The 121,880-nt window shown below is 41.6% G+C and overlaps 8 protein-coding genes across 21 annotated transcripts; 4 read left to right on the top strand and 4 right to left on the bottom strand.

Moving 5' to 3' along the window:
* Positions 1 to 13,299: 13,299 nt before the first annotated feature.
* On the top strand, positions 13,300 to 19,553 carry LOC117734117 (voltage-dependent L-type calcium channel subunit beta-4-like). Its single transcript, XM_034538220.1, has 10 exons — positions 13,300 to 13,303; positions 14,123 to 14,175; positions 14,786 to 14,866; positions 17,515 to 17,573; positions 17,790 to 17,890; positions 18,027 to 18,178; positions 18,720 to 18,815; positions 18,938 to 19,108; positions 19,231 to 19,278; positions 19,385 to 19,553. The coding sequence occupies exons 3-9, from the start codon at positions 14,822 to 14,824 to the stop codon at positions 19,258 to 19,260; spliced, it is 654 nt and encodes a 217-aa protein (XP_034394111.1). The 5' UTR covers positions 13,300 to 13,303; positions 14,123 to 14,175; positions 14,786 to 14,821; the 3' UTR covers positions 19,261 to 19,278; positions 19,385 to 19,553.
* A 6,770-nt stretch (positions 19,554 to 26,323) lies between these two features.
* On the top strand, positions 26,324 to 33,743 carry rnd1b (Rho family GTPase 1b). The gene is made up of 5 exons (XM_034537464.1): positions 26,324 to 26,443; positions 26,922 to 27,009; positions 32,700 to 32,809; positions 32,966 to 33,100; positions 33,498 to 33,743. The coding sequence occupies exons 1-5, from the start codon at positions 26,324 to 26,326 to the stop codon at positions 33,741 to 33,743; spliced, it is 699 nt and encodes a 232-aa protein (XP_034393355.1).
* A 12,471-nt stretch (positions 33,744 to 46,214) lies between these two features.
* LOC117733663 (probable E3 ubiquitin-protein ligase DTX3) lies at positions 46,215 to 52,055 on the bottom strand. Its single transcript, XM_034537453.1, has 3 exons — positions 51,711 to 52,055; positions 50,480 to 50,697; positions 46,215 to 49,467 (listed from the first exon to the last, which is right to left on the bottom strand). The coding sequence occupies exons 1-3, from the start codon at positions 51,996 to 51,998 to the stop codon at positions 49,389 to 49,391; spliced, it is 585 nt and encodes a 194-aa protein (XP_034393344.1). The 5' UTR covers positions 51,999 to 52,055; the 3' UTR covers positions 46,215 to 49,388.
* A 1,082-nt stretch (positions 52,056 to 53,137) lies between these two features.
* dtx3 (deltex E3 ubiquitin ligase 3) lies at positions 53,138 to 67,155 on the bottom strand. Of its 4 annotated transcripts, XM_034536760.1 has the most exons (5): positions 60,375 to 60,902; positions 60,140 to 60,180; positions 58,655 to 59,457; positions 55,563 to 55,780; positions 53,138 to 55,330 (listed from the first exon to the last, which is right to left on the bottom strand). In XM_034536760.1, exons 2-5 carry the CDS (start codon positions 60,150 to 60,152, stop codon positions 55,255 to 55,257), a joined length of 1,110 nt encoding a protein of 369 aa, XP_034392651.1. In that variant the 5' UTR covers positions 60,153 to 60,180; positions 60,375 to 60,902; the 3' UTR covers positions 53,138 to 55,254. The 4 variants fall into 4 exon arrangements, with proteins under 4 accessions (XP_034392651.1, XP_034392653.1, XP_034392650.1 ...); XM_034536762.1 differs by lacking the exons at positions 60,140 to 60,180; positions 60,375 to 60,902 and adding an exon at positions 66,941 to 67,155; XM_034536759.1 differs by having other exon boundaries at positions 60,140 to 60,901.
* On the top strand, positions 66,597 to 70,801 carry ptges3a (prostaglandin E synthase 3a (cytosolic)). The gene is made up of 8 exons (XM_034536763.1): positions 66,597 to 66,785; positions 68,412 to 68,525; positions 68,728 to 68,797; positions 68,898 to 68,996; positions 69,267 to 69,356; positions 69,454 to 69,510; positions 69,823 to 69,850; positions 70,204 to 70,801. Coding segments are annotated over exons 1-8 (480 nt in total). The 5' UTR covers positions 66,597 to 66,783; the 3' UTR covers positions 70,224 to 70,801.
* A 2,985-nt stretch (positions 70,802 to 73,786) lies between these two features.
* mipa (major intrinsic protein of lens fiber a) lies at positions 73,787 to 75,145 on the top strand. Its single transcript, XM_034537059.1, has 4 exons — positions 73,787 to 74,146; positions 74,482 to 74,646; positions 74,772 to 74,852; positions 74,960 to 75,145. Exons 1-4 carry the CDS (start codon positions 73,787 to 73,789, stop codon positions 75,143 to 75,145), a joined length of 792 nt encoding a protein of 263 aa, XP_034392950.1.
* A 2,467-nt stretch (positions 75,146 to 77,612) lies between these two features.
* stat6 (signal transducer and activator of transcription 6, interleukin-4 induced) lies at positions 77,613 to 91,079 on the bottom strand. 7 transcript variants are annotated; one of them, XM_034536634.1, is made up of 19 exons: positions 90,530 to 91,079; positions 88,982 to 89,125; positions 88,641 to 88,785; positions 88,130 to 88,210; positions 87,606 to 87,774; positions 86,606 to 86,682; positions 85,935 to 86,083; positions 85,724 to 85,840; positions 85,376 to 85,543; positions 84,479 to 84,566; positions 84,278 to 84,400; positions 83,944 to 84,036; positions 82,075 to 82,278; positions 81,898 to 81,992; positions 81,679 to 81,812; positions 80,903 to 81,052; positions 80,745 to 80,805; positions 80,595 to 80,639; positions 77,613 to 79,514 (listed from the first exon to the last, which is right to left on the bottom strand). In XM_034536634.1, the coding sequence occupies exons 2-19, from the start codon at positions 89,113 to 89,115 to the stop codon at positions 79,457 to 79,459; spliced, it is 2,091 nt and encodes a 696-aa protein (XP_034392525.1). In that variant the 5' UTR covers positions 89,116 to 89,125; positions 90,530 to 91,079; the 3' UTR covers positions 77,613 to 79,456. The 7 variants fall into 7 exon arrangements, with proteins under 7 accessions (XP_034392525.1, XP_034392524.1, XP_034392529.1 ...); XM_034536633.1 differs by having other exon boundaries at positions 90,375 to 91,077; XM_034536638.1 differs by lacking the exon at positions 90,530 to 91,079 and adding an exon at positions 87,808 to 87,839 and having other exon boundaries at positions 87,606 to 87,717; positions 88,982 to 89,095.
* Positions 91,080 to 99,833: 8,754 nt separating this feature from the next.
* Positions 99,834 to 116,885, bottom strand: si:dkey-157g16.6 (uncharacterized protein LOC561837 homolog). Of its 5 annotated transcripts, XM_034537459.1 has the most exons (4): positions 116,726 to 116,885; positions 115,017 to 115,157; positions 102,972 to 104,375; positions 99,834 to 102,846 (listed from the first exon to the last, which is right to left on the bottom strand). In XM_034537459.1, exons 2-4 carry the CDS (start codon positions 115,039 to 115,041, stop codon positions 102,413 to 102,415), a joined length of 1,863 nt encoding a protein of 620 aa, XP_034393350.1. In that variant the 5' UTR covers positions 115,042 to 115,157; positions 116,726 to 116,885; the 3' UTR covers positions 99,834 to 102,412. The 5 variants fall into 5 exon arrangements, with proteins under 5 accessions (XP_034393350.1, XP_034393345.1, XP_034393348.1 ...); XM_034537454.1 differs by having other exon boundaries at positions 99,834 to 104,375; XM_034537457.1 differs by having other exon boundaries at positions 99,834 to 104,375; positions 116,730 to 116,885.
* Between the last annotated feature and the right edge of the window lie 4,995 nt (positions 116,886 to 121,880).

The raw sequence follows: 121,880 nt of genomic DNA, 5'->3' as shown, positions 1-121,880 counted from the left end.
CTTCCTATTGTTTTCTATTCATCATTCATAAAATTCATGATTAGTTTAATCTATTACTGTATCTGTATTTAAAGGCGTATTTCATCGTATCACGTTCACCGGAAGTTTGCTCTTATTTTGAAGTCAGTTTTACACGCTCGTACCGTAATGCCTAGTATATACGTGTACTGAAAAAAACCGTGCGGGCTGACTTGACTGTTTTTCGAAGTGGAGGCTGGCTTGACCGCAGTCTTGGAAGCCCTTGGTCCAGAATGAAACTGTTAGCATCCGGTGTGCATACACTGAGATCGAAGGTATAATCTTGTGTGCAGTTATTACGCCTTTTTATTTGTCAAAAATGGAGAAAGGAACATATTTACCATGGATATGTTGAATGTTTCAACCTAGAACATTAATATAACATTTAACGCAGTAATTTAAATGTGAGAGTATTTAATATGTATCTTAAAATGGGATCTTTAAATGTTACCTGCACGCCAAAATTGTATTTCTACTCAGTGGCCTTGTGTGTGCGTGTGTGTGCGTGTGCGTGTGTGCGTGTGTGTGTGTGTGCGTGTGTGTGTGTGTGTGTGTGTGTGTGTGTGTGTGAGTGCGTGTGTGTGTGTGTGTGTGTGTGTGTGTGTGTGTGTGTGTGTGTGTGTGTGCGTGGTTATTTTCTCCTGTCTTTTTGACATTGGCAATATAAACTGACTGCAGCGGTCGATTGACCCTGTGTAAATTGAAGGCGTTTACAGGATGTGAGGGGCCAAAGTGCTGGATCAGTGAAAACCGAGAAGACCCGCATCTCAGCCTGATTGCCTGAACATCTTCACCTCCGAACACAGCGCCACACACCTATGTTTCACAAGTGTATTTCATACTGATGTATCAATGTAGACTGTTATTATCCTATCGATGAGTAATGAAAGGAGATAGAGAATGGTTATCCTCATCCAATTTATTTAATGTGTTGCAAAGCCACACATCTTGAACATTGGACTTCAGGGGCCACATTTGCATCCGTCTTAATTATATTCACGTGAATCCATAGAGTTACATTCTAATGAAAAATATGCATGTCAGTGACCGAGTTCGGGCACAAATGAAAGAGGGCTGATGCCAAACTCAAAAATGATCATGCACGTACTCAAAATCAAAACAGACATGTCTCGGGGCTGTGTGAAAAGTGCAGGTCGTGCATAATTTATTGAGAAAGCTGTAATCTATCCACCCGTGTGTCCGTGCCTATGGCTTTGTGTACAGTCATTGATCATGCCGTGAATCCAGAAACAAGAGGTTTTACAGCGCAGATTCCACCGGAGCCTCATCCGGATGAAGCGCTGAGCATGTGTGGACGAGCCGCGGTGCTCTGCCTGCATTGATGCCTTTTACTGTCCAAACAGTGTCTTTTTACCCCGGAGTCGGGCTGAGGTGACCGAGATCCCCGTCAACTGCGGATGTCCGTGACCAATTCCAGCGTCTTTCTGCTCAACGAGGTGGGTTGTTTTCAGCTGTTCTCCTCTTTTAGATCTCTTCGGTGCTCGAGGGATTTGACGAATGGATGAGAAGACGGAGGTTGAGACCATCATGCATGCGTCGTGCAGTCCTACATGGCTGTCCCTGCAGACGTAAACAAGCAGGAACGGCAGAGGCAGGTCCTTGTCGGGATACCGATGATTATATTAGGCAGGCTGCCCTCACTGGGAATCTTTCACTGACCGTCTGCCAGCAGACATTAGGGACAGAGGGGTGCAGTGGGATTGCAAATGTTCATGATAAACACTTGGACTATAATAATATAATTGGTTCGCTGGAGCAACAGATGAAAACAAACATCCGGCACTGTAGGACTGTCCATGCTTCCACTTTATCTTGTATTAGGCTACACAGAAAGATTGCAGTTTTGCTCCAGAATCATACAGTAATAATAACATTTAGGTTTTAATAATAATTTAGTCACATTCCATAAATGCAGTCAGAGTGATAACACAGTTGTTACTCTTATCTAATAATAATGTGGAAAAGAAACACTAATCCTTATGACTGTGTACAGAGGAATCAATACATCAACAACTCTCTCTCATTCCTCTAACGTCAATATATGCGAGACTGACTTATACCTGAATGCTTATGAGGCTTGCGTTTTGACAGTTATTCTTACTATATATTTTGTTCTCAGTTTGCAACAGAATGACACCAGGAATAGATTAATATGTATAAAAACTGTCCCAAATGGAAACAATGGCACAGTAAAGAAAACAGTTAAAGGCTTGTTTGTTTGGGGAAACCCACATATTGAAGAGGGACATTTAGAGTTGGACTGTCTTTGGTCAAATGTATGTAGTTGTAATAACAATATTAATTTACATGATGTAATTCATCTAAATGACTCGGAATTGTAATCACAATAGGTTTCTAAATATAATTAGTATTTCTTGAAAATGTGATCAACTATTAGCTGTATATAAATGGAAAATCGAAAATTAAAACAGTGTAATGAAATAATAATGTAATATTATAATTTTTTTGTGTGTGTGTTTGTTATGATGGCTGCTGACTTGCTTACTTCATCCTGATCATCCTGGTCCATTAAATCAAGGGATTCCTGTAGCTCATTCTTTCCTGAACGTCCGATTTATAGAATATATAGATAGAACGATACTGTATTTTCCATAATGAACATGAGTTACTGAAGGTTGACAAACTGGGGCCCACCTGTGGGATAATCCGTGACCAGGGACACCTTTGGGCGTCCATCTGCACCTCCATGATCTTGTTTCCCTCCCAGAGAGTCTGGACTGTGTTGAAGGTGCTTGAAAAGTCAAAGCATGATTTTGACCGTGCTGCTAGTCGTATCCAGCTGGGACAAGGTCCTCTCGAGGAGCTAGATGATTGCAACATTTGCTTTTAGGGAGGGACGCTTGGTTAAGAATGATATTGAGAAAACAGAAGTTACAGAGTTATCAACAAAAAGCTGCTTTCATTTGTTTTAGATTGTATAGCATGAGACAGAAAACAAGACTCAAATTTGGTGCATTTGGTATAGTTCAATTATTTCCATAGCAATAGTTTGCAGATTAAATGTGTGTTATTGATTGTTGTTGATACATTTCACTTAGTAAATAATGAACCGCTCAGTGATCTAACCAACAACCCACAGGATATTACATAATGTGCATACGTATGTGTGTGTGCAAAAAGTACACTGTCTGTGTAAAGAGCTGCTTGGTGACACTATCACTCACTATCCCCCCGTCTGTTTACCTCCTCCCTCCTCTTGGCTTGCGCACTTCAAACAGGGATCAGCTCTGTGTTGGAACACATGCTGTACCTGCATGTCTGAACCCATCAAGTACCGTACACACTCATGAAAGGATTTGGCAGCAGCCAGGTGTCATCTACCTCCACTCAAAAATCAAAACGCAGCATCCCTGGTACCTTAAAATAGCCCCTCATCCATAATGCACCAGCAGCAGCTCTGCCCACAGAGGCGCTTCTTATGGGACAGACTGAGAGACATCTGCACTCAATGCTTGGGTGCAGATGCTAAAGCTGCTCTCTCTCGTTTTCCTGCCTGTCTTGCGCTCAGCGCAAAGAACTGTGGCGTTTATCTTTCAAATCTTCATTCATTCATGTTTTATTCACATACTGCTCATGCAGAAGTCGAATTACACTCTCTCTCTCTCTGGCTCTCTCTCTCTCTTTCTCTCCTTCTTTTCCTCCTTCGCCTCACTGTTTCCTGCAACCTATCCTATGAATTATGAATCTCAGCTTTGTTGGAGATTTCTTACAGTAGTCACGGTTTTATGCTGTCAGACTGGTCTGTCTTCAGATGTGTATTGTCGATCTCACACTCTATGTTAAGCACAACTTACTGCGGAAAAAAATAATGAATGGCAATTTTGCACATCTACATCCGTACATATCCATGACACATACTGTACACGTGGCAGCTGAGCAGGTGTCAAAGTACAGCCAACCATGACATCTACCAAACACACTCAGTGAACAGAGGGCTACACAGGGGACACCTGCACATGTCGAACAGAGACAACTTACATGTCTCCCATATCCCCTCACCACCACCAGACTTTCTCCAGTCTCTAAACTTTTGGCTGTTTGACATGTTGAAAGCCTTAGTGGCTGAAATAACAATGTGATAGGACTGTAGAAATGACAGATTTTCCTGTTTGAGATAGCGTCTTTGTGTTTGTAAGGTACAGAACATGGTTGAAGATACCAGAGTCCACTCACTTTTTTTTGTTTTGGTCTGGTCTTAATACATTAGGTCCAATCAACGTAAATCTTAATGCTACAACACACAATTATATTTTAGACAACAGAGAGCTTCCAACAGCTTCAACATGCCTTTGACTCCTTGCACAAAGCTATTTGCATAAATAAATCGTTTCCTGACTTTGATCGGCCTGCACAGACACCTGATCTCAACACCATCAAACCCTTTTTGGAACGCAAATTCATGACCTTCACCCACCATCAGTGCCTCACTAATGTGCAGGTGGCCGAATGGATGCAAATGTAAATCTCTGCAGCCAGGTTCCAAAATCCTGTGGGAATAATTCCCAGAAGAGTTGAGGCATCGTGAAAGTGCCTGTGATTTTGGAAATATAGATCAACAATCGCATATGGCTTCAGTATTTTTGTATCTGGCAGTGTGCATTGATTTTGTGTCACGAAAGCAGTGAGAAGAGATTTTATGTTGTAAGAATCAATCCCATCCAACATAACAAGACCTGCTAATCTTGTTCACCACACTGATATTCTGTCCTGAAAGATTAAGATGCGGTTGTGATACAGAGTCCCGTTGGACAGACGAAGTAGAGATGAAGGTAGGAGAGGGGAGCAGCAGAGAGGGTGGGAAGGATGATATGCAGAGAGAGCCTCATTGACGTAGCAAATGGTTGTGTACTGAGAGGGGTGGAGAATAAGAGAGGAGGGGGTTGAAGAGAAAGAGAGAGGGATAGACTGCTTACAAAAACGCTACTGTACACTTCAGTGTTGCCCAAGAGAGAGAGCACACCATGACTGACTAGCAAAGCGACCGAACAAGAGAGACGGCGTGCTCTCCAACCTCCAACTGAGTAAGTACTCTGCTTTCTCTTCTGCATCTAATCTCTACCGCAAATTGCATTGATGGCCACTATAAACATGCGTTTTTGAGTAATACCAGAATCAGATGGTGGTAAAACACACCAGTTTACTTTGAAGAAACAGGAAAGCCTTTCAACTCTGCGATTGGAATGTTGAGTGAAAGTTTGAGAAATGTGAGTTGATGTATGCGGCTGTCAAAGTGGGGCATGGCTGAAATTTCTTCTACATTTGGAGCGTTTTGAACAAATTTGATGTACGTCCAAACTCCTCACCGTCAACACTGACATTTATGTGGAAAGTCTTGAGTTGCACTAAAGAAGAAAATTACATTTAATGGAGTTGTGTGACAGAGGAGCTGTTGTGGGAAGCTGGGCATACTGGGCGTTCATGCTTTCTCTGTTGGTGGGGGAAGGAGTACATTTGGGACCGCTAGGCTTCCTGTGTGGGGTCAATTAAATACTGCATGAGACAGAGCACTAAAAGCCTATCCCGTGAGGAGTGGAGTGCTTTCTGTGTGTGTGTGTATGTGTGTGTGTGTGTGTGTGTGTGTGCGTGTGTGTGTGTCTATGTGTTTGTGTGCGTGCATGCATATGTGTGTGTGGGTGTTGGCGCATCAGTGTGCAATGCCTTGATTAAATTTGATGAACCAGCAATGTTGAGAGGGCCAAAGATTTCACTTCAGCTTCTGTTTAAGTTCTGGTTTAGAAACACTGTCTTTTTATTATGTTTTACTTATTTAAGACGTAAGGATGTATACTCTCTCTCTCATTTATTCATCTGTATGTTTGGCTGGTCTTATCTAGGACATCTCTCTGTTCTACCATTAAACATCTCCAGTTGATTTAATTGTCTCTATTGGCTGTAACATCTGCAATCTGGACACACAAATAAATGACTTATATGTTGATAAACCAACTTTGTTTAGTCACTAAAAACCTTCAAGATTTAATCTTGAAAGAAGCTGGAATGCGTGAATATGTAGGGCACCATTACATATTGATACGTCTGACGTCCCTCAGTTAGCTCAGCCCACTAGCCAAGACGCAACAATTAAGCCTATAAACTTAACCCAGGTCAGCATCAAACAAACACATCTGATTTAATGAAGGATGCAGCAGCACTGTGCCATAATGTGCTGTACTGTGGGCACACAGCTTTATGTGGGTTAGCTCCAGCCTCTCTGCACTTTGAAGCAGTTTGTTGAAGTCAGGTTTAGGGATCCCTGGGCGATGGAAGCCTAAGTATGCACAGTGTAGCTGGCAAGGCCAAGTCGACAGTGGGGATGAAGGATAGAGATTTCTGTCCGGGCTCGCTGCGTCCTGCTCCTCTTCCTCCACTATATGCCATCTTCTCTGTTATCATTACATTGTCCTCATTGCATCAGTAACATTTCTCTTTGCGGTTGGCTAATACAAGATGTGTCCAATTGTTAAACCTGCGTACTGCCTGATGTTACTGAGAGGGCTTGGAGTGTTTGGTGAGAAAGCAGTTGTGTTGCGTGTGTTGAAATGCTTTGGAAGTGTTTATTTATAGGCTGCTAAGGGCTCATTACAGTCAGGGAGAAAGTATCCTGAGGCAACATTAGAGCAGAAGGAGGGTGGAGCTGCTCGGTACAGGATGGAGTATCAATCTGGGTGGCTCTTCTATTGATTCACTCTGCCCTACTCTGGTTGCACTGGCACCGGATGATCCCCCTCTGCCTGTATTGCTGCCTCAGCTCCCACTGCACAAGGATAGTAAGGTGCATCTTTACAAGTCAAAAGGTTGGAGACATGGGCAGGTAATTGCAAAGCTTCTCTGATCATTTGTTGAGGAAATCTGGAACTCCATCCTCTCTGAAGTGCCTGTTCGCAAGCCACTGAGTTCCCAGTTGGTGCACAGCTTCTCAGTTGCAAAAGAGTGTGGTGGCACTGGGTGGCTCTGCAGTGCTCAGCAAGAAACTAAATAAAAGGGCTCAGTATCAAACCTTCATACCTTTTTGTTACCAACTGAAATGTGTCTGTAGCAGAAACACTATAGAAAACGGTCCTCTCTAATCTTTAATCCGTATTTAAGACAGATGGGCTTGATTACATTGTATTGCCCTCATTAGATTGTACATTTAACATTTAACAACTTTGGTTTCTTTTGTTAAAAAACAAACAGACTTTGAAATAGAAAACTGTGTTTACCCCTTAAAGTAAAGAATAGGAAAAAGTATTATTAGCACCAAAGATCTGAAACCTCCTTCAAGATCATTAACATGCGTAACCACCTTTTGAGTCGATCGTGAAGGTCTGTGTACACTTTAAAGGAAAGTGCTAAAAAAAGAAATATTATGAAGTACAGCTGCATCACATTACCAGGAGGATTCAACAACACTAGATGCAATATCATCCTGTTGGAGAGAAGAAGAAGAAACATATTGCTGCAGAGACTGAATACATGCTGCAGAGACAAACCTCCGTGGCTGTCTGTTCTTGTTCTCCATGTCGGCACTTAGTTCACATTCAGATGGGCGATCTGGCATCAGTGAATATAGCTGAGCCAATCTCAAATCTGCTTTGCTCTTTCTTGAGGGAATTCATCACAACTCAGTGAACTTTGACAATCCTCCGCTATCCTCTCCCCACTGCCAACCCCAGTCTGTGATGTGAGGAGGGGAAGGAGAGGAGAGGAGAGGAGAGCTATATTTAGACCGACTGAACAGCAAAAAATAACAAAAAAGAAAAGATTCTTCTGTTAATCTCTGGTCCTATTGTTCTAATGTAGTGGCTGTCTTTCTCCCTCTTCTACCTCTGTTTTCTTCACATGTACATGTTTTCTGGCTCTCTTTTTGTTTCTTGGGTTTTCGCTCCCTCTCCATCTTTGCATTCCTCTCCCGCTGTTTGAAATGCTGCTACTCAATGGCTGCTTCATGCACAACACTAATGATGAAAATAGTTACCCTATCTTCTCAGCTCCAGAGGCATCCGAGGATGCTAGTTGCTCTGACTAAAATAACTATGAATAACTGAATGTGTTTGTTCGCTTGCTTTTCTTTCTTTTCTTTTCTTCTTGCAATTTCATTCAATTTCAAAAGCCATGTAGAAAAATAGCCATGTAGAAAAATAGCCCTGAGACATTGTTTAGCTGAAAGCCCTGGTGGAGTGCACTTCATTCTTAAGCAGCCAAAGTTGAATGAGGGTGAGAGAGTGTATGCTGCCAGCATAATGGATGCTAAAATAGGGTCTTCGGTGCCTGAGGCAACCTGGAGAAAAGGCATGCAGAACCCGGCTTGCCAGGAACAACAAGGATATACAATAGAGACCTCTCTGCTGGCTGATTAAGACATCTGATGGACTCTAGATGTCTGCTTGCTGACTCACCGCTGCATTTCTATTCTGTAGGCTCATGCATCACCTTCCTGTCAGGAGGATGGTGCAGGGGCAGGCAGACAGGCGGGCACAGCCCTTCCTCTCCTCTCCTTCTTTTCATTTCTCCATTCATGTCCTCTTCCCATTCTGTCTCCCAGGTCCTCGGCTAACTTCACATCCTTTTTGTAGCAGTCACCTTTAAAGCAAAGAGATGGCAGAGGAATGACACTTACAGACTCAGTTGTCTTTAGAAGTCCTATCTGGGCCAGTGAAAAATGATGCTCTGCAGTGTGAGAGTAAACACCAGACCAGCCTGGTTGATTTAATGTCACGTTTTCAGGTGAAAGCAGAACATAGGAGACATAAAAGGAATGTAGTAATGTGATGCTGGAAAGGGATACATGAGATGTGTGCTGTATTGGGCCGACTCAGGGGAGAGGAGAGGAGAGGAGGGGAGAGGAGGGGAGAGGAGAGGAGAGGAGAGGAGAGGAGAGGAGATGAGAGGAGAGGAGAGGAGAGGATGCATTAAACCAGAGAAAAGCTCTTTTTCTTGCATTGATGCCGGCTCTACTGTACCAGTATGCCAGCATGTACACACCAGTGCTGCAGTCGGGGCATCAATTTTGTATAAGAAATGGCTGTTGAGGCAGCGCAGCAACGTCAGCTGGCACTTAGGCTGAGCGCGCTCCCTCTCTCTTCCCCTGTAACCACGGGCTGAGGTGAGGAGGGTTCCGCCTTTTCTGTGCAATGGGGGAGAAGAGAGCGCTGGCAGCAGAATCATGTCTGCCTCCGACTCGAGCGCTAGAGGACTCATCTGTAACAAGGGACGCTGTTGATGCGCCCCTCTTTGTTTAATCACTCTGCATGCAAGCTCAGTCTCTTCATTCATGAGTCCCCTGTCTGTCTGCTCTGAGACGTCCTCTCTCTGTTTTCCTCTTCCCTTCCCCTCTCACTCTTGTCTCAGCAGAAATCTATTCCTGTTCACTCACTTTGCCAGCATTTCCCCACTTCTCTCTTCCCTCCCTGTTTCTCGTCTTCTCTGGAAATACAGTCCAGCACACGTGCAGAGTGTCTCTCTATCTCTACTATATCTCTAAAGGCTACTTTACAGCTTCACATTGAAGTTGTACCTCACTAGGAAGCCCATCTGTTAATTTTGTAAACTCTTAACTCCTGTCCTTTTATTAAGTAATTCTACTACTATCCGCCCATTGCATCTCAGCAATGAAATACTGTGTGTGGAAACACAGATAGCAATTTCTTATTGAAGAAGTAAAGTCCTTAAAAAGCTTGCAATAAGCACAATTTGGTGTGTGTTGGCTCGTCAGTGACGAGCATTGTAAAATCCTCACAGGTTCCTTATTTGGTCTATTCATGAAACACAAAGGTACATTTATACATTTGGCTTTATCATTCAAATGGCTCTGATGGATGAACAGTAAAGCACAGAGGCATATTTCAGCTTTAATAATGAGTTGACATTCTAGTTATCAGTGATAATAGGAGAATATCAGGGATTTATTACACAGTTGTAGGCTTTAAGGAAAAGAGAGAATGAGCAATAGCAGCAGAGGCCTCATCACTTCCCACAATTCTTTTAAACATTTCACAACTCCCTGCCATTAAATTAAACCGTTCAGTGACATTAAATTATGTCACTCTTTGTATTAAAAGCTCAGCCAGTTAATCTTTTAAAATAGTGGGAAGTAATGTCAGTAGTGCGGTGATAGGGAGCGACGTAATACTACTGGTGATAAAACTCTTTACATATCAGATGATGTTATCAATACAGTCCCATATTTGTCTGTCAATGCCTACAATGCTGTCAGGGTTGGAGGCTGTGATCGCTTTGAGAACAGTATGGTTCAAACATGTAAACATGTTATCCTTAATATCTGATTCCTTGCATCTGCAATTGAAACTCAAAAGCAAAAACCAAGACAGAGAAATCAATGTTGAAGCTTGTTGAGAATGCATACAATGTTACAGGAAGCAGAGTGGTGCAATGCTGGTTTTAGTTTTATCATATTGGTCTTTTTGTTATCTATACAGGAATATTCACTTTAGTCGACGATCAAATCAAAATCACCATTTGCAACATTACAGAAGTGTGTTCATAATACAGAAGGTGACAATGTATAGATATGTTGCACTCAAGAGACCACCTGCACTTCAGAATATCAATCCCCTTAATCCATCCATCTGCAGAGCTCCATGTGCTTTAATTAAGTTGTGTTGCTTCTGCTGGCAGAGTCTTCATATCCTGCTCCACTCTGGCAGCTTTTGATATCCAAATGAAATCCACAAACTCTGTGCTGGATTCAGCTTAAACATTGTGGTGTTTTTTTGTGGCATGGGAAAAAGCAAAGGAGGGATGAAAATGGTGGGCAGGAGTGAGGAGACAGGTAGAGAAAAAAGGTAAGAGGAGGATGACGTTGTTGAGCTAAATTTATCTCATGTGGGTGCTCCTGTCTGGTATGCGAATAGGCTTCCAGCCAGCACCCAACTGGGACTGTAGCCACCGGGGAAGAGCAGGATGCTGATGGAGAGAGGACAAATGTAGGATCTGCTGAGCTGAGCAGCAGGGAAGTTTACATGTCATTATTATTATTACATGTCATTATTATTATTACATGTCATTTAGCTGACGCTTTTATCCAAAGTGACTTACAATCATGTTACATTAATACACCGTAGAAACAGCTACAGGGAGCAATTCAGGGTTAAGTGTCTTGCTCAAGGACACATCGACTAGGGCGGAGATTGAACCACCAACCCCCTGATTGAAAGACAGACCTACTACTACCACTGACCCACTGACCCACAGTCACCCCACATGTTTTTTAAAGAGGGCAGCAGGTTCTGAGTTTTTGTTATTTTCCCTGACTGTTCCATAGAAAAGAGGCTGCTTTTGTTTTTGTGTTCATATTTAATTTTTTTGTGATTTGATGATTGTTTTCTAAAAGAGGAAAAGTTGGGCTATGTTCCAATAAACAAAAAATTCAGAGAAAAATGTTTGTACAACACTAAGTTTTAACTAAGTCTGTTTTTGTAATTTTAAGTAGCTGTAAAGCACTTTGAATTGCCTTGTGTACAAATTGTGCTCTATAAATAAACTTGCCTTGCCTTGAAGAAACCCAGTCTATACTGTAGGCTACTGAGGTGTCTTTTCCAGGAGTGACCTGGTTGACGTGCTGGTTGTAAGCCTAAGTTACCAGACGTTACCAGTGATGGGCGTTGCGTTAATTACAACATTTAAAGATACGTTTTCTATTGTAGAATTAGAGTCCTTTTATACACATCAATCGAACACACCATTTACAGAATGACAACCAAAGCGGTTACCACCACAGCGTTGTCAGAACACTTTGCCCTTCCGGTGTCAAACACCCGACGACAACAGTGATTTCAGTATACCTGAGCCCAGATATTATTACAGCGTAACCCAATGTATGCACAGATAATGTCCACTGGGTGAAAAGCAGTTGGATTACGTCTGCAACTGACTATTGTTCTTAAATGCCAGGTTGTTGCAGAGACAGGGCTGTAAATTAATACATTTATATTTTTGTTTTCTGGCATAAATTACATCATGTGGATTTATTGATACATAAACAAAATTTACTCAAGACGTATTTCTTTACTGACACAACTCCTACGCCACATCTTTGGTTGATACAGACTAATCTGGATGGATAGATGGATTTTGTATTATCCTGAATTATCAGGACTCAGTTATTTATTAGTGTGGGGTTTTCTGGATCTTTGCCAACTTCTGGTGTGCCTGGCTGAGTGGATAAAGAGACGACAAGCACTGTGCTGGTTGTTGGTGTTGTTGCACACTCATGTTCCCCTGAGACGGCTGCTTTGAAAAGCTGCAGGAACTCACTGGTCATTGTGAGATCACATGGCTTCAGGAAAGAACAGGCAGCTTCAGAGAAAGGTTGAACAAGGAAAAGGAAATGGCAGACACAGAAGGAGATGTAGGTTATCTGTTTGGAGCTCCATCTGAGATACTTTTATATTTACTATATCATGAGTCATTTTAAGCAAGTAACAGCTGCTATGAGGTGTTAGGTACGGAGTTGTGGCTAATTGATCTCCTCTCTGCCTGGAATGCAACAGTTATTTCTCTTCAATTCAGGGTTCAGCCGATTCCTACACTAGTCGACCCTCGGATTCCGACCTGTCCCTGGAGGAGGACCAGGAGGCGTCTCGGCGTGAAGCCGAGCGCCAGGCTCAACTGCAGCTAGAGAGAGCCAAGGTGAGAAACATCAATGTCGTCTTTAAATTCACCTTCAGTTCCCGAGGAGCAGTTTTTAAACAGCTGAGTCATGTTAAAACCAAGAGGTTGCTTTAATTAGACCAATGTAATCTTAGATTCATAAAGGTTTACTGACCCTTGAGGTCAATTTGTGATTTTGGGCTATATAAATAAAATAGTGTGTATAGAACCATAATGAATCTTAAAACTAATCTATTTTGACTTTTTTGTCCGTTAACAGTCTAAACCAGTAGCATTTGCGGTGAAAACCAATGTGAGTTACTGTGGGGCCCTTGATGAAGATTGTCCAGTCCAAGGTGCCGCTATTAACTTTGAAACCAAAGACTTCCTGCACATAAAAGAGGTGAGAGGCCTTCAGCATTACAATTAATGTGTTACATGCAATACTTTTATTATTAAACTTGATCCATGGCAACACATTTTGCAGCACAACCCCTGAGTCGTAAAAGGTGTGTTTTACTCTCGTGCAGAAATACAACAATGATTGGTGGATTGGTCGGCTGGTAAAGGAAGGGGCGGACATCACTTTCATCCCGAGCCCAGTCAAACTAGAAGCCATGAGGATCAAACAAGAGCAGAAAGCAGCAGCAAGGTCAGAGGTCACACAGCTCTGATCAATCTCTGGCTGAATCCCAATGTCCCCCATAAGGCCTTAAACCCTGAACCCTGAGGGTCTTAACTGGTAAATGGTTGAGTGTGAGAGGCTGCAAGGACTTGAAATGGTGTAAATACAAATGGAAGAGCACTTTATCATATCACCATGACATCATATTATGTATTATGTAAAATTAGGGGTATTTATTTTATATTTGTTATTCCATGATTTCAACATCCTCTAGGCTCTTTCCTTAGGAGACATGAAGGAGATCATTTTTAAATAATCTATTTACTTGTTTTTGACAAAACAGCTTAAATAACAAAATTAAAAGAAATGGTTGATGAATAAACCAGGTGTGTAAAATAATCTCTGCTTCCATTCCTCTGCTTTCATATGCTTTTATGTACTATCTTTAATCCTTAATGTTTCTGTGTGAATGTAATATCGCAGGCTTTTTTATGGACTTATGGAAAGTGTTCATGAAAGGCTCAAAATGTCTTCACAAAAGCCTAAAACACACGATGATGTGACAGTGGGATGGCCCTAAGCGCATCAACGTCCATGAGTCCGTGAGCAAGGAGATTGGGATTGGGCCTCTGTTATCACTCCTCTACTTGACTTTGTATCCGTCTTTCTGTCTCTCTGCGTTGCCCTAATTCCACCAGTTTACTGTCTCACACACTTGTTTTGGTTGTTTTTTTTGACGTAACTAGCTCTTGCTCATGTGTTGCTCTGTTTGGGAAGTCGTTCTTTCTAAATTGCACCCTGAGGGGATTCTCGCATAATGAAGCTTTGCATTATGTTGCTCCACAGGAAAGGAGGGAACGCTTCATCAGGAGGCTGGAGGTCCACCCCGCCATCTGCAGGTAAGTCTGTCTGCTCTGCCTCACAGGGGGCTACTCGTGGCCTAAAAGGTTCACTTTTAGAAGAAATGTGTGTTTGACCAGTGTTTGACTCTGGAAACATAGATTGTTAGTTTCCCTCCAAAATGTACATACAAATTGAGAAAGGATAATCTCTTGAAGGGCCACAATGTAACTACTTTTCTTCAGTACAGCACTGCGTACATATTTGTTAATATGCTCTTAGTGGAGATGAGTAGCACGTCAGTAAATGTCCAGGTCCTAACGGAAATACTTATTGCCACTTATTCGTTTTTATCCTCCTTGTTTAATGATCGTTTTGTTTATTCTGAAAGCCAAACAGAAGCAGAAACAGGTATGTTTTCCATTGGGCCTCTTCCTTATTAATTATTCAAGAACATCCTCAATTATACTGCTACATTTAATGCATTTGTATGGTTCTCTACATGCAGAGCAGCGACTACGTCTTAGCTAAATGCATGTGTTATTACAGTAAATTCACTTTAACATGTTATATGTTATATATATATATATATATATATATATATATATATATATATATATATATATATATGCCACCTCCAAACCCTGTCTGTGCTTGTGGCATGTGCAGACTGAACTTGTTCCTCCGTATGATGTGGTCCCTTCTATGCGGCCGGTGGTGTTGGTGGGGCCTTCGCTGAAAGGCTATGAGGTGAGACAACCTTTAAAACATTGTTTCCGTTTGGTTCTGTTTATTCAAGTCTTGTGCCGTGTTTGGAGTAATTACATGGATGTTTTTGGAAACGGAGCTGCTGCATTGGAGCATATTACTGTCAGCCACAGTGTTCCCTTTCATACTACTATTTATAGTATATATCTGGCTTTAAGTCATTGATCAAGTAGAAATACCAAACATCTGGAGCTTATAACATCAGAAATATGGGTATTTCTTTACTGTAGACCACTTCATACCACTAAATTGAATACTTTTTGACTATATGCTTGCGGTTTAGCATAGCTCAAGAGATGGTAATGTGGGTCAGTCAGCCCTCCACTTTGGTTCAGATTGAAATATTTATCAGATAGATGAAATGCCATGAAATGTTGTACAGGCATCCGTGGTGACAGTAAATCCTACTGACTTTGGTGCTCCCCTCGCTTTTTCTCTTGTGCCACCATGAAGTTGACACTTAAGGTTTGTGAAGTGAAATATCTGAACAACTGTTGGATGGATTGCTATGAAATTTGGTACACACATTCATGGCCCCGTTTTCTTTAGCGCCAACATCAGGTTAAGATTTTCATTTGTCTAGTACTTTGGTTTTTGACCAACGACCCTAAAGTTTGATATTAACCTTTAGTTCAATGCGCTGCTGTGCCTAAGTACGTCTTCATAGAGCCAATAGCATGTTGTCTTTTATTATTGTTATTGGGACAAATAAGCAGTTTAATGGTATTCCTTCATGCTGTGGTCCTATAAGATTGGTATTTACCATTAATTTAATAGACATTGATTACTATTAATACCAGTCATATTTGTGACATAGCTCTTGTGACTGTCTTTTCTTCTTGCGCCTATCATTGTTTGTTCAAGTTTAATCTGAACTATATTGTCTGTTCCATTGTGGTTTGATCTAAATAGAATCATTCTCGCCTCCATTATCCCGTTAACACTGATACTAAACACTGCAGTAACATCCTGATGAAATTATAGAACACACAGGAATCTCAGAGTGATGCAGAACAGCATGCATCCCCTTTACATTAGCGACTGTCTGTGATCGTCTTCTGAACTCTCTGTAACACATAAGGGATGAGATGAATGAAAACACATCGCAGTTAAACTCGATCAATCTAAGAATATGTCAATTTCAAATGAATGTGCGGATGAATATGCTGAAATGTGAGGCGTGTAATTGAACACAATGTCTCTGTGCTTCAACATTTTCGCCCTGCCTCGCTCTCTCTCCTCTTGCGCAGGCTGTGCCAAGCCGTTTGCTTTGTGTGTGTGAAATATTTATGCATCACTCTGGTGATGTGCTTTGGGGATGCTCCAGTGGTGAATGCCAGCCTGCCTCCTTTTCTCTTACACTCGCATTGTCTTCTTCTCTGCTTTTTCTCTCTTGTGCATAGTATTATATTCGGTTGCTCACCATTGTTATTTTTTTCTCTCTCTCTCTCTCTCTCTCTCTCTTCCCACATCTCATTGGTGTTCCTCCATGTCTCTGTCACATCATGGACACCGCTGTACACTTCATTCCTTATCCTGAACGCCATCCATTTTTCAGTACTGTTTGAAAATAGACTGCTTCACTTCCTTACAGCGTACATGCAAACAGACACTCTTTCTCTCCATGTCAGTCTTAGTTATCCCTTACCCATATAATGGAAAACAATACGCTCTGATTATTTTTAGTAGAATGCAAGGCTCTATGAATATGCAAATATTGTTAAATTCAAAAGTCTAACTACTGGAAAAGGGATGTGTCTCTTACTACACCAGTAAGTTCATTCTCAGTGTGTGCTTCAAGTTTCCACAACACACCTAGTAAACTACATTTAAAGAGGCAAATTCCCTCCCCCTCAGGTGACCCCAATTTAAAAGATAGTTTTTAGTGTGTTTGCTGTTGTCCCATTTAGTTTTGTGTGAGCTGACAGCGCTCACATCTCTCGTCTCTTACAGTGTAAGTCACCAACACGCCCGCTAGCTTGACTTGATAGCTCGCTACGTGACTTGACCAGACTCCATGCACAAATGTAACGTTATCTTACCTGATGTAAGCAATGATGTGAGACGTGAGCAAGACATCCAATTCAAGAAACAACAAGCAAATCACATTTTCACATTGAGGAGGACTCTCTTGGTGCTGCTTTCTGTCTCTGCTGAATCACTTCATTTCCCTTGTGATATTGTTACTCTGATAAAGTCTTTTCTGTCCAATTGTGCTGAATAGTGTGTGTCTGCATTTTAACTATATAATCATTTTGGCCAAATGTTTCTTGTAAAAGACAAAATGTTAATATCACAAATATTAGTTCTGCCTAACACGGAATAATCAAGACGACACTTTACATTAAGGCCCATGTTTAGAATTATTGATAATTATATAAACATTTGATATGTGATTTATAACACTATAAAGTGGTTGTAAGCAGATATAAGTAAGAAATGACTAAAAAAGTAAAGACGATATGACTAATGGAGGCTGGTAAATAATAGGACTTAAACTAAAGTGTTACCAAAATCAAAAGTGAATAAGGAATATAAGTAATACTGTCGGGCTAATTGTGTGTGCATGGATATATATTTCATAAAGCAGTCTGTTCTAACTTCTCTCCCCTCTTCCTTATGTATTCTAGGTAACAGACATGATGCAGAAAGCCTTGTTTGACTTCCTAAAGCACAGATTTGATGGCAGGTGGGTACATCTGTCTGTGTTGCTCTTCTACAGCTGCAGCTCAGTGTACAGTAACACTGTGACCGAGCTACAGAGATGTTCGTGGGATCACATTTCATTGTCGATAGGACACATAGTGATGATGATTTATTTTTAGCTGCAAGAGTGTACAAGTTTATCTCATCTTTTGAAATGGAACAGTTGTGGATGTGATGTGATTAGACGCTTCTTCTTTAGGATCTCTATTACACGGGTGACAGCTGATCTATCACTGGCGAAGCGCTCGTTGCTGAACAAGAAGGCCATAATGGAGAGATCCAACACTCGCTCCAGTCTGGGTGAGTGCGAGAAAGTTGTCTGTGACATTTTACTGCTAAATAAAGATGAATAGCTGCTAAGAATAGATGCATCCTCTTTCTTTAAAGTTACATTTGTACTCATACAACTCCCCATCTTTCTTTGGTTTGTTGACAGCGGAGGTCCAGAGTGAGATAGAGAGGATCTTTGAGCTGGCCAAGTCTCTTCAGCTGGTCGTCCTGGATGCAGACACCATAAATCACCCAGCACAGCTCCTCAAAACTTCTCTAGCTCCCATCATTGTCTACGTCAAAGTCTCCTCGCCCAAAGTAGAGCACCTCCTCATATATATATATATATTTTTTTTTTTTACAACTCTTTTGTTGTTGAATAAAAAAATGAAAAGAGCTGAATAATCAATTAGTTGATCGACAGAAAATTAATCAACAATTTTGTTCACTGATTAATCATTAAATAATTAGTTATTTTCCAAACATTTGCTGGTTCCAGCTTCTCCAATGTGCGGATTTGCTGCTTTTCTATGTTTTATGTCACTGTAAACTGAATTTATTTGGGTTTTATACCTTTGGTCAGACAAAACAAGGTTCTCAGAAATGTGATGAGCCTTTTGTGTATTCTCTGTAGTGTTGCACTTTGACCACACAGCTAAAAGGGTTTTGAAACCTTCTCCACATTAAAAGGAGATTGAAAGAAGGAAGACTGTTCAGATTTCCGATGCAATGATACAATGGCTTCATTCAACTAAATAAAAGAAGAGAAATTAAATTACCGTACATTTGATAACCTTCACTTCTTGGATGTGTCTATTTTTAACAGCTTGACTCTCTGTGTCTCTGGTTCGTCTCACAGGTCCTTCAGAGGCTGATCAAATCTCGAGGGAAGTCACAAAGCAAACACCTCAACGTTCAGATGATGGCAGGGGACAAGCTTGCACAGTGTCCACCTGTATGTCACTCTGCCTCTATAAATATGTCATTACAATGATAGAGTTGACATTCATGCAGTCCTTTATGGACACTGAGCGGTGTAACTCCACTCTCATCTCTCATATTCCTTTGACTCTTTAGGAGATGTTTGATGTCATCCTGGATGAGAATCAGCTGGAGGATGCCTGTGAACATCTTGCAGAGTACCTGGACATTTACTGGCGTGCTACTCATCTCCCCTGTGCTGCCCCTGTTAACCCCTTACTGGACCAAAGTGTGATCACCCCACCCTCAGCTAACTCCAGTCAACAAGTAAGACACACACAGACACACACACACACACACACAAACACACGTACACACACACAACTTTTATTAACACGTTGGCTGCATTATTAATCAAAACTATTCTGCATTCTCTGTCTTTTCTTTAGTTTTCTGAGACTCAAGAGTTGATAGAATGATCACTACCACAGACATAGGTGAGATAGAACAGTGTTTCGCTTTCTTCCTCTGGTGAGCTTGACTCACTACTCATTGCTGGTATGTTTCCTGAAATCATGAAATGTTCCCCCTGCTCCACTGCAGGAAGCCTGTGCTGTCGGCCGGAGTCGGACTAGGAGGTCATAGAGCACAGGGACCAGGGCGCCACCAGGGGGCAGCAGCAGCCCTCATCCCTCCAAAGCCAGCCAGCACCTTCTTTGGCCACACCTGGGGCGAAGAAGAGAACAAGAGCAAAGTACCTCAAGAGAGAGAGAGAAAGAGCAGAAGGCTGGTGAGCTGGAGGAAGAGGAGACACAAAAACAGGGAGAGGAGCAGGAGGAGGAGGAGGAAGATTCAAGAGAGGAGCCTCCACCTCACTGCTGCCCCCTCGGGAAGAGCTCCCTGCTCCCACCGCCACGCGACTACTCAGGGCCGCTTTCTACAGCTGTATGCCTACCGGTAACCAAAACCAGTAGAGTCATGCAGTCACTGCACGCCACCTCCCCTCACCCTCCCACCCACCCTGACCTTGTTCCCAACTCCGTGCTTTCAACCTGGAAGTCACGTTTCCCACTTGGCAGCGCTGAGCCAGCCCATGTGTGATCAAACCCCCAGAAGTGGCTGTCCCAGACACACATGGGCTCATTCAGCTCTCATTGTAGACAAATTACACACATGTGAAGGCAGAGTATGTCAGCATAGAGAACTGTAGCATAGCAACGCTATCAGTATAATTCAAAATACAAACATGAGTAGCTTCCTAGGGTTTCCTCTCTGATAAACCTGGTTTCCCCCTCTGGCCAAAGAGTGCAGAGAGTGACATAAAACCAAGTCTGTAAGTCCTCCGTCTCTACAGCTGTCTGTCAGCTGTCATTCCAGTTCAACCAAATGTTTCCTCAAAGGCACAATTGTTTCTAGCAGAGTCAACATGGTCTCCCAAGGGAAATGACAACTTACTTGTTCTCCTTGTTTATCCAGTAGCCTTTTTAAAAAGTTCTTTATTCATAATTATTTTTTACAGCAACTATCTATACTACTATCTATAATTCATATCTTGGCTCTCGGTATAGCAGCTGATCACATATCTGTACGCAACAGTGATGCAAAGCTCATGCATGACAAGCACATACTTGCACATCAACAGACTATATGCATCTTTTGTCACAGCTGTGAATGTATAAATTCTGCAAGGAATATTTACAATAACTGTGGTTTGTTTGCAGATATTTAAGGGCACGTTCGATAACCTTTCACGTTTAACCCGAAACTGTGGTTGTTATCAAATATGATTTATTTTTATTTTTCCCAAACAAATGAGTTTAAATTCTTCTTTCTGACAGACCTGGACCAATCATTTGAAGCACAACCAGATATTAGGATATTTAAGGATATTTACCATATGCAGGTTAAATCCAAAAAGGACAGATGCATTTCTCCAGTTTCAGGCTGGTACTTATCACCGATATCAAACTGCCACTTATGATGGTTGACTTTCCTTTTTTGCAGAAATCATAATTTTACCAGATGTTGTACATTATGTTTTTAAACCAATAATTACAGTTGCCTGTTTAATATATTTAATTTCTTCAAAATGATAATGATAAATTGTGCGAGATTAAATAAACACATCACGTCTTGTTCTTGGGCTGCACGGTGGTGTAGTGGCTAGCACTGTCGCCTCACAGCAAGAGGGCCGCGGGTTCGATTCCCGGTCGGAGCGGTCCTTCTGTGTGGAGTTTGCATGTTCTCCCCGTGGCAGCGTGGGTTCTCTCCGGGCTCTCCGGCTTCCTCCCACAGTCCAAAGACATGCTGCAGGTTAATTGATCTCTAAATTGCCCATAGGTGTGAATGTGAGAGTGAATGGTTGTATGTCCCTGCATGTGCCCTCGATGGACTGGCGGCCTGTCCAGGGTGTCCCCTGCCTTCGCCCTATGTCAGCTGGGATAGGCTCCAGCGCCCCCGCGACCCTAATGAGGATAAGCGGTATTGAAAATGGATGGATGGATGGATGGACGTCTTGTTCTTTAGGTTTCCAAGTGGACTGCAAAATATTTAAAAACACCTAAATTAGTAGATTTGCTGTATGATTTCCAAAGACAATAGATGTACAGATGTTACCTCAGCATGTAATTCTGGTGGATATTAGCACTAAACTAAACCACCACAAACTACACTGTCAGGGATCTATCTTTTGTTTTAGTGGTGTCATTTACATTTCACACTTGTATATTGCTGTATTGGTAACTGAAGAAGTCGGTGGACTTTACCAATCTTCCTAATAGACCCAGGAAATCATCTTATCATCTTTTGGCATTAACAGCTAAAATAAGCATGTGTGTAGAAGCCCTTTATTTAAGTATATGGAGGGGGACCTCTGGTGGTATAGTAAAGTGTATGCTCTGCTTATTTCTCTGCCAAAAAGAAACTGCCAGATATAAATGACATACGCTAACAAATAAATTAGAAATATGTACACATCTTCTAGTCACAAGACACGTTCAATAAATGTCTTAGTTGCAAATCTTAAAAGCTTCATCCAAACATTGCAAAGCAAAACATTGTCTCCTTTCTGTTATAATCTATCTAATTACATTATACACAATACAGCACTCACAAGAATGAATGCATCTCAATATTTCAGTGAGATTCTCGACATTGATGCAACCGCTTTTACCATCCAAAACTCTAGAATTCAGCTAACATACCACATATGTAAATACTCTAATGTATGTGCATGACATATTGTATTCCTGTTTCATCAGAAGGGCTTTTTAGGACTACCCTCACATGAGCCATTAACTCTTCAGAGTAAATCAACTTGACCTACATAAGCAGTCACATGTATCAAGGCTAATTGTAGATACTGTATATTCAATATGCAGATACCATTATTATTATTATAAAATTGCACAAAAACAACACAATGCTTACAGGAAGTAGAAGGGTTTTTAGTCACAGTATACACATCTATACTCAACACTTCAGAAAGCATGTGTTTATATAGATGTATTTTCCTCTCTTTTTACAATGATGCACTGCAGTTATTTAGGACCACCGTAAAGTTTGCTTTCATTGACACCCACATTCATGTCTGAAGGACCAGGATTGAGATACATAACTTCTACTTGATGAAATCACAGAGAGCACTGTATCTTCTTCTAAAAAAATAGACATCAGCTCTATTTGCTTAATTTTTATTGCAGGAAATTTCTAGAAGAAGTGAATTATACTTTCGGCGTCCAAAGCACAATTCTTTACAATTATAATTTCCTATTGCGCTTCACTTGCCTAAATTCTGTATGCAATACAAAGTCTAGCATTGATGACACTAGTTGAGACTTTCAAGGTATCTCCTCGGTTATGATGGGGTATAATTGCACTACTATTATTTATATGTCTGCTTTACAATGCAATAAATGCACTAAACGCTATGCTGTACCCACCTCCAATATTGAACAAGTTGTCGATGATGATGTCAACATTTCACCTGGTTTCTGCCAAGCCGAGAATACAAATTATATCCAACAGTGTCTGATTATGATGTGTACAGGATGCAACTTTTCTCTGTCGCACATTTGAAAGAGGGGGTGAATAAAACACAACAACATTTAAGTAGCATTTCTGTCTGTGGTGTTTTTTATTTCTACCTGATGACTTATAACCACCAGCAGGGGGCAGAAGTGGTATGTCTGTACATTCAAGTTGAGCATGCTTTGGAATATCCAATGGACCATACATTGAGGACGTGTGTCTCTGTTTAAAACGACTGTGTAAAGGGTCACTTTGATGACAAACAAAAACATATTTATCACTTGCCACTGGTGGAATTCAGCTAGTTATGGTTTTATCTGGCTAGGTTTTGAGATATCTGTCTCTAAAATGTTCTTCAGACATCACATTTAAGAATTTTAATTGGGACAACTACCAAAAAGCAGCCCCTAGGAAACCAGCACAATGAAGTAAACTTGCTGTTACTTTAAAAAATATATAATTTGTATATATATAATTTAATTGCTATAAGTTCATATTGAAATATATATATATATATATACTTACTTTAGTGCTATATTTCACAGTTTGGTTTAAGCTTTTAATGAAAATTTAAATAAATGTCACTGCTACAACATGCAATGATATTTTAAACATTCACATGCTTCCAGCTTTTTTGCTGAAGTCCCCTTCCTGTTTCAAAATGACATTGCCCTCATGCACAAAGCAGATCTATAAAACAAACGTTTTCCCTGTATGGTGTTAAAGAAGTTGACTGATCTGCACAGAGCCCTGACCTCAACCCCATCCAATACCTTTGAGATGAAGTGGAACGCCGACTGTGACCCAGGCCTTCTCGCTCAGTAATGGTGCCCGACCTCACTCATGCTTTGGTGGCTGAAAGGGAGCAAATCCCTGCAATCAGGTTTCAAAATCATGTTTAAAGCCCTCGAAGAGTGATAGCAATTAAGCATGTCAATGTTTGGAATGAGATGTTTAACATTAATAAAATGGATGTGATGTCTAGAGTGTTCACATACTTCTCGGAAAAGCTAAACTGGGATGTTGTGTTGGCGCCGCACAACTTTATCAACTTTATCAAATTTGATAAGGATGACAACCGAAGGCATACGAGACCTGGGGACCTGTGAGTTTCAAGTCTCTAATCGGTCCAAACATGCTACTTCAATCTGTTCAAGTTATTCATTACTGCACCCGTTTGCCATTCATTCAGATTCAGGTTGCGCTCTGTTTCCTACAGAGATCCATGTTATTACCACCTATTTCTGGGCATTATCATCATTTACCATCTTTCTACTCGTAAGACCATGTTTCATCCATTGGTAGCTTGATATCACTTCCCTCTTTGGTTGACCTCGAAGAAGTTTTATTCTGAATTGCTGCTACGTGTCTAAGACTCGGATATCGCAAAGTCATGCTACAGATCCTGGGTATCAACACCATCCGATGATGAGTTTATGGCAGGAAAATGAGGAAGTTTCCCACTTGGCATTTCTAACCGCCTGATAGTGTCTAATAGTGACTCAGCTTTTGTCTGTTTTCCTGAGTGCCATGTGTAAGCTAGTATCATTCTATCATTGTGTTGATGATAATTACCATCACTGTTACCAAATATATGGAGGTGTGATGGTTTAAGGCGTCAATGTGTCATCCTGCCAGAAGTCAGCCTCCCCCGTATCCTCCTTCTCATCCTCTAGTATCAGCCATATTGGAAGGTGTCACTTTATGCCTGATGAGTATTCACAGCCACCTGTCTCTCCCTGTCCCAAGCTCTTTGGGGGTTACACATGCATCCATGTATGCATTGCAGTTATTTTAGAAGGGTTAGAGAGAGTTCATCATCTGCAACTTCTCTTCTCAACTGTTTCGGACTGAAAAAAGTTGTTTGCTGCTATAATAATGCTCTGAATGTCATAACTAGCTAGCCACATTACACACAATATTAAACCATTCTGAAACACTTTTACCAAGAATGTTTGAAAGATACAGCTGCTATTTATACAAATCCCCCTGCATTTATTTTACTTTACTACAGCATCAGAACAATTACTAAGTTTTGTCTGAGAATAATTGAAAAGAACTCTAGATTGCAACACATTCTAAGCGTTATTATTTCACATCCTATACTTACAATATTGCTGTAAGAAACGTGCTCTTCTCACAGTGAAATACAATGAATAAAGAGAGAAAGTGCACTTGGTCCAATATTTGTGTTGATGAAAATTAAATGCTACAGCAATACAAAACCTTTTCTCCACTGCATGCAGACACAACCTAGACGAGCATGTATGATGACAACAAGACATATTGGGCTGTAAAACACAGACAGATCCCAGCATGGGAGGTGAATGTTTATGAACGAAGGCAAATTGGTTTGACCCACTGGGGCAAAAACAACAACAGCTCTGATTGGAAACAGTAAGTAAATTAGCTAGTATGCTGCCAGACACAGGGGAATGCAGCTAATTAACTTTTATCTTTTAATTATCCCTTTCCTATAACAATAAGATGCTGTTTCCATACAGTAATAGCCTTCAGGGTGTGAACATCACTGTCTGCGTGTCTCTCCAGGGGTTTGACCAGCACAAGACCTCTGACTTGACCCTGGGGGCAGCCGGTAGCTGGTCACCTATCAGGGGGCCTCACACCATCCCTCTGCAAGTCAACATGGATCCATTATACTGAGCACAGGTCACACTGCCTTTTGATCAGCAACCATTCACTGAAACGTTCTTTCAATCGTATACAAGTCTAGAAGACGATCACAGGGACTGTAACCAAGAAGTGTTGAATTTAAGAGAAAATTGACTACTTGTGATAAATCAAACATCCTTGTCAATCGATTCAGTGCTAATTTGTCTCATTTAAGAGCAAATTATATCAACTTCCACACAACCTGCTAAATTTCAGTCAAAGAAGTTCAGACCAGTTGTGGAAGAATCGTTTTTGAAAAAGAATAATCTGAGTTGTTTGGATTAAATTGACCTGACTCTCGAGTGCAGATCAGAGCAAATTAATTAGTCCACTGTGGATTGCTCATTCCCATCGTCCTCAGACAGTGTTATGCTATTGATCCAGTCAGTCAACAATCTAATCCATCAATTTGCATCAGGCCAGGTGACAAGACCCACAGGTGACACAAACAGAAGTCTGCAGCGACTGACTGCGACTGCTATGTTTCATAAACATGTGTAACTGTTTCAACTTAAGTTAAAACAGTTACACATGTTTATGAAACTCCTCCAACAATGTATAATCGTGCACTGTAATCTACACCGAATCTTTTAGAAAATCCCTATTTATAACGCAGCTGTTCTCTCATCCTTGCCTTTTCTCTTTGAGAACAGCCCCGAGAAGCCTGTGGAATGGTGAGCTCCTATTGGCTGATGCTCGTCTGTATAAAGACCTGCTGTGGCGAATTAAATCAGACCAACTGCGAGCATCCTCCGAGAACCACACTGGCAGGATTTCGGTGTTGTATTGTTTCTTGATTTTAACATTTTCTGCAACAAACACTGGGCCGCCACTGACACCATGAAGGAGAGGAGAAATACACAGCCGCTGGTGGTGAGGTGTAAACTGGTTCTTGTGGGAGACGTACAATGCGGAAAAACGGCGATGTTGCAAGTCCTGGCAAAGGATTGTTATCCAGAGGTATGCTCTAATGTGACGTCTTCTGTTAGTGAAACATTAACTAAACGTGTATGCACATACAGATGTGCTGTAGCTGTGTTGATAATCAGAGTGCTAAGTTATATTAAAATGATTGAATGTGGCAACAACAAAAGAACGGTGGGCATGTTGCAGAGTCAGTTTTCATGCGCATTTTCATACATGTTGTCTTCTTGGTTTATTTTGTATGCATTTACCGTAATACCTGTAGGGGCATCCACTGTTTTATCGCGTAACCAATGTAATTATATCCCTTATACAAAAAGGATTGTTTCATGTTTTGCTGCTGTGTGCAATATTTCTTGCAGCTGCAGTGATTAATGTGATTGATTGATCCAAAATGTATTCAAATTGAGCAGAAGAAAATGTTTTTTTTTATTAGCATGATTAATTCAATTCCCTGTAACTAACAGACAGACGCCTCCCCACTAATGACACCATCATGTGTATTGTTCCCCAGACCTATGTGCCCACGGTATTTGAAAACTACACAGCGTGTCTAGAGCTGGAGGAGCAGCGAGTGGAGCTCAGTCTGTGGGACACTTCAGGTAACTGATCACATTTCCTCTGTCTATCCGGCCTATCATGGCCTGCCATTCTGCCTGCAGCACTGAAGGAGAATATTAGGCAATGCGCAGTAAATGTAATAAGCGTCTGTCTCAGCTGCGTTTTATAATGTCTTCCTAGGTATTCTTCTTTTGGTCACAAAACATGTAATTGTTAACAATGTCCATCTTGTAATAAAGGAGACCATATGATTGTGGTGTTTGATTACATAGAGGCTAATGGGCAGGCATCATACTCTTTGTGTTCATCCATCGCTGAGGCAGTGGCACACAAAATGTGCACTTGTTGAACTGCAGAGTCTCAGTCATCTTTCATTTGTAAATGGCAGATGATTAAATGCCGTTAAATATCGCTAGATGCTTTTTGCACATGGCAAGATAAAAAGATTGACAGATCTACAAGTACATTTCTGTGCCTAATATGTTTCCCTGGAAACTCGGCATAGAGACAGGGATTATTCCGCTTCACTTCTTGTTGTTGCTGACTTTGCGCATCATATGTTCATTTACACTAAGCGTGAAAAAGAGGGTCAATGTGTCAGTGCGGATCTCCCCGGGGATCTGCTGCTCGGTGTATTGACCTGAATACTGTGAACATGGGTCTGCAGCACCTGTTTGATTCCCTTTATGCTGAGTGCACAATGATTTCTCTCTCAGCCCATGTATCCCTCTCCATCCACACGAGTGCCGGCTGTATCACTACGTCACTGTGGCTGAGCAAGTTGGCTTGTGTGTTTTTGTGCATATGTGTGTTTGTGTGCAACAAATCCTTTATGTAACAGACCCACTTGTGTGAGATGATGCAGTATTCACTGTGTTCTCGCTGCCCCCCCATCCCCCCTCACTATCCAAAAGCGGCAGGGAAAAAGTGAGTGTAATTCCCTCCGAGACCAAATCCTGCTTTTTAATCCCAGACTGTGGACTTTTGGTCTGGCCTGCAGCAATGGGCCTGGTGCCGGGGGATGATGGGCACACAGAGAGACATCCTGTTGAGCAGGAAGGTTTTCTGGAGCAGACAGACAGGAGGCAGCTCAGAAACTCTGGTGACCTGCATTTGCCTCCATATGCTGCTGCGGGTCACCCACTAGAGCAGCATGATGCAGGGGATTAAGACTCTGAATAGGTCCACTGGGCCATTCCTTCTGACTGACCCAAAGAGTTTGACATGCTTTCCCTTTCTCTCTTTCTTTTCTTCTTTATTCTTTCACTTGTATCTACTGCTTTTCAGTTTCAGTTTACACTTTTCTTCTGCCCGTCCTTTACCGTTTCAACTCTTTTCTCTGTCGCTTCTTCGCTACCCAAGCACATTCCAAAATTACACTGGTTAGTTTGTGGCTAATGTGCCTTACAGACAGTTGTCAATTAAGTTTAAATTGGCCGCAAAAGGTATACCACATAAAGTTATTGATGGTGATTTACATTTTTTTATTTGCAACTCTGCTTTCGGTTTGATTTAAAGACTGAATTTTACTACTCTTGTTCCAGTTAGAAGAAAACTTATATCCCCCCTCCTCTATATCATTATTTATAGATGGCTCTCATGTATCTCATGTCGGGCTGCAGGTAATGGACGACACTCACAGGGGCTATTTGTTGGCCACACCGTGCAGTTTCTTCGTTTTACTGTAATTTGCTCTAATTGTGCTGCTGCAGCCCCTCCACACTGAGAGGGTCTTCTCATTATCCTGACTCCCCTTCATTGATTGGACTGACCTCATCACTACTTCCACATGGCAGGCAGCTCCTTCTCCCAGCCCTGCCATGGATTTACAGGCCAAAATCAATCCACCGGTTTTAATCAGCCCGTGTGTGTGTTCTGGGGGGGGGGGGGGGGGGGGGGGGGGGGGGGGGGGACGGACGGACGGACATCGTCCAGTGGCTATAACTCATGAAGTGTGAATAATGAAACTCGTTATAGTGTTAGTGGGTAATATATTTCAGGTTGAATGATCTTGCTGATAAAGCCTTTGCATTTGAGAAGATATTGTATACACACTGTAGTCATTTATTGTATGATTAATGAATGAGACTGATTTGTAATGAACCCAATATCCATTTAAGCTGATGAAACCATCTGCATGATTGTGAAGGAGAGATATAGTTAATAGACAATAATCATGTTAATGGATAACCACAATAGTTGTCTATTAATAATGAAATGTTAGAATGGAAATTTGAAATGACTGATAGTATTTATGGCCGAATGGCTTGCTATTAGTCATTTAGTCAGTCTGTTTTGAGGTTACCACCATTTTATTGGTATTTTTTCCATTATGAATTTAAATGATTAAACAATGCATCAAATAACTTTATTGACTCGGCGTTTCAGCGCTAGCTCAGTTTTTAATTAGAATAAAGGTTAAGGCAAACTATTCTTGGCAGATGATATATATCCAACAGGCTAATTGGAATTCTAACTACTAAAATGTATTTATTTTTACCTCTGAGCTCTGACTTTGGCTTTATGAAAGATCATAAGCAGAATACACATTTAATTCAAAGCATATCAAGGCTTTACATATGTTGTTTGCACCAACTTCAAAATCCAGAGTGGGATGAGCTTTGACAGTGTCAAGTTACAAAGTAAAGCTTGTTAACAGCTCAACGTGGCGATGCTCAGGAACAAAGAGCCGACCTCCCGCTCCCTGCAGGGGTCTTCAGCAGTGATTCTGACTGGCTCTGGCATGTGAAACCAGGGAGCAACTGTTTGACGCAATGTAGTGTGTTTTTTGGCCTGAATGTGGTCATTTCCGTAGTTATCAGCTGCAGCAGAAGCAGCAGCAAAAGCGGCAGCTTCCCAGTCGGCTGAGTGTGGGTGGAGGGGCAGGGCTACTCTCATCCCCAAATCTGTGAGTCATCCCATCACTGGATCATTACTCTGTCTGACCCCTGCATTCTCACTGAGGAGTGTGCTAATGATGAAGATAGGCTGTGACGCTCAGTTGATTTAGCACACATGCACAAAAACACCCTTGCAGTCTCACTCACGCGCACACAAAAAAAGCAGATCCTCCCCTCCCCCACCTGTACGCTCAAACACAAGGCCCGTCGTCTAGGCCTGCAAAGTCTACTTCTCCTCTGGCCCAATTTCTACCTCAACACTTAGCTCTGGGCACCGCACCATCAAGACGGATGGAGTTGAGCTCAGTTTGGTTATGCTCTTTTCTTTTCCTTCCAGTTAGTCAGCCTCACTCTCCATGTTTCATGCCTCAGAAACTCTCCATCTGTTGTCGAGGCATGCTGTTGAGAAATGGGGGAAAGGGAGCATTTGGAGCATGGCTCTGCATGTGTATTGATCTATCCAAGCCATTATTTGGGTTGTTGCAATGGAGGGGAAGAAAGGGAAAGCGACAGAGACTGGTGCTCTGTGATATCAGACTGCAGGGGGTGAAGGATTAATGGCATAGGAGGGCTCTTTGTGATCTACCTCAGTAGGCTACACTTCTGCTTTCCCTCCTCTCTTCCTCCAAGCTTTTTCTTGACATAAAGGAAACAGCTATTTCTTCCAGGATTAGAAACTGGGTCCTGGAGTGTCTGGAGAGTGCCGCTAAGGCTGATTCTGTACCCGAACAGCATGTCGAGGACCTTCAAATACTAATACTTACACTTTCATATATATATTTTTTTTTTATTCCTTTGGAGACAGGATAAATATGCCCACTGAATCCTGCATCCTTTATAAAAAAATATGTATTTCTTTGAAGAAGAAAACACATCATACACATTCCCCCCATCTCCCCTCCTTCTTGACAGGGAAACTAATTTGTCAGCTTTAATTTCAAAGACTCTTGGACCTCCTGTGCAGCGTTCCATCGATTGCTGCATTTAGATCAGTGGCTTTTTAATGCAGAATCACACCAGGTCCCTGGTTGGGATAACCTCCTGAGGGTGATTGGGAAGATTTATTGAGCGCCTCTGATTCTCCTATGAGACACCTTAGAGTCTCCACACACACACACACACACACACATCCTAGTGGTGCTAATTGTTCTGATTTTAATGTGTGTCAATTTTCACAGTCAACAAACACAAAGTTGTCTCACAGATAAGCGTGGCTTTTCTCCTCAGCCCGAGGTGTAAACAGTATTAGGGCAATAATGTAAATTATTATGGTGTTGACGTCTGTAAAATACAGCCGTAGTAAATGATTTAGTTTAATCACAATGTTTCAGTTAATTTGCTACTTAACAGTATAGTATGTTTTCTATCCAAAGGCTTAGAAACAGGGTTTTAACACAAGTCCCTTTGTTCCTCTGCTGCGATGTTTACTTTCTTCAGGACAATGAGCCCTGAGGAATTTCATCGCAGCTTGTCATTATTCCACTCACAGCGCCTGACAGCTGGCAAATTCAGTTTTACCCTTTGATAATGTGGAAAATCATTAAGTATTCATGAAACCGATCTGTATGCACACATCCATGTTGTGTGTGCTCGTTCATATGTTTCCTTCTGATGCATTGTTTTTACGCTGTAAATCAATTAGGATGGTTGTGTAATATCTAACGAGTAATTACACAGACGGCTTTTGTTATCTGTAGCTATAAGAGGAACACTGAATTCCTTTTGGGATTCACACAGAGCCTAAAGTAAACATGTTAATCCCATCGAGCTGCTCCTCTTCTGTTTCATCTGATCACAGACCTCTGGCTGCTGCCAAATTGAAATAGTGAGTCTATGTATCATTAGGTGTGGTTTTGTGTCTTTGTGTGTGACCGATGTATGTCTGTGGTCCCCAACTCTGTTGCAGAGCAGAGGAATGTCCCCAACAGGAGGTGGGTGGGCAGTTTGCGGTGTAAAGTGATTGATTGGCAGTTAAAGCGAGCCTTTATGGAGAGGTGGGAGGAATGCCTGATGTAGATGGCGGATTCCAAGGCTGTTGCTGTGGTAACAGAGGAACTGAAGGTATTGCGCGTCGAGCAGAGGATTTTTTTGGGGGGTGGGTGGTTTACTTAAGGATTCTGAGCATGAGTGGGAGCGTCTGCCTGCCCCAAGCCTACCGTTCCACTTGCGTAATCTACTGCAAGAGAAGATCAATGAGGATTTAGTGCTCGATTGTCATCTTCTCTCCCTCTGAAATGCCATCAGAAGATACAGGGGCAGAGGAAAGAGCAGTTTCAGGGACAGCAAAGTGAGGCTCAGCAGGAGAAGTGATGCCGATTGCACATAATCCCTTGCAGCTCTCTCGGCCTCTGCCACTCTGCTGCTCGATCACCCTTTTTGCACTGAACAACTGCCTGTTGCGACAGCCATCAATTCTGGAAACAATCTCCAGTTAAAAGGAATTACTCATTCACTCACTAATTAAATTTTTAAACATTTAACAAAGCACATTTGGTCTAGATCCTTGTGCCTTTGAAATGAAAATATGCCTTTTAATGTGGCACCAGAAAAGAGCTAGTCTGGCCTCAAAGTTTTAAAAATATCAAAAGTCTCTTCTTCCATCAAGCACTCAGAAACAATGAAAGTTAAAGTGAAACAAAGATTGGTAGTGTGTTATCATTTCTCCTTGAGCAATATTTCAAAATGGCTGCAATGCAAAACTCCTCTGAAACGCTGCACTGAAGGCATTGATGGCACATGGAGCAACTCGAAATCAGATGCCTGCGTGTGTTTTCAACGTTTGTCTTCTAAATTTATCTACATGTGTAATTATCTGTTTTCTGCCCTCGTAGGTTCTCCATACTACGATAACGTGAGGCCCCTGTGCTATAGTGACTCAGATGCAGTTTTGCTGTGTTTTGACATCAGCCGTCCTGACACTGTGGACAGCAGTCTGAAGAAGGTAATGACTTCAGGACTTTAATTTCAAGTTATGATTCATCTTTGTGTACCATTGTACTTAATGTCAGTCATTCTCTCAAATGTAGCCGGCTTTCAATCAAGCATATATGATGACAGGTGATTATTTACTGAACAGGCTGTCCTTTTCTGTCCACAGTGGAAAACTGAGATCCTGGACTTCTGTCCGAGCACACGGATCCTGCTCATTGGCTGTAAGACCGACCTGCGCACAGATGTCTGCACGCTGATGGAGCTGTCCAATCAGAAACAGACTCCCATAACCTATGAGCAGGTGAGACAAAGGAATTCACTTTTGACTTTTCCAGGAATGTAGTCATATAATGTCAGATTAAAAGCATCTCATCTTGCATATCAGTACACTTCCACTTCTAGCCGGCATTTTCAAGTACTTCAGGATAATTTGGTAATAATATTTATTGCTTGAAAAACTATTGAAAACCTATTTTGTCTTTTTATGATGACAAATGGCTCAAGGATATATTGTCACCTAGAAGAGTCAATGATGGCATCCATCCTCGTTTTTGATTGTACAGACATTTTATGAGCTTTCGGGCATTTCTTCCTGAAATCCACACTACATGTTGACCCTGGTGTAAATAGAAAACAGTAAAAATGTATTAAAGGACATTATGAACAGCACCCTTCATCATTCATCACATGTATTGCAGGGTTCTGCTATGGCCAAGCAGCTGGGTGCAGAAGCTTACCTGGAGTGCTCAGCCTTCACCTCGGAGAAAAGCATCCACAGCGTCTTCCGCACCGCAGCGATGGCCTGCATCAACAAGCTGCAGCCTCTCCCGAAGCCAAGCCCCACCCGTCGCCTGTCCAAAAGACTTCTCCACCTGCCCAGCAAGTCGGATTTGCTCTCTTCCACCTTCAAGAAGGAGAAGACCAAGAGCTGCTCGGTCATGTGAGTGGAGACCTCCTGGGTTACAGTCCTCACATGCAACCCCCAGCCCCTGCCTCTTTGGTCTCGGGGAAGGGGGGGTGGGCACAATGGTTTTATCAGGGCTTCCTGCTGAATCCTTCCCTCACCCCCCCGGAAACCAAACACCCCTCAGAAGAGGTGGACACTTCGCTGTCCACTTGCTCCTGAACCTTTTAGCGCACGTCCATCTTTTTCCACTTTTGTTTATATTGCTTTCAGAGAAACAATATCAGTCCAGGTTTGATCATCAAGCTATAATTTCTTTCACCTGTAAACAGTATGCAACTACAAGGGTGTTACATCTGTATGATTTTACTATCTCTAGGCACATGTTGATTTTGTCCAAATTGGAAATGTGCAACGTGTGACGTTTAATCTTGTGATGTAAATGCCTCTCAGACAATTCAATGGATATTTTTCTAAGTACAAAAATAAATCTAGCATGAAACCGTCAGGAATTAGCAGCATCCTGTACATCCCTCTTAGTAAGGTGTATGAGGTATGAAATAGCTTGCTGCTGATGTCCCCATTTAAGCTTGTGAAAGCCCAGAGATGTAGAGGGAGTAGAGGGACACACAGTGAGAGCTATTACATAGAGAGCTGTTCTCGTTGTCTCAGTAGTGATGAGAGCAGGGATAAGAGCTGTGAGTGCAGGCTGCTGTGCAGACAGCAGTCTAGACCATTTCAACCTGCATGGATTGTTGATGCATGGTTGTGTAGCTCTGGACAGCGCTGCTCCACAGGCTTCAGTGCTGAAGAGGCTGTGTGTATACAACACAACTGCAGAAATGAGGAAACGCCCCCCCCCAAAAAAGGTGTCTAGTTGGGCTTCCAGTGTCTGCTGTAACAGCTGAAGTCTATTTTGAAATACTGTTTTGGTGATGGGACAGACACATTTTAAATGATGAGAGTGATATTTATGAAGCTGTGGCTGGTTAATGATGCCAGTCAAAGTGTTATGAGGCATTTTAAAAGCCCAGGATAACACTAACTAAGTCAGGCTGACTGCTAACGGAAAGATCTGGTTTGCAGTTTTAAGATTTGTAGCATTGCGTTGTTGACAGTTTTTCAACAATTCACAAATGGTATGCAGTTTTGAAAAATGCCTTTCATATCCCGGAAGTCAATGAGATATTTTGACTACTGTAATACGCCTGTGGATTTCTCTCGTTTGCAACAATCCAATGTAGCATTCCCAATCTGACTCAACTCTTCCAAGATGACTAGTTAGTTGTCGTGCACTCTTGTTCATCTATTGACCTTTAATAAGCAGCACCTACTGTAACAATGAATACGAAACAAAAACAATGGAACCCTTTTCAGAGCTTAAATCTTTGGCTTCATGGTTAGTGTGTGTGCAGCATTGATCTCTGTGCTTCTAACCATAAAGCAATAATGATTTAAGTGTGTGTGATGCAAGATAACCTGTGCGGCAATAAAGATGCAGCTTTGTGATTACTGTCATGCGATAGTGCTCCATGGACATCCATATGTCATAGACTGAAACCATCTCTGCTGTATAAAGAGCTGCTGCTTTTTTTTGCCCCCCCTCCTCCGTGTTAGTAGCCACTGGTATTTAGAATAATAAATGACAATGTCCTGCTATGAAATAGATTGGAGTATAAGAAGGAACAACACTCTTTGAGTTGGAGATGCTAGAATTTGCTGTTAATTTGACATAATCATAATTTAAAAAAGTATTGAGGCAGCAGGACTTAAATTAACTACTTGAGTGAGTTGACAATGTATACTTTTAAAATTGGGAATCTACTTCAAAAGTCTATAATTCATCTTGTAAAAAGGGCTAGTGTGTGGAGGGAAAAAATAAATAATGTGAAGAGAACGAGTAATCATAATGTACAGGCTGGCCCTGTCCAAAGAAAGCTATTTTTCCATTCTTTGTTTATTTGGTTAATGTGTACTTTGTGTTTCTTTTTACAAACGCATGATGTGAGTCCCGGTGTTGTTTTGGAAATATCTCTCAAAGATGGTTGTAGCGTCTTCATGGAGCTGTGGACTGTCCCCGGTAATCAGAGGAACTTAATGTGGTGATTTACACAAAGGCTTCCAGTTCATGTTCACACACCAAATTCCTCAGCATTGCCATAGCAACAGTTCAGCATAGGAAACAGACTGGCTTTTGGGTTAGTTGTGTGGACAGAGAGGTTTGGCTCACAAGCAGACATCCCCACATCCATTATTACAGCGTCCGTTACGAATTTATTGCCAGGCTTGTTTAAAAAATAAAGATCTTAATATTTTTCAGTAGGTTAGGGAGCTGATGCCAGGCCTTCTGAAGATGGGATAGATGAGCGTCTCACGGACCATGTCAGTTAATATGCAGCCTTTGTGTTGTAGTCAGTGTGTGGTACAATGGTGCAGTCAAACTCCTAAGCATGTCCTATTAAAGTTGTATGATTGTACATACCGTCTCTTGTTTTATAATCATTGTAAGACATCTTTAAGGATGTCAAATTAAAATATTATTGTTGATGTGAATATTTATTTGGTAGCTATGTTTGCCTTTTTTTATTGACATGTACATTTGTTTAAAATCTATTTTGGAAATTTGATTTTCTTTCTTCCTTTTATCCTTTTGTTTTTTTGCTGTGTTAAATAAAGCTTGCCCTGTCCGGCACCCTTGAATTGTCGTGCTCTTGTCATTTAAAACTCAAATCGTGAACAATGCAGTACTCTAATCGTTTTAATACTCTCTGTGATGATATATGCTTTCCAGTAATATATCAGTTTATTGTCAGTTGTTGTCTTAAATGATCTGAACAATAATTTAAATAGCTAATCAAGATTCCTAATAAAATCACCAGTTGTGAGATTAATTATCTATTTGTATATCAAGTCTTTTCGAAATACACTTATAAAAAAATATTTATGTTCACCCGCTGTTAAATTCAGTGTTGAGTGAACCCAGAACATAGCACACAGACTCTGAAAGCAGATTAAAAGGTTTACTGCTAAACTTAATTTTCTGAATGGAGATAATGGCAAACGGGCAAGGCAGAGGGTAATAAGTGCTCCTGGCTGATCCTGTGGCTCAACAGACGGGAACGGGGCTCGGTTTGACGGCAGAGAGAGTGCATGCAGGCAAGAGATTGGACATCTTGAATAGCTGACAGGCAGGCAGAGATCTTAGTACAAGGACACAGATGATTAAGTCAAATACAAAAAAACACGGTCTCTCACAAGAACAGCTTTGATCCAAGACCGTCGCTTCAACTAGACATAACAATCTGGCCCAGACTGAGAGGAAAGTCAGAGCGTATATACTGCAGCAGTTGATGAGGTGTCACCTGCTCAAGAAAAGGCGTAGCCCAACCAACAGCCAGACACACAGGAGACCACAGGGCAGGGAAAACATGGCATGACACTCACTTTATAAATCTAGAGTAGTGTCTTTCTTATTTCATCTTTTTTTCACAGTTTGATATGCATGTTCAAATACAGTATTTTGCATGTGACTGTTGAGATGCCTCTGACTGTAACATACCATTGATGCTCATCCAGTTCTCTTACCTTCGGGTGTTTTAAACATTATTTTGATACTTAAATCAAACTGGCACATTGGTCAAACAGCTTTAAACATTTGTTTAAATGATGCCCATCTAGTTTAAACCCTCCTGTCATACTTCTGAAAGTATTCAAATGAAAGTGAACTGAATTCTCCAGGAGTGTATCACTTCAATCTGCTCCGTAGGAAGTGAGGTGCTTATCTTTTCCACTCCATCAGTGCTAATAATTCTTTCACAGGCTATGTGTAACTGCATGCATGCAGAGCATTTCTCATTAAGGATAGAGCTAATTTAAATCAAGATGGATGGGGGATTATTTCATCCCTAAACTAAGATCATAGTTGCTGATTATCACAAACCGAGAAAGAAAAATGTGTCAGTCGTAAGTGTACTTGGCAAATGATTAACAGCATAATATGAAGGATGAAAGTGTTGATATCCACCACTTACAAAGTAGAATGTAATAATAATAATAATAATAACAATGATGATGATGATGATAATAATAATAATAATAATAATAATAATAGTAATAATAATAACCATTGTCATAACGATAATAATAATCATCATAATAATAATACATTTTATTTAGGAAGCCATTTTCAAGAAACTCAAAGGAATTCATTAATACAAATAGAAATAAATATATTATGTGTTATTTTGAAGTTTGATTCTTCCTTACAGGTTGTTGGAAATCAGCGCAGCTTTTCCTTCTCTACTAAAGATGCACATGGCTGCTGCTCTCATCTGTCTTCAAAACCTGCCACATCTGGTCACTGCCAGCTGCAGAGGTGTCTAAAACTGGACTGGTGCCACAGAATGTGGCAGAGGTGCCAACTAGTACATGTGCCCTCACATTGCCTCGTCTCATATGTGGAACAACATAATCATACATTTGGAGTCGAGTTTCTGTCCACCTGATGAATTGAAGTTCAGTGTTCACTCTACTTTTATCTCTATTTTAGTCTCCACCAATTCCTGAGAGAAGTATCGGACTGTTTACCTGCTAAATGCTCCACCGTGTTTACCAGCTTGTGTCTGTCTGTTTTTTGTTTTTTTAGAGCTTTTTTGTTGAAAACAGCTTCCTGCTGTCAAAAGCCAAGAACAGCAAAGTGTAACCTAATGTAAAACAATGAGCTGAGAAACACTGAAACGCTCAGTAGAGCCAACAGGAAATGCAGTGCTGAGTGATAATTAGCTGTAGGGTGAAATTATTGATAACAGGAGCTTTAATACACATAGATCTTATCACCAAAAGAGATTTCTTTTTTTTCTGTTGTTGGGGACCATTATTGAAACTGCAATTGACATCGCGAGAATCAAGCTACCAGTAAGTTGTGGGTTCTTGCTGCTTAAAATAAAATAAAATAAATACCTCTGCCAAAAACTAAATGAATCATGGGATGTCAGTTTTGCGGATGCTGAAAGACCTGAGGTAAAGGCTGATATTGTACACATGCAGCCACACACACTGGGTGTGAGTACATGTAAATGGGCCACATACGCTGCTAGTCGTAGTAAATTAGGCCAACATCTGGACAGGCACAGAGAGTTCAATTGCCCACTCAGCTGTGGCTTGTACCTCGAGGACTTGGTTAAGGAGAAGTGGCATCATTGCACAGTCCAGTGAGCTTTAAGTTCAACTCTGCCATTTTGTGAAGGCTTTGCCATACACAGCCACCTTAGAAAAGTTTTTTGTCTCCTATACAAACAGTGGGTCATTTTGACTAAGGCTTACTGTGTTGCCATGGACAAAAGCGGGAGAGGGAGGGCATTTTACCAACACAAAAGCCAGTTTAATGGGCTGTAAAACACATTGGATTCATTCTGATTCCAACACATGTTTGACTAAACAGAATATCAATCCACAAAATTAAATTCATAAAAGTGTGAACATCATTATCTCTCTCGTGACATTTAAATTGATCAATTAAAATCTAGATTGATTGGACAATGCACCAACAGGCATTCTCCTATTTGTTGTAGTTATAGTGATTGTGTTCTAGTTAAAAAGTATGCACAACCAAAACACAAATAGGATTTAGACCTGGCAGCGTAGCACAATGAGTCAGTGTTCAAGCTGGACTGCACAGTTTTTCTGCTGGTCTGGACGGTGGTGTACAAAGGGGGATCTGAGGCAGCACTGAGTGAACAGCCCTCAGTGTTGTTGTGTACTATTTACAGCGTGTTCCGGGTCCTCACATAATTCTCTGCAATGACGCGACAACCCAACAAGCACGTTCCAGGAGTAACCGGTCACTTTATGTTTCCTTTTTGCATGTAGGCAGATTCAACTCAATTCAATAAAAAATAGAAATATTTGTGCAGATGTGTGCAAATCTTTGATTACTGATAAGGTGTTGAGTCCTGCAGCTCGCTCTCTCTCTCTCTCTCTCTCTCTCTCTCTCTCAATGAGACACACAGACACCAGATTCTCTGCCTCTGCCGCAGTGCAGGGCAGGGCCAGAGTACCATCCATTTCCAATTCAGCCAGTATGCGCTCAAAAAGGGAATAAACAGGATTTAACAGGACATGATCACACAGTATCCCCTTTATCCTCACTATCTATATAGAAGCTCCTGCTAAGGCTTGCAATTGTATTTCAGGAGATATTCTTTTTTAGATCTCAGAGAAGAAATATTGGATTTAGGGTTTAAAGAAGACTTCTGAGAAAACTCCATTTATTTTTTTGTTGTCTATTATTATTTTTCTTGTTGGTTACTTTAACAAAATCCTCATCCTATGAACACACCCACAGCACCAGTAGCCGTGCATCAGAACAGTTCTTTGTTCTGTTTCAGGCTCATTGAGGACTTGACACTATGTTCCACCACCCCCACCTCTCTGTGTGACCCCTGACCCCAAACTCCATCCTGTGGTTAAACCTACGGCTCCCTTAGAGCTCTCTCTTGACCTTGTGTTTCTCTGGCAGCACCACCAATGAGCTCAGTCAAATGTGAGCAATTGTTTCCTGTTCCCTGTGGCCAAAGTGGGCACGCACAGGTTGTGCCTCTGGATGCTGTTTTTCAAAAGAATCGAGAAATCGCTGTGTAGCTTTTAGGACACATCTTTGTGCATTAACTGGGATGGACCAGAAACATGTCTGTGGCACAAGTCATGCAAATTGAGCAGATGTGGGCTGGATGAGTATTCATCGGTTTATTCTAATCCTTATACACTGTTTGTGAGCGTGAGCATTGCCCCTGGTATATGTCTACTCACTTTTATTTGCCAGAAGAGCACATTTCCTCATTCTTGTTTCCATTAAATGGCAGGTATTTTTTGGTAGAAAGTAAAAATGCATACATTGTAGTCTTGTTCACATCACACATGGCTTGACATGAAGTTGTAGTACTTTATGCATGTAGTTTTAATTTTGAGTAGATTAAAACACTGGTGTTATACATCAAATACCAATATCTATGTTTAATGTTCTACATAGTTCATCACAAAAAAAGATTGTTGATGTATATTTATGAGCATTTTGTTTCTTAGGTTGCGTTTGGAGACTCTATTGTTTGAGTTTTATACAGAGGATGTTCCCCATAGTGAGTGGACCAATCCAAAACTTACATCCAAAACATATTCACGGTAGACAAACACACACACACACACACACACACACACAATATGCACATGCTCTATGCCCTTCTTTGTGATCACTGGGCAACCGCACACAAAGGCGAAGGCGTGCTTTGCTGTGCACGATGAGGATGAGGAGGAGCATTGGGCCGTACACTTAACACACAAACACACAAACACACAAACACACACAGTGGATTTGGCAACATGCCACATCGTGCGTGTGTCTGCACAAGCCAAAATAACATAGAGACATCCAGTACATCGCCGATAAGCGCCGTCCCCTCAGCTCCGCCAGTTCAGGGTCCTTCATGCTGATTAAAATGTTAGATTAGGTCAGCTGCGGCAGACTGAGCGTACAGCAGTCATAATTACTTCATAATTACACCATATTGTGCCTCTGCTGTGTTTCACCACTATCATTTTACTTTTTACTCAGTAAGCAAAAGCCCTACATCAAAGTACTGAATGCAAATCCGGCTGCCTAAGTAGATGGAGGAACCTGCTCTATAACTCAGGAGGAAAACATCAGCAGCTATTAAAAGGACCAGTGCATTCCTCCAAGCAGTGCACGTCTCCATCAGTGATCAGAGTGCATGCATGTGTGTGCATGTGTGCAACTGTTATCCCTAAGGTCCCTGCAGCTATGAGCGAATTATTAGCAGTGGGGGGAAGGATGGGAGAGAGACAAAGGGGAGGCCGAGGCTACTACAGACAGCACTCTGCTCATTTTTGTCTTTGCCCCTCCTCTTTAGGGAACCATGGCTACAGGCGGGAGCATGTGCCTTTAGTGGTTTGAGGGAGTGTGAGGTGTGTGTGTCGGCTTAGTCCAAGATGCACGTAGGTGCAGAGGGCCCTCCCACTAAGCAAAAACGCTCTTTTCTCGGGGGTTGGGCTGAAAAAAACGAGGAGCAAAGGCCGAGAAGATTGGAGGATATCTTCAATAGCCTAATGTCTTTAAGTCTAAACCTAATTTATATTTTATCTCGAAATGAAGTGGTTTTAAAGAGGGAAATGCGTTATGTTTGCCGTGCTGCAACATATACGGACACTGGAGTGTTAAAGAGAAACACTACAGCCGACCAATGACATTGATCCTTAGTGACAGGGGAGCTGTAAAGCACTGAGAATACACACAGTAGGGATGTTCTTGCATGTACATAGTCAAAGGGGGACCTGAAGCATAGAGCCAATGCAGATTGCATAAATACTGCATTGGGAAGAGGTATTTGCTCTCAGGCAGCATCAACAGGAAGCTGAAATTGCAGCTACGATTCACATCGTAGCTGCAATCGGAAACATACGAGAGTCTTATAGGTATATGTTTTTCTTTTTTTACCAGAAAAAAGTTGATTGCTACCACTTTCCTCCCTGTACTTGATTACAGTGATCTCTTATATATGAATGCCCCAGCAAACTGTCTGCGTTCTCTAGACACTGTGTATCATGGTGCCTTAAGGTTTGTCACTGGTTGTAAAGCCCTCACTCACCGCTGCATCTTATATGCTCGAGTTGAGTGGCCATCTCTGGCAGCACGCCGCCTTATACATTGGCATATTTTTATTTATAAAGCTATCTTGGGTCTGCTCCCCCACTACTTATGTAACTACATCTTTAAATCCCAGAGCAATTATTGCTTACGTTCCAATGAGCTTTATTTATTAATTATGCCCAAAGTTCACTATGAATTTGGTAAGCACTGTTTTAAGTTCGCTGCACCTGCTGCTTGGAATGCACTGCAAAAACTCTAAAGTTAAAGGAGCTCATCAACCTTGAAACTTTGAAGGCTTGTGTGAGAGAAATTGGAGCGGCTTCATACCGCACTTGTTCTTGTTTTGGTGTGAATCCGGAGCTTTAGTCCTGTTGCCTCATCTTTTTTTATGTATTTTATCTGTGTTATGTGATTTCTGTTGTGTCTTGTGACTGTTGCAATGTTTCTATGCTGCTGTCTTGGCCAGGCTTCCCTTGAAAAAGAGGTCATTGTATCTCAACGGGACCGACCTGGTTAAATAAAGGCTAATAAAAAAATTAAAAAAATTATAGGCTCACTCTTTTAAGCAAAGCTTTGTTTCAGTGTAACTATTTCAATGGTATTAAATGTACAATTTCAATGGAGGGATATGTAACAACTGTTCTGTATCTGTGATAAAACTGCACAGGTGCCTTTTCGCAGAAAATGTCCCAGCTCAGTTTGACGATCTAACTGCAGTGTGCATCCTCTTGTCTTACGGTATAACAGAGGTGTCAAGAGCCTGCAGTAGATTTACAATGTAAGCCTCAGTCACTGACTAACAGCAGTATTTTCCGCAGCACGTGCATTGCAGATACTGAAACAACTCTATTATACATAAGAGGCAGTTGATGAACTCAGTAAACATATTGTGCGTCCCAGAGTCCACCAATCCAACAAAGGAGAGGCACACATGGCTCATCTTCTAGCTGGAATGTAGATGGTCACGACCTTTCTAACTGTCTGTGGAATTTTCCCACTTCTGCAAATATTCACTTTACTTCTCAATTATCAAGATTATGTAAATTAGAAAATAAAAAATGTCTCACACGACAATAACACTTTGCCTTGACCAGGCGGTCAAGTGTGAACTTTGACGCCAGGTCAAAGTTCACATTGGTGAGACCAGCAGCCTGCAAACTGTAGCATCACTATCAATCAGCGTGGTTTAGCACAGCAGTGGTGCATGGTTTCATATTTGAAATAACATGCCAAGGGTTTTAGTTTGGCCTTCTATAGATAACGGTTTGGGAATGCATCATCACTTGTAAAAAGGTGGAAAATAAAGTACTTTGATAAAAGAGACGTTTTTAATCAATGCTTGGTCTAGATACTGGAATGCAGTCTGTTACTATGCAACACATCTGCTCCAAAGACATCCCCGTGGAGGATTTTCACCCTCTGTCTGTGTCCTCCCTCCGGAAGCTGTTTCTTCTTTTTCTCCATTTCTTCTTCCCCATCGTATTCTTATTCCAAGGTTTTTGATTCACAGCTACTTTGGAGGCATGTTTGATAAGTAAATATGCATTTTTTCCTCCCAGTTTCTATCCTTCCTGCCTTGATACTGCCTGAGAAGGCTGAGAGGCACCTTAGTGACAGGAATCAGTATGCCACTCTGGCTATATTTAAATGTTCAGTCTCTCCCTCTTTCCCTCTCTCTCTCTCTAATAACCGAGAAGGCTTTTTCCTCAAATATAAACCCCCATCTTCTTTTAATATTTTCTGATTATTTTCATATAACCTAAACAATCTTAATTTAGTTTTCATGAATATGAAAATGTAGCTTGTGACTCACTCTGATTTACTTATAATATGAGGACACTGTAGGAGGAAGGGTTACTCCAGAACATTCTCAACTCCTGCTCTAATTATCTGACATGATTTATGCTTTTTGATCACTCTTATTATTCATCGGCTAAAGTGAGCTAAGTGAGCGGTTTGTTGTCATAAGGTGCAGCTGCTCTATGTACTAATTGTAAGAGGTCCTGCTTTGCCCTCTGGATGTGTGACGTCTTTACATCAACAAACCACAGGTGAAGCAAGGTACCCGCTTCATAAGCACAGGGATTCTCTGGTCCTCACCACACTTAACCTTGAGACATAAGCACCGGTCAGAGACTGGTGTTACATGTCCGCTAGTTCTGCAGGTTTAGCCGGATCTTCTTATGGATGCTTAACCTGAAACATGCTGTAATAAATAGTGACAACAGCATGGGTAAACATAAGAAAACACATGTGGAGTTTGCAAAAAGGTATGTGGGAGACTCCAAATGTGTTTTCATATTTTTGTAACTTTTTTCTGGGAACTCTTCAATAAAGTCCAGCTCTAGGAAGTGTTTGACTTAAAGTGGTCGCATGGACAGCTACTCCAATCTACGCTGTGTAGCTTTTCAGCTCCTTCAGGGTTTCTTTGATCTGTTGTTGTCTCTCTGATTAATGTCTTCCTTGCCTGGTCCATGGTGCTCCTCTTTTTGAAGGTTGGTTGTGGTCTTAAAATGTAAATCTTTACATTTTAGAATAATGTTTTTAATGATGCTCTTTTAAATCATGTGACTGAACTAACACTGAGATTGCACACAGGTGGACTTTATTTAAATAACTATGTGACTTGTACTTTATATTCACTGGTGTGCCAAACTAGAGATCTGCTCTATATGAATGAGGTAAAAGGGCTCATTGCTCATTACAAACTTCCTACTGTACCATGCTGCATTAATACTTCTTGAAATCCACAGCTAATTATGGACAAATGATTCGTCCAGTGTCTTCAGAGGGACACATTTCAGGTAGCATCAGTCTGCTTTTTGTCATAAAAAGAAACACATTATCCACTAATGTGGAAAAAAAAGCTCCAGACAGCTGTTGCAGTTGCTCAAAGGAAAGATGGGCCTTGGTTGAGATTCTCGTGACAGAAAGGTCATGCTAGTTGCCATGACAGCCATAGCTAATTGCTCTTACGTGAAGCAGTTTGCGAGTGGATGGCCAAGGCTGAGGACAGGAAAGACAACAAAAGAGTTTAGCCTTCCTCAACGCAGCCAGAAAATATGTCCTAAAATGTTTCTTTTAGAAAATATGTCCTAAAATGTTTGTTGTACGTCCTTTTCTTTTTTTAATGGGATTGTGTTTAGCTTTTGTTCAATATTTTCATATTCACACAAATTAGATTATGTGGTTGGGTATTGTGTGTGGTATAAACAAAAACACTTGATTTAACTGATTCGAGTGTTGGCGATTACAGGACATTTTAATCGCGCTTACAGAGGACAGAGGATGGAGCTGCTATTCTCATCTATCGGCTGTCGCTAATGAAGAACAGCTTGAGCAGAGCAGAGCTTTCAATCTGTGACGTTGACAAACCAGCCAAAGACCCCAACAGTTGCCAGCTCTGCTGTTGTGTCCTGTCTGTAAGGTAAGTCAGTAAATCTGTCATTCCTAAGAAAAGCAGAGGGTCTGTTCTGCTAAATCAGGCAGACAAAAAGCCGTGTAGCCCCGGCTATGAATCAGAGAACAGAATGTAAGAAACTGCCTCGATTAACACACTCACACACACACACACACACACACACACACACACACACGTATTCACTAGTGCATATCCGTACATACTGTATGCACAGATGCATTCAAGGGCACCAGACAAAAGCCACAGAAGCACAAGAACCCACACACCCACCTTCACTTTGCTGTTCCTTAGCAAACAGCCTCAGGCTTAGTGAATGAGCATGTCAGTGGTGGGCTCACATTCTGTCACACAGAGTGTGTGTGGAACAGATGCCTCCTCCTGTACATTTACTTACACACAAACACAGCCCGAAATATCTCTGTACGTCCTTCAAGATTTGGATATGGATACTTTTAATTCAGAGTAGACAGAGAATCTCTATTTTGGTCAACTTTGGAATTAAAACAGGAAACTGTGTTTAAGATATAAACAACATATACCTTGAAAGGTACGCAAAAGTAGAGCACACCTGGTGGAGTTGATCCTCATTACAGTGAAGGTAGACAAAGAGTAGCGTGTTCTGCACCCAGATAGACAGGTATATCTGTGATAGGGCGGCTTTACCACCATAGGATGAGAGGATGAGCAGACAGGCAGGCAATGTGCCAGAGAGAGACACTCTAATTAAGGAGCACGGTGGGGAGAGGGGGCGAGAACAACAGCTCTGCATTGTCACATAATCATTTTCTTATCATTTCTAGTACAGGAAACGCTGCACATCTCTCGTCTGAAGAGTACGCACGCCTGTGTGTTTGTTGGGAGCCCCTCCTGAGTGGCCGTCTACAGTCACACCTAGAAATATGAAATCCCCAAAGCCACGGTGCTATTTCCAGTGCCTGACGGAGAACATATTCCAGTCATCTGCCACAACAGAGCAGAGCAACGTTTGATGGAAATGAATGTAAGCAGATACAGATGCATCGATCTTAATCCATAGACTTAGGGCTTATTTTTAGTCTGTCATCAATCCATTTTATAGAGGAGGCTTGTCACAAGCCATTTACATTGATGCATGTTGAATCCACCTACAATATTGCTCTGCATAATCAGTAATACATATTTATATCTCTGCTTACATTTGTGTAATCCGTTGCCCCTATTCAGATGTCCAGATGGACAATGACAGGGAAGGGAAATACCTGCAGAGAAGGGCAAAGTCATTCAACTTCAATGTCAATTCTGATCGCAAAGTCTTTATAAGTGAGAGTGCAAACACAATGTCAATGCCACTTTCTTTAAGTTTAAGCAATATGTTTTGCACTTGAACAATAATGCCTGAAGAAATAAACTCAGGTGGGAGGAAGTCTTTTTTGGGAAACGTCTCGAGCATATTGGAATATTGTGTGTTCAAATCTAGGTTACATTTCCAGAGTACCTCTCTGTATGTTCAGTGCTCTTTTTTCTTTTTGTTTCACAATCTGCTCCACTACTCAGAGACGTTTTTCAGTCATTCTGATTAAAAAAATCACAACAAAATATGGAAATATGTAATAAAATGTTCATGAAGTTTTATCAGGTGTGTGCTACTACAGCAGAAAGGGAAATAATAGATACAACAACAACAAAAGCACAGACAACAGTTAATAGAAAACAGGGAAGAGAGAGGAAAAAGAATGATAACAAATGAGTGGAGTAGTGGACTGATGCATTATGGGAGAAAAGGCAAGTATGTGTGGGGGGCTGGGGGGTTAATTTGACCAGATGGGTCCTGGTCTGTTTTGTGAGAGCAGCAGATGCCCTGAGATCCTGAGCCACAGAAATGCCTCCAGCCGCTAAACACCAGAGTGCTAAAGAGGCAGAGCCCAGTAACTCCGCCTTTCTGTTATAGAAATAGAGGTTTAAAGGTATTTCCTCTTCCCATAACTCTGTCCTGTTGCCACTAAGAAGAGGGGCATCTGGATATACTTCATTTCAGTTGTAACTGGTCAGAGAGCAAAAACAGAGTGTGCAAGTCCTGCGTTGCTGCATGAAGAGAGATGTGCGCCAATACAAATGTTTCACTTGTGTCAGTGATCTCAAATACCTTTAAATAAACTCTGCTGCTGTCGTTGCATGTCACTACACCACAAGTCATCTTTAACCGTGTTTGCGCTGCAATCAGACGGAGACGATGTTCCAACACAAGGCGATAAGTGTCACACAGTGCAAGTACACTGCTGCTAAATCTCCACCGAGCACCATAGAAACACATGACTCATCATTTATAGCAGATGCTCTGCTCCTCTCACTGACTTTGGGCGATGAGGTTTGGGAGGTGCTGCAGGCCTTTGGGTTTGTGATGACGATTCAGCTGCATACCAAGCAGACGCCTTCACATGGTCCTCTATGGGAGAGCATCGCCCTCTAGTGGACCAGACAGGCAAAAGACAGGACTGAAAAATATCTAAGATGTTTTTGGACGAAAACGCTTTGATAGATCAGACTTCAGAGAACTCATTTTGGCTCTCCCTCACTGCGAGCTAATCACTCGACAAAATCAAGACTGTTTGCAGTCCTGGCTCCTCAATGGTGGAACGAGCTCCCCACTGACATCAAGGACAGCAGAAAGTCTCTACAGCTTCCGCCGGAAACTAAAAACACATCTTTTCCGACTATACCTTGAATAAAAACAGATTAGCACTTCAGTGGCACTTACTTTTGGTATTGTTGTAATTTGTATTTCTTGAAGAAACGTTACTTTCTTGATTCTTGTTGTTCTGAGTTTGTACTCATGGTTGAATGCACTCATTGTTGCTTTGGATAAAAGTGTCAGCTAAATGACATGTAATGTAATGTAAGAGATGTATTAAAAGGTGCTCTATGATAATATATTCTATATGTTGGTTATTGTCAATCTGTCAATACTTTCTGACTTCCCCAGCATGTCTGTGTCACTCATGCCTGAGCCAATTCTTTATTACTGGAGATATACATCTTTAAATATGTGAACCTGTATGTATCTTTATTTTTATAAAACTGGTAAAGTATTTCCTAAAACAGCTGGATACTATAGTTTTGAACTAATGTTACTCAAACTGAAGTAAATGGTGCATTTGTTGGGGACTTTTTTCAGCCGGGGATGTGGTGCATTAGTGAATATTAACAGCGGCAGAACTGTGTTTGTGGGATCACCTTGATACAAACTACAGTGTCCGTGTTCATTATATGTCCCCTATATATTTATTGTCTGCTTTTAGCACCAGACCTGTGATCCAGTATTACAAAGGATATTTAAATGATTATAATCTGATGATTGGTAGTATAATCTGCAATATTCCCACTGTACTGCGATCTTTGTTTTGTTGGATCACATACTGTTCAGACTCACTTTCTTTGTTTTTTCCACAGTTGGTTGACAGTTTAAAACTATTTGGGAAAAGCCATTAACCTTCATAGAATAAAAAATATCTCAGTGATGATGATCCCTGCTTGAGGACTGCAAAGCATGTAGACTTGAAATCAGAGCCTTTGTAACAATACAAAGAGTCAAATCTATTTGAAGAATGTCTCCTGATTATCTTCACCCATCAGTCATCCTGTGTTACTCCTTTAAGACGAAGCTCCTCTTGAACCCTGAACAAATATTCTGGATCTGGATATCCAAAACTGGAATGGAGAAAGACAAACACACGTAAAAAGGTGGTAAGTACATCTCTGAACAAGGATTTTTTAAAAATCCTTTCAGTTTACTGAACCTGTATTTTTTAAATGTTTTCAATGACATTACATTTGGAAAGGCTTTGCAAGACCTAAAGTTGTGGAAGTAACTCCTCCCACAGAGAACTACCAAATGTAAAATGTAGACATGTTCATTTTTCTTTTTAATTTTGGTGATCCCATTACTTTTAATATAGCGCCATCAGCAGGTCAAAATTTATTTTTTTTACAATATTTTTTTTCCAAATGACCAAATTGTTGTGAGCAGGAGGTCTGGGGGTAGAGCTGTCTGAGGACGACCAGCAAATGGGAAGGACCTGGCTTGACCAGAGCCTTTCTAGATATGGGATTGGGTTGAGGTGTGAGCGCTTTGCACTATGCAGCAGAACACTGGCCTCTCTACTGGAAACCACTGTTTCTCTGATGGGAAATGTGAGTTTCCCCACTCTTAGTATATTTATGTTTGCAGTACATTGATGCTTAAGTTATTTGTTAAGTAGGAATTATGTTTATTCGTGTCAGTTATAGCTTTTTAAATGAATTGTATGGTGATAATACATGCAACATATTCTCTGTTTAGAAAAAAACAGCATTGAATGTGTCAACCTTACCTAGCCCACCACCTGTTGTCTACAATAACTCACAATTGAAGTGGACTCTTTTGACGTAGCCCTCAAACAGTCATAACAGCCATTCTCCACCCGATACTAATCACATTCTCATCAGCCCCAGCTGTACATTCTGTTTTAGCTCAAAGCACTGGTGTGCAGCATGACTGTATAAATCACAAAAAATAAATGTGTGTGAACATTTATTAAAAACTATACCTGATTAGGTTGTGTTGTAAGATAAACTTAAAATCTTGCATAAAAAAATAATTCATCTAAAAAAAGAGAAATGTCTGTTAATTTACAAGTAAAAAACTACAAGTTATAATAATAATAATAATATATATTCATACCATTGTGGACCACCAGCCATGTTGGTCTTGTGGTGAATGTCGTTCCAGGTGATGACGTTATCGAGGCCTGTGGTGACAGATTGTCCAATGGTGAAGATGACTCTCCTGTCGAAGGCTTTCCTCAGCAGCTTCAGGACTTTTTCCCCCTCCTCGCTGGCTGGCAGAAAGGCAGTGCGAGAGGTACTGCTGTACCTCACCCCAGGGTTTGGGTGTTCAGGCTGAAATATGATTAACAGCAGCATTAATGTAACATACACTGAACAGTTGTTATAACACTTAAATATTGTGATTAGCAATACAGGTTTACAAGAACAAGATATTGACGCATTTTGTCATATGGTATCTGGATTATAGATTATGAGGTGGAGCTCATCCTGACAAGGAACTAAACAAGGACACATTTTGGGATATTAATCCCTCTCCGTTGCTTCCCCGCTCCTAGCGCGCTCACACACACACACACACACACACACACACACACTTTATATCCTGTAACCTGTAGAACATTTGGAATACAGGGTCGTTAGTAAGTTATTCATTGTTGTTTTTTTAAGTGCACCCAATATGAAAATGCTTCAATGCTTCTGCCACACAGAAAACAGATGAAGTATAGCTTGACTGATTTAAACTGCGCCAATGGGATGGTTCACAAACTATCACTATCGACAGAACTTTTACTTCGAGACCAAAAGGTATCACTATCAGCTTTTAATAGCTATCAGCTGTTTAATATGTTTCTAAACTATCATTAAATCAGACTGTATACATCCAATATCAGTCGACTTTTGATTCGAGTACCTCAAGTTGGGCACGATGAAACTCGGGTGGACATTTGTTTACAATTATTTGATGTTTCATAGACTGAACAAATATAAATGAAAAAAAAGAAAATAATCAGCAGAATAACGGATCATTAATTAGTTGCAGCCCCAGTTGAGTTATCAGATGTTAGCGAGTTATCTTGTATATCATGTAACAGCAAAGTGTCTGCTTATTGTTATATTTGTCAGTATATGAAAGGAATTGCTCTTTAAATGTATTGAATACCCCGAACTGAATTGCCCACCATTTCACCAATCACTAACCTATGCCTTCCACGTGCATATCTGTAGACTTGTAATCAAAAACAAAGCGCGCCCTCTGGTGGACAGATGTAATATCACAGAGATGAGAGGCGCTCTGTTGACATGCTGCCTACTCGAGTGGCTTCTAGCTTCCGCCTCGGCCTCACCCCTTGTGTCCCTGCTGGAAAACTGTACTGTATGACAATGGATCCGCAGTGCTCGAAGCCAGGCAGGCTCTGCCAACTGTGCGTCGCCGTCATCGTGCCCTCGGGCTGGGTCCCCGTGTACTCTCCGTAGTAGCTGTTGCAGAGCGGACAAGCGGGCTTCAGCTTGAACACCGAGTCGATACACGCAGAGCAGAAGGAGTGAGAGCACTTCAATGTTTTCTTCTCATGAATTGTGTCCAAGCAAATGGCGCAGTCGGTCGTACTTTTACGGACTCGTGTGTTTTCCATTATTTCCGGTATGTGACGAGTGTTTTCTTTTCCGCATATGGGCGCAACTGGGTTGGTTTATCTCAAAGGGGTGTGACGTCAAACAAACAAAAGTACACGCACATTCATGTGGTGTAAACACACACTGACTCCTGATTGGTTTGCATTTGATATTGGTGGATACATTTCAACCAGATGTACCAAATGTAAACAAAAAGGTTACCCCAGCGGTGGAACATTTTCTAAAGGTAGCCTACTTGTACATCATTGCTTGAGTATGTTCACCTTATGATGCTGTCATTCATCTACAACGCTGTGGAGATAGGTCTGTCTATGTGAGACTATACTTTTACGAGAGGGAAGTTTTGTAGGCATACTCTTACTCCACTACTAGGCTATCTGGCAGCTAGTTACTACTTTGTGATATTACAGGGTGTTTTTGCCACATAACATAAAATGTGAAAACAATGCTCCGGCTTTGTGTACATCTGGTAATGTTTGCAATCACACGAGAGACACACATAATGCACAAATGTCTTAGTCTGTAAACTCAAACTCTTTTTCATTAGAAGTGACGATAAATGGAATTTATTTTGCTAAAAAATACTGAATGGTTCCTAAGCATCTGAATGTACAAAAGGTTACTATTTGATGTTCTCGCCAGGCAGCAGGGGGAGAGGAGGTGCAGGTGAGAGGGCACCTCATCCCCTAGCATCACCTTTACCTGCGCCACCATAGCAGGGGAGTAGCTCCTGCAGTTGCAGCACACTTTTTGTGGCAGTGTTGAATGAGGTTGTTTCAGGGTTAGATGGAGGATCTGGATGGGACATATTGCATCAGTGGGAGACTGTTAACTGTTTGTTTTGCCTACCCTGGGTTGTTGTGAGCCAAAAGTAAGCGCCCTGGCGTGTAGTTTGTGTGCTCCTCCTGCACTAGGTTAACTACTCCTTATTCCTTCCAACCCATTACGGGGATGCACAGTCTGTAGTATGTTGTTGGATACCAACCAAGCTGTAACGATCTGTTTAAGACATGACATTTTATTAAAAGACAAATTGTAATCATTCTTAATGATTTAAAGTGATACAACTCTTCACTCGAAAGTGTATCTATTAATATTCATGACTATACCTCAAACGTGTAATCAAATATAGCCTACATTACTCATTTGTTAAGGTATCGTGCGAAATAATGTACAAATTGAGGATACAGTGCAAGAGTACGGAGTTCTGTTCACTTTGCAATCATGATCCACTAGATGGCACTAAGTGCATTTGCAGAGTTATGTATCTTGAACGAAGGATCTTTGATACCAATGGAAAGCAGCGCCGATCAAATCTTGATTAGAGGCGACAACCCCAACTCATTCCAAATGGACACAAGTGTGATATTCAGTTGCTTATGGATACCTGGTTTATTCAGGACCTACATTGAATATCCAACACAAACCAAAACATAACTTTTTATTCAAGTATTAAAATGTAAAGCACATTATTCGGAATATCAACAAAGTACGAATCAACACAATTAGAAAAAGCAAAACTCCAACTTTTCCTTGACAATCAATTTGTGTATGTGAAATCTCTCAAACTATTCGTTCTCCTGGCTCCTCCTCCGACATGTAATGCATAGAAATGTTTGCACAGTAGCTTTAGTGAACTACAATCCTGTGTCCCAAAAATATTCTAGTTGGTCCCTAACTAAAATACAAAGAGGATGACAACATAATAAAAAGGGTATTTAATGTATGGCTCTCGACACTCAAATTAAGGACAAATGTCCCACTCGCCAAGCAGGTTACTGCACTTAGCAAAGCACTTTCACACATACAGCTTTGTCAGTCTGAGGGGGTTTCAGCATTTGGACTAGAGAATGGTTTATGAAGAAGTAAATTTAATACATATTTTCATGAACTGTGTAGTATTTGTACTTAAAGCCAGATAGTACAGCTACATAAATATAATGTCGTTTAGCTATGAAATAACACCGAAATATGTCCAAACTGCTTACCATTCATTAATAACATCATGCTTGATTTTTATCAAAAGTGAATATAAGAAAAGGCACAACAAATGAGATCAACACCCCAACCTAAATCAGATAAATTGTTCCTACAACATTTTCTTTAGTTATTTTTTTCAATGTGTATCATAGATTATCCATTTAGATACAAAATCACAACAGTTACCTCATTTTAAATGAGAACATTAGTAGGTAAATCTCAAAGTTTGACAGGGACAGAGGCATAGATATTTAAAGAGCTTTTGTGCCTTTGATTTGGTTTAGGGGGTCTATATGCCCTTTTATATTTGACATCGTCATAAATCTGGTAATTAGATGAGCTCCTTACCAACAACTGAGGTAATGGGCTCAACACCTGGGAGACAACTTAAAATAACAGGACTGACCAATGAATGAAAGAAATAAAACCCATCTTAATGCATGTAAAAAAAGTGCTGCAGTGAGCCATAGTTTAACATTCTTCCTATTTAGGTAACATGGAGGAACAAAAAAAAAAGATTGCACGCAAAAGAAGAGTTCCAAGCAATTGACATCAACTTGTAGCCACCAAGCTAATAGCTGATAGCTGCATGAACCCGTTTGCTTCGAGGGCTCTTCCACACGGAGGAACCAAAAACCATGACGGACTTCACTGAGGGAAAAAAATTAAATAAAAACTCCCTTACAAAAGTGCCTGCGAGTGCTTTAGATTGCAATAACTTAGAAAATTAATACTTTCTACTGAAACTATTTTGTCATATAACCCAAATAATATTCTTACAACAGGTCATTAGAAATCAAATTAGAGACTTACTTAAACGTTACTGGGGAGATAAAACTTGTATAAAAGTAATCCCCAAAATAGAAATAAACGTTAATATAACTCTTTATAAGATATAACTTAAATGTTCTAAATAATATACAAGTACCATAAACTGCAACACGATGCTCCTAAATAAGTGCATCAGATATAGGCCCTGTTGCCAACAGTGACAGGTAGAGAGGATTGTGTAATACAAGAATGAACTGCACTCAAAGTATTTTCTTCCACATGTAGCACGGGAATAAGCTGAGCTATGCAGGAAAACTGAACAAACAGAGGAACAAGTAGTAGAGTGAAGTGGGCTCTGCTGCAGCAGTAGACGCCTGTCTGCCAAGGGCCTCGTCTTCAGCCATCCCTTAAGGGACTCGGAGCACAACCTGGAGCCGAGTCATGTCCACTGCAAGGACACTCGGAAAGTCCTACAAAGTCTTGAAAAGGGTCATTGCGCTGCTGTCAGTCTGCCGTGATGCCTTTTTCTCTGAGCTCCTCTGTCACTCGCACAAGGTAAGTGGGGTCTGGGTAGCCAAAACTGTCAAGAGAAATAAAAAAAGCCATCACTGCATCTGTATGAGCTCAGGCAGCACTAGTGCCATCTAGTCAAGGACATCAACTGATAGCATTTCCTTGTCAGGCATTTGAATTACAAGGGTCAGTCTTTCCTGAGCCATTCTCTAAGCTACCACATATGTTAGGGAAGTTGTTGAAGCTAATAAATCAAGACTCCCTGGCCATTTGCCTCCAGCTAAAAAGGCCATACATACCAGCGGGGCCCGCCCCATATTGAGGTCTTGTGGTGAATGTCATTCCAGGTGATGACATTTTGTATGCCCGTAGTCATGGAGGTACCGATGGTGAAGATAAGGCGCTGTTCAAAGGCCCGTCGCAGCAGTCCCAGCACACGGTCCCCCTCAGGGCCGCCAGGGAGGTAGGCCACGCGGTCTGTTCCTGAGTACCGAACACCTGGGTTGGGGTGTTCTGGCTGTTAAGGAGTTAAAACAGGATCTGGTTAAAATCTTAATCTATTTCATGGGAACGGGGAACTCATTTTACAGTATGTCTCAGGGGAAAGCCTGTAAAAACAAGTCTTCTTGGGGAGGAGCGTTGAAAAGACAAGAAATACAATGCTGATGTCATCAGGGGTTATCTCGGTCTGGATGACAAATGTTATAACAGGAAACCTGGATTATAAACTGGAGTCATGGAGTGAAAAATGGCATTTACCAGGCAGGGACTAAAGAAAAGATACCATTAATTCCATTATGGGACATGTAGGATCAAGTAAATTGACAAAAAGTAATGGAAGATGCAATAATAAAAACATGGGTCAACACCTTGCTTCCTTAAATCTCTGAACACCCACACAGGTGTTTCCAGTTAATCTGAGCTCCGGTTAACCTTCAAGCTGAGCAGGATTAAATCAACCACCATAACTGAAAACACCTGTGTCAGTGTTCAGAGGCTTCCAAAAGGCCCAATCCTTCATGTTTACCTTTTGAATTTGAGATGCATTCAATAAATATTTTATGAGTTTGTTGTAGTAATAAAAGATGGGATGCATTTTGTGCTTGCTAACTCATAATTGCAGATACAGGCTTGTTTTACTGTCATTACAAAATAATGAATACTGATGTAAACACAAAAGCATTGTAAAACAATGGTGTCATTGTCTAGTGTCCTTCCCTGCATTCAAAGATCTGTCAATCAATTTGAGAGTGACAGCTAGTTCTGGGCCTCATTCCTCGTACGTGGTTCAACGAAGTCGATCAAATGTCCTATTAGTCATCTTAAATTAACACGATGATTGAAATCAGGCTATCTCCGTTTCTCAAAGGCTGATCCGTGCACAAACAATCTCGTTAATTCGAACCAGACGTCAGTATTCACGATAGTTGCACGTACCCGTCCTACTTCAAACAAGGGAAGCGTCGATCACCGAATCCATGATTTTCTAACAGCACAATTGCCACCACGACAAGGGTAATGCTGCGTTCACACAAATATTCTCAACGCTTTACTCGTGTGAGTTTACGCGCCTGACTATTTGTGGTTTATTCATTCGCGCTGGAGAGGGGGCGGGGCTTATCTCTGTGGCTTTACTCCGTGGAAACTGTTATAATTTCCGCCATCCACCATGGAAAAAATAACCACTATTTCTGCTTTATACTTGTTATGGAAATCCCACAAACTTCGGAACATCAAACGCCCTTGTGTCTGGGTTCATAACATTAATATCATATGTTTATACATAACATCACCCGTAGGCTCACACAGCTCGTGACTTTCACCGACTACGTCTCGATAACTTTATTTGCATCCATTCGTCTGTGCATTGACTTTGCATGGAATCTACTCGCAACGCTTTTGGTGTGAACGCAGCATAAGTGTTGGGAAAATGTATTGGCTAATTTTAAGTCGCCCCAATCTATCCGATTATATTTCTTTCAATTTGCCTGCTGGCAGTCTGCTTAATGGAATGCATCATCCAATGAGATCTAAAATAATTATCTCAACTCTTTCAGAATAAGTAGATAAACACAAGCCCAAAGAGTATCTAATTGATACGAATTAATAGATGTATGTATCATGTACTATATATATATATATATATATATACACACACATACACATACACACACACGTATGTGGAGATGACCATATAGAACTAGGAGTTTGAATATGTGTGTGCGAATCTGTGTATGGGCGGATCAGTATGTATGGATGTATTATTCATAATCAGAAATTCAATCAATTGAAGCAGTGAAAAGAAATTGTGTGTGATTCTCTCTATTCTTCTCATGAGTCACCGTAATCATTTTCTACAATATTCTGGAGCCCGGCCATTTGGCCTCAACATTTGTTATGAGGCAGGTGGAGTCACAGATCATCTAAGATGTCATGGGTGTTGTACAGTACATGGATGTTGTACAGTACATGTGTATTGTGCACTACATGAGTATTGTACACTACGTGGGTATTGTACACTACGTGATTACCCTACAGCAGGCAATTGCAAGGTCCATGACCCCTATTGTCAAAGACATATGATCGTTTGTATAGCAATGTAATTTGAGGAAAACGATGTCATAAGTACCTGCACATTAATGCTGTGAAAGCCTTTTCGATTGATAAAATCTGCCTCGTTTGGGCCAGAGAGCGATTTGATGGCTTGAGAAGGTCTGTAAATAAATGATTCCTTGTGGGCAGAATCGATAGCGCTCGTATAGGAAGTCATCATGACGTGATAACGGACCTTGGCGATCTTGAAGAACTCTCTCCCTATAAAAGACGTTAATCTAACTAATATCACTCCTTCATCAATGGGATGTCTGAGGACGGGAGCTGCAAGCTTATCCAGCTAATTTAAGTTAGCCTGAGCTGAAACAGGTTCATGTTTTTGGATGTGTTGCTATGGTGATTTTTCCAAACTTGCTTTGGCGAACCGAAAAGCCTGATTTATGTAATCTTATCCTGAAAATTATCCGGCTAACTCAGTTAGTTAGGTCATGCATTTTGAGTTGCCTATTTTGTTTACAATTGGATCAGAAATTGTATCTTCAAGTTGTATTTAGTTGTTGCACAGTCAATCGGAGAGGGCCAGAGCCTTTAAAAATATCTCTGTTTAATGTAGTAATACTATACATGATTGGACTAAAGAAGTACAATTAATTATATTTTATTCCAATTTATGACTTGTGCCTGAATGTTTTTCTATATTCAATGGATTTTTTATATTTGACAATCTTTTATAATTTGTATTATTCATCCAAAACTACTAAGTTCTGTTTGATTGTTATCCCAGTAACAATGAGTGTCACTTGCAGTCTGCATCTGTATATGTTCCTAGTCTACTCACCGCCTGTAGGCCAGGAGGGAAGCTGTAGATGATGCAGATGCACCCATTGCCTTCATGGCCAGGAAGCTCCAGATCAGAATCTCGCTCTACGATCATTGTACCATTGGCAGGCTGGTTCCCAATGAGCTGTCCGTACACTAGCCGACACACGGGACACGCTTTCTTCACCTTAAAGGCTTGATCCAGACAAGAGCGACAGAATGAATGGCCACACCTCTCCAAAGTAGTCTTCTCCACTATGTCCCCAATGCAGATTGAACAAGTACTGTTGTCCTCTGCCTCATTATGGGAAGCCAAGCTGGAGTCCATGTCCTTCCTCTGGGCTGCCTCGTGGAGCATGGCGCAGGCCTCCTCATCAGCAGGCTTCCTGAACCTCTGCTGCTGTCTCTGGGAAGGCCGAGGCTGGGGAGGTGGAGGCTGAAGCAGGCTCCCCTCTCCGTTTGGCTCCAGGACTCCCACACAGGGTAGCAGAGCCCTCTTCCTCTTGGGTCCCCCGTCCTGTTTGCTCATTTCTTTGCGGGCGCAGCGGCATAAGTCAATGAAAGCTTTCCGTGTCTCGCTAGAGATGGGTCCATCCATCACACCAGCTCCACCGTTCCTGGAGCCCTCCACCGGCTGCAGCCTCACGGCGCAGCAGCCCCCCCTCTCCCCTCGCCTAATGATACCAGCACTCATCCCCTGCTTGTGCTGGAAGTCAATGAGCCAAGGCCGCCCAGCTGCAGCCAGGTAATCCCACACCGCTTGTGAAACCAGCACCTCATCACTGCCCTGGCCAGCACGCACACTCATCTCATCAGAGGAAACTGTATGGAGAGGCAAACAAGAGTCATCAGCACATTATTGTATTAACAACCATATTCAAACAAACATCATTTGCACTTGTGTTTATGGAAATCAAGTTAGAGAAGTTGCTTTACCCTAATCCCAATTGCCATTTTCAAATGCATTGAGAGGAATAATGCCATCTTTTGCTCAGCTGTAGCTATACAGGAGTGTTTTTGTTTCAGATTATGTGGTGGCTTTACTTTTTCTTTTCTACGTGCGCATAGCTCAGGCAATGCACATTATATATATATATATATATATATATATATATATATATATATATATATATATATATATATATATATATATATATATATATATATAATGAATAATACATACATACTGATTCGCCCATACACAGATTCAAACTCCTAGTTCTATATGGTCATCTCCACACACACACACACACACTTTGGTTGGAAGTGTATCTGTGCATGACAAAGTAAATCCAACAGCCCGACATGAGCAGCTCTTTGCGGTGGCTGCAGTCAGATACATATACAACAGGCAGTATCGCGGCATCGCTGAGGACGTATCAGCTGTTCAGAGATTCAGACTTTAAACAAAGGAAACTAAACCCGTCATCCTCGGAAAACACGAAAGTCCACCGACAGCCACATGCAAACACAACGGAGACACTTCTCTCGGGTGAAATATTACCTTGTGATCCCATAAATCCCTTCAATTGTGAATAAAGCGTCCTGTTGAACAGAAAGAGGAGAGGAAGACAAACTGAAGGACGGGAACAAACGTCATCACAGCTGCTCGCCGATATTTTGACTCCGCGGGAGCAAAAAGGGAATTCAGCGATTTCGCAACATTAGCTCAGACTTTGGTACATTTCGCGTCAACATTTCGCGAAGTGGTTTCCCCGCTGATTACTTCGCTACCTCACCCTTTGCCGTAGCTCGTCACTGCCCGTCGGGGAGGTTTCTGTCTGGATTAGAGAGCACAGTGCTCCATCAGAGGAGGCCTTTATTTCTGACGTGCCGCTGCAGTTTATCCGCGGATAATAAGTCGCCTGTAGTCAAGACATGATATCCAAACGTATTCCCAGCTCATGTCTCTTTTGGTTCTCAAATGCCATCCAAATCCTACACCCCGTCCCCAGTCTCGCCTGTGTGTGCCTGCCTCGTACGTCCTAGGCTAGGCGGAACACAGAGTAAATAGCATTTGGAGGTACGCTTCTTATCTGGCTCCGACCACGCTAGCTGTGTGACAGCTTTCCCCAGGCCGACAATGTGCTCCTTCTTCTCATGTTGAGTCTGTCTCTCCGCCTGCAGACCGCGTCCTCCCTGTTGACTGTGCAGGAGCGAGCACAGCCTACCCATTAATAAGGGGACTGGGACCTACGAGAAAGTGTAACCAGGAAGTTCGTCACTAAGCTGCCACGATTGGCTGACAAATGGTGGTTTGTGTGTTTCTCTTCTGCACGCTGTGAGTGAATCATACTTCTGTCGTGATTAACAGCTTTATTGATAACGCAACGCTCCATACAGTCCAGCCCACGCGCCATCGAGGGGATACCCACTCGTTCAGTTATAATGCAAATGAAGCTGTCTCTCAGGGTACACCGATTTATTGAAAGCAATTATGTAATTGTTGACACTTTTGACAGAATATATTGTTTGGCTTTAAGCTTTTTTTATTCAAGCACACATATTACAAATATATATATATATATATATATATATATATATATGTATGTATATATATATATATATATATATATATATATATATATATATATATATATATATATATATATATATATATATATATACCCTATTGTTCATTTTACACTCAATAGGCTACATGTTGAGTTTGTCCAAGCTTTTCATTTACATTCTCGGTTTATTTTATTCCAGTTGATTATCTATTATTCATGGGTTTTGATTCTTACCTACCTTCACAAGTCCTTGTTTCTTTTGTTTCATTATCCATCTGACATTCTTACAATATCCCATTGGAATTGATAAAGTATTCCATCTATTAATCCATCTATCCATCTATGACGGAATAGCACAGGTTGAAGAGATTCTTGTCGTTGATTATCATTTAACTGATCACTGAGTCTATTAAACATCAATCTTAACGCCAGACAGTCTTATACAGTAAGTTTTCTTATGGTATCCTATTATGTTCAACCAAGAATCAGGAAGACCTATAATGCATTCAGAATAACATTTAGAAAAGCAGAATATTAGCACCTACGAGATGTTGTAATCAATACATTGGACTATAACATATTTTTGTTTCACTTGTTTTGCAATCCAAGTTATTGTTTTGTTTCCAATATTGGGAAAGTCTATCCAGAAGATCTCTCAATCAACAATGAGTATACCGTCTACTCAAATTATGTATACATACTTTTGAAAAGAGAACATAATATAGACAAAAGTACAAATAATAATTTAGGCAGGGAGTAAATTAATTTGGGTGGGCTGTCCAAATAAAATATGGGAAATGCAGAGACTGACCCTAAATCAGCAGTCTTCGTCACGCTGCTTTTCCCCTAATGCAGGGCTGTACACCAAAGTTTCCCTCCAACATGAGACAGTGGTTGTAAAGAGAGCTCATATGTCAAGAGACATGTTCTTTGTCTTAAACTCATTCACAGATCTACTAATGCAATACATTTCCAAAGAACGTACTTCATGACAATATTTCACACCTAATGATCGCAAGAATGTCTAAAGCCTCATTCATGTCTGTAATGAGTATGCCTTTATTAATCCTGTAGAAATCAGTGATTTCTTGTTATTCTTGTTTTAGGTGTCTTAAGTGTTGATTATTTTTTCCTCTTCTAATTAAAAAACATTGCTCACACAGCAGCATCCAACTATTTTAGAAATCCCTAACGGTCTCCAGCTAGAGCAAAATGTACCTGCAAGGCTTTCAGTGAACCCATGCTAAGATCAGACTCTCCTTCTATTTTGGTCTGCGGTTAGATTTAGGAGGTGCCAGTTGGCCCTGGCTGTCAAGGTCCATAGACGTTGGATCATGCTGCTATAGGAGCTTTAGGCCAGCAACATCATGCAATATATTTCACACAATTTCCCAAAACACATTTCCTAATTCATTTGACGGATTCTTAATTTCATTTGAATACAACTTGGCATTCAGCTAAACGTCTTCCCGTTAATATCTGGGGGTTTCACTCATCATATAAACATTATAGATTGAAACTGCTGAGGCATTTGAGTAATTTCCCCTGTTGAACCCTTCATTTACTTGCTGTAGTTGGCTACATTAACTAAAAACATAACATCTGAATGCAATTTATTGTGATTGGAGTTAATTTGAGGTTATCTTACTTTTCGCTTCATTTTTCTGACAGCACTTCTTTCATTGCAGCCATATACACCCTAAAAGACATTATTCATGTGCTATTCTATTAATGTTGGTAGATAAAGTAAATATCTTCATACACAGACAACCACATCCCTGAGCTGGAGATCAGAGCAAAGGATGCGTCATAGCATGACACTATTTGGAGTCAGTCCATTAAAACTGAATTAGTGACCGATTATAGGCCTTTTTTTAAAGGTATTACATAAGATGAATGTAGGACATCCAGCTGTGAATCAGACCCGTGGCTGCGGTCATAATGCCCCAAGGGCTGTTAAATTATTCATTGTATATGGAGCAGCTCTCAGATTTGTGCGTGCTGTTTGCTGACATCAACGTGTCTGTTTGCTGAAGGAAAGGTGCACAAATGAAACCTTGTAAAGCAAAGAGTTGCCCAGTCCTATAGAAATAATATGTATTCTATGTTAGGTGGGTGTTCTGCTATTTTCTTGAAAGGCTGGGAAATTGAGGGGTTTCCTTATGTTTTCCTTCTCTGCAAATAGATGCAAATATTGTAATCATCAAATGTTGGCTATTGTAATTTATTGGTAATTAGTAAATTTGTATTTCTTTTGTTTTTAGTTTGATATGAATTTATGTGTATCACCGAAAAGCGCAACGTAAAATCAGTTATAATAACAATTTTCTTTTGTTTGCAGTTATGCTATCCAAAGCTATAAACTGTTTCTTTCCCACAGCCATAATTTCAACAGTATGCTTGACAAACTTTATACATGGTGTCATTACAACCAGGCCAGTGGGGAGAGTTGTGTCAACTTGACCACAGAAGGAAAATAGGTTTTAACACAATAATGCATCCAAACTATGGCTCGTGACTGATAGAAAAGACAGCAGTTCCCCATTAAAATCACATTGTAGCTGCAGAAAGCTCCTGGAGGTTAAGTTAAAGTTTCACTGATGTGTATTTTCTTTTATGATGACAAATTCATGAGAGTTCATTGTTAAGTTTCTGTCTTCAGTGGCTTTAAGGTATTGAATCTTTTGATGGAAATAAAACAACTATACTGTACACCTACTGTATCTGGAGGAATAATATATAATATTATTACATTATAAGGTAGATAATGTTGATATACAACTTAAACTTTGAGATTAATTACAGAAATATTGTTCTTTACATTTATGCTGTTAAGGTTTTCTTTACCAACGGTTATATACCCAGTTTTAGAAGGATTAAATATTAATAGGTGACATGGCTTCTAAGCGGGCTGCACGGTGGTGTAGTGGCTAGCACTGTCGCCTCACAGCAAGAGGGCTGCGGGTTCAATTCCCGGTCGGAGCGGTCCTTCTGTGTGGAGTTTGCATGTTCTCCCCGTGGCAGCGTGGGTTCTCTCCGGGCTCTCTGGCTTCCTCCCACAGTCCAAAGACATGCTGCAGGTTAATTGATCTCTAAATGTCCCATAGGTGTGAATGTGAGAGTGAATGGTTGTATGTCCCTACATGTGCCCTCGATGGACTGGCGGCCTGTCCAGGGTGTCCCTATGTCAGCTGGGATAGGCTCCAGCGCCCCCGCGACCCTTATGAGGATAAGCGGTATTGAAAATGGATGGATGGATGGATGGCTTCTAAGCTTGAAAACGTGTATTTGGCTCTTCTCTGGGCTCCATGTCCCCTCCTCTATATGAGCTGAAATTGTGACTGAGCAGTTATACTGTGCGCTCTAACTATAGCATTTCTTGCCAACAAAAACTCCAACTACTTTTAGCCTCTCATCTCTAAAATGTCTTTCTTTCCTCCGCCATAAGGCCTGCCATTGTTTTGCTCCACCCCTTGAACGGTACACGGTGGTCAGAGGGGGGAAAGAAAGATGGATTTCTTTGTCACCAGTGACCAATACCTATCTCCTAAACCATTCTCCGTATGTATAATGTGCCAAACGCCTGTTTGCTGCAAACAAGACTATCCGGAACAGGTGGTGGAGAGGAGGACACTAAAAAAATGATTGTCCATATTGGATAACCCGGACCACCCTCTCCACCACCTACTGCAGGGACAGTCACAAGGACAGACACAGGAGATCATTCCTGCCAACTGCTATAAGACTTTATATTAAATCACACCTGGACAGATACTCCTCAAATTGAATCAACATCAATAACCCTCGCACCGCTTTCACTTTATACTCACTTATATACACTGGATGTACTTTGCATTTTTTTCATTTTCTTTATTATTTAATTTTCTTAAATTTAAAATGTCTTGCTCTGCTATTTTATTGTATTGTATTGTATATATTGTAACCTTGTGTGTTGCTGCTACAAAATAAATCCTCCTGGGGATGAATAAAGTATCTATCTATTATTTCTGATATTTTCATCCTATCCTCTCTGACATTATTGGTTGTGTAGAAACTCCCCAACATTGTTATTCTAGCTGCTCTCTATTCTCCTGCCTTCTTGCTATTGTTCACTGGCTCCATCGACAGCTGCCAAGCCTCATATTGGTGACACATGCATCTCAGACAATCTTCTCTCTCGTCCATGTCCAACTGTTTGAAGAAGCTCCCAAAGTGAGCCTGATCGTTTTAAAGTCATCCGTCAGTGTCCATGTCTTTCTTGAAGTCAAACACCATGACAGCAGGTGCATCTGACAACCTCCACTCCTACGGGGGACCTAAACTAATATCGCTAAGTTTTAGCTTCATGGCTAAGAGTGAGAAAGCGGCATCTGTTGATAAGCCGGATGGGAAGCGAGCTGTGAAAGGAGATGAATTGGCTTCCACCAATGCATGTGCAATCTCTGTTGAGAAATTAACTATAAGCCAAAGTCTTATGTTCTTTTCATTGTCTCCAAAGGCTGAATTGCCCACTGCTGTGTCCATGATACTGTCAATGTACGCACTATTTGCTAAGTCAGCAGAATCTTTTTGAGGGGGATTGGTGACCTGCAGCAACTCTGAACCTGTCCCCTCATTTATTTTCTCTTCATGATGTTCACACTACAAGCGTCAAACCGGCCAATCGTGGCCAGCTACATCTTCGAAGAGTAAACGTTGCTCAAGCGCTTGTTGACATAATTATGTTGTTCAACAGCACTGGAAACTGCCCAACAGCATTTTTTAAAGATGGAACGGAACAGGGTGAAACAAAACATAGGCACTAATTAGCAAAGACTATTGGATGAGAAACGTTTCTTGAATTATGTCCCTTCACCTGCCTTACTAACACGTTATACTTCCAGGGGCAAGTATTGTACTTGTTCTACTCCACAACCTTTTTGACAGCTATAGTTACTACTTAACGTTAACATATTAAGATTGTACAGGCAAGACATATGATGCATTGCTATACCACTCAATACTAAATAGATACAATGAGTTCCCCCTTGACCGTGTAATGATCCAATAATATATAATAGTCGGGTATAATGGCCATTTATCTGCATTGAGTAGCACGTTGATGAGTGCATTTTTCTCATAATACTTTTTTATACATTTCAATGCTCCGCAGTGTGGCTCTGATTTGCACCAACACAACACAGATCAGATTAAAAGACTCAAGGAAGCCTGCTATTAAACACGTATAGACATAATTAAATACATGTATGACTGTATTCGTACAACTATCAGGTAGTCACCTTCTTAATCATCAGATGGTGTGAGTTTCCCCACTGTCTCTGAAGGGCCGAGACTGTTGGTGGCGCTTTTGTGCCGCTCTGGATGACAGGCAGCTCACTTTCTTTCTAGAATTGTCTCTGACGTCTTCGGCCTGTGGCGTACGCCCGTGCACACACCCGGTACAGGCGGGTGAAATCACGTCACGAGAATTAAAATCACGCGATGTTTGGTCAGACACCAACGGGTCTATGCTGAACGAGAGGTCACTATTTAGGTGTCACTTCTCTTTTTCTTTTTGTTTGCCGGGCAGCACAGCTTTATAACACGTATCTATATCGGGGAACGACGAGGGAATTTAGTAGCAGAAACAGTGGAGATGTAAGTCTTGGGTTTGCTATGAAGTTAGTCGTGTCCGGTCAGAGCTGTCTTCAGCTCTGACCGGACAAAGTCTTCAAAGTCTTCGTAGTGTGTTAACCGGCAGCATAAGCTAACTTAGCTCAACGTGCTAGTTAGCCGCAGCGGTTCATACTTACACGGCTGTCAGGAGTGGAAGACGTAGCACATTGTTCAGTCACCCGTCAACTGTGTTCCCCTCAGTCTAGTCTACAGGTGCACCACGATGTCCCACAAGATGACACTAGTTTACCTCCTTTGCATAGACGTTACGGGCTTTAGAGAAATCATGTTCACACTACAAGCGTCAAACCAGCCAATCGTGGCCAGCTACATCTTCGAAGAGTAAACGTTGCTCAAGCGCTTGTTGACATAATTATGTTGTTCAACAGCACTGGAAACTGCCCAACAGCATTTTTAAAGATGGAACGGAACAGGGTGAAACAAAACGTAGGAATAATTAGCAAAGACTATTGAATGAGAAACGTGTCTTGAATTATGTCCCTTCACCTACCTTACTAACACTTTATACGTCCTGTGGCAATTATTGTACTTTTTTTACTCCACAACTTTTTTGACGGCTATAGTTACTACTTAACGTTAACTAATTAAGAGTAGACGTTACGGGCTTTTATTGTGAGCTAACAGGCTAATGTCAAGCGACACAAGGGTACCGTCAATGTCGGTCATCATCAGCTCGGAAGATTTCACTTAAACTAATATAAGCTGACGCCAATGTACACTTGTGTCAGCGAGATACATAACACATGTTGCCATCATCCAGTTACATATTGTTCTCCTCACTGGTGTAACGTTACATAACTATACAGTGTACTTTCCCTTTCAGCATGCTCATCTAATATTTGCTCTGTTACACGGACAATATTACTATGTGTTATGTAATATTAGCAGGTTCACCTTTTTAATTTAAGGGCCTTTTCGAAGAAACAGGAAACGCCAGGCCTTTTGCTGTGGGGTAAAGATGTGAAGAACACTAGAGAGGTTCTCCTGCTGGATGAATGAGTGTACACTTTTCAACGTCCATCCATCCATCCATTTTCAATACCACTTATCCTCATTAGGGTCGCGGGGGTGCTGGAGCCTATCCCAGCTGACATAGGGCGAAGGCAGGGGACACCCTGGACAGGCCGCCAGTCCATCGAGGGCACATGTAGGGACATACAACCATTCACTCTCACATTCACACCTATGGGCAATTTAGAGATCAATTAACCTGCAGCATGTCTTTGGACTGTGGGAGAGCCCGGAGAGAACCCACGCTGCCACGGGGAGAACATGCAAACTCCACACAGAAGGACCGCTCCGACCGGGAATCGAACCCGCAGCCCTCTTGCTGTGAGGCGACAGTGCTAGCCACTACACCACCGTGCAGCCCATGTTACAACGTGATCTTACATATACTGCACCCACACACGTGGGCCACCAGATAAGCCCTCCCCCCCACTGCTGTGAAAATGGCATGCCCAACTTATATTAATAAACGGGATGCTCTTCACTCTTGGTTACTTAGTATGTCAGATTAGAATGAAGCATAGGAGACGTTGGATTGTATTAATGTCCTTATTACCTCTTTCTACTCTCTGTCATTAGGCAGCCTGCAACAGCCAAGTGGTATGACAGACGAGACTCTGTTTTTGTAGAGTTCTGCGTGGAGGACAGTAAACATGTGAAAGTAAATTTCGACAGGTCTAAATTTGTTTTTGGGTAAGTTGCATTAATATTACGTAAAATGGTAATGTTCCTGAAAATTTCTTATCCTTCCCAGATTCATCTCAAAGAAAATGTGAGCGTTAAGATGCACTTTGGGATCACCTCTGTTGTTTAGTGTATGAACAGTATGATTACAACACAAATTGTTGGCAGGTGTGAAGGATATATCACTGCATCTTTTCTTTTTACCTTACAGCTGTGTCAGTGGAACAGATCATATCAAACAACAGAATACAGTGGACCTTTTCGGGGAGATTAACCCCAAAGTATATTTGTCATCTGTAGACATAATTGCAGTTCTACCACATTTTTACTTCATGTTTTATTCCTTTAAAGCTTTCATCAAACTCTCTTTGTTCCACTTAGGGCTCAAAACACAGACGCACTGACCGGTCTGTATTGTTATGTATACGAAAAGCAGAGGCTGGGAAATCATGGCCGCGACTTACTAAAGACAAGACAAAGGTAATTTTCATTCTTTATAAAACATTAAAAAAACTTGTGCAATCCAGATATTGACAATTTAAGCTGATTTATTTATAATATATATTAATACAACTTGCATCTGACTGCCTAGTCCTGGTACATAGGATTAAAAGCATGAACATTATTAGTTCCAAGAATGGTGATGACATGCCTCCCAACTGAACAGCTAGGTTAATATCAACATGAGAAAACAGCTGTAACAAACTGTTAAATATTGCATTTCTTAAAAAATGATCTATCTTCTCTCAGTGTAACTGGCTAAGTTTGGACTTCAATAATTGGAAGGACTGGGAGGATGACTCGGATGAGGACTTGTCAAGTTTTGACAAATTCTCAGAGGTAAGCATATTGAACATTCACAATGGTAAGGTATCCAAATGTATCCAAATACTGAAGTGCTGATACATTGATATTTGTTACCTGTGCATTTCCCCAGATGATGAACACAATTGGAAGGGATGATGTGTCTGATTTAGATGGTGCCGGAGAAGAGGTATGATCTTATCCTTCCACTGGCAACAGCTGTTGCCGGAGGCTTTATGTTTTCAGGTTCACACGATATCTCAGCCACTGCTGGAAGGAATGTTTTATTTCAAATGCGGCACAAAAGTCCACTGCATGCAAGGTTGAACTGATTAAATGTTGGTGGTCAAAGGTCAAGGTTGTTGTGACGCCACTAATGTGTTTTTGCCATAAAATGATGAAGTGATTGCATTTTGGACAGACATGGATGTAAACTGCAACATGACTAGTTTGCGGAGGATTACGGCGAGGTGGTAACTCTAGTTTCTGCTTTCTTTTGCAGCATGATTCAGCAGACCGTGACAATGAACGTAAGTACTATTCTAAAAGAGTTGGCCATATTCTATTGTAAATTGAACAAATTCATATTTCTTGCACTGTGTTTATTTGTCTTATTGTCCAATGTTATCCACCCATCAAGACAAATTCCTTGTATGTCCAACATACTTGGCAATAAATGTTTCTGATTCTGATAATTTGTAATCAGTAGTCACTAGATCCCGTGGGGGGAGGATGTGATACTAGGCAGTGCTAAGTTCATACGAATATGACTGAAGGATGTGTGAAGAAACCTATACAATGTACTATTAAAAAGTGAACTCTTAGGTTTAAATCTAACCACATTCTCACAAAAGTCCAATTTTTAATGTTGTCTTTCTTTCAGAAATGCCCAACCTTGAGTAAATGAACATGGAGGCCACCTAAGCAGTAAATAAAGTGTGTTAAAATCGATTAGACATGAGTTGGGCAGCCATGTTGGAGAAGAGACCTCATCTCCAGTTTCCAAAGCAAACCCCGTCCAGGGAGTGACTGTTGAATTCAGACATGCACCGAGATCCATAGCGACATACAATGCTGTGCTTTGCTGTTGTCTGTTCTGCATGGACAATTCAGTTCAAATGAAAATGTTTGTGTTCATTGGCTTAAATGACTGTAATGGGATGTGCTGATGTCTTACCCCTTCTCTCTTTGTTTTTGTTTTTTGCAATGTCAGTTTATGTTTTGAAAATTGGGATTTCTAATGAAGAAAAAAACTCAAAATGCCTATTTTCCCAAAAAGTTTAATTATTTACTTAACATTGTCCCCTTTTAATGTTTGTATTAAAAAATGCACTTATTTTGTTTGTTATTTATGTATTTAAAAGTCAGGAGATCTGCTTGAAATGGATTTTCTAATGTATGCCAACATCTGCAAATATTTAACAATGATTTGATTTGTTTTAACATTTCAACATTTAAAATAAACCTATGCTTATAATGTACAGCTGGTTTTGATATTATGGTGAAGTGGTACAAACTTAGCATACAACCATACCTTTACATAGGTGCCAGTGTACAAAACATTGTAGCAGGTACAATTGGGTACACATTTTAAATAATCTCTCAGTCTGTTGAATGTAAAGCCTTGAAAGTAAAGTATTGATGCAACTCAATGAAGTTAAGTTTTCACTAAGGGAGGATTTATTATTATTTATTATTGTTGTTGGAATGTGGTCTGACAAAATCATCCATCGGTTCCCATTCAAAGTGCTTCTTTGCTGAGCTGGGAATTTCTTTCCAAAAAGACTAAATGTTGTAAAATACCCACCTGTCTATCTCAGCCTGCTAAATCCCCATATATTAACTTTGGTTGAATAGATTTAGTCTCATCTCCTACATTGAAACATGTTCAGGAAGGAATCTCTTTCCAGCGCAGGATAGAAAGGGGGGAAATTACACATTAACACCATTATAGATAGCTCTTTAAATTGACATAATGCACCTATGAATTATGACAGACTTTAAAAACACCCATCCCTAGACCAATTCCTGTGAAATGTGAAGTGTTACTCTGTTACCACTGTGTAGTGCTAATGCTCTCACTTCACTCTAACTTCATGGGGTTTTTCAGGGGATTCCCATCTATACTTTTATACTGAGAAAGAAAATGGAAGCCTGAAATTCCTTCCTGAAAAGCTATAGATTTCCTTTGTTGGTGTTCCTGTTGTATGGGACATAGCAACTGCAGTACATACTTCCCTTGCAAATAAATAGCAAAGATGCCACTTCCCATTTCTGTGATGCTCATTGGATCTAGTATTAAGACAAATTATCAGTCTGTAAAGGCCATAGATTATTCATGTAAATAAGAAAGTTATGAAAGGTTGTTATATAAATGGATAATTTGAAGGAAGAATATCCCCTGCTGGGGATTTTTATACAGCACCTTTTAAGTTGTTAATTCTTCATGTGTGAATCCTTCATCTCGTGCCCTGCAATACCTGGTCTCACCACTGTGTGGTGAGTGCAGGCCAGAGCCTCTGGTGTGAGATGTTTAGAGGCTGCATGTTATTATGTGAGTGTCAGCAGTCTGACCCAGGGAACAGGAAAATACAATGCAAGCAACTTTTTAACATCCTCCCCTAAAATTAAACTGTGGGCTTAATTTAACAAAAGGTGGCTTACCACTGACAGGGGGAGTCATGAGAGGGACATAATACCCCTCACAATAGAGGTGCACCAACTGGCAAACTAATAAACTGTCAGAATCAGGACAACAGTATAAACACTGATATCTAAAAAGTGTTTTATTCTCCAGCAACAACCATTATTGTTCATCATATGATGGTGGTACATTTTGCTCACCATGTTTTTTTAGATTTTTTAAAAAACACCCAAACGTCAGGCTGCTGTGAAATGAATGCGAGAAATCACAACTTCCAAAGTGACCTACATATTTAGAGGGATAAAAGTGTCTGCTTGCTATATTTGTACATTCTTCATCCAACACAACTCTCTGGAGAGTGAGTGTAGAGGCAAATAAATATATAGCCACTCTGGCCCATGGACAAGGGAGCTCACAGATTCAACAGTGATGGCAAGACACACAGATCATAGAAACCAGCAGAAACTGTTACTGCCAGCGTTTTGTCTCTATGCATGAAAGGAGAAAAGCAGTGAGCTCAGCATAATCCTTTCAGAGGGCTGTGGCCGTCCCTCTGGCTGCCCTGGTCAGCATGATGCTCCAGTGCAGAAGCTCAATGCTAGGCCTGCTCTCCCCTCTTCCTCTCCAACTGTGGATTTTCCACCGCTTTATCCGACCCGAGCCTCCAAACCCGCCATCACACACACACACAAAGTAAAACTGTGCCTAATCAGTTCTGCTGCCACAGATCTCATTTGTACCAATTCAGAGCACAAGTGGAGACATTGCTCGTGCTTTGGTAATCACAGCTTTGATTAGAGTGAATGATTTATAAAAAATAGTAAAAGTTGGACAGTATAATGACATTATTCTGTGCTTGTAAGATTTCAAATGTTGTGGAATTCAAGCCATACTCCCACTGCACTCCATACCAGCACTCAGGCTCTTCCTGGCACAAGCCCACTTCCCACTTTTCTCAAGGTAGCTCATCAACCAGTGCTGTTATGAAAGATAAATGTGTTTGTATGAATGCTTCAACCAAACTGTTAGTGGTACAAGATCTCCACCTCGTCCAGTAAAACCAGACTTGAAAGCAAGGAAATAAAAGATGTTCCAAAGTATTATACATTTTGTTTACTTCGCTCCTTGTCCTTCAACCTCAAGTCATGATTTCAAAAGTACTATGCAGTAAAACTGCAGTATATGGAGAGCTTTTCTACATGAACAAGTTAAAGTTATTATCAATCACCAGTTTGATTATTTCTGGATCTTTTAAACTTCCATTAATCTAGATTTTGAGTAATTTCTACAATGAGCAGACGGAGGCCGGTCAAGGCAGGCGAAGGGTTAAATTATTTGGTTTTGATTTGTAGTATTGTTTGTTGGCCCCTCCCCTGGACCCAGCGTGGCTGCTGTGGCCCCTAGGGTGTTATAAAAAGGCCTCTGAGCTCCCCATGCTCTGGTAAAGAGGCTGAATGTCTGCAGGACATGCTTAACGTTTGTCTATCCATGTTCTTCGACTAACAACCAGTGGGGTTGGCACATAGATGCACAGAGACTGGCCTATTGCTCCACTCAGGAGCTCTCTATGACAGAAATCCAAATTCAGAGCAGCAGATTGTTCACAGTTGCATGAGAGTTATATGTTGAGCAGTTTAGGTGTTGTTGCATTTAGCTATAGCGAGGTATTTTCTGTTTGAGAGCAATTTTTTTTATCATCACCTTTGTGCTTAACATTTTTTTTTTTTAAACACAATCATTTATTGTGGAGAAACAGCATCTCATTTTTGTTGACTTTTTATCCCTCCATTGTGTAGAAGTTGCTTTTTGACCTTTTGCCACCATGTGGGAGTTCAGGTCCATGTCCTTCTGGCGGGCTGTGTTTGCCGAGTTCTATGGTACCATGTTCTTTGTATTCTTTGGGCTGGGGGCAGCCCTCCGCTGGACCACCGGGCCCCACAATGTTCTCCATGTTGCCTTTTGCTTTGGGCTGGCGGCTGCCACCCTGATCCAGTCCATTGGCCACATCAGTGGAGGACACATCAACCCAGCTGTTACATTTGCCTACCTGATTGGCTCCCAGATGTCTCTGTTCCGTGCTTTCTTCTACATCATGGCCCAGTGTCTTGGAGCACTGGCTGGTGCTGCCGTGCTGTATGGGGTCACGCCCACCAACATGAGAGGAAACCTAGCCCTCAACACGGTAAGACTGGAATACTACATACAATACTAGAAGTAAGGTGACTGGCTCTGACTCCTGTATACTAAATACACTGGTTGTTGAATATTCAGATAATCAACTATAAATTACACAATGTACATCGAACAAAGTTGCCAATTCTGGTTTGAAAAGAAATGTAAATATTAAACATGACAAGTTTTACATTCAGAAAGGTGATTCACTGCAAAAATCCCAATATGTTTAAGAAAAACTTACATTCAAATTTAATTTTGTGAGACAAAATCTAAAATCATGTCAATGTGTGTTTTTAATTTATGCACTCACATCGTGAATTTCATCTGTCTTCCATCTTTCAGCTGCAGCCAGGCATCAGCCTGGGCATGGCCACCACCATGGAAGTCTTCCTCACCCTGCAGCTGGTCGTCTGCATCTTTGCTGTGACTGATGAGAGGCGCAATGGACGCCTGGGCTCTGCTGCCCTTGCCATTGGTTTCTCTGTGCTCATGGGGCATCTTCTCGGGGTAAAAACTAACTGGGGGAAATCTGAAACGGCTCACTGGGGCCATTCGAAATCCTCACCATAGTGTCTTGTCACATCTACACATTTACAGTCTTAACCCTGATCTACTCTGTGTATTTCACATAGATGTACTACACTGGAGCAGGAATGAACCCAGCAAGGTCCTTCGCCCCTGCTGTCCTGGTCAGGAATTTTGTCAACCACTGGGTAAGATGATCAGATCTGTGAATCTTGTGACACTTCAAAGTCTTGCAAACCATAGTAAGGCGACTTCTTGAAACTTTAACGCCCTTTGTCTTTTCTGTTTCTGGCAGGTGTACTGGGTGGGACCCATGATTGGTGGTGCCATGGGCGCTCTGCTGTACGACTTCATACTGTTCCCCCGTGTGCGCGGCCTCTCTGAGAGGCTCGCCACACTGAAGGGCATCCGGACCCCAGAGGCTGAGGGCCAGCAGGAGACCAGGGGAGAGCCGATCGAGCTCAAGACACAGGCCCTATAAGCCTGAAGAAGAAGATTGGCTTTCTGATGTCCCCACCCCCCACCCCTCAATCTGCACCCTCAGTTCCCGGTCCATCCTCAAACAACCCGGCCTTTCTGTGCTCATACCTCCTCCCCGCATCCACACATGCTAACACAGATTCCAAACACATTTGCTATCCTTGATCTGCATCCAGAACTGGACTAACCGAATTACAGGGAAGGGGAACCCAGAGCCCCGACCATCTCGCCTGATTTCACTTCTACCCAACCTTCCTCCTCCTCCTCCTCCTCCTCCACCTCCTCTTCCTCCCCCTTAGACTGCAGGATAAAGATGGAGGGTTAGAAGAAGACTTGCCCCTGAAGGAAGCACCCTGTACCCTGCGGTGTGGGGAGTCAGTCACTCCTGGCTGACCAGGTGGCTATAACTGCTCAGGACAGGGGCCTCTCTCGCTATCTTTCTTTCACTTTCTCTATCTTTCTGTTTTTCTTCCTAATTTGTAGTCCGCTAGGAGTGAAACTACAGTAGAGCAGTGGACTTCTGCATGCTTTTCCATTTTGATCCGGTGTGATCTCGCCCTTTGTTTAGTTTTGTTTAATGAACTTGGGTAAATTACATGTCCGTATTGTATTTTACCAATATTTATTTGGCTCACATTCTTTTTTTTTTTTTGTTGAATGTGTGTATTTGTGTGAGACAGAGAGTGGGTGTGCATGCATGTCTCTGTGCATGTGTATGCATGTGTGCTTGTTTTAATTCATCATTTTATTTTTTCTCTTTTCATTGCCACAATCCTTTAACTGTATCATTACTTTTTATTAATCATACAAACAGATGTGGCCTTTTCCACACCCTTACTGGTACTGCAAAAGTTCAACAGACTCTAAGTTTAGAGTGATCCCTGTTTTATATCAGATGAAAATAATGTATGCCTTCGGGTCAAATCGTAAAGCCAAATTCATTCAGTTTAGAGATGGTGTGTCATATAGTGAAGCACACACATTCATATTCATATTAAAATAAACACAAAACTATCTGCTCATTTCTGAGCTCAGTCTTCATTGAAGTTACAATTGCAGACACTTGAAATGGTATATTTGCCACCAAAACTGTTTTTCTGCAGTTTAGACAACTTATACAGTATTTGTGTTGGGTTACATTTTAAATTACTTTTCTGACATGAGCTTTGCTTTTAGAGCAGCGCTTATCACAGATTCATGTACAGGTGTGTGATAGTTGGTTTGCTTTTAGTTTTGCGTGTCTGCCATGGAAAAACAAAGAAAGCAAACCTGACAAGCTGTCATGAGGAACAAGCGTTTTCTAGTTGAATTGTGTTGTTTGACACGACTGAAGGGTCTTTGTAACATCAACTCGAAGTTAGAAATGAAAGTGCATGAGGTGTGGTGGCTTGTTGCTGGTGTTGGCAAACACCTGGTGCCTTCTCTTCTGCGCTGAGCTGGGTGGCTCTTTGGAAGTTTTATTGGACAAGCCCCTCTCTGATATTTGGGAGAAGAGAGAAGGTCACCGTGAGGTTTAGTGTGTTTGTACAGGGTGATAAATGTACACCTTTTTTTTTTCATACAATCTAAACAAGAGATAATAAACTTTGAAGTTCTACATTAGCCTGGCGTCCCCTCTCTCTTCCATCCCTCCTTCATTCACCCTACCTCCTCCCTTTTTTTACGAGGCAGTCGTTTAGTTCTGCTCTAATGAGGGGACATCTAAAGCTGCTGGGATGGAAGGACGGGGACGGGGCACTGAGATAAGTTAGCATTTCAAAAGATTTCTCTAGAGCAGTTCTTGAACCAGACATGTAAGCTGATTCTCTTTCTGCTTCCTCGACATAACCTTTTTTTCAGTGTGATTTCCCTGGCAGTGGTTGAGTAGAATTTACATTTTAGTGACATGTTGAAATTAGAATTTGTGTTCTAATGGAAAAGCTTTGTGATGTACAGTGTAAAGTTTTCTTTCTTTTTTTAAAATCATTTTATGATTGTTGAAACTGAATGGATAGGAAATATTATATGCTAGTTATGCAATGTCTCCTCTTTGGCTGATGGATTATGGAAGTAATGCCATTTACGCTATACACCAATATGCTTTCTTTCAATGGACAGCCTTTATGGTACAAGACATATGTTCCCGATCACAATGCCATTGATTTATTATTTTTATGTCAAAAAAAATCTGAAAATTCTTATGTTTCCAATCATTTCTTTGTCTCTTTTCTTTAAGACTGATTGTAGAACAACATGTGATTTAAATAGATGGTTTAAAACAGGACAGGTACATTTGCATCTATCAAAAAGGCTACGATACCTCTGAGAACTAAACCATTAGCACAGGGGCAGTGACAGTTACAATCCAGTCTGAAGCTGCTTTATCCGCAGTGTTTAAAATATTGCCACAAACAGCTGTGATATCAGTCAAAGTTCGCTTAGTGGAGATAACTCACTTGTTGTAAATAAATGCACAAACATATGTTTGATATTTTGAAGAAAAAAAAGATTTTATTTGTCACAACAGTTTAAAGATATATGATTGTAGTTGGAGCCTCAGGGTGTTTTTCAAAAGAGTTATCAACATACATGCAACATGGTCTAACCCAGTAATATATGTATGCATGCACAACACTGACAGTGATAGTAGGTAGTGCAAAGCTTCTCATAAAACCAAAAGTTGGTTAATTAGGAAGATTAACTGTGAAGCCCATCATGCAGTTGTGAGTAAAAGCTGCTCAAATCAGAGCAAGATTTAGAGCTCCCACAAAGCAAAGATACTGCATCTCCTACCAGGAGGATGTTGTCTCCTGTAATGTTTCCTATTAACAGTAATCACTCTACTCTATATCCCTTTCATATTTGTTTATCAAACACGTAACAAATCTTCAAATGACACATATGTTATGTGAAACACCATACATACATATAATTTTAAAAAATGGGAATTGGGAATTTACATAGTAATGGTATGGAAATATAGGCTACTTTCTCTATATTTATGATTTGTATCACACCAAAGACTGGACACAGATACCGATATCTTTTTACATTTGGGCAATTAGTTGGACTTGATGGATGAGAGAAGGTAACACATGCGAATGAAAGCTTTAAAAATATAAACATGAACAGAAAATACACATATTTGAGTCTCTAAAGTAGCCTAATAATATTGCAGAATGGGTTAACACAATATTTATTTAGCCTATTGCCCACTGATGAAAGTATTGCAATATTTATGTGTTTGCAGCATTACGAACTGGGTGTCTGTGGCGACATTCCAGGAAAACATGCTGTATTAAGTTACTGCCCTTGCAAACCGAACATTTTCTACTGCTGTGGCTTCATATTAAAAGCATTTAACTCGCCAAAAACAAGTTTACTTTTATTATGAAGCAGTTAGAGGAAATAAACGTTTTTTTGTCATTGAGCTTGACGTTGACCGCAATCGTTCATCAAAAATGCATCTGCAAAACAAGACGATCATTTGGGGGATTTTTTGACAGCAGATCAGTTTTACATAATGCAGTAATGGAAGAAGAAGGAGACGGAAGGAGAGAAACCCTCAGCATTCTGCCACCTGTGGTATCAAACCGAATTTGCTGTTACTACCAGTAGGGTGTCGTAAATCAACCTGAAATGTGAAAGATTGCCACTCTAAGTAGTCCGAAATAATATAAGCATTTCCCACCACCACCGCCATCATCATCATCACCATTATTTTGCCATCTGCTATATCGTGAGTGTCCATCAATATAGTAACAGTCAACAGTAATAAACAAGCTTATTGTTCCTTTCATGTTCCTAATCCACACTATATACAAAACAGGTTAGGCCATGAACATTGGCTGATCTATGAAGTCGTGCTCATGCATTCTGTGAGTTAATGTGAGATTGAGTATACCATAGCTACCATAGCTGAGGTTTAGCCATCATAAGGAATGATTATATACAATATGGAAAAAACACTCAGATGTGCTTTCGTCTTGTAAAACATGCAACAAACCCAGAGGAGAACATAGCGGTGGCTGACTGTCCACTGAGTGGAGAACAACATCAACAAACCTGAGACAGAGTTTCTTTTTAAAGAGATGCACAACAAGGAGGACAGCACTTTTCTTTGTTCTCAGTTTGACTTTGTCCTTAAAATTATTTCCTATGCAACATAGTACCAGCTCGATTTGTTTTTACTCAAAAGTAGATGAATCCGTAGATGGATGAAAGTCTGACCGAGCAATGGGGCTCCTTTCATATGAAGGTAAGACGATTTTGGCTCTGGTCTCCATCTGCTGTCTGCTTGGCAGCCCAAAACCAATTTTGATGGGAAATCCTCCTATTGATCCAGAGTCTCAAGGATTGTTTGAATATCTAGTTCCATATCATCTGTACAACTAGAAGACAGAGAAAGACTGGTTACATTTGATCAAAAGCCTTATTATTCATACGTGACTTTTTGAAATCACTGACAATATTTCAAAACGGCACTACAATGCATCACATTGAGATTTCCTGAGACTGTAGTTTTTAGGCATTCTTACTGAAGGACAATTGTCTTGCTGTTTAGTTTAAACATAATTATGTTGTGAAATTTTAGAACTGGTAGGAGGCCCAGGGGAAGACCGAGGACACGCTGGAGGGATTATATCTCCCGGCTGGCCTTGGAACGCCTCGGGATCCCCCAGAATGAGCTGGAAAGTGTTGCGGGTGAGAGGGAAGCCTGGGTCGGCCTGCTGAACCTGCTGCCACCGCGACCCGACCTCGCATAAGCGGGTGATAATGGATGGATGGATGGATGGAATTTTAGTTTCCTTTGATTGTCTCAGGTTTTTTCTATTTCATGAGTTGATGTTACATTAGAATGATGAAGCACTGTATATCTAATATATCTAACACCTTTGCTGGTTCATCATTTTAAACTGTGTGCCGACTGCTGTGCAGACAAGCAATGTTCAAACCAGAATCTTACTTTTCATTTTGGTCAAGTTTTCTAAGATACCAAGTATTTCATGCTATGGAAGAGAATGGGTGCTTGTCATTTGATGAAATCTGAAATTTTTTTAACTTGGATTGGAATAATTAATTTGATGCATTTGATTATAAAGCTTTTGTGAGACTTCTTTGAGGCTGCTTCAGGACAATTTGTAGCATTAAGTGTGGTTAAGAATAAAGGTTTTTACTTATAAACCTTTAATAATAACACAAATACCATTGGTATACTTTCATAGGTTTTACAGTTCTACTTGTTATACACGCATAACATTTGAGAGCCTCTTACATTTTGGGGTTAATTTCTGTCAAACTAGTAATCAAATATAAATATAAATGATGCAGACATAAACACAGTGTAACAGTTGCCAGTATTAGAGAATGTGTTGCTGGCTGGTAAAGTACAGCACCAGGGAATATGAATGACAGTGAGTTGGTGGTACGAGATAAAGTGAAAGAGAGAATTAAGTCAACGTGATACTTACACAGAGAAGCCAACAACACTGTGAGGGCTATCAACGAGGGCTTCCCTGAACACAAACACAAAAAAACACTCAAACATGACATGTTCCTTGAAAGTGATTGTACTTTAAGTGCATCAAATGACATTGTTTATTTGTAAAATAGTCCCTTACGTGCCGACTTTGGTAAGGAGAGACACAGGGATATAGCCCCCTCCGGGTGCTGCTTGAGGCTCTGTATCAAACAATAGCAGTGAGAGAAAGAACTCCATCTGTTAGTTGTCCGTTTTCACTTGAGCTTCAGGCCATAAATCTGACATGAAGACAATTACCTGTGTAGAATTTTTTGAAAACTTCATCTTTAGGAAATTCAGGATACAGGTATGTTATGTCGTTTATGTCCCGGATGCGGTCTCCAAGGCTACGGATCTCAAGATCTCTCTTGGTGAAGGGCTGGATGTTATGGATTGTCTGTCCTCCATCTAGAAGTAAAAAAAAGTGTGATGTGTCAGTGTGTGTGTGTGTGTGTGTGTGAGAGTGAGAGAGAGAAAAAGAGAGAGAAAGAGAGAGAGAGTGTAGGTGGCATACTGTGACTTTCCTTATCATGGAAATGATTACTTTAGTAGCTTAAATAAAACATACTATGTCAGTTCACTGCATTTATACAAACCTGCATGTAGGTTGTGTTGTTACACCTATTATAATCTAAGGTAAGCAACGTACTGCCTTGGCTTTAATCCTAATCACAGCGTGGCAGCATTTGGGGAGAAATCTTGTTGAACTTGTTTTGTAAGTTGTACAAATATTACGGATATGCAGCCACAGCCATTTGCTGACAGCCAAACAACCAGCCATTGCAAAAATAGAGGTAAATAGAAGTAAACATCCAACATTTTTATACATTCTTTAAAAACTATGTCCATATTTATTTCAAGGGTCTTAATAAAAGGTTTTAATATACCCTACCTCACAAAATGGGGTATCATCAAATATCAATCATTAAATGAAGTCGGATAACAAATGTAACAGATATATGTATGATTTGTCGACACTGAATTTACTGCATGTACCTTTGCTTCATTAACGTTATAACCACACAAACACTTACTTTCAGTAGCGGACACATATGCAATGGTGATGCCTCCGATCTCAGAGTCACTAAAGCGAAGCAAGAATGTCCCGTTGGGCCTGTCTTTGAGAATCAGGTGTAGATGCTGCTTCCCAATGAAACCAAATATCAGCCTAGTGGAACAAAACGTTTCATTACTAAACAGACGGTAGCAGGTTGCTAACATTTAATATAAAATATAGCAAGGGAGTCCCCCACCCTTCGCTCCAGTAGTTGTTCAGGTGCTTCTTGGTCAGCTCCATAACTCCCTCAAACCACTGCCAGAAAGTGAAGAGTCGGCCCGGAAGAACGTCCTGGAAGATTGAAACTGCACTGTGAGACTTGAGTGAATGGTAGCCTGCGTATGTCTGCGAGAGAACATGCACCTGTGTGTACCTTATTAAACTGGGCCCAGGATACCAACATGTTGCTGAAGTCATCGACAAAGTCAGGCATAAAGAATACCTTCTGGGCCAAGAAGTGCTGGTTGTACTGGTCAAGATTGTGCTTTGTCTTGACCTCAGCTGTGAATTTACTGTTGAGAGTGTTGTACATCATCTTCCACGGCACGCGCTCCGGCACCTTGAATGGCACTCTGTCCTGTTGACAACAACAAAGACGCTGACGTGATGAGAATACTGATGTGCATTTACAATGATGTCATAGGCAGAGTGAAAGAAAAAAAGAAAGGTATTTCAACAAATCTATGTATCGACCACATCAGAATATTTGCAGTCAACATTAAGATTGACAAAGAGAGAGCAAGCTTGTCAAGGCCCAAAGAGCTTGAGTGCACATTCAACCAATAAAGCTGCATATAATATAATGTCTGATACATAAACCAGAAGCCATGTGTTGGCACTGATGAAGTGTTGTACGTGTGGAATAGGTTTTGTGAAAACTCAGGTCTCCAGAAGAGGATGATATTTTATATTGGCATTAGGGACGTTGACATGGTCTTGAGTTTTGTTTAGTTTAGTTCCAGTTTTATTTTCATGTTCCTTGCCTCTTGTGTCCTGTGTTTGGTTTCCGTTGCTCTACACAAGGAAGGACGAGAGGTGGACTCTGTGTTTACATCATGATGCTTGGTGCCCAAACATAGTCAAAGTTGATGGACAATGTTTGCCTGATGTACAATCTTTATAAATACATTATCTGCACAGATACTTGTTTTTGTAGCTGCTGTTTACATTCCTTATGATGCAAATTCCAAAAATGCACTCCAAGAATGTCCTACTGTGTTTCTTCTATTGCAAATGGGCTACCACTGCATTGCATGTTGTGTTGCATAATGACTATAAATGCTCCTTGTACATGATTGTTCAATACTACCCAGAACGCTTCCAATAGCAATATTTTCTCCCCTTCTCTCTCTACTTATTTACATCTCTCCATTGCACCTTACTAACTCTACTTCCTCCCCGGAGTCTTTGTGACTTCACATCTCAGAGGGTCCATTGGACCTTGCAGTGTCTGATGCCTCCTGCCTGGTGAGCCGGCCTCCCGCTGATCCCCCCCCCCCCCTCTACTTTCTTCTGTTTCATGGATTGGAGTTCCATTCATACATTGTCATATTCATGTAATGTGTTTATGTAACTCTGTAATGCTGTTCATTCTGGACACATGACATCTATTGCTTCTGTCCATCCGGGGAGAGGGATTCTCCTCTGTTGCTCTCCTGAAGGTTTCTTCCCTTTTTTCCCTGTGAAAGGCTATTTTTGGGGAGTTTTTCCTGATCTGATGTGAATTCCTGGGACAGGGATGTCGTATGTATACAGATTGTAAAGCCCTCTGAGGCAAATTTGTAATTTGTGATATTGGGCTATACAAAATAAACTGAATTGAATTGAATTGAATTGAATATTTTGTACTGTTAGATTATGCATGTGGAAGAGATTCAGAATAGAGATTAGGGTCCTGGTATTGTGCTGGTATTGTGCTTGCACTGTTATGGCTGATTTATATTGTGCCATTCAATGTTAATTGGCTTATTATCACTAGTTTATTGAATTCCACTTAATATCTAAACAATTGCAGAAAATTCCTACAAAGATCAACTGATGACAATAGAGCCTAGGCACCAAACATTAATGCTGAACATAGACTACATTTACATAACAATGTATTACTCATGAGTTTTCTGACTAAAATGGAGTTGCAGTGTTCACAATAGCACAGAGAGACGAACTGCATCAGTGATAGGAGAGACTTAAATGTGAAGGAACATGAAAGCAACAGCAGAGAAATTATAAATGTGATACTTACCGGTTCGGAAAAAGCGCAGTCCCATATGATGGTGGCCATAGCGTTGTTTTCCTGACTACCATGAACAATGACAACCACCGGCAGTGAGATTATCTATAATAATGACATAATTTATAAGTGGTATGACATAGTTGTCAGCCCCAGTGTATCACTGCTGCTGCCATATCACAAAGCTCACGTGCTGAAGAATGGTATGCAAGAACATCAAAGCATTAAACTGTGTTCAATGTGATAAAGGGGGGAATACACATAATCATCAAGCCAAAATGAACACCTTCTCAGTTAAAGGCAGGCAGAACGGGCAGAACAGGCAGAACAATTAACTGGGGCAGACCTGTATCTTATAGGGGGTGTCACAGCCTGTGATGGTGATCTCCGTCGAGAAAAGGAGAGCAAATTTCTCTTCTGTCACAGACTCTGATCCCTTTCTGTCTGCTCTCTTGATCTTCTTGATAGACTATGACACCAAAATAAGTTTATATTAGTGAAGGTTTAATTATATAATCTAGGCTGAGAAATCTAGAGCAGTACATACCATATTCCTGAAGGTGGCACATGTGTATTTGGTGGATGTGATGTGTTCTAGGATGGCTGTATTGTTGATCAGTTCCCCAACATTATCACTGCAGGTTAGAAAACAATTTCTATATACATTTTTATCTTATATAAGTATACACTAAGTACCTTAATTGCACCCAATCTGAAGTGTTAAACTTTAATTGTTTGACAATGTTGGCTTATCATACACAAAACAACAACCAGGATGGTCATGCATGATGTACAATATCACAAATAGATGTTTCGGTACTTTAGAAATATGAGGGGCAAACGGCAGATATAAAGGGTTCATTCTAAGTTATTGAAAATATATTAATTCTTAGTTTCAGGTGATTATACACTTCTGCCAATAGATCCTCACTGCTACTTTTTTATATAGAAAACCTCGTGGCACGTTGAAAATTATACCACTGAATTAAATCATCGGATAAATTAGCAGGTTCAAGTTCCCCTTAGAACATGCTCATGGTGCAATTAACAATGACAGAGTAAAATGTATATCTGAAAGCTTTGTGATGACCAATACACAAGGTGGCCTTGTGTCCTCTTTGTTGGCTCTTTGTCAAACACAAGTTGGTCGTCTTTACATTCATGATGCACACCTGGGCTGGTGTGGTCGAGGGTTTAACAGCTCGACCTTGAAATGGAGTTATCTCTTCCTTGGCTAACATTGCTGCTTTTTGACCCATGCTTACATCACTGATTACTGACTTTGCACATTTGCTCTGTTCTCTTTGGTTACTTTGTAAATAAATGTCTATTTTACTACGTTTTACTGCTACTTTCATAAAAAACAGTAAGCGATATGCACCAAATGCATTCCTCTTGCCTGACACTGTGCAGTCCTCAATGTTGTGCTGTGTATATGACTCACCCAGGTACACTTCCCAGGTTTCTGGCCTGCAGTTCATTAATGATTTGCGCCTTTAGCACCACAGGCTTCCCAGGAGCAACTTTTTCCCCCAACAGATATCGCACTGTTGTGGAGAACTTTGACTGCGTCTTAATGACCTGAGGGGGATGCTTGTCCACTACAATAGAGCTGGAGGAGACATCAGTTACACAAGTGAGGAAAAAGATCTCCCAGTTTTAAAAGATGTATGAAAGTATGTCATTTATGATGCTATTGTGGAGTGAAATGTTTGAGTTTAACACATTTGTTTTCTTTCAGTTTTTAAAAAAGAAATATGAATATATACAAGAAAACAATGTGCTGTGCTACCTTTGAATCAGAACCTGGAGAAGTGTCCCCAGCCTTTCCTGGAGCTCTGGGATTGGTTTCCCTATCAGCACCAACTCCTGTCTCAGCTTTCCATTTACGCCAAGCAACTGCTCACACCTAACCAAAAATATATGTAAAGACTGTGAGGGAGCAAGAAAGAAAGAGACGCAGTCAATACAAAAAGCAATAAGGGGAGTGGTGTGCACCTCACCTGGTCTGCAGGAGGTTGAGGTTGTCATCAAATGGTTGTCCGATGGTGGCCTTGTGCTGATCCCACCTCCACTCCTTCAACCTGCTGATAAGTAGGGTCTGACACTGGTCCAGACTGTCCACACACTCCTTCAGCAGCTGGAAACGCTTCTACAACAACCAACAGCCAAACATGTTACACACAGATGCATTTGCATGTCAATCATGCACACAAAAACAGAAATATTAAATACCAAAGAACTCATGATTTATCAATCAATTGTTGAATCTTCAGCCTATAAAATGTATCAAATTGAACCTTCTGAAAAATTCCCAAAGCTTAAGGTTGTTATCCAATTGTTCATTTTGACTGGACAACATTTGGAAAAACTGAAGAGATAAGTTTTTGGATGATAGTAGATAAGAAAAAGCTGCACATTCTAATGCTCGAGTGGTTGGAATCTACACATATTTATCTTTCCATTTGAGTATTCACTCAAAATAATGAATCAACATTTTAAACAGTTGACTGATTAACTGACCAAGTCTTTCAACATTAGTTTCAGCTGTTGTTTCTCTACAGTGTTTTGATAATATGCAGCTTTAATTTCTTTAGGAATCTATATATAAAAAAAACTAATATCCCCCTACGACCCCAGTAATGTTGGTACACGCAGCTGAAGCCAAGCTCACCGTGGCCATTGCCTTCACGTTGTACTGCAGCTTCTGGAGTTTCTGCATTTCTGAGCTTGTGGGATCCATATTTGGCTCTATTCAAACAATACATAACATCATATGTTGAGTCCAATAAATGAACAAGCAGACAAACAAATTGTGAGTGACAACTTTTCTTAACGCCTGACTAGAAAAGACTAATCACCATTTTTCTGACAAGAAACAAGAAAACAAAGCTAAAAGTGAATCATCCATTTGACAGGATGGGTGTTTTTTTAAATTCAGGAACAGTGACAGTTCCAAGAACAAGGGGCAAAAACAAACCTCTTAATAAATCTAAAAAAACAGTTCAACACATGAGCATGTCAGACACACAGCAACGGCCTGACAAGGCCAGACAGAAACAAAATTGATACAGCTGATATGGACAGCACTGTACAATGTGAAAGTATTTGTTTTAATAGAAAGTCATGCATGTATGTCACAAGGACATGGAATGCGAAGACAAATGTTCTCTGACCCTTTTTATACATATCTTATCATTCCTGGATTTCAATGTTGTCCATAAATAGCATTTAGGAAGAGCAAAGGATTTCCAACTGAGCAGAATTAAGCAAACAGGCAGTGAACTCACATGAAGGGTAGAAGAGTAGAAGAAAGAAAGAAGCACCAAAAAAGGCTATGGTCATAGTAGTAGCACTGGTAGCTACAGAAATGGAGCCTCAGGGCTCACTTTTTTAAATGATACTTTACACAACTGACTTTCTCACATCTAAAGCTGGATGTCACTGAATTTCCTGCTTTCTAAATTCAGAAGTCTAAAATCAGAAGTCTATAAAAAATAAGACTTATTAGGGTTGCAGCTCACTATAGATTAATCTGCTGAATATTATCTTGATTAATTAATAAATACTAAATGTTTAAAAGTTAGCTCATGAATATAAACTGAAAATATATGTACGTTACTAACTCTCCGTGTTCAGTCTACCTTGAGTTTGTGAGTGTTTGTGTCTCATACCTTGTAAACTCTCATAGTTCTGCCTCTCCCAGTTGAGCTCTTCTTGCAGCTGGTGCATCTTTTGTCGGGTGTCCTGGACATCTAGCACCTTCAGAACCAGGTGGTCTACACTCTGTATGTTGGAGAACGAGGACTCTGTATTTGCGTACTGTTGGAACTGTGGATTGGACTAAAAACATGGAACAGCACTTAATACACTTACAGCATCAGTGCTTCTTCTTCTTCTGATCTTCACTGATCTCAGAACACGCATGCCAGAAAGGAGATATTTCAAACTAGTGTCTGTTAACGCAGCAGACTTTGATTAAATAGTCATAACTTTCTCAGACAAGTTTCAAGTTTCAATGTCAAAACCACTATTAAGTCACTTTGAAAGACTATTTCCTGCTAAGTAGTATGCATGCTTTTTCCCTGTGTGGCTATATAATTGTAATGGTATCAACTCTATAATATACACTCTGAGATCAAAAAGATAAGACAGATTATTAGGTTACGGGCAGACTCTATCTGTTAAAAGATCTTACTGTGGCCAGCAGAACCCTCTCCTTTGTGAGGATGGCCCTGACCATCACTGCAAATTGTAGAGGTTGCTGCTGAAACATGGTCTGTGAATCAAGAACATATCTTATCACATTTTTAAAACAGTCCATAATGTCACCGTGTAGCAACTAGCATTCAGTGGTTTATTCACAAATGTGTAAAGATTCCGAATTCACCTTTTTTCTTTGGTATCTTGTGTTCAGTGGAATGTAAGTTAGGCTTTTATTTTGTATTTGGAAGCACTTGTAAGTTGTGGGCACCTCTCACCCTCTCTACAGCTCCACAGACGCCTTACATTTTTCATGAGAAGCACAATGTTTTCCTACAAATGAAAACACCATCCTCCTGTCGTTGGTTTCAGCGTTTGCAGTCACTTAAACCTGCTGCGACCACTGATAGCTGCTTAGCATTTAATGTTTATTATAATATATTATTGAAGCCTGTCAGGGATCCAGGGTGGAACGTAATTCCTACTCTGGGACACAGTTCCCCTACCATGTTCCTGCTGATCTGCATTAGCTTCAGCCGGTCCACCACATTGGCGTTCTGCTGAGCGATCGATTGCAGCATGCTGATGGTCTGGTCCAACAGAACCTGGGCGTTGCTCTCCTGGTCCACTTTTTCCAGCACAAAGTCGTCCCTGTGAGCACACACACACAGACACATACACACACATAAATACTTGCCCATGCATGGACAGTATGTGCATGTAAACATACACAAATGCATTAATCCAGACGCTGCATATATGCATCTTACTGTCACTCTTTATGTGCACATGCATGTGTATGTGTATGTCTATGTAAAATATGTGTGCACATGTGTTTGAGTCATACCATCTTTGTCTCTCAATCCACTCAGCTAAATAATGTCTGACTTCAATGGGGAAGGTGGCTGGGGGATAGAGGCTGTTCATAGCGTCGTTATTCATGTGCTGTATCATCTGGGACATCTGTGTCCACTGGGCCATGATCAGAGGGCTGCACAAGTTACAGGAGTAAAAGAACATTATGTCTGATTATTCAATGTAAGTGGATTTTTTATTTACTGTGAAAACAAATCCACTCTTTTTAAACTAACACCACACTCACATTTAGGATTAAGGCAGGCGTCATTCTATATTATTTTTAATATAAAAAATGTCATGAAAAGACCAAAACATACAACAGAACAAATAAGTCATGACTTCCCTGCCCTCAGGCCCAAGCATATTCATTCCCCCTGCAAATGTAAAAAGATGGTTGACAAATGTTATCTCAATAGTCTCACTGTGCTGCCAGCAGGACGGTCTGTACAAACTTCTACTGCGCAGCCAAACATTGTTCAAGCCTTCGTGGTTTTGTTTATAGTTCAATGGGGGTCCCAAAGGTCCCGAAAATACCAAGAACAAGTAGAGCATTTCCATTCGATGGATTTACGGAGCCAATAAAAAAACAGTCTTGTGTTCAAGCTGGAACAAGCTGATACAGAATATATTTGATACTGCCAAGCTGTACACACTTTTTAGGAACGATAAACAATGAACCACAGAGCGTGAAGTGTTACACTAAATTGGTAAAGGGTGTTGCTGCCTTCATCATTACAAAATCTAAAAAATGTTGTGAAATACCAGACAATGATTAGGGGACTGTGTTGTATAAAACATACTTTACCACCCACTACTAGAACAGTGAAGGAGTAGAGAGGTCACTAAGAAGTTACCTTTAAACATAGAATAAGAGTTGGCTTAAGTCAAGCAAACCTGCAATCATGAGTAATCATACTACCTCATCTCCTGCACTCTCATTGTTTTTCATATCTGCTACTTTTGACATTTATATTTGTATTTTGCTGTTGTGTTATACAGAAGTGCTTGCTGCATTGTATTGATATCAGGCAACACATGTGTAATAACCTGCCGGAGGACCACAGACAGTAAATTAGCTCTCTAGTTAACTCTGACATGTTGATTAATGTGCACTATCCCTGGTAAATAAATGCATAGGTAAGTAAAGAGCCTCATTTTAACAGGTGACAGTACAACCTGGACAAAATCATATCTGTGGATTTTGCATTACTGAAGAACATAAGCCTGTATTTCAGGCCGACATGCATCCTGCAACCAAAACATGACAGAGACCCAGAATACACTCATTTACTAAGCACCGTTCTCTCAATAGACAATGCCTCTTCAGCTACACGCTGCTGTATTTAACATAATCATATCTGTACAGTAAAACAAACACTTACCTTCAGTTAAATATACTGTAGATTTCAAACATAGGAAAATGCTCTGGTGTCTGTCTCACAAGTACTCCGCCAGTCCGAATAACCTAATGAACATTTCCTGCCTCCATCACTCACTTTAAAGATTACGTGTGTCCCCGTGTGTGATCGTTACTGACGTTTTAATGTTTTTACCGAGGAGAAATCCACTGAGAGCACCGAGCAGTTCACCCCGGACAACTTTTATGCAGCGGAGACAATGGGTTAGGTTTACTTCCCTGTTACGCACTTTGCGCCAGTAGCGGAGGAGCACGCTTTATTTCCTGTTTTCAAGTTAACTAGCGCACAAATGATGACGTCCGGAAGAACATCAAGGCTGCCGTTTAGTAGCATTTATATGACCGCAGAGACTGTGGACTGTGCGTGTCTGGGTGCTCCAGCGCAACAGTATAAGCTACAAAACGTGTGTCGCTCCAATAAATGTCTACTTTGTCTGGTCGAGCCTACTTTCTGTTTTGTTACAGCGCCGAAAGAACTCCGCGGATATCGTCTCAGCGCTGTAATAACAATACATAATAATTATAAAAATAATAATAATACGAATAATAATAGATAGATAAGCTAACGATAAACAGGGAAGCGCCCAGGCATTGTAGTGCCACCTTTAACACAGAAACTACAAGTCCACTAAGCTTGGTGAATTTCCACAGAACGAAACGTATGCGGAGAAACGTTGAGTCATTTTACGGAATGCTGTAACGTCAGACTGAACTGAGACACATGACACCATATCTGCTAATGGCAGTGGATTCAAGTCGGAAAGTCATCAGGCTTGTGCTAATTAATGGCACTCAGGAGTTTACCGTTCTGTGACCTCATATACGTGTTTTATGTTACAGCGTTTTGACATTTAGGATGAAATGGTAGGCCTATACGGAAATATTTGGACATTAGAAACATTCATGATCAAGTGTATTCTATTGCTTGAATGGAAATAAATTTTAATGTGGGAGTAGTCTATGACAATCTGCCAGCATAATGCAGGAATAAGTCAAACTATTCTACAAAGTGCTTAACATGGGGACCCTTCTATTATATATTAAATGTGAGTTATATACTGGAGGCCCATACTGTATACTAACAACATTATAATATATATATATATATATATATATATATATATATATATATATATATAGCATTATAAAATATGACACATGATAACATAATATAGGACTAATAATCGCGTTGTGTAGGTTGTACATTATATACCGTATTAACATACTAGTAAAGGAAAAATATTATATATATATATATATATATATATATATATATATATATATATATATATATATATATATATATATATATATAATTCTGCACATTCTCACAACTCTCATTCTCACAGGCTACAGGTGTTACTATGCTGTTTCTCGTTCGCTAGCATCCGCGGACACTCGGTCAAATGAGCCGCCACTTGAAATGTAACCCAGATAGCAAACGGACTCCGTTCCGGATCCGCCCAGGAGATATCATAAGCTCCGGAACGGATCCGCAAAACGGGTCCGGATCTGAGGCTAGATGCGCAGCGGGACGGATCCGGAACGGGTGCGCGTCAAAGATCCAGACCAGATCCGGCACAGATCCGGCCCGTATCCGTAACGGGTACGGACCAAAGATCCGGTTCGTATCCGGAACTGCTGCGGGTCAAAGATCCCGACCAGATACGGCCCGTATCCGCCCATATTCAATTTGGACCCATTCATAAAGCGGTTTATTTGGCCGAGATCATTAATGCACCTCTATTCATGGTGTTACGATACAGAGGCTTTTACAGCCCAAAAACACTGACATAGACCCTTATTTAAGCAATGATTTGTCCAATTTGATATAACCAGTCAAAAACGAAATTAATGTGGACATTTAGCTTAATGGCTTACTTAAAATGATAATTAATAAACATGATAATTGATCAAACTCAGGCATTTTAGTGCCACCTTTAACACAGAAACTACAAGTGCACTAAGCTTGGTGAATTTCCACAGAACGAAACGTAGGCGGAGAAACGTTGAGTCATTTTACTGAATACTGTAACGTCAGACTGAACTGAGACACATGACACCATATCTGCTAATGGCAGTGGATTCAAGTCGGACAGCATTCCAACGGCACCCACTGTCGGAAAGTCATCAGGCTTGTGCTAATTAATGGCACTCAGGAGTGTACCGTTCTGTGACCTCATATACGTGTTTTATGTTACAGCATGTTGACATTTAGGATGAAATGGTAGGCCTATACGGAAATATTTGGACATTAGAAACATTCATGATCAAGTGTATTCTATTGCTTGAATGGAAATATATTTTAATGTGGGAGTAGTCTATGGCAATCTGCCAGCATAATGCAGGAATAAGTCAAACTATTCTACAAAGTGCTTAACATGGGGACCCTTCTATTATATATTAAATGTGAATTATATACTGGAGGCCCATACTGTATAATAACAACATTATAATATATATATATATATATATATATATATATATATATATATATATATATATATATATATATATATATCATTATAAAATATGACACATGATAACATAATCTAGGACTAATAATCACGTTGTGTAGGTTGTACATTATATACCGTATTAACATACTAGTAAAGGAAAAATATCCATCCATCCATCCATTATCACCCACTTATCCGGGGTCGGGTCGCGGTGGCAGCAGGTTCAGCAGGCCGACCCAGGCTTCCCTCTCACGAGCAACACTTTCCAGCTCATTCTGGGGGATCCCGAGGCGTTCCAAGGCCAGCCGGGAGATATAATTCCTCCAGCGTGTCCTCGGTCTTCCCCGGGGCCTCCTACCAGTTGGACGTGCCCGGAAAACCTCTAATGGGAGGCGTCCAGGAGGCATCCTGACTAGATGCCCGAACCACCTCAGCTGACTCCTTTCGACACGAAGGAGCAGCGACTCGACTCCAAGCTCCCCCCTGATGTCCGAGCTCCTTACCCTATCTCTAAGGCTGAGCCCGGCCACCCTACGGAGGAAGCTCATTTCGGCCGCTTGTATCCGAGATCTCGTTCTTTCGGTCACGACCCAGAGTTCGTGACCATAGGTGAGTGTTGGAACGTAGACCGACCAGTAAATGGAGAGCTTTGCCTTCCGGCTCAGCTCCCTCTTCACTAAGACGGACCGGTACAGCGCCTGTTTTACTGCTGCAGCCGCACCGATCCGCCTGTCGATCTCCCGCTCCACCTTACCCTCACTCATGAACAAGACCCCGAGATACTTGAACTCCTTCGCTTGGGGTAGGCAGTTTGCCCCCACCTGGAGGGAGCAATCCGCCGGTTTCTGGCAGAGCACCATGACCTCAGATTTGGAGGTGCTAACTCTCATCCCTGCCGATTCGCACTTGGCTGCAAAACGCCCTAGTGAATGCTGGAGGTCACGATCCGAGGAGGCAAACAGGACCACATCATCCGCAAACAGCAGAGAGGCGATCCCGAGACTCCCGAACCGGATCCTCTCTGCCCCCTGGCTGCACCTAGATATCCTGTCCATGAAGGTCACGAACAGGACCGGTGATAAAGGGCAGCCCTGGCGGAGGCCAACACCCACCGGGAACGTGTCTGACTTACTACCGAGGAGACGAACACAGCTCCTACTGCAGGCGTACAGAGACCGGATGGCCCGTGCCAACGGGTCCGGCACACCATACTCCCGCAGCACCCCCCACAAAAACCCCAGAGGGACCCGGTCGAAAGCCTTCTCCAGGTCTACAAAGCACATGTAAACTGGTTGGGCAAACTCCCAGGACCCCTCCAGTAATCTTGCGAGGGTAAAAAGCTGGTCCACTGTTCCACGACCGGGACGGAATACGCACTGTTCGTCCTGAATCTGAGGTTCGACAAGCGGTCGGAGCCTCCTCTCCAGCACCCTGGAATAAGCTTTTCCCGGGAGGCTGAGCAGTGTGATACCACGATAGTTCGAGCACACTCTCCGGTCCCCCTTCTTGAAGATGGGAACCACCACCCCGGTCTGCCAGTCCATGGGCACTGTTCCCGACCCCCATGCAACACTGAAAAGGCGTGTCAACCAAGACAGCCCAACAATGTCCAGCGCTTTCAGCATCTCAGGGCGGATCTCATCCACCCCTGGCGCCTTGCCACCAAGGAGCTTTTTGACTACCTTAGCGACCTCTGACAGGGATATGGGTGAATCCACCCCAAAGTCTTCCGGCGCTGCCCCCTCTCCGGGGGACATGTTGGCCGGGTTTAGGAGTTCCTCAAAGTGCTCTTTCCACCGCCCGACGATGTCCCCAGTCCGGGTCAGCAGTCCCCCCCCCCCCTGCTGAGAACAGCCTGGGGTAGACCCTGCTTTCCCTTCCTGAGCCGTCGGATGATTTGCCAGAACTTCCTTGAGGCCAACCGAAAGTCCTTCTCCATGGCCTCCCCGAACTCCACCCATGCCCGAGTTTTAGCCTCCGCGACCATCGCCGCTGCAGGCCTTCTGGCCCGTCGGTACCCGTCAGCTGCTTCAGGAGACCCCTGGGCCAGCCAGGCCCGAAAGGCCTCCTTCTTCAGTTTGACGGCTTCCCTCACCCCCGGTGTCCACCACCGGGTTCTCGGGATGCCGCCACGACAGGCACCGATGACCTTCCGGCCACAGCCCCGAGCAGCCGCGTCCACAATAGAGGCTTTGAACAAGGTCCACTCGGATTCCATGTCCCCAGCCTCCCTCGGGATTTGTGAGAAGTTCTTCCGGAGGTGGGAGTTGAAGACCTCCCGGACAGGATCCGCTGCCAGACGTTCCCAGTTCACCCTCACTACACGTTTGGGCTTGCCAGGTCTTTCTAGCCGAGTCCCCCGGTCTACATAGTACCCAACCCCGATAATTCTCCCTGCGGGTGGTGGGTCCACAGGGTGACTGCTGCTCCATGATGTTTTTTCGGGCTGAGCCTGACCGGGCCCCATGGGCGAAAGCCCGGCCACCAGACGCTCGCCGACGAGCTCCCCTCCTGGGTCTGGCTCCGGGAGGGTGCCCCGGTTTCCCTTGTCCGGGCAAGGTAGCTTCAGTCCGTGGGCTGCTTATCATCAGGGTTTATTGAACCGCTCTTAGTCTGGGCTCTCCCCCGAGACCTGTTTGCCTTGGGATGCCCCGGACAACATAGCTCCCAGGATCACTGAGCCACTCAAACTCCTCCACCACGTTAAGGTGGCGATTCATAGGAGGCCACCAGATACGGCCCGTATCCGCCCATATTCAATTTGGACCCATTCATAAAGCGGCTCATTTGGCCCAGATCATTAATGCACCTCTATTCATGGTGATACAGAGGCTTTTACAGCCCAAAAACACTGACATAGACCCTTATTTAAGCAATGATCTGTCCAATTTGATATAACAAGTCAAAAAACGAAATTAATTTGGACATTTAGCTTAATGGCTTACTTAAAATGATAATTAATAAACATGATAATTGATCAAACTTAATTTCAATTGCAATATCAATTTTCCCTTTTCAGTGTGACAGTTGCAAAATGTGACAATTCCATGCAGGAATGAAATGCAGTTTGTGCAGCAAATAAATCCACATACAGTGTTTCTTATGGTTTTTAGTCTCTTTTTATATACTTGCTATATCTGTCTGTGTGAAGAGGCAGGATGAGATATATTTTGCGTTTCATCTTGTTTTTCTGATTACCTTACATTTTGTTTGGATTACCTCTGTTCCACATATACAAATATAGGCAAAAGAAAAGAAACATGCTTAATATCCGCCATTATTTTGTCTGTAAACCACAGAAAGATACAATGTTTATGGTTTCCAAAATGTTATTACAATTACATTCATAGCTTCTATTATGTTTTTTTTAATGAAGCTTCACATGTCTGTCATCATAGTTTATGATCTCCTCACCTTTAAAAAGGGGTCAAATATGATGTATTGTTATTAAAATGTAAAACGTTAAATATGTATATACTTATATCTGCAAAGATTGCGACTTGAGGCAAATGTATGATTTGTTATACTGGATTATGTGGATATAATTTACTTTTCTGTGTTTCCATGTATATCCACTGGGGGTCGCTAATGTGCTTCAGTTCAGCTACTTGGTGTGTGTGAGGTTTCGAAGTTGTAATACTTGTAGATCTTTTATGGCTGTGAAAATGTGTTTTGAGTTTTACAACATTGAATATAAAATGTCACACCATGTTTCATTGTGGTATTGCATTGCCATTTTTAAATCCCATTAGCTGGGTTGAATGTGTGGTTAGTGGTTAGTAGGTCTGTCTTTCAATCAGGGTGTTGACAGTTCAATCCCCGCCCTAGTCGATGTGTCCTTGAGCAAGACATTTAACCCTGAATTGCTCCCAGTAGCTGTGTCTACAGTGTATGAAAGGATAAAAGCGTCAGCTAAATGACATGTAATAATGTTCTTTAAGAGTTTAGTGTCTTCATGGCACAATCAGGTAAAACGTGTGGTTTAATATGTTTTTGGACCGACCACATGAGGGAGGTATAGAGCTGCATTAAAGCTGCTTCCTCGTCGTGTTGAATAGTCTGTTTGGAATTAGGTGCCATCAAAGATCACACATGATCTTCTGCAGACTACCCAACATGAAGAAAACTACCCAAACATGAAGAGTTTCATGTTAACTTCTTCATCTGATTTTTTAAATATCGGATTCTGCTGCTGTTCTCACAGAGACCCTTCTGTTTCTTTTGTTGTTCTATATACCTATTTACTATTTATTTATTCAGTGATCACATTTTAGTCATGTGAGAAGGGGCAGGCCAAAATGTTTTACCAGGACATTCCATCTGTCAAACCTAATTTCCTCAGATTTTTGATTGACCTGTCCAACACAGAAACAATGCAGCTGCAAAGATTTGACCATTTCCTTTCAAACAACTTGAACAGTTTCCATTGTGCCATTCGTTCCTCATCAATGTTTCACATTAGTTTATTTGTCTGTCTTGGAGCTGCAGACTTCATCTGATGCTCATGGTTAGTTTTGTCTGTGTTTTCTCATTAGGTCTTGCTACTCTGTACAAAACTACCAAATGTTGCAGAGCTGATGGACTCGGAGCCAGTTACCATCAAGATTAGACTCTTTAATAGTCAGGCCAATATTTGAGAAAACAGCTAATATCTCAGGTTAAACTACATTGATCCCGGATACTAAATACAGTTTGCAATGGTAGAGAGTTTGAGAATATTATATTATATTTAAAACCTTTCACTTCAAATGTTTAACGCTTAATGCTTGTTAGCTGTCTGTCGGTTGCAGGCTTGGTGTTAAAATATATTCAGATCATTGTTTGTATTACTGTTGTTTGCTGCATTATCACTCTCTGTGCATGTTGGCTATAATTTGTTGGGGTCCTCTTAGGTAAAGGGCTCTTACTGCAGCTTTTTTTCAACATCTGGAACCAATACAGCTGGGATGGCTATCTGTGGGACCAGGGGACTGGGAGGTTGTAGGCTGTGTTGGGATGGGGAGGGGGGCGGGGGGGGGGGAGGCTAGTTGCCCTGGGGGTCCATATGTCCCTGACTTCAAAATAGACTTGATTGTTAACAGCTGGCAGTCCTAACTCACCCAGTGTCAGAGCTCTCCTCTGATGTCAACCTTGTCAGTATCAAGGCCCGGACAATGGAAGACCAGCAGCACGGCACAGGTAGAGTGGCTGTGGTCTGTGTGAAATGAGATTCAGAGAATGACCTTTTTTTTATGAAGGTTGTTACCATAAATAACTGTATAACATGAACTCTGTAATAAAATAAAATAAAAATAATATAGAAATTTAAGTTGAGTGCATGGGGTACACCTTTTTTAAAATCTCACAATCAGCACAAAACAATTCATGAACACTAAACAAAAACAATAGTCATAAATGCATCCAAAAGCTTTGGTTTCTATTATAATTACACCTTTGACATCATCAAATTATTTAAGATTTGCTATTATGCAAATTGTTCTTCTAATCTCACATATCCAATGAACCCAACTATAAACAGCTAATTATTCTGATTAATATAATTAATTTTGATTATTGTGAAATGTTAGGCTCTCAGTTTTTATTCCAGCTGTATCGCAGTGAGGAAAGTGTGGCAGAGATGTGTCCTGCTATTCACTGCCACTGTATGAGTAAATAGGACAGCAGCTCATTAGCATCTTTTATTATCCAATTACAAACTCTGCTCGCCTAATTACCTCCAATCAGCAGGAAGAAGAACATGATTGACTTCCTGCAGGACAGGAATCACTCAGGACAAAAAGGACAAACTGGTGATCAGTTGCTTACTGGATGGAAAGTGACTCACAGACTGAAAGTATATAAAAGGCAGGAGTGTGTGTGAGCAGTGTCCTTGTCTTTGTTCAACTATCACAAATTGTCTTCCAGCAATACTCATATATATATATTCAATGCTTGATCTTATATTTGCCAAAATGTTTCATACTTGTAGTGTAAATTTAGTATTGATGTAACGTAAATTGATGTAAATATGTCTCACCTCACATATCAACATGGTCTATTCAACCTTTGCAAGGTTATTTTGTTGTGTGGATTGTGTTATTGAGTTTGTGACAAGAAAAATAGGAAATCATTTTTTAAACAGCTGTAGAAACGATTATCCTTCATCAGCGGATGAAGGGCGGCCTCAGCACAAGGTTTTGCTGATAACAAAGCTACGCATCATTATTAGACTATTAATTACTCTGGCATCAACACCACCAGCATTACTGTTCTACTGGGATTCAGTCTCAGATGTTTCAAACTCAGCTTTGACGCACATAACTAGAAATCCTGAGTCATGCCTCGACTAAACTTTCAATTCTTGGCACAGAGTTTCTCAGATTTTCTTCTTCTCTTAGTTAGTGTTGAGTCTTTGAAAGATGTCAGGCAAGACCCGAAATAGCACAGGGCGGCCGCTGGGACGAGCAGTTGTTTACAGACAGTGACAGGGAGGAAGGACCTCTGTGCCTGAAGCCTCAGGGGTGTGCTAGCACTGCTTCTGTTGCTGTTCTGGACGCCGCAAAGCATAAAAACACACACACGTGCAGGCTGGCAGACGTATAGACACAAAACACACAAAAACAGCTTTCGTTCAAATCCTTCACCCCCACACAGAAAAACCATCACAGCACATGGCCTCAACTGAAAACATGCTTGTGTCAAACCACGTGCGTGTGTTTTTATGCGTTGCGGCGTCCAGAACCGCAGCACACCTCCGCATGAACCCACTATGTACCTTTTTCTTTTGTCCATTGACTAGGTCCTTTGTGTTTCTACGTGAATTTATCAATCAGTTTAAGTAACTATGTTGACCTTAACATTGGGGTCAAGCCAGGCTACAGATACAGATATATATGGAAAGCACCACCATCATGTAATGTCTGCACTCTGGTCAATTGCAGTCCTTCAACTGTTGAAAGGGGGAAAAAAAAGAAATAACCGCAGTGCAATATGGACAAATTCTGTTTAATATTGTGTGATACTCTTTTCTTAAAATACAGTCTTTTTTGAGGTAGACCATTACAGTTAAAGAACATTATTATCATGTTTAAAACAGACATAAAAAAAAGACATGAAATAAATACTTTCATGTACAATATGCCGCAAAAATGAGGTAGAAATGGTTACAGAAAATGTACAATAACCAAGAACAAAGTTACCGCCAGAACAGATCAAAACATGTAAAAAATAAAAGCTTGTTTTATTGGACAAACTGTCTGGAGTGGTGGGCACAACAAACATCAACATGTGAGCTACTTGTACCATCATTAATATTTAATTACATGTGAATAGTCACAAGCATTATCTAGACCATGCCACTTGAGGCAGGGGTTGTTCTGTAAGTTGTAAATGTGTTTTCAGTTTCTGAGACTGTGATCAGTATGCACAGCGGGGGTCACTCTAATTGATCTGGCTGTATGGCATGACTGAAGCCACCAGCTGGAGAGGGACGGCTGTGCTGTGATATAGGGTTGCTGGACATCAATCAGACCACTTCCACTCCAGAGGAATCGGTATAAGGGAAGGGAAGGGAGAAGGGGGGTGGGGAGAGGATGCAACGCCACATGGCCACTGGGGCTCGTGGCCAGGGGGCAATCCAATCTAATGAGATTGCACTGGGGAGAGAGAAAAAGAGGAAAATAATGATGAGGGAGGGAGGGAGAGACAGAGAGGAGGAAAGGGCAGTGGGAGATATTGCATCACTCTGTGTATACCTCCTGAGGACCATAGCAACAGTCTAACATGAGCGACCTCTGTACCAGCATTCCAGTGACCAGCGTTTTCCAGCTTGTTAAAACAGAACTGGTGGAAAAGGAGAGATTTTTCTAGATTGCCTAAACGTTGTGTACACAAAAAGTGTGTGTTCGTAGACTTTGGGATTTTCTGAAAGGTACATATAGACATAATCTATAAACTGATTCTGCATCTATGTTTTCTTTCTTTTCTTATTGTGCTCAGATGTTCACTGTGTGTGCACATGTATGATTTTTTGCATTGTATTTACATTTATGAATGGTATCTTGCAGCCATAAAACTATTATCAGCAGACATGCATATACAGGATATGTAAACACGAAACAATACTGGGATTAGCAGTGAACAGTTTGTCCAACAAAAAAATGAATATTTTCTGTATTCTACATAGCATTTCTTGAAGACAATCATCAATCCACCATAAACTACAATACAAATAAAGGGTTAAAGAACAGAAAAGAAAACATGTTTGTATATTCATATATAATAATACATGGATTTATGGCATCAAATATCCTTTGAAATACCTGAATTACATTCAATGTTACTCTTTGTAGCATATTCAAGTGTCTCTCCCGAGGTAAAAGCCCAGCGGTAGTGGGTATTACAAGACTGTCAGGTTTCTCCTCGCTTCTTTCTCTCGCTTCACGCCACTCTCTACTAAGACCCTAAGATTACATACATTCTTTATTTCATATTTCTGAGGTAAAGAAATTCTTCCTGAGCATTTCAAACAAGACTACATACTAATAACACAAAAGGAGTAAGTGTAAGAGAAAACAGACACGCTGTAGGTACACATTTTGTTCTGTAAGTGAGATTCTCAGGAAAACTGCAGATGACGAGGAATGTGAGATCAAGAACATATGTATATAGAACTTATGAAGTCATTGAAATGTAGTGCTATTTGCAAGTGAATTGAATAAAGATATGTGTGAAGTATTTCTCCAAACAAAAATGTTGAGTTCTGCAAGGTTTTATTTGCAGAACTCCAACTCCTGGGATGGACTGCAGCAAAGTTTCGGATTTGAGAAAGATTCATATATTTATTTAGATTTTGGGGACAAGTCCGTTTTGTGAAATATAGCAATACTGCTGATTCATTTGGTTTGACATATTTTTGGTCAAAAACTGTGGTTTACTGAAATCTTTCTGTCTGATCCCAAGCCCTTCTGACTAAATAATGAGTGACAATCCAATGACTAAATCAGCATTAAGATAACATGGAAGTGGACTGGCAATAAATAGGATCCTGAGAGTAGCAGTCAAAGGGGGGATTTTCCAAACCCTGATTATCCATAATCTTGGACCACGTCACCGAGCAACAAACAATTGATTTTGTCCCAGACGAAGGCTAATCAGGATCTCTGAGAGTATCCAAATAGTATATAATCTGATTTTCCCATTGGCCAAAATACTAATATACTACCCCACTCAACAAGGCCTATTCATCTTTCTTTTCTTTGGGAAAAATAAAACATTGTGGATATTCATACTAAAACAAAAACAGCACACTATGGCATGCTTCTGCCAGTAAGACAACGTTGTCAGCTCTCCCGTATCGTTGAACTTCTCTGGCTCTTTTGGCTGTAAAATCTGTAATTACAGAACAACAAGAAAACATTCCCATGGCTTTCCATATCAAAGCAAAGATGGAGAGTCCAGGTACAGTGACTGGCTGCTTTCTCAGTGGTTATACATCTTGCTCCACTCTATGCAAGTGTCCAGTTCTTTTGTGGTGGTGTGTGGGCGCACCTTGCAGAAGGCATTCTCAAAGTCTGTGAAGGCTGGGGGCTTGGAGGATGAGGGGTGGCCATGCATGGCCCCAGAGGGGGAGGATGCTGAGGAGAGGGCCTGCTGGCAGAGCTGCAGCAGCTCCCACACTGAGAAGCCCTCTGTGCGCTGCAGCACAGCACTCAGCTCCCTCTCGCTTAAGCTGCAGCCCTGGGGCGGCAGCGCCTGCAGCAGCACCTGCCTGCGCAAACCCACATCTGGCAGCCCAACGTGATAGCGTTTGGCAAAGCTCCGATGAACTGCATCTTGCAGCAGATCTGGCCTTCCGGTGGCACATACAAGAATCACTAGACCTGTGCTCCCCACCTGGGCTTTCTCCAAGGTGGTCAGCAGTGTTTGTCTCAGCCCCTCCTCTTCCATGGCTTCCACCTGGCTGAGCAGCACTACTGAGGGCTGCCGTGCCCCTGCTACCTGCAAAAGAGACCCCAGAATGTGCTCCGCCTCAGCCTTCCCTTTAGAGGCAAGCATGGCTCCACTTAATCGGTAGAAGGAAGCCCCCAACTGTGAGGCCAAAGAACGAGTCAGCGTCGTCTTACCTCCTCCTCGGGGGCCAAAGAGCAGGACGGTTCTTGGTGACCGCATCACTGGACTGGGTCTCAACACGGGCCACAGCAGGTCCTCCTCCAGGGCAGCCTTGACATGGGTGAGCCCAGCCAGCTCGCCCCAGCCCAGTGCTGGGCTGCAGTCCAGTAACTCCCCATTAACAAGGTCCAACAGTCGGGGGTCTGGGCTCTTCATAGTCTCAACAGTTGGAGCACACAATGGGGAGCGTTTGTGCGCCTGGGAGCGGTGCTGCTGCTGCTGTTGGATGAAGCCCTGCTCTGCCACGCCATTTTCCCCCGTCATGCCTGCTGGAGGGCTGTACTCCCCAACTGCCCCATATTGAGGAGACACTAGGGGCTGGGAAGAGGGCTTACTAGCCTTGAAGGTATGAGGGTCTGTGCTGCCTAAATTGCTGAAGCCGTTCCCCCGGCACTCTGTTTTGTCATTCACACTGTAGGGTGAGTTTCCCCCAGCCTTCAAGGGCTCATAGCTATATTTCCTGTAACGAGACCCATCTGCAGTCTCATCATCTTCTATACTCATCTCAAATGCTTTTCTCTTTAATGTCCCTTCAGACTCAGATGTCCCAAGGTTGGTGATCTGGTAACTATAGCTGCCTCCTACCACTGTGGGCCTCGAGGGAACAGGAGTAGGGGCTGGTAGACCGGAGGGAAGGTAAGTTGCAGAGGGGTGGCTGTAGCTGGGGGCAAGGCTGGTCTGGGGAGGGTATGTGCTAGGGGGGTAGTTATAGACAGGTGTGGTAGGGCTATAGCTGGGCACTAGGGTGGGGGTGGATTGGAGAGTGTGGAGGGGGACAGGGGGAAGTGCTGCACTGGGTTGGGGACAGTACCCTGAGGAAAGATATGTGCCATTGTAGCTAGAGGGGTACTCACTGGAGCCACTGCAGGAGCTGCTGCCACTGTAGCCTGAGTCTGAGAGGTTACTGTTCACCACCGAAACACTACTAACCCCTGGAGGGCCTGCAGATGTGGCTATGGCCTTTGAACCTGAGAGGCTGTCATGGCCTCCAGGGGGCACCAGGGAATAGGAGGCATCAGTACCGTGTGACAGTGGCCAGGGCTCCAGCTCAGTTTTTGGGGGGTTGAGGCCCCCAAAGGCCCCTGGCTCTGGGTAAGTGCCCACAGTAGATGGCCGGTCATATGGTGAGTCCAGCACGCCGGAATATTTATCAGCATAGCGCTTCAACAGGTTGGAGGCTGTGAGAGCAGAGATATCATCATTGGCCCAGGCATAGTTATAGCCGCTGCGACCGCGAGCAGAGTATAATTCCGACTTGTGGGCTGGAGAGGAGGTGGTGGAGGAGACGTCCAGGTGCTGCTCAGGCCATTGGCTGAGAGGCTGGGCATGCTCTGGGTTCCAGTGCATCTTTAACAGGCCTGTCAAAAGAGACACACAGGGGAACCAGGTCATAATTTTCCTATACTTACAATTATGTCAGAAAATAGTATATTGATGGTGAAATGAGGAACTTTGATAGAAAACTGAGTTTTGTGATCATGGATATGAATATATCTGGGTCAATTTTTAGCAATTGATTCCTTTCATGTGAGTTGAAAATAGAGAAGTTCATCCCTCCATTGGCTTCGATTGACAAGTGAAATAACTCTCAAGGTAAAACTTTTAATTCCAAGATTGCCAATATATAAAATGTTATGTTACTTCAATTCAATTCAATTCAGTTTATTTTGTATAGCCCAATATCACAAATTACAAATTTGCCTCAGAGGGCTTTACAATCTGTACACATACGACACTTGTGTTTTTTTAAAGTGAAATGGCTCTTTCAAAGTTACAATACTCACTGACACACACACTGGAATACCTGAGATACATCAGATTATTATTTTAATATAGTTTGTGTTTCTTTTTTAAAGATTTGTTCACGTTATGCTGCGGCACCTACACCCTTTGTTTAGTCGTCACGGAGACAAGACATACTGTTATTTTTATTCAGAAATAATAGTCCAAATAACAGTCTACATTCGGTTTGAAATGAATTAGTAAACTAGACGGTGCAAAGCAGTATTAGTAGACATTTGTCAATGTCACAGTGACACATGGTCGGAGGCCCTCATCTTCATGAAGCCAGTGAAAAGAAATTGCCTTTCTTCTGTTTGGAAAGGAATCTTTTCTAGTGTTACCATCATATATGCTAGCAGAAGGGGCTCACAATTCTCAGAGAGGGAAAGGAAGGTTAAAGGGAGGTGAATAAGTAAGAAAGCAGATCAGTAGGTTGGATGTGTTGTTTTGCGGTTTACCATGTTTACCACTACTATTCCCTGTATTATTAACATCTGCAGGTCTCCCAGAGGACCTATTGTTATCTCCCCGTGCATGTTGCTCTGAATGCCTGCTTTCTTCGCACTGCACCCCCACCTACCACCCACCCACCATACACCAGAGCTCCAAAGGCCCAGTGGCCGGCTGGACATAAGGAGGGAGGGAGGGAGAAGGGAAAGAGTGTGTGTGTGTGTGCGTGCGTGTGTGTGTGTGTGTGTGTGTGTGTGTGTGTGTGTGTGTGTGTGTGTGTGCGGACAGTGGTGTGGAGAGAGTGAGAAAGACAGAAAGAAAGAAAAAGAGAGAAAGCTAGAGGGGGTTGGGCTTGGAATTGCAGCATAGTGTGCTATTCATCAGCACAGTCTCCCATGGAACATTGGGAAAGTGGAATGTCTGTTCCTCTGGCTGACTTCAGCACTGGCTGAGCTCTGATTGATCATGGCTGCTACGCACCGAGCACATCGATGAGCTAACACCAGAAAGGGCAGTCAAGAAAGAGATTTTTGTTCCATGAATTGTTTTCCCTTAATATCCCCTCATGCAAAGGTCTTATTTTCCAGTCAAACATTCAACTGACATTGCATCTGAAATTGGTGAAACATGCATATCAGGTATAAAATGCATCTCCTACATTTCTGTTGGAACACTATTCTTTTTATTTTCTCAAGCCCATTTCTTTGTGTGTCTGTATGTTCAACTGTGAAAAATATATATGTTTACGTGGGTATTTTATCACAGTAATGCAAGACTAGCGCTACCTCTTGCTGAGGCATTAGCTTGACATTCCATACATAGCTTGGCATTATTGAAGTGTCATGATTTACTCTGAGGTGAGGACTACTCCAGCCATAGACAGGGAGGTAAGAAGGAATAGAGCAAAAATCCATCATTACTGGCCTCTCTGCCTTTCCTTCAGTGGCCGGCTGATGATTCATTATTCATATTGTCTGCGTGTGGAGCCAGGCTTCTTATTGCCATTTAAATCAAATCTCAAACTCCACAGCCTGCAATTCTGCTGCTGCCCTCTCTAGCTTACTCCTTAACTTTGCCCTCTTTCTTTACCCGCTTTCCAAACCTCCCCATGTGTGTTTTCAGATTACACCCGTTATTTATTCAGTTAGATGAGACCAGCAGACCAGATGGCTGTTGGATTATCATGTCCTTCATATTCAAATCCACTGCCTTAAGTTTCCAATGGCCAAACCAGTTCGAGTACTTCCCTAGGCTTCAGTCAACCCACACACCCCTCCACAGCAAGAGGTAAAGTAACATTCTCACACTCGGTTCACTTTTTTACAAACATGCTGAAGACATTGTCTTGTCCACACCCAGATGACCACATATTTCTGTGGTCTGACTCGCAGGCCTTTGTCCGGGCTGCAGAAACCATGTATATCCTGCAGGCCCTTCCCATCTGCAGCCCAACCAGTGTGCAGCCCCAATAATGGGGCCTGTGTGTGACAGAGATGGATGAGAGCCCAGGGGAGCTCATAAAACCTGCAGCGGGGAGGTAGGGATGGAAGAGGGAGGGGAAGGAGTGGACAGCAGGCGCTTCGTCCTCTCTAAGCAGACTGGAGCGGACATTAGAGGACTCAGTGAGGCAGGCTAACTGCTGTCCACTCCATCATCACAGTAGCACCAAAACAGAATGCACTTCTCTCACACTACCCCCTTGACCAACGTAATGACCAGCTGCGCATAAGAACCATATCACTGTTAAATCTGAGAGTAATTACTTTCTAAAAAAAAAAGTGCATTATACTCAATAATTCTTTCTGTGTGTACACAGTGAGTTAGGTGAGTGATAGGCTGCCATTCATTTCCCTGATGAACACAGCAGGGTTGCAGAGCAGTTTAGCCCTTTCCATGTAATTAGATATTGGCCTTGGCTGGATTGTGGTTTTTAGAGCAGTAGCGCTCCATAATGAACTGAGCTCTAATCTACACTTCTGCTTAAATCAGAGCAATCATGTAAATGAATTCACTGGAGGGGCAGGAATAAAGCTAAGATTAGAAGCAGGAAATCAGGACAGTGTGGACATACTGAGATTAATTTAAATATATATTTCACTGCCATGCTAGATTTGAAATGATCCTATACAACACAAACTGCTCAAATAATTTCAGAATTTTGTAATCCTGATCTACGTAATCATGTTGTAACCTTCACTTATACAATTTTCAACTCCAAGGCTTTGACATGTCTCTCTCCTGCCACACCCCATTCAACTCAACCATACCAATCATATTAGAGATGGATTATGGATTAAAAAACCAAACATTTCAATTCCTAAGAATGGTTAAGGACCTCAGTATGTTTTAAAATAGGAGTCTTCCCCTCATTCAATAATGTTGTTGGCCTTTGTTGCTCTCAATTTAAGCAGTAAAGTTGCTCTGTGATCCAGTCAGTAAGGAGTTTGTTAGAGTATAATATATTTGATCAGTTGTGCTGTTAAACTTATGGTGAACAGAAATTGGTTGAAGTATACATAAAATAGTGAAGAGACTACTTTTCTATTGACCGAGCTTGATAAGAACCGTATGTGGATGCACATGAAACGTCCCACTATGTGTGGGTGGGTGTTCTCAGCCCCAGGAGAGACAGATGTTCTTCTGCTGACCGCCTTACTGTCTTCGTGGCCATTGTGGTGGAAGTCCGTCCAGCAGACGTGCGCGGCTCTGCAATCCAGTTGGCCCTGAGACAAAGCCTAAAGGATCCTATTGTTAGGGGCCTATCTAATTATGGAAATCTTATTAATCTATTCAGCAGCAGTCCACTGACAGCTTTTGTGTCAGCCTGGGATTTATTGAGGGACCTGTGTGAGCTGCATCCTATTGTAGGAGTGCGTGATGAAGACAGTGGCATGGCTCTTTCAGAAGAAACCAGCTTTACTTTGAGGAGGCCCTAAAATCAAAATTAGACTACTTATGGCTCAGGGGGAACATGTTAGGTTCATCTGTGATTTCTGCTCTCAAATGCTCCAATCTGCCATCTACAAAGCCACTGAGTCTCATGTTGACACGGTGAAACCAGAGTAGTTTTTGGCCTATATAGGCTGGTAGAACTCTAGACGGTGTTGTGGTTTGCTATAAAATAAGTATAAGTAGGTGAGTTGAAACGTTATCTTGGCAGGAAGCCTGAGACGGAGGGCTCCAGTGCCATTTCACTGCTCCCTTGAGGTTGCTTTCATCCTTCTCCCTTCCCGGCACTTTTGTTTTCCATGCCCCGAGGAACAAACGGACATGGATGCAACAACTCTTCTGGGACAGTGTGCAATTAAACTGTGTCGATTGTGAAGAGGCTGCTTGTAAACAAGAGCGCCGTGGATCAATCAAATCAGGGCTCTATTCATGGTTGAGCTCTACCCCCACCCACCGAGAGAAAACTACCAACATCTCCAGTCCATCGTGCAACCTCCACGCACAGGCACAAATTAGGGAGAGCAATGTGCTTGTCCATAGATCTATAAATCCTGTCATCCTCTGTTCCTAATCTCTTATAAAACCTTAATAACAAGAGATATCATGATGCAGACCTGCTTTTCTGGTCAACTTCACAATTACAAAATATATTGTGTCAAGAAAAATTAAAAAGTGGTTTTGTCGTTTGTCTTTGGCTTGCTTTGCATAATCTCTATTGGATATTTATGTGTCCATGTACTTGTCTTTACTCCTTTTCTAATCACATTATTGCACAATAACTAACAAAATATATACATTTTAAAAAAGAATCAAAATGTCCTTGCAGGAGAAAACCTCGCTCTTTCTGCTCTAAATGAATCTGCTAACCTCAAAGACCTCCACAATGAAAGTGTAATTCCGTCTAGGGAGTGAATCCACTTTGCCAAAAACAAAATTCTTTCAATATTTCCAAATAGAAAGCTGCAGAGAGGGCAGTGTCAAATTGGTTTGTGAGTGCTGCTCCGGCTCTTGTGGCATTATGTCAGGGATTCAATTTAAAAACATCTCAGAAACAGAAACCTACCGAAATTTACCCACACTACTCCGCTCCTCCGCGACCTTCACTGGTTACCGGTGGCCGCCCGCATCCGCTTCAAAACATCGGTACTTGCGAACCGTGCTGCGAACAGATCGGGTCCGGTCTACATCCAGGACATGGTTAAACCGTACACCCCACCTCGTTCACTTTGCTCGGCTTCTGCCAATTGGCTTGTAGCTCCGTCACTTCGAGCTAAACACTCAACAAAATCACGGCTGTTTGCTGTGCTGGCTCCTCATTGGTGGAACGAGCTCCCCATTGACATCAGGACAGCAGAAAGTCTCTACATCTTCCGTCGCAAACTAAAAACACATCTTTTTCGACTATACCTTGAATAGGTAGCACTTAAATGCCGTAGGAGCACTTAAATGTCCCTTACCAATAGCACTTTGTTGTTTAGCACTTTAGTAGCACTTAAATGGCACTTACGGATAGTACTTTGTAGTTTAACTTTATTGAAGAAATTGTACTTGCTTGATTCTTGTTGTTCTGAGTTTGGACTCATGGTTTAATGCACTTATTGTAAGTCGCTTTGGATAAAAGCGTCAGCTAAATGACATGTAATGTAATGTAAAAAATTTAAAGCTTCAAATGAATGCAGTTACAATACAAAAAACAGCGCTGTACCAAATGAGAATGACAGGCAGAAAGTGGAGAAGAGGGCAGCGTGTGACAGACACTATATTTGTGCTGATGAATCACAAACTTGATGCTGTGATCACTGCATTAGTTGTTTGGTATTCAGCAAGCGCAAGCTGATCAATGAGTTGAAGGCTGAAACTCCTTCTTGCTGGACATAAATATGTTGAAGAAAGTATGTCTGTACATTTCAGAAAACATATCCAAGAAACTGCTTTGTACAATCATGAACTGAGTTTTTTGTGCAAAAGGAGAAGCACTTAGAATCTGTTATTTATTAGTGTTTGTTATCTTGATTTGTTGTTCACTCTTGAAGCTCCTTAAGTTGTCAATTCTCAAGTTCACTTTGATTTATGACGCTAATATCAGGCAGGACATTCTCACTAGTCTGCTGCCGTCCTGCCGGTGCATACTGCATACCTGGTCTGTCATAAAAACACCAATCTGAGAGGTCGGCCACAATTCACAGCGTGGCAGGTTGAGATAGTGGAAAATTGTCTCTGGATGTTCTCTCACTTTGGTATGAAATATACATTTTACTTTTTGTCAAAATACAAAAAAAGTATGAATTCCTTACATATGTTGTGGAAATATGTCTATTGTACAATTGTGAAGTTATAAAATGCCAAATTACCTCCAACAATATTCTCCCCACAGATGCAGAATAACCTTATCGTGTGGGGTTTTGTCAAAAAAATGTTAAAGGAAGTTTGAGGTCAGTCCTTGAGGCCCTTCCCAAAGCACCTTAAGACAGGGATAATGCGCACACCGGACAACAAGGATCATAATTCATTAGACATGCATAAGTGGGCATTGCTGGGGAAAGTTATTATGAATCTATGTGTTAATCACAGGGCTACTATCAATCAAAAGCAACACAACCCTTTCTGCCTCTCGCTCCCTCTGGCTCATCTGCTCTCTCTTTCATGGCCCTAAAAAGATGCAATAACAGAAGAGTGCGGTAGCTCTGGTGGGGAGTTTTCACACCTGCTGCCCAGCGCACAAGCAGACGCAGCTCTTTTCAAACACGCCTCACCAGTCGAATCCCAGGAGGAAGGAGCCCGTCTCCTGCAGTGGCATTGAAGGATGTCCTCTGTGTGCGTCTCTCTCTCTGCACCTTCCTCTCTCTGTGGATACAGCTATCGGTACTCCATGTATCAGAATAACACTTTGACTCACTCTATTTTTTGTTTCATCCCCCTTTGGACATGTTGGGATGTCAGAATAGTTGTTGTCAGCGTGTGCTCTTAATTGGGTTTTAGTAGAAAACAGTCTGACGTGTACCGAGTATTTCTAAGATAATAGTAAAATTGTAACGCCCATGTCTGTTATAAAAAATAGATAGAATAAAAGACAATTATTTTTCAGAACCAGTCAATAAACTGAATAAAATAAGCTTCCATGTGGTGAATTCATTAGCGGTGAAGGAATATTCAGGGTTGTTAAAAGTTGTTGTTTTGCAGAGGAGATGGAGGGGAGCAGTAGCCTACTTGATGGGATTTGTTAAACATTGATTAATTGACAAACGTGTTTAGAATTGCTAATGATAGTGCAGCAAAAAGCAAACGCCAATCTGAGAGCATGCTCATTTTACAGCCCTTTTCTTGGCACTCTCCAAAACTAGAAAGCCTCCAGATTAATTGCTGGATACGTCACTTCATGCTCGTAATTTTAGAAACAACTCCCCCATCCCCCGAGCCTGCTAACGCACGTCCACAAATGGCAGAGCCCTGTCCACCACCACCCCCGTACAAGCCCCCTCCCCTTCATGAAAAACAGGGGCCCTATTTTGTGTGACTGCAGGCTGGCTTTAGGTCATTGTGTCCACTAATATATCAGAGAACAGCTGTCCAAAGGTTCTGTGATGACCAATCACCCCTTCCATCTGTCTCACTCCCCAATCTCTGTTCTATCTCCCCCTCCTTAGCTCTTTTCCTTGCAATCGCCTTCTTGCCCCGATTCTCTGCATCTCCACCTCCCTTATCCCGCCCCCTTCCATTTCCAGTGAGCATGTTGCATTCCCTCCTCTCTGTCCAAATCCCCTGGTCCCACTGTGTTCCCATCTTACGCTCTCAGGACATGGACAGCTCTGGGATTTGTTGTTTTCTGTTCGTACACACCCAAATTAGAGGAAGCTCAATATATCAACAGCCACACTTCCCTCTGTGGCCATGCCTTTTATGATCCCTGCATTAGAAACACATCATGCCATAACGATTAAAGTATGTTATTTCTCAAGCGTGGTCATTTACTAATTAGCTCTGGTAGTGTGAAAGAATTTGTGTCTCATTGTCGACCTCTGAATTCTGCTGCCTCAGGAATCCAGTGAAGTGTTGCCATCCAAATGAGCCTCACCACCTTGCTTCTTAATTGGGCCCTTAACGGGAGCGGAGGTCTCCTTAATGAGCTGATGAACCCTCAGAGGGACAGAGCCCTGGGCCAGTGGACTCACAGGGCCATGGGTCCCTAATCTTCTTTTCATGTAGACACAAACGCATGCACAACATACACACAGACATGTACACACACAACCACACACACTGGGGGCTAATTAGAGCCCATTCACACTCTACACTAATGATCCCTGTGCTTATTCACACAGACACACACACACTTTGGCAGGCTGTGTGTTTACTGAAGGGCCTCACAGGCCCCTCCACTGCAGCACTCATACCACTCTGCCTACAAAAGGAATAGACGCTGGCACAGCCCTCCAACCTGCTCATTCAGGATGAGCCAGGATGAGATCTACTCCTTGTTTTTCTATACAAACTACTCCATGACTTAGCGGAGTCATTCACAAAGACACTTACACAAAACATAAAAACAGAACCAGCGAGAGAAAGGAGAGGGAGAGGGGTCAGTCAGAGGAGAGCTATAAAAACTGCCAGATTTGGACTCCGGTGTGTAGTTTCTTTGTGTGTGTGAGTGTGTGTTGTTTTAAAAGAAAAGGTATCGCTACACCAGCGGGGGGCCCCAGCAACAAGAGTTAGGGCACTCTTGGGTTGGCAGCCTGGGACTGATTTAAGAGTGTGTTTGAAGTGCAGATTACAGATTCTTTGCACCAAATCCCACCAGGAGTATCCATGGCCCCTGGAATCTCTCTCAGGTTTCTTCTCAGGTCCGGCCATGGCTGCTTGCCCTGGCTGCTTGCCCCAGCTTGAAGTCCTCCGGACTGGCCGGAGCCAAGGGCCAAGAGCCAAGGACTGGACACACCGGGGAACAACAGGACACACACACTTAAAGTTGGATCCAAATCAGTGAGACTAAATTTGTCGGACAGTCGTGATGTCAAAGAGTGAAGTCTGTTTGTGGGTGTACCTGTCCTAACCATTTGTCACCATGTGTGCATTTACACACTGGGACCCATCTATGTGCGGGGGCAGAAATGCTTACAGCAGTAGTCAGAAATAGCATTGGACAGTGTGAATGCTCAACAATCCCCCAATGGGGATTCCAACACGGAGGTGAGAGTCTTCGCATGTCCGGCACATATGAAAAGTCCCTCACAGTTGTATTTTTCACTCAGCAGACTCATGACTACAGTCTTTAAGTAAAAGACAGTGAGCTGCAGTGTCACCAGCGAGCACAGAGGTGTGTTTGTGTGTCACTGGTCTGAGAGTAAACAACAAGACGACATAACACTGCCGTGAGCGCTCACGTGGAACGTTCCCTCTGTCTACACACACGCACACTAGCAGGCTGTTCTGAAACAATCTCACTGCTGCAGAAGCTCTGCAGAACAGAGATACTCTGTACTCTGTGAAACTTCTGGACAGAGCCAATGAAAACCATCTTTGTACATCCTGAACGTAAAAGAAATCGCACACAAAGGCATGAATGTACACGAGAAGATTCCCATGAAGGACAAGCCCTGTGGAGACACTGAAAGCATGCTAACTATTCTACCAGCAGTTTGTGACATTCTTGGATATGCTGTCTTCTTTAGCAGCAGGGAGAGTGTGTTCAGTCAGTGTGGACTAGCAGGGTGCAGGGAGCTAATGGAACAAATAAGTATGCATGTTCTTGCAAATTATTCTTGTATCAGTTGTATTTGAGCAAATTAGCTGGATTTAAAGCAAGAACATCTTTAAAGGTAAAAAACATGACATGTCTGGGAGAACAGGCATTAAACGTGTTGATGTGCATCAAGAGCCACTTGTGAAAGGACATGTTTCATAACACATAAGGTTTCAAACTACTATTGACTATAACATGTGCTATTTCAAGGGTGAAATTTACAAAGCAAAATTGAAAAAGCAAACAAGTGTCATGGCTACTGTCAAGCAACAGCTCATGATGCTTCAATCAGTCTGTTTTATCCGGTAGGAGTTATCATACCCCCACACTTGCCTTACACCGACTGCAATCCATTTTTGGGATGTAAAAAAAAAAAATAATCAAACGTTTTTTTAATTTAACCATTCTGTTTGATTTGTCCTTATTTTCTTTTAACTGTCATGCCAATAATGCTCCATTGAGGCAAGTTAAAGAACTGGAAAAGGGGTCTCTTGAGGCCGAGGCCACGGAGGCAGCCCCATGCTGGCCGGCACACAATGCTGTTTTGGAGAGCCAGAGCCCTGGACTCAAATGAAACCTGGTGAGAGGGTGCAAAGGGGAGGCCAAAACTGGACACATCAGTTATTAGGTCAGCATTGAAGGGAGAAAAGAGAAAACAGGAAAAAAAGGGTGGAGCATTGGGCAGCATGTGTGGTGTTAAGTCCTGAGCTGTATTGGTAAACTGACACTAGCAGAACCGAGGGCTTTCTATTGCTCAAACCGTCTGCCCTCAAACCTCCCTCTGTCCCTCTTTCTTTCCCATTGGTGTCTTCCGCCTGGTGATGAAACATTCAGAGAGGGTCGGTGCCCGGGGTTTAGTATTTCCACAGTGCACATCAAGGAAAAAAGTCAGGTCTCTGCAATGAGGCGTGCACCTGAGCATTCTTTCCTTATATTTGCAAAATACTGAACACAGTGTCTACTCCCACTTGTTTTTAGAAGTGGGGGTTCATTGATTCAGACAAAGTCCAACTAAGTGAAGTGAAGCTTTGCGATGTGACATGCTGTTCAGTAGAGAGAAAGAAGGTTGTAGTCTACTCACTATAGGGGACAATAGGACTCAGCATTCTGTGGAGCTGGTCTCAGTAAGGCGGAATGCTGTTTTGTGAAAGCCAGCTAAGGTTAGCGTCCGTCCGGCTGTAGTCCATCACAGGCATGAGCTCGCACTGACAACAGAACAGCCCTAAGAGAGAGAGAGAAAGAGAGAGAGAGAGGTGAGGCAGTTACAGGCTGCTGCACAATGTCTGGACAAACACTCACATGTCAACCAACCCTTTCGCACAAGCTCACACGGCAACACAAACCTAAACACACACAAACACACAGCCCAGAATTCACCCAGAGAATGATAGAGTTACTGACCAACCGTAGAACCTTATCAGTGTAACACAAACAGAATCCACACACACACACACACACACACACACGCACACACACACACACACACACACACACACACACAGTCGGCCAAATTGACACACAGAAGGGTATTCATTATAGGCAGGCATTAAGCTGATTGTGAAGCTGTGTGCAGCCTAAAGAGGGCTTTCTAAATCTGCCTCACGAAAAGAGGCATGCATACCATTGCTCTGTGCACTGGGGCAATAAAGACTGCATTCTTAGGAGACCGGACACTTTTTGAGCTGCATAAGCAAAATGCAGAGGAAAAATGTTTTCAAACAAAGTTTTACTTTGCAATGTTTTTTTAAAAATGAGAAAAATAAATACGACTCTGTTTGAGGTTTATTGACAATTTAAATCAAGCAGTTTAAAACAATTAATCAGTTCAACCAACTATGTTTGTCTATTTTCAAAGATCTCTCAAAATTAATTACATTTGTGTTGTAAATGTCATATTTTAATCATGCACAGATTAAAGACAGTTTAATCCTCCAGTTTCTGTCATTGTATTCTGATATGAGGCACCTCTCTGAGCAAACCCAGGAGATTAAAACAAATCTGGAAAAGTATTTTTTTCATAACAGTCAATTCGGGTTCTTTCTCAATTCTTGGGAAACCAATGCATATTTTAAATCAAGAGAGATATGACTGAAATAGTCTTCCAGTTTTTTTAATCTGTGAACATGTTTCTGTAAATATACAGTCCATCTATAACGAAACGTGACGCTACTGTATTTATTGAAAAAACTAAATTTTCCAGCAAAACATAATGCAAACTCAAATATATAAAACAACTTAACAGTATTTAACAGTAGTAATGCAACATTTTGATATGTATTGCTTTACATTATTACATGGTCACAGATAATCTCTTTCTTAGTATATAGAAAAACTAAATAAGTCGGTTACCAGTTCATATTCAATCATATACCGTTTCACATAGAAGAAAAATTACGCAATGACCACACGGCTGTCCCTGGACACCCAGGCTCTACGTACAACACTGCCTCCGACTACGACCCCTTATGTTGAAGAGTCAACTTTTAACACTCAGCCCAGAATAACTAACTGCACTCGAGCAGCAAACCGCAACTTCCACTTAAAACAAACACAGCTCTGTCCTTGCACAGTTCAGAGAGAGGCTGAGAGGATAAGGCAGATTTCAGAGGTTTGGTTTGCTCAGAGAAATGTCTCATGATCAGTGGCCAAAGAGGAGAGCTGCTATAAGACGCTCAGCACCGGTCCCTATCCAACTTCAGTCAGCCAGCAGAGCCCAGTCAAACAGCAGGGAGAGCAGCAGGCTATGACAGCAGATCAACACAGAGATGCAGAGAAGACAGGCAGCCTTACCTACTCATGCCTGCATGTCCTCCATCAGATCTGAAAGCGCTACGATAATCCCTGGAGCACAGCAGACTTGTGTGTACACTGCTATGCTTTTTTTCCACATATGGGACACAACTCCACTCCCTCTCCTTCTCTCTCTCTCTTTCTCTCTCCCCTCCCTCTCTCTCCCTCTCTCTCTCTCTCTCTCTCTCTCTCTCTCTCTCTCTAGCCAGTGACAACAGAGTGAGTACTCAGCTCCCCTCCCCCATGGATCTCGCATCCCCCTTTCCCTCCCTCTCTTTATGCTAAAAGCATTTAAGTAGGAAGGGAGCGAGAATGAGGGGAAGGCAGCAGAGAGGGTGGGGGACTGACCAATCCTGCTCTGGAGGAGAGAGAGAGTGATCATGCTGAAGCTTGGACACAGAGGACATTGGAAAGAAAGAGTTTTTGGTTGGAGGGAAATGACCAGGGTAAGTTTGGTTAGCCCCAAGAGGATTAAGAAAGAGTGGAGGGAACAGGGAACAGATGGTGGTGAAAACACAACAAGGAACAATCTCTTATTTCTTCTCTGACTAAACAGATGATTAAGTCATAAAGTTCCTTATAGTGTCTTTATTCAATCACTCTACAGCAGAAACATGGTAACATAACTTTTTTGTAACTCAGGTCAGCTCTTTCAAAGATGCCTTTCAACAATTCCACAGCTGTCACACCCACACGTCACAACTTCTGTATGTAACCAAGCCCCAGAAGGAGCGCCCGGCTTTGGGGCAAATTTCACAGAGTGGCATGGAATAACAACTTGCAGGTCCATCACGCGATGCCATTTGGAACAAAAATACTTTTTCCAATAGACTTACATTGGGCGAGTAAGAGACGTCTCTAAATCAGCAGGTTTTTTTCTTTCTTTATGGTAAATCAACTTCCCAGTATGAACATTTAAATAACCCGTATTTAAACATTAGGTCCTGAAAGTTGTAAAATATAGCCAAATAGAGATAATTTATTTCTTCAGTTTGTGTGAATGAGGCTGGACTAAGAGCTGGGAGGCGGGTTTAAAGGAAATAATCGTTCTATGGGCCCAATGGATGCAGAAGATCGCTGGAAAATCTGTGTAATTTTATCAGAATTTCATTTGCTACGTTCATCACTGAGCAACTTTCATAAGAATGAACGTCTCCACCACTATATCCAGTTCTCTTTCTATGTCCATGTATGTAACACATTTAGAAATTGAAAACAAAACAATGTGGTTTTGGAAAGGAGTTAGCCTATTGTTTTGAGGTATTTAGTGATTAACAGCAGCTGAGACCATGGTAAAAGCTCTTCAGTGACTAGCACTCCAGAAGTTCTGTCCTCACAAAGCATTGATCCAGGACCGATATACTACGTGTCATGCTCCAGGGTGGTATTCTCTCAGAACCCAGACATTTAAATCAATCAGCGGCTTGTTGAAATATAAACTATGAGAGCAAAGTAACAACAAAAGATAATTTACTTCAACCAAGCTACATGTTTTCCATTCAACTCCTAACAAACCACATCCAATTAAAGATGCTGCAGGGTGTCTTCCTCACCTGAGCAGTGTGCTTAGTACTGCCCCTGGTGGCAGGAGAATATGCACTGCCGTTCAAAAGTATGGAGTCACCTGCCATTTTTATGTTTTTTCTCTTTCCTAAAAAAAATTTGGTTTTATAACTTCGTTCGGGAACAAGGACCACGTCCTGAACATATCTTGTTTCCTCCGCATTTTCTTTCTCCCTCTCTCCCACTTAATTACATTAACATCGGGGAATCTGTGTAATCAGATCTTCCGAAGAGACCACCCCCACTCAAGATTCTTCACTCTCCACTGGTGGCGACTGTGTATGTATATATATATATATATATATACATATAAAAGGTTGCCTGCCATGTGAAGAGTTTTTAAAAAACATGTTTCCCAGATCAAACTACCAAGACGTATCCATCAAGATTAGTCCTCACACTAAAGCTACTGGATTCACATCTTCCCAATCCTGAACAAAACCTGGTGATTCCTGAATGAAGGCTGAAACCAGAGGTTTGCAAGTCACTTATTAAGAATACGAAACATGCAAATAAGACAACCTTAGACTTCCTCCTTTTGGGTGAAAGCTAGCCAAGTCCATTCACCTGATATGATATCAAACAAGCCGACCTCCCTAGAGAGTTACGGTAATGAAACATAACTGGGATTATTGGCTGTTATGGAATTGATTTCAAGTCATAGCCACCTTCTACAAATATCATACAAATAAGAAAGAAGGTTTCTGGCACTCACAGTAAAACCTTTCAAAGAGAACAAACTCCTCAATCTAAAATGCAATACAATAAGTAGTGTTGACTATATTTGATGCATTTATGATCCAATACCATGTCTCTCAGAAGTTTTTCCAAGCTCCATTTATCTCATGGTCAGGTGCTGTACCAGTTTAATTTACTCGCTCTTCACACACAGCTGTCAGGCTGTTTTTAGCGCCACACTGAGGGCCACATGGCCAAGCTATCTCCTCCGGTTACACAGAGCTGGTACTCCAGTCAAGCCTCCATGTGCTAGTGCTGCCACAAAAGCTACAGGACACCACACTTACGCACACAGTCTACCACAAATAATCGTATACAAGTGAACTGAAAAAAGCAAGGGACATGTTGATCATATGTTTGGTGTCCAGAGTATCCCATGGACCTCATCATGTGACAGTGTAACAAACGTGTTGCACTTTGAGCAGACTGAAGACACAAGCAGTTTTAAATAAAAAACGTATATGGAAAACTAAATGGCAAGAGATCTGTAAAATGATCCTAAAACCAAACTGTCCATTATAAACATCCATTGTTTGTCCACCTACTTCCTGGTTCTACTTTGGCCTACCTTGGCAGACACAAACACTCAATTGTGCAGTTTCCTGTGCAATGTTGGCTTGTCTCTAACCTACATGATCGTATGACAACCTGTTTTCCTTGCTTGTCTGACTTCTGTATCAATATATTCCCATGTACTTTAGTGAGTGCAGTGTTATAACTGACAGAAATGACTGCCTAAACTAAAAGAAAAAATAAATGAAGTTGGAATAAACCATACTTATCTTTTAAACACATGGCCTCTGACAATACTAAGACATGTCGGTTGATCTATTTTAGTAGATACCCCGGTGGTCAGTGACATGGCTCAAACTGGAATGTAGGTCAATAAACACATTGGAGGAAACACTGTAACTCATTAGAGTGGTTACAAAACTTAACACACCCAGCGAGTCACAGTTCAGAACCACAATTAGACTCCTTAATGTTTCCCTAATATGGGATCCTCAATAGATTTGCTAATGGTGTCTCTGTGGGAGGTTAGCTGAGGGTACGATTGAGTAGGGATGTTGAAAGCAGACAACTCTGGCGCGCTCTCTATCACTCTATTGCCTTATTAGTGCTGAGGCAGCATAGTGTGGACACAGGCAGCCTGCTGAGCCCAGCACTACTGAAGCACAAAGACTTCAGGGCCCCAGGACACGAAACGAGCCAAAAACTGAGAAGAAATAAGACTGAAAGAGAGTTTGAATGAGACAGAGCAGGTACGCCTGCACAGACTAGTTGCCAGGTCACGACTGATTCATTTTAGTCAGTGGGTCCTTGAAAATATCACCACATGATAGGTAATTAGCCTAATGGCAGCTAGCAGTAGACTGGCAGCATGGGACAGTGAGGTGTTCAGCGGAGTAGCTAATTGTACGGTTGAGGGTAGTGAAACTCAGGACGTCACTTTTGTAGCACAGCGTGTACAAACTCATCTGGTACCAACACAGACAGCAGAGGACAGAAGCAGCCCGCTCGTAAATCACACCAAAGGCGGTAGAGACTTTCAGCATAGTTTTTATTCCATAACTATTTTGGTACAAAGATTTACCAGCCAGTGTCGTGGATAGACGGCCGAGATGTACTCGCCAAACGGATCTACCTGCATTAGGCGCTTGGCAGGTTTTCACTTCGGACACTCTTGACAGGTGTCAGTCTCGAGGATTCGGACTCTTCTGACATGCATTAAGATATTTCTGCATACTTGTAACAGCTTGGGCTCCCCAAACGTTTAGATGGCATTCAGTCCAGAGGACAATGTGGCCATGGGTTAATGTCAGGGCTTGGAAGTTGCTTTGGTGCCTGGTGGTTGGAGGTTAATGGAGAGATATGAAAAGGAGACAAAAGAGCCATGGCAGGCTGAAAATGACTCCTGAATTGACAGAGGGTACAGGTCAACACGCTAGTGTTTGACTTAATACTCCGGGACATGTCAACTCAACACCTCCATTCAGCAGGTTGTTCGCCCAACGATGAACTATGTTAGCAGGTCAGCTGGTTTCATCGAGGCAAAATGATGAATCAGGCTTATACTTAATTAGGTTAAATGAAAATATGCGTGCAGCACAGCCCACTGGGTGATTAGCTAAGCAAAAGATCATGCTTAATGGCTGTATAGACATAGTTCTTCATCCGAGATGGAGGAAGTTGTAGTTCCTTCTGAAAATATAGGAGAATGGACCTCCTGCACTTCATACCTACCATCAGAAAACTGGCAACGATAATGTTATTGCAAAACTGCTAAATATGCTGTGTATATGGACAGTGATTATGTACTCAGCTGTTATATGCACGCAGTGTGACTGATGACGTTTTTTCACCAAAATATGATTTTTGAATATGGGAAAACTCACTAAAAATAGGCAATATATTTATTTCCCATTGCCAGTAGACTGGCAGTAGGAGGGTAGCCTTTCTGTTTTTCTCCTGGTGTGTAACATTCAAAGTCACAGACGGCCAGCTTCGAAAGCAGGATTAGTAAACATTGAAAATGTTTTGGTGGTTACTTCTTTTTTTTATCTGTTATTTATTCTGTTGTTTTTTTGTTAACTCTTTTATTTAGTTTAAGTGTGTTTTATGACAATCAGCGAGGTAAAATGACTTGTCTCCTCAAGAGCATATTAATTGTATATTTGTCTTGTGAACATGCATAAAACCAATGCACTTATGTTATTTAAAAGTCAATAAACACTATAGTTGACATTGTAGATAACCTTTGAGGTTGGAGACTTGGCTGTGAGCTGCTATGTGAACTGAGTGGACCAGGTCTCAGGTATGAGACTTAAGGTCTGACCTTGGGAGATAATTGTTC

Source organism: Cyclopterus lumpus, chromosome 7 (genome assembly GCF_009769545.1).
Source record: "Cyclopterus lumpus isolate fCycLum1 chromosome 7, fCycLum1.pri, whole genome shotgun sequence".
Lineage (NCBI taxonomy): Eukaryota > Metazoa > Chordata > Actinopteri > Perciformes > Cyclopteridae > Cyclopterus > Cyclopterus lumpus.
This window is presented reverse-complemented; position numbering and strand designations above follow the sequence as displayed.

Excerpts from the sequence above, each read along its gene's own strand:
- si:dkey-157g16.6 (XM_034537454.1), bottom strand. The coding sequence starts at position 115,041 with ATGCTGAGTCCTATTGTCCCCTATA. Across the intron at positions 104,376-115,016 it reads GAGTCCTATTGTCCCCTATA|GCCTGTTAAAGATGCACTGG; the intron begins GTGAGTAGACTA and ends CTCTTTTGACAG.
- stat6 (XM_034536634.1), bottom strand. The coding sequence starts at position 89,115 with ATGGCCCAGTGGACACAGATGTCCCAGATGATACAGCACATGAATAAC. Across the intron at positions 81,053-81,678 it reads ATATGTGTCCGCTACTGAAA|ATGGAGGACAGACAATCCAT; the intron begins GTAAGTGTTTGT and ends TTTTACTTCTAG. Across the intron at positions 80,640-80,744 it reads CTCCTTACCAAAGTCGGCAC|GGAAGCCCTCGTTGATAGCC; the intron begins GTAAGGGACTAT and ends GTTTGTGTTCAG.
- mipa (XM_034537059.1), top strand. The coding sequence starts at position 73,787 with ATGTGGGAGTTCAGGTCCATGTCCTTCTGGCGGGCTGTGTTTGCCGAG. Across the intron at positions 74,147-74,481 it reads GAAACCTAGCCCTCAACACG|CTGCAGCCAGGCATCAGCCT; the intron begins GTAAGACTGGAA and ends TCCATCTTTCAG. Across the intron at positions 74,853-74,959 it reads GGAATTTTGTCAACCACTGG|GTGTACTGGGTGGGACCCAT; the intron begins GTAAGATGATCA and ends TGTTTCTGGCAG.
- rnd1b (XM_034537464.1), top strand. The coding sequence starts at position 26,324 with ATGAAGGAGAGGAGAAATACACAGCCGCTGGTGGTGAGGTGTAAACTG. Across the intron at positions 26,444-26,921 it reads CAAAGGATTGTTATCCAGAG|ACCTATGTGCCCACGGTATT; the intron begins GTATGCTCTAAT and ends ATTGTTCCCCAG. Across the intron at positions 27,010-32,699 it reads CAGTCTGTGGGACACTTCAG|GTTCTCCATACTACGATAAC; the intron begins GTAACTGATCAC and ends CTGCCCTCGTAG.
- dtx3 (XM_034536760.1), bottom strand. Across the intron at positions 55,781-58,654 it reads TCCCTCCTGGCCTACAGGCG|CCAGAACACCCCAACCCAGG; the intron begins GTGAGTAGACTA and ends ACTCCTTAACAG. Across the intron at positions 55,331-55,562 it reads ATATGGGGCGGGCCCCGCTG|TTTTGGCTACCCAGACCCCA; the intron begins GTATGTATGGCC and ends TTCTCTTGACAG.
- LOC117733663 (XM_034537453.1), bottom strand. The coding sequence starts at position 51,998 with ATGGAAAACACACGAGTCCGTAAAAGTACGACCGACTGCGCCATTTGC. Across the intron at positions 50,698-51,710 it reads TTCCAGCAGGGACACAAGGG|CCTGAACACCCAAACCCTGG; the intron begins GTGAGGCCGAGG and ends ATCATATTTCAG. Across the intron at positions 49,468-50,479 it reads ATGGCTGGTGGTCCACAATG|TTTTGGATATCCAGATCCAG; the intron begins GTATGAATATAT and ends TCTCCATTCCAG.
- ptges3a (XM_034536763.1), top strand. Across the intron at positions 68,798-68,897 it reads TCGGGGAGATTAACCCCAAA|GGCTCAAAACACAGACGCAC; the intron begins GTATATTTGTCA and ends TGTTCCACTTAG. Across the intron at positions 68,997-69,266 it reads TTACTAAAGACAAGACAAAG|TGTAACTGGCTAAGTTTGGA; the intron begins GTAATTTTCATT and ends ATCTTCTCTCAG.
- LOC117734117 (XM_034538220.1), top strand. The coding sequence starts at position 14,822 with ATGCGGCCGGTGGTGTTGGTGGGGCCTTCGCTGAAAGGCTATGAG. Across the intron at positions 14,867-17,514 it reads CTTCGCTGAAAGGCTATGAG|GTAACAGACATGATGCAGAA; the intron begins GTGAGACAACCT and ends TATGTATTCTAG. Across the intron at positions 18,179-18,719 it reads TCAAAGTCTCCTCGCCCAAA|GTCCTTCAGAGGCTGATCAA; the intron begins GTAGAGCACCTC and ends TTCGTCTCACAG.